Source organism: Epinephelus fuscoguttatus, linkage group LG24 (assembly GCF_011397635.1).
Source record: "Epinephelus fuscoguttatus linkage group LG24, E.fuscoguttatus.final_Chr_v1".
Lineage (NCBI taxonomy): Eukaryota > Metazoa > Chordata > Actinopteri > Perciformes > Serranidae > Epinephelus > Epinephelus fuscoguttatus.
Window position 1 is genome coordinate 831,990 of NC_064775.1, and position 144,179 is coordinate 976,168.

At 41.6% G+C, this 144,179-nt stretch overlaps 6 protein-coding genes, 1 long non-coding RNA gene and 2 pseudogenes across 22 annotated transcripts; 2 read left to right on the forward strand and 7 right to left on the reverse strand.

Moving 5' to 3' along the window:
* Positions 1–1,744: 1,744 nt before the first annotated feature.
* Positions 1,745–15,007, reverse strand: senp7b (SUMO specific peptidase 7b). The gene is made up of 22 exons (XM_049570526.1): positions 14,797–15,007; positions 14,035–14,146; positions 13,862–13,923; positions 13,597–13,779; positions 13,332–13,426; positions 12,969–13,129; positions 12,382–12,706; positions 11,080–11,192; positions 8,260–8,394; positions 8,076–8,109; positions 7,754–7,960; positions 7,011–7,234; positions 6,830–6,888; positions 6,640–6,756; positions 5,760–5,882; positions 4,239–4,331; positions 3,229–3,305; positions 3,077–3,138; positions 2,879–2,922; positions 2,426–2,494; positions 2,166–2,316; positions 1,745–2,006 (listed from the first exon to the last, which is right to left on the reverse strand). Exons 2-22 carry the CDS (start codon positions 14,143–14,145, stop codon positions 1,875–1,877), a joined length of 2,577 nt encoding a protein of 858 aa, XP_049426483.1. The 5' UTR covers position 14,146; positions 14,797–15,007; the 3' UTR covers positions 1,745–1,874.
* A 1,446-nt stretch (positions 15,008–16,453) lies between these two features.
* LOC125884811 (NLR family CARD domain-containing protein 3-like) lies at positions 16,454–34,364 on the reverse strand (annotated as a pseudogene).
* Positions 34,365–34,806: 442 nt separating this feature from the next.
* LOC125884825 (frizzled-7-A-like) lies at positions 34,807–40,344 on the reverse strand. The gene has a single exon (XM_049570068.1). The coding sequence runs from the start codon at positions 39,928–39,930 to the stop codon at positions 38,275–38,277; it is 1,656 nt and encodes a 551-aa protein (XP_049426025.1). The 5' UTR covers positions 39,931–40,344; the 3' UTR covers positions 34,807–38,274.
* Positions 40,345–44,836: 4,492 nt separating this feature from the next.
* Positions 44,837–52,108, reverse strand: cdk15 (cyclin-dependent kinase 15). 2 transcript variants are annotated; one of them, XM_049570081.1, is made up of 13 exons: positions 51,733–52,108; positions 51,045–51,182; positions 50,612–50,706; positions 50,305–50,384; positions 50,100–50,194; positions 49,946–50,008; positions 48,763–48,886; positions 48,454–48,574; positions 47,333–47,426; positions 47,139–47,202; positions 46,035–46,083; positions 45,302–45,444; positions 44,837–45,215 (listed from the first exon to the last, which is right to left on the reverse strand). In XM_049570081.1, exons 1-13 carry the CDS (start codon positions 52,003–52,005, stop codon positions 45,103–45,105), a joined length of 1,452 nt encoding a protein of 483 aa, XP_049426038.1. In that variant the 5' UTR covers positions 52,006–52,108; the 3' UTR covers positions 44,837–45,102. The 2 variants fall into 2 exon arrangements, with proteins under 2 accessions (XP_049426038.1, XP_049426039.1); XM_049570082.1 differs by having other exon boundaries at positions 44,839–45,215; positions 51,817–52,108.
* A 1,146-nt stretch (positions 52,109–53,254) lies between these two features.
* Positions 53,255–54,702, reverse strand: dph3 (diphthamide biosynthesis 3). The gene is made up of 3 exons (XM_049570129.1): positions 54,520–54,702; positions 53,698–53,772; positions 53,255–53,577 (listed from the first exon to the last, which is right to left on the reverse strand). Exons 1-3 carry the CDS (start codon positions 54,625–54,627, stop codon positions 53,503–53,505), a joined length of 258 nt encoding a protein of 85 aa, XP_049426086.1. The 5' UTR covers positions 54,628–54,702; the 3' UTR covers positions 53,255–53,502.
* A 7,096-nt stretch (positions 54,703–61,798) lies between these two features.
* On the forward strand, positions 61,799–63,761 carry LOC125884853 (putative claudin-24). The gene has a single exon (XM_049570113.1). The coding sequence runs from the start codon at positions 62,098–62,100 to the stop codon at positions 62,770–62,772; it is 675 nt and encodes a 224-aa protein (XP_049426070.1). The 5' UTR covers positions 61,799–62,097; the 3' UTR covers positions 62,773–63,761.
* A 10,177-nt stretch (positions 63,762–73,938) lies between these two features.
* On the forward strand, positions 73,939–88,817 carry LOC125884808 (NACHT, LRR and PYD domains-containing protein 3-like; annotated as a pseudogene).
* Positions 88,818–94,189: 5,372 nt separating this feature from the next.
* LOC125884870 (uncharacterized) lies at positions 94,190–96,954 on the reverse strand. The gene is made up of 3 exons (XR_007448768.1): positions 96,522–96,954; positions 95,908–96,029; positions 94,190–95,693 (listed from the first exon to the last, which is right to left on the reverse strand). It is a non-coding gene; the product is annotated as an uncharacterized LOC125884870 (long non-coding RNA).
* A 1,821-nt stretch (positions 96,955–98,775) lies between these two features.
* On the reverse strand, positions 98,776–143,207 carry LOC125884800 (uncharacterized). 15 transcript variants are annotated; one of them, XM_049570005.1, is made up of 19 exons: positions 142,927–143,205; positions 140,032–140,102; positions 136,800–137,183; positions 134,989–136,627; positions 134,443–134,706; positions 133,504–133,935; positions 131,981–132,388; positions 130,545–130,694; positions 121,875–122,171; positions 116,274–116,714; positions 108,691–109,137; positions 107,786–108,049; positions 107,406–107,660; positions 107,063–107,311; positions 106,716–106,973; positions 104,888–105,184; positions 104,516–104,785; positions 101,343–101,426; positions 98,783–101,230 (listed from the first exon to the last, which is right to left on the reverse strand). In XM_049570005.1, exons 3-19 carry the CDS (start codon positions 137,134–137,136, stop codon positions 101,167–101,169), a joined length of 6,156 nt encoding a protein of 2,051 aa, XP_049425962.1. In that variant the 5' UTR covers positions 137,137–137,183; positions 140,032–140,102; positions 142,927–143,205; the 3' UTR covers positions 98,783–101,166. The 15 variants fall into 15 exon arrangements, with proteins under 15 accessions (XP_049425971.1, XP_049425975.1, XP_049425974.1 ...); XM_049570002.1 differs by having other exon boundaries at positions 98,785–101,230; positions 121,875–122,321; positions 130,260–130,694; XM_049570006.1 differs by lacking the exon at positions 116,274–116,714 and having other exon boundaries at positions 98,780–101,230; positions 121,875–122,321; positions 130,260–130,694; positions 142,927–143,206.
* Between the last annotated feature and the right edge of the window lie 972 nt (positions 143,208–144,179).

Genomic DNA, 144,179 nt, shown 5'->3' on the forward strand with positions numbered 1-144,179 from the left:
AAATCTCGTCAATGGCGGGGAAATGTTCTGCGTTAAATGATGGAAAATCTTTTCAATGACGAGGAAGCGTTCTGCGTTAAATGACGGAAAATCTCTTCAATGGCGGGGAAGCGTTCTGCGTTAAATGACGGAAAATCTCTTCAATGGCGGGGAAGCGTTCTGCGTTAAATGACGGAAAATCTCTTCAATGGCGGGGAAGCGTTCTGCGTTAAATGACGGAAAATCTCTTCAATGGCGGGGAAGCGTTCTGCGTTAAATGACAGAAAATCTCTTCAATGGTGGGGAAGCGTTCTGCGTTAAATGACGGAAAATCTCCTCAATGGCGGGGAAGCGTTCTGCGTTAAATGACGGAAAATCTCTTCAATGGCGGGGAAGCGTTCTGCGTTAAATGACGGAAAATCTCTTCAATGGCGGGGAAGCGTTCTGCGTTAAATGACGGAAAATCTCTTCAATGGCGGGGAAGCGTTCTGCGTTAAATGACGGAAAATCTCTTCAATGGCGGGGAAGCGTTCTGCGTTAAATGACGGAAAATCTCTTCAATGGCGGGGAAGTGTTCTGCGTTAAATGACGGAAAATCTCGTCAATGGCGGGGAAGCGTTCTGCGTTAAATGACAGAAAATCTCTTCGATGACGAGGAAGCGCACTGTGTTAAGGCAACCCCAAAATTGTTCGAGGCCTTTAAGGGTTGGATACCACATCAGTAGTATCAGCACACTAACAGCGGTATAATAATATAATTTTATGTGTCATTCTTGTTGACCAACTTTTAATTTGGAGGACTTGTTGATCATTTGAATAAAAACCAGTGACTAATGATGAAGACTGAGCTGATGTTTCTGTTGAACATGTGAGTTTTTTTGCAGGGGGGTTCCACATCTGGATCATGTTGAATGAGGGAAGTGGCCTCTGGTTTCGTCTTTCGTCTCTGTGTCCTCGATCAGATTCTTGAGGTATAATGGAGTTTACCGAGATCCATATCTGAACCGACTCATGTCTTTATGAGACCAACAGGAAGCAGTTCAGAAACATTTTTTTCTTCTGGTCTGAATGTTGTGGCGGTCTTTCTTTGGTTCTTCCACTTCCTGCTTTAAAGATGTTTGGGTTTCAAATTAAAAGCCACATTCCTCTGGAAAAAGACTTGCGCCTCAATGTTAGAAAAAATAAGGTTTATTCTATAAAACAGGACGAAACAGAAGGCTTCTTATTTTGAAAATGATAACAGATATGGTAGAAAGGTATTTCTAAAGGATTTTATTAACTCTGTTTGGTATTTATTAATAAAAACAAATATAAATCTACAGTTTGATATCGATTATAAGAAATTTGACCACAGTTTGAAATCTGGTTTTCAATCAGAGCCAGGTGAGGGCCCCATCAGGGCCAAACTAGAACCAGGCAAGGGCCAAATGAGTGTTAGACTAGTGCCAGAATGGAACCAGATGAGGACCACAATAGAGCCGGACCTTGGCCAGACTAGAGTCAGATGAGGGTCAGACCAGTGCCAGGCAAGGTCCCAGGGCCAGGTGAGGGTAGAAAGTATAGTATAAAGTTATTTAGGGTATTTTATTGTTTCCTTTGTTTGCCGTTAATTTATTAGCACAAAAAACCCGACAAAATTTAAATTGCATTTATTTAGAAAAACGACTGAAAAATAAAAATTCTGTTATTTCAAACTAAAAGCACCACAGAGGTTTATTTTGGAAAAAAAAAAAAGTTTGCACAGAAAAAAACGAAACAATGAAGCAAATTTTGAAATAATTTTATTAAAATTTTTTACATGGAGGTAAAAGATCCAACATAGAAAAAATATAAATAATTTATTGCACAGGTGAATTAACGGCTCGGTGACGAGGAGGTTTTTGGTCCTTGTGGTTTCAGTGCTCTCCGTTCTGACTCTGGTGCATCCTCATTATCAGAGCTCGGATCTCCTCGCGCTTCTGCCGCACCCGTTGCCGCGGAAACCAGTTTTCCAGCCGTAACGGGAGGTCAAAGTGCACCACGGGGTTCTGGGGAGCCAATCAGAGAGCTCGATTTAGTGTGGTCGCATTTGAAACGCCCCGTTAACTCTGTTGGAACTCTTTGAGGGAGGTCGGGTGGAAACAGGCTGAATCAGAAGATTTCTGTTAATATTTACATTTAAGATTCAGAACCAGGTGTATCTGTACCTGCAGGAAGCTCTCTGTGTACTGAAGCAGGTACAGTCCACAGTCGCTGCTGTTGTCCTGCTGAGGGACTCTGCAGTTGGAGCTCCTCATGTTGTCCGACCCGAAGAGACGAGGCGTCCCCCTCCGGACCTCCCACTCCACCTGCAGGTAGCTGCGGACGATGAGGAAGAAACCAGTCACCTATCAGCAGGTTTGTTCACATTTTCAGACAGAAGTGGAACTTCTTGAAAAGAATTAAGATTTATTTAAGTGAAACTGACTCTCTGAGGAGTCTGCAGACGTTCTCGTGGTACGACAGCTTCAGGGAGTCCATGACAAGGATGCACGGCCTGGAGGGGACGGACAAATCAGCACTAAGTGTCTTTCAAAGCAGTGCCGTGTCATTAACATAAATCAGGAAAAAGTCTCAGTTTTATACATAAAAAAAGCACAAATTGTATAGTTTCAAAAATTAAGGTTCCCTCATTTACGAAATTTGTAACAACATGTATTGAAAGAAGTAAGGTTCCCTCATCAACATAAATCAACACAAAGTTTCAAGGTTCCGGCTACGTGAGGTTTAACAAGTTGATAATTATATAGTTATGAGTTAATTGTCGCTGTATTTAAGTATGAATATTTCCATGTAAATATCTATTGTTAAATTAAAATGGTTGTAAACTTTAGTCCAATTAAAGTTCGTCCTCAGATCAGTTTCTTTGCTGACGACTCACCTCTTTAACACAGTGTCCCTCTGCCAGCTCTGCTGTGTACACTCCTGCAGAACACAGAACCCTTTTTTAATGTTTTATTCTATTCAGACAATGACAAAATAAAACCTGCTGAGGCTCAGGACGATGAGAACCTACGAGTCAAAAGAAGGAATATTTGTATATATTTGTGTTGGTAGAGAGCTGGAGCAGGATATTTACCGGAGGCTGTTGTGATCTCAGACTGAAGGATGAAGGTTTTCCTGCAGCTCGCTCTGAAGCACCTGAGACACAAACAACAAGCTTTAACTCCTCCTGCTCAGCGTACTCTCACCACATCGGCTCTGTCCACCTGCAACCTGTCAGGGACTCACCTGTCGGTCTCTGAAACTCCTCGTACTGAACCTCCTCCAGACCTGGAAAACAAACCACCACCAGGAACCAGTGAGCTCTGTCAACATATAACAAACAACACGTTATACATCATGGCTGACTCTGGTACTTCAGTTAGCATCTGCAACTTCCTGCAGAAGTCACTTTGTGTCAATGGTCTAAATGTTGCAAAAAAGGGCACCAGAGTGTCACAAACTTAACTCTTAACACAAAAATGATGCTCAAATACTTTGTAAAGAAATTGCACAGAAAATGGACGTGGCACAAGAACTGCACAATCATTTCATGATGCAGCAAATGTCACAGATACATCACAATAATAATAATAAAAAGGCTTAAGAAATTGCAACAAAACCAAAACATAAAAACAGCTAAAAGCCAAAGCAGCATCAAAGTGGTACCAAAATGGCAGGAATACTGCATCAAAACTGCACAAACTGTTCATGAAAATGGCGAAGAATATTGGCAAAGAAATTAAACCACTATGGCACAAAAATGTGACGATGATGCAACACAAGAACGGCTCAAATGTTGCACATAAATATCGTGAATATGACAAATGCAAGAACACAAATGGCGCAGAACGACACAGTGATGGAGGACAGACTGCACGTTTCACCACAGCACAGGCTGCGATCATTAAAGTCATAAACTCCTGATGAACACATGATTCTGTGAAGAGCTGCAGTGAAACAATCGAAGCGCGGAGAGAAGGCGGTCTGTTAAAGTCATCGAGTCGAGGTGACTCCAGTCGCTCCGTCTGTTACCCAGTTGGCAGGTACAGAAAGTGATGAGGTGCTTCAATTAAAGTGGAATTACAGAGATTTGATTCAGACAGGTCAAAGCTCCAAACTGGCGTCTTTAAATCTGGGACAAAGAGCTGACGTCGCCTGCAGGCGGTCAGAGAGGGCACAGACTCACTTCACCCTGTGACACAGTCAGAGGAAACTGCTTACAGACATTTTACTGTGGAATCAAGACGGGGACTTACTCTTGGTTGACAGGCACAAACAGGAAGTCTTTGGTGAAAATGTCGACTTGGCGGGTCCACGTCTTTACCCTCTGATGCCTCATGTGACGATCACTGAGAAAATACAAAGAAACAAAATGGAGACCCTGAGGCAACACATGACGCCACTTTCATCAATATAGACGTTATATTTCAGAAATGTTTATTAAATTAACTTTCTGCTCTGAAAACACAAAGATCACTTCCTGTAAACTGATGTTGTCTGCGCTAAGACAGAACTACAGCTCAGGTTGGTCACCAGGACAGACTTGATTCAGAAGGACGTTTAACTTCCTGTTTTTAAATGTTTCAGTGCTGGTGCCATTATGAAACCTGAATTTCTATTTTTTTTCAGGGAATAAATGAAGCCAAAGCTGCCACAAAAATGGTCTGATGCAAAAGTGCAGAGACGGTGCAAAACGACTCAAATGTAGCAGGAAATGAAAATGTCACGAACCTAAACTTAAGCACAACAAATATACAAAAATTGACGAAATGTTGCAAAAAATGGTGCAGAAATGACAACTAAATGTCACAATGGTGCAAAAGGGGCAAGAAATGAAAATGTCAAAAATCTAACTTTTATAACAAATAATATACAAAAATGAACAAAACAGTGCAAAAAAAAAAAAAAAAGGTGCAAAAATGACACAAAAAATGTCACTGTCCAAAACCTTACTGTGAACACTGGTCAACTGTTGCAGAAAATAGTGCAAAAGCGGCCGAAAGTGACACCAAAATGCCAAAAAAAAAAACTTAACACACAGTATTCAAAAAGATTCAAAGTTGCAGAAAATGGTGCAAAAATGACACCGAAATGTCTTTACCGAAAAACAAACAAAAATGGCTGATGTTGCAGAAAATGGAGCAAAAATTTCATAACACGGAAATATCACAAACCTAACGTTTATCCCAAAAATATACAAAAAACTCCAATGTTGCAGAAAATGGCGCAAAAATGGCAAAATATGACACCAAAATGTCACCATCCAAATGAACCATAAAACTGTACAAAATGACGAAAAATTTGAAAAAATATGGTGCAAAAATACCAAAAAACAATCAAACAAAAGACAAAATGTCACCATCTAAAACCTAACAACAAAAACTGCGAACTACGAAAATGGGACAATGTTGCAAAAAATGGCACCAAAAAAATTTCACGAAATAAAACCTAAACACACAAATTATACAAAAAAATAATCGTAATGTTTCAGGAAATGGTGCGAAAAAGGCCAAAAATGGCACAAAGATGAGACACGTCATCAGAGGCCAGTCAAACTCCTGATGAGGTGTTTTTCTGTTTCTGTTTTCTGTTCAGCTGAATGTTGTTGCTGACTTTATAAAACTAAATTAAAAAAAGTTAATAACTTCGGCCGCGAATAAAAACACGTTAACCCGCCAGTTCCTCTGAACACGTCCGATCAGAGTTCGTACGTAACAACGTGTTTATTTGTTTTCTGTCTTTATTATTATCATTAACTTTCATGTTGGCGCTCTTACGGGACGGAGGGGGCGTCGTCCTCTCCGGCCGCTCTCCGTCTGCTCAGCTGTTTGTAAAAGAAGCTGCTGAAGACGTGACTCCTGTCGGCCACCGAGCCTCCGACTCCCTCCAGGAGGAGGTATCTGCAGGAGGAGGAGGAGGAGAAGACTCAGGACACTGACCCCCTCTGCTGGTGACTGACAGGAAGTACAGACACTGACTGAAACTCTGACGTTACAGAATCCTGGTTCACAAGGAGGCATAGGAGAGGAGGGAAGGAGTGTGGAGAGGCAGGGAAGGAAGGGAGGACAAGAAAAGAAGAAGAGAAGGAGGAAAGGTGGGAAAGAAAGAAGGAAGGGGTGGATAGAAAGAAAGTAGGAAAGGAAAGAAGGATATAAGGATAGATTGAGTGGAGGAAAGGAGGAATGAAGGGAAAGGGAAGGATGGACGGAAGAATAGGATGGATAGAAGGAAGGAAGAAAAGAGGAAAGAAAGGAAGGAAATATGGGCAGGAGGGGAGTAAGAAAAGAAGGGATGGAATAAAGGAAGAAAGGAGAGGGCAGAAAGCACGGAGGGTAGGAAGTAAGGAAAGGAGAGAAGGCGGAAAGGACAGAAAGAGTAGAAGGAGGAGTGGAAAGAAGAGAAAGAAAAATTAAAGATAAGGCAGAGAGGAAGGAAGAGAAGGAGGTAAGGAAGGAAAGGGAGGAATAAAAAAAGGCAGGGTAAAATCGAAAGGAAACAGAGGAAGGAGGAAAGAATGAAGGGGAGGAGCGTAGGGAGAAAAGGAGGGACAGAAGGAAGTAAAAAAAGAGGAAAGGAAGGAAAAAAGGAGAGAAGGATGAAGGGAAGGAATAGGGACAGAGGAAAGAGGACAGGGAGGACACAGGCTGACGGACTGACTTGAGGTAGAAGTCGATGATGACATCGTTAAGGAACTCGCCGCCGTTCAGACAGGCCAAGTCCTCCTTGGTGACGGTGATGCGTCCTTTAGAGGGCGGCGGCGGGTACTGGATCAACCTGAGGACCACAGACAGACAGTCAGTGTGTCGTATGATTGGCTGACGATATGATGTCATCCAGGTGATGTTACCTGGTGGGAAGGAGCTGCGGCTGACCGGACGAGTTCTTCTTCCTCGGGCTGCTTCGCACCTGAGAAACAAAGACACGGTCAGAGTCTGTGACGGACAGGAAGTCCCCCAGGTAAGGAGACAATGACACAAAGAAGAGGTAAAAGAAGGAGTCTGATGAGGGAAGGAGATAAGGAGTCTTACCGCAGAGTGCCCCAGCAGTCTGAGAAGGTGCTGATCCAGAGGAGGAGGACAGCTGTGGAGGAGCAGCAGCCCATCAGTCCACTCCAGAGGGGAGGTGGGCCCGCCGGCGGAGGAGGAGAAGCCCTTCTTGTACTCCTCCATGTCCAGGATGGAGGCCAGCAGGGCGGCCTGGAGCTCCTGCAGCTGCTCCTTCAACACCAGCAGGAGGACAGAGCATGCCGAGCCTGAGGGACCAGGAGGACATGTTAACATGTCAACCAGTCACTGGACCTATCAGCCTAGCAAGACCAGTGATTGGATCTATCAGCCCACTACAACCAGTAACTGGACCTATCAGCCCACTACAACCAGTTACTGGACCTATCAGCCCACTACAACCAGTTTCTGGACCTATCAGCCCACTACAACTACTCACTGGACCTATCAGCCCACTACAACCAGTTACTGGACCTATCAGCCCACTACAACCAGTTTCTGGACCTATCAGCCCACTACAACCAGTTACTGGACCTATCAGCCCACTACAACCAGTTACTGGACCTATCAGCCCACTACAACCAGTTTCTGGACCTATCAGCCCACTACAACTACTCACTGGACCAGTCAGCCCACTACAACCAGTTACTGAACACTGTGCGACACTTTTTAAGGACACTGCGGCTGAGATGTTTCCAGAGTCTCAACATGTCAGTGACAGTTTGTAGTTCTAAAACCACTTCACATATCTAAGGGTCTCCGTTTACCTGACACAGCGGCGGTGGACGTCTGGATGGCTGACAGCTCCCTCTGCAGGAGGTTGGCCTGAGCATCAGTCACCCACAGGAAGAGCAGGGAGGGGGCGGGACCTTTCCAGCCAGCCAGTAGAGTCCCGCCCCGAGCCACACCCCCGTCCCAGACACCGTAACCCCGAACCTGAGACGCCACCACGGTGACCTCCCCCTCCTCGGCTCCTGAGAGATGGACAGGAACAGTTGTTTCTTCAGTTTGTTTTAAAATTACATCGTATAAATTAAAACCCGAGGCTATTTAGGAAAAAGTCAAACTTAGCGTAAAGTGTGTCGTTACCTTTCAGAGGAATCGTGACGCCGCTCTCACTGAGCTACACAGAAGAAAAACAAAAATTTAAACTTCACAAAATGGTGCGTTCCTTTTCTTGTCCTTCCTTCCCAAAGTTCCTTTCTTTCTTCCTTCCCTCCCTTCTTTCCTTCATTCCTTTCCTACATGTAGGTGAATATTTCACCGTGCTCACCATCAGCTTCCCGTTGGCGTCGCTGTGCGTCAGGCCGGCGTGAAGCGAGGTGAAGTCCAGCTGCAGGAAGGATGGCAGCGGCGGCGGCAGGTTTTGCCCGTTTCTTTCAGCTTTGGAGGAACGAGCCTGTTGAGCCTGTCAGACAAAGCGCAGGTACACAGTCAGCACAGTTCATCTGAAGGTTCAGATTTTAATATGTGGTGTTGGCCGGCCTCGCCTGAAGGAAACTGATGATCTTTTCAAAATAAAACTTTAAGTATCAGTGATGACACGCAGTAGAATGACTGTTTCACACAGAAAATATTTAATGAATGTCTCCGTCATTTATTTAAGTAAACTGACCATCCACACATTACCATTTTTTTCTCAAAACATTACAGCTTTTTTTTTTTTTTTTAACTTTCTGACTTTTTTTTAACAAGTTCCGACTTTTTACTCACAAAATTGTGACTTGTTTCTCAGAACCTTTTCCAAAAGAACTTTGACCTTTTTTTTCCAACATTAAGACTTCCTCACACATTTTGACTTCTTACTTTTAAAATCGTGACTTGTTTCGGAAAAAAAAAATTCTCATAAAATTGTGTCTTTTTAAATTGACACATTCCAACTTTTTTATTGAAAAGTTTTCTCAAAACGCTACAATTCTTTCTCGTAAAATAACTTATTTTCGGAAACCTTACAGCTTTTTACTTTATAAAGAATGATTTTTTTTCTTTTTCTCATAAAAATCAAGATTTTAAAAGTTTTCTTTGACACATTATGACTTTATCATAAAATATGACTTGTTTCTCGAAACATTACATTTTGAACATTATGATTTTTTTAATCATAATTTTTTTTTTAATTGACACATCACAACTTTTTATTGCAACATTATGAAGTTTTCTCAAAACTGTACAACTTTTTTCTCACAACATTTGACTTGTTTTTGAAACCTTTTTTTTTTTTTTACAAAACATTATAACTTTTGTCACCTCCTGATCAAAACTTTTGTTCATAAAATTCTGACTTCTCTCAACACATCACTTTTTTTTCTCCAAACAGTCGTTTTCTTGAAATATGAAGACTTTTTTTCTAAGTATTCCAAGTTTTTACTCAAAAAATTATGACTTGCTTCACAAAACATTTTCCTCATAATTTTGAAACTGTTCTCTCGAAACACACTGACTTTTTCTGAAACCTTACAACTTTTTACTTTTAGAAGTCTAACTTTTTTTCATATGAAGTTGTGACCTTTTTCTCAAAACATAACTTAAACATTATGACTTTTTTCCTCATAAAATGTGACTTGTTTCTTGACACTTCACCTTTTTTGAAACATTAAAACTTTTTTTTTTTTTTACAAAATATTATATATATTTTACACATAAAATTTTGACTTTTCTCAACACACTGACTTTTTTCATAAAACATTCCAACTTTTTACTCAAAAAATTAGCACTTTTTAATCAACACATTCTGATTTTTTAATGAAACATTGTGAAATTTTCTCGTAACGTTACGACCTTTTGTCTCATAAATTGTTTTTTTCAAAACATTAAGACTCTTCTGAAAATACTCCAACTTTTTTCACATAAAACTGTGACTTCTTTCTGAAACCTTTTTTTCATAAAATTCTGGCTTTTCTAACAGTACGACTTTTTCTTGAAATATTAAGACTTTTTTGAAACACAACAACTTTTTACTCATAAGATTATGACTTGTTTCATGGAACTTTTTCCTCAAAACATCCAACTTTCCACAAAAAATTGCCTCTTCTTTCTGCAAACTTCCCCCACCCCCCCCCGAAACTTTGACTTTTTTCTCAACAACTTTTTTCGCGAAACGACTTACATATTACGACTTTTAACATTTTTTTTATTCATTACGACTTTTGTCTCATAAAATTTGACTTGTTTCTTCACACTAAATGTTTTTCAAAATATTAAGACTTTTTTTCTCAAAATACTACGTTTTATACATAATTGTGACTTATCGACACATTTTTAATAAAATTTTGACTTTTCTTTTCTCAACACATTACAACTTTTCTCTCAAAACAGTACGACTTTTTCTTGTGTTTTGTTTCACAAAACTTTTTCCTTATAAAGTTGTAACTTTTTTCTCAAAACATTCCAACTTTTTACACAACTTGACTTTTTTCCTCTCCACACGATGCGACCTTTTTCCTCTTAACATTAAGATTTAACTGAGACCTTACGACTTTTTACTAAGTATGACTTGTTTCACGACATTTTTGTCACAGTAAATTGTGATGTTTTCTCAACACATTTTGACTTTCTTATTGAAACATTACAAAGTTTTCTCAAAACATTTAAACTTTTTCATCATAAAAGTTGACCTGTTTCTTAATACGTCAATTTTTTTTTCTTTCAAAATATTACAACTTCTCACACATAAAATTGTGACTTCTGTCCCGAAACGTTTTTCATAAAATTTTGACTTTTTTCAACTCATCACCATTTTCTCTCAGAACAGTATGATTTTTTCTTTAAATCTTAAGACTTTTTTGTGAAACATTCCAACTGTTTTCTCATAAAATTGTGAGTTTTTTTAACATATCATATATTTGTTTTTTCTGAAAGTTAATTTCTACGATCATGGAACACAAAGACGTCAATAAAAACAAGGAAACGAACAAACCAAAAGGTACTGCCCTTGGTTTGTTATGACTCTGTAACTCCATCACTCCATTGTTTTACATTTTTAAAATCACAAGTGAAAATAACTGAACTCAACCCGAGTTTGACGCTTTGAACAACCAGATGACCAAAACTGAGGAAGACCAAGAGACGTGGCTGAAAGCTTGATGTCTCCTACCTGCTTCTGCTCCGAGCTTCCAGGACCGGACTCCTTCATCAGGCTTTGTGGCATCCTCTTTCCTCCGTCTCCTTCATCATCACCCTCCTCTTCCTCTTCACTCGACAGCACAACTGAGGGCAAACAGAGGATCACCACATCTTTAAACACCTTTTCTGTGTTTCTAATTCAGCTGATTCTCAACATATTCAAAGTTTAAACATCATAGAGATAATCGGTACCGAAGGATCAATGGCTAAAAAATTCTGGCGTTCAGTTAGTTAAACCGACCGACAGTTACGACACCGTTCACAACATGTTCACTGTTTTCTCTTTCTCATCCATTGAAGTATATTTTCTGACCAGGGACATGAATACTGCGTTATCATTATTTTAATTTCAGTGTTTCTCTTTTTCTTTGCAGATAAAATGTTCTCCACGTTATGGAGTCTGACTGGGTTGAAAAGCTGCGGAACATTTTCTCAACACATCACAAGTTATTTCTCATTAAATTGTAACTTTTTTTCACCAAACACAAATTCTTTCTCATAGAGTTGCTTTTCTTCTAAAAATGCTGCAACATTTTTCTTGAAACATTACGACTTCTTTCTTAAAACACTGCATTTTTTTATTGCAACATTTTTTTTTTATCAAAACAGTAAATTCTTCTTAAACTTTGCAACTTTTCTTCAATCATTAAGACTTTTTTAACTTAAAAATTACAACTTCTTTAGTAAATATAGCTTTTTTCTTGAAACAAAGCAACTTTTTTCTTAACATTACACCTTATTCCTTGAATTTACAACTTCTTTCTTAAAACATTGCTATTTTCTTCTAAATTACGACTTTTTTCTCAAAACGTTTTTCTTTAAATCGTTAAGGCTTTTTTCTTAAAATCGTTAAGGCTTTTTTCTTTAAATCGTTAAAGGCTTTTTCTTAAAATCGTTAAGGCTTTTTTCTTTAAATCATTAAGGCTTTTTTCTTTAAATTGTTTTTTCTTAAAATCGTTAAGGCTTTTTTCTTTAAAACGTTAAGGCTTTTTTCTTTAAATCTTTAAGGCTTTTTTCTTAAAGTCATTAAGGCTTTTTTCTTAAAATCGTTAAGGCTTTTTTCTTTATATTGTTTTTCTTTAAATCTTTAAGGCTTTTTTCTTTAAATCGTTAAGGCTTTTTTCTTAAAATTGTTAAGGCTTTTTTCTTTAAATCGTTAAGGCTTTTTTTCTTAAAATCATTAAGGCTTTTTTCTTAAAATCATTAAGGCTTTTTCCTTTAAATCGTTCAGGCTTTTCTTTGACTTATCGTTGGTTGTATTCTTTAGACTCACTGGGTTCTGTCGGAGTCTGTTTGGGTTTCTTCAGTCGAAGATGCAGGACAGCCGACCTGTACGTCTTCTTCTTCTCTCTGAACTCCCTCCACCTCTCCCTGCCCTTCTCGCTCAGGTCGTCCGTCAGGCTGCTTCTGGTGGCGAGACATGCTTTCCTGTCCAGACTCCGCCTCCTGTCGGTTGACGTCCTCAGTGACGTCACAGAGGGTTTGTTTGTGGTTCTGGACGGAGACAGGAAGTCGTCTTCTGACGTCCGGTCTGAACCAGAGACTGGCAAGATCTTCCTCTGTTGCTTTAAAGATTCAGGAGATCTTCGTGTGTCGCTCTGAAACAAACAAACAAACAAACAAACATCAGATTGAAGGAACATTTTGTTTGTTGTACCACAACATGAGACAACTGTCAAACTTTATGTTTTTATTTTTACACATTTTATTTTGTTGTAGAAAATATCAAAACGTTATCCTCACCATAACCTTACAGCGTCATCACAAAACTACAACGTCACAGTGAAACAAAGCTGCGACTTTATTCTGAAAATACTGAAACTAACTGACACAGGTGTCATCCTGTTCGTGACCTCTGACCTTCACTTTTCGCTCAGCAGCGACCCGTCTGTCGGACTCCACTCGCCTCCACGTCCTCTGCTCTCCAAGCTTTGAAGAACTCAAACTCCCAGCATGCTCCTCGCCTCGCAGCTCTGCCAGAGAGTCCAGTGACTTCACAGAGATGCTTTTATTCTGCCAGCCTGAAGGTTCAAGATCGATCACTGCTGATTATTGATTAACTATTGATCCTTCAAGAAATGTTTCACTCTTCTGTTTCACGTTTATATTTCCTGTTGCTCCTCACAGACCAGTACAGGAAACATGAACGATCACTGAACCATTAAAATGAATAAATGAATATTTATGTCTCTGTTATTTAAAGCAAAACATCATAAATGTTACCACTGAGGTCACTTTTCTTCTTCTGTGGTGGAGACGGAGGCTCTGAGGTCACAGCAGGCTGCAGCAGTCGGTCTGACGCTCTCTTAGGGCGCCATCTGGTGGACGAGACACGGAACAACAGCGCTCACTGCACAGAGCTGCATCAGGAACACTCAGTGCGACAGACGTGAGATTTAAACAAACAAATCTGTTGTTCACAAACAATAAAATAAACAATCAGCAGCTTCACGATCAACAGCCGACATCACAACAACAAACAACTCACCCGTTAGAGAAACACGCCGCAGACGACCCCGCTCTCTGCCCAGGCTCTGACTGGTCGCTCCAGCCTGCTCTGCGATTGGATGCTGACGCTCCCTTGTGATTGGCTGCTGACGCTCCTCTGGTCGAGCAGTTGAGTCTCAGCAGCGTTTTGACCACGTCTTTGAAGACCGGCTCACAGGACGCGCTGGACGAAAGGTTCAGATTGATTTTAGAAGCTTTACATTGATGTCAATGACAGTGAGGCCTGAAGGGGGCGCTCTACACACCTCTGTGTGTTCCCAGCATGCACCCTGTCAGCTCTGCCGCTGCTGGACTGATCCTGGTAACCCTGTTGGGATAAAACGACACGCACCACACTGAAAACTGACGACTGCGACAGAGAGAGGCTGACAGATCACTCATGCCACCTTAAACACGGGCTGACATATTGTAATACCACCTTATTGTCGGGGGCGGAGCTCTGCAGGCAGGACAGTGGTGACGCGTACAGGGGGGCGGAGTCAGCACCATCTGGCTGTTTCTTCTTGGGGATTTTGAAGGGTGACGCCATCCTGGAGGAACAAACACACTCAGACCAAACCTCGAACCAGAAACAGCCTAATCTACAGCATCCACCTGCTGTCTGGAGGTCACGAGGAGCTTCGCTCAAGGCGTGCAAACCATTTATAAAAGTAGATATTTCAGCTTTATAAAAAAACAGCTGGTGGATTATCTATAAGCCGAACTAACCAGAATACTGTGCACATTCATACACAATATTACTTCATAGCCCAGCATGTATGTACACTTCAGTTAAAGCAGTACAATTCAAAATAATAATAATTCTTAACGGAGATCCGGAAGTAGCTACACAGTTTACCGTTTAGACTGTGAGCAGTTTTTCTGTTGCTCAGTTTAAGACGTACAAACCAAACACTTCACGTAAACTGAGCTAAAATATAATTATTTCCTCACTAGCTTAACGTTAGCTCAGGGCGCTAACTGCGAGTGTGAACCACTTATAAAAGTCGATTGTTTTACTTTATAAATGAAAGTTGATGATTGTTTGTGTGCCGAATTTAACATCACACTCCATATTTTCACAAACACTCTTTACTGTTATTACAGCGTGTTTTGTACGTTTTGATTTCATGAACACAAATTAAAACAGCGGTGATTCTCAGCGGGGATCGTGCTGCAGTAGCGCTGTTAGCTCCGGTACCTGCCCCCTGTGGCCTCGGTGAGCTCCGTTAGCTGCCCGCTGTCCTCTTCTTCTTCCGGTTAACAGTCGGTGAACTCTCCGGTGGGTTCATGTGTTTCAGACTCTCCGCTGTCAGCTCCGAACAAACTCGACAAACTATCTAAAAACACATTTGTGTCAGCGGCCGGTTCACAAGCTGCTCCGCTACAAAGATTCAGCAGCACGATAGCGACATGACAACATCCGCTACGTCACCGGGCGTAAGGGACGCTGGCTATACGCTTTACGTGGTTACGTCATTGAAAGCGTCTGGCTCTCGTCTTGTTGTCAATTAAAAACAACGACAGGTCCTCAATCTGTCAATAAACACACACACATATAAATACATGTACAAGTAAAAAAAAATATATATATATAATCAAAATAAATCAAAATAATTTAAAAAATAAAAAAACAGGTAAATAAATAACTAAGAAATAAAATATGTGATTTAATACATAATTAAAATTTAAAACTTAAAAAAAATTAATATGCAAGTAGATAAATAAATAAGTAAAGTCTCTTATAGTGTTAAGTAAATAAATATTTAAGAAAAATAAATATGCAAGTAAATAATTGATTAATAAAATGTGCAGGTATATAAAAATGTTGAAGAATGATGATTAAAATCATCAAAATAAATACATAAATAAAATATGCAAGTAAATTAAACCTTTCAAATAAATATGAAAGTAAATAAATAAGTAAAGTTTCTTATAACGTGTTTTTTTTAAATAAATAAAGAAAATCGTGCTAGTAAATAGATAGTTAATAAATAAAATGTTCATGTAAATAAATAATTAAAAAATTAAATACTCAAGTAAATAAATAAATAAGTGAAGTTCCTTAAGATGTGTTTTTTTTTAAAATTAATAATTAAAAAAACTGTGCAAGTAAATGGAAAGTTAAAAAAAATGTGCAAGTAAATAAATAATTTTAAAAAATAAATATACAAGTCAATAAATAATTGAATAATAAAATATGCTGGTAATACATAAATATATAGGTAAATAAATAAAATAAAAAATAAAAAATAAATGAAATATGCAAGTAAATAAATAATTTTAAAAATTAAATGCTCAAGAAAATAACTAATTAATAAGTAAAATGTGCACGTTAATAAAACTTTTAAAATAAATATATAAAGTTCCTAATGAAATTTATTGAAAACCAGACACCCCTCAATTTAACAGAATGATAATATAATTTAACATAATAATAATAAAAAAAAAATAGATAATAAAGTTAATGAAATTCATCATGTTGTTTTTTTTATTGTTATTTTATTCAAATTATTGTTATCAATATTATTTACTGGAAACCACACAAAAAATAAATAAATAAAACAGACTTGACTTTTGACAACCTGTCAATAGAAAGTGAAATAAACAAAGTTCATGTTGTGTTTTTTTAATATAATTGATTTAAATGATTGTAATTAATGATTAAATTAAAACTACAGTCTTCAATTTTCAAATGAAAAATAAAACAAAATATGCAAACAAATAAATCCATAATAAATTAATAAAGTTCTTTTTTGATTGATTCAAATTATAGTTGTCAACATTATTAACTGAAAACCACAGACAGTCTTGAATTTCATATTAATATAAAAAGTAAAATGAAACAATACAGTAAATAAAGTTAATCAGTTAATCAAAGTTTATTATTATATATAGCATAACAAATAAATAAACAGTAAACAAACTTCTGGTCTGCTACAGTGGATCAGATGAGATTTATTAAATAAAAATAAAAACAAAAAGTTGGACTTTAAATACCTCGAACAGATTTACATACAACCTCCAAACGACCTGTGAACGTTCAGGATTATAAAACGTCTTTCTGTTTTCAGTCTGTGTGTGAAAGTTGTTTCCACGAGTAAAAACTCTTCTGTGTGTGTACAAATAAATAAAAAACAATAAATATAATAACATGATTCATTCTGGAGGAGCAGAGCGAACAAACACGTCTCTGAGCTGTAACAGCTGTTCAGCAGTAACAACGACTCACTGTGACCACTGGAGGGCAGAACACCGACATACTCATGTTCCTGATGATGTCACGTTAAAACATGATGATGTCACAGTGACGCTGACCTTTGACCTTTTGGATACAAAATTTCATCACTTCATTATTTTATCCTGCCAAACATTTGTGTCAAGTTTTGTCATAATTACTGAAGGAATTATTGAGTTATGGACAAAAACATGGTTTGTAGGGTCACAGTTCATTCTTGCGTCCAAGTGGATGTTTGTGCCAAATTGGACGCAAGGTCACAGTGACCTTTGACCTCCAAAATTTAAACAGTTCACTGTTTAATCCAACTGAACGTTTGTGCCAAATTTGAAAAAATTCCCTCAAGGTGTTCATGAGGATGAGATTGACATATGGATGGACACACAACCCAAAAACATAATGCCTCCAGCCTTAGAGGTGTAAAAGCAGGGAGTTTGGCAAGTTCCTGGACGGAGTGGCGTGTGTAGCCCCATAAGCCTAACAGTTCAGGTTGTCGAGGTGTTTATTCTCATCTCTGAACGATCCTTTTGAGAACGATTGGATCTGAGGACCAGATCAGACTCCACATCACAACAGACCCCATCCAGTTTGGTCCCATCATTCCAAACCGTCCAGGACAACAACCCAATCTCTTGCCTCTGGTCTACGGCGGGCAGAGATGCGCGAAGGAGTTAAACTTCACCCCGTAGCCAAACCCAGGATATACAGGTTCGGTGAATGTGGTGTTGAAGGTGTGGAGGTGGATCAGTGTGTCAGAGGAGACTCTGTAGAAGGACAGAGTCCCAGCAGGACAGTCCACATACACTGCTATTCTGTTAGAGGATGAAGGAAGAGGGACGAGCGTCCCACTGTTATTGTGCCAGGCGTTGTATCCTCCATCGGTGCAGCTCAGACACCAGGACCGGTCGTTCCCTCCGAATTTGGAGCTGTCGCGGTCTCCATTTCGTCCAATTGTCCTGTAGCTCACAGCAATGTAAACCTTTCCCCCCCACTCCACTTCCCAGTAACAGCGACCGGTCAGGCCATCTTCACACAGCACCTGAGGCCAGTAGTCAAACCTCTCCGAGTGGTCAGGGTACGGGTGCTCCTTCCTCAGGTCCGTCACCTTTCTATTGTTTTCAGACAGCTGGAGGAATTTGTGTGCCGTGTTTGGGTCCAGTGTGAGCTCACAGTAATCTGATGAAGGCAACAAGACACAGAGTTTAGATTATTATTGGCTAAATAATGCAACCAGAACTACCAACCACGTGGACGTCTGTGCCAAATTTTAAGAAAATCTCTGATGGTGTTTTTGACAAATCACTTTTATGAGAATGAGACAAGAAGCCCGTTTCCACCGCAGGAACTTCGGGGTAATTTTACGGGGCCGGGGCCATTGGTGTGTGTCTCCACCGCAGGAACCACCCCCGAAGGACAGAGTTAAGGAACTTTTACAGGGGCTAAACAAGTCCCTGCCTCGGAGTAGGTACTCAGAATGGCCCCGAAAGACTCCTGGCTGGGGCTTGGGGTTTACTGGGTGCTGATTGGATATACTCAAGGTGAGATGTGATGTCAACAGAAAGCAACAAAATAGCCGGCATTTTTAAAACTCCGCAGACGAGGGTTAGCTTGTTCATATAGCTTCCGCCACCATGTAAAAAAAACTCACTAAATGGCCCGTGAAAAAAATATTTGTTCCAGCGGATATCTTAGTTACAACATGATTGAGCTAGCAAAGCAGTTTGTGTTGGTATGTGTGGTATTTATTCAGTTTTGGGAAATCACGATGTCTAGAAAGCATCAGCTGACAGGGACAGCTAACAGCAGCAGCAAAGCTAACATCAGGACGTCATCTGTTAAAAGCCTCCCGTTGTCGGATACGACATGAAACTACTCCAGTCATCAACAGTTACAATCATGTTGTAACTAAGACATCTGCTAGAAAAAATATTTTTTTCACGGACCATTTAGTGAGTTATTACAGACACCGCTATCGGCTAACAGCTAACGGCGTCCCTACGTCACCCCGGTCAAAATGGTCGTGCAACGATTACGTCACATCCAGAGCCCGTAACTTTACAATACCTTCCTCGTACTCCGCTCTCTCAGTGGAGACACGACGGTTGAGAGGGCCGACCGAGAGGACGTTCCTGTAGTAGTTCCTGCCCCCCAAATAGTACCAGGAACTTCTTCAGTGGAAACGGGCCTAAATGCAAGATCACAGTGACCTTTGACCACCAAATTCTAATCTGTTCATTGTTGAATCCATGTGGAAGTCTGTGTCAAATCTGGGGAAACTCCCTCAAAGTGTTCTTGAGATATCATGTTCATGAGAATGTGATGGATGTGAGGTCACAGTGAACTTGAACTTTGACCACTGAAGTCTTAACAGTTCATTGATGAGTCCAACTGGACGTCTGTGCCAAATTTGAGGAAATTCCCTCAACGTGTTTTTGAAGTATCACGTTTACAAGAATGAGCCAGATAAAAGATCACAGTGACTTTAAACTACAAAATTGTGATCAGTTCATCCTCGAGTCGGACTAGATGTTTGTGCCAAATTTAAAGAATTTCCCTTGAGGTGTTCTTGAGATATCTAATTTACCAGGATGAGACAGGCCGACCTGATAACGTGACTCCTCCGGCCACACCTGTTGCAGATGTAGAGGCATAAAAACAAAAATAACCTCCCAGTGAGTAGAAACAGATTACAGGTTAACAAACTTACACTTCCTCAAACCTGGTTCCAACCACTGGACTCCACCGGGCTCCACCCTGAAAGAGTTAAAGAGGGTTATTGTTAGAGCTGCAGTGATTGGCCAAGTGATCTGTTTTATCATTGGAAGAAAATCAATTGATGGTCACGGTCACACATGCATGAAATTATCATTGGCGAATATTTGGCTTTCATTCAATGCGAGCAAACGGGTGAATAACATTCACTTCCAGGGGCAAAGGACTATGGGGTGCCGGGGTCGCTGCTACGAGCCATCCTGTCCCTTTATGAACACAGTGAGAGCTGTGTTCACATATGTAAAGTCAAACACGTTTTCCATAGGTGTTGGCCTCCACCGGGGTTGTCCCTTGTCACCAATTCTGTTTGTGATATTTATGGTCAAGATCTTGAGGTGCACTCAGGGGTGATAAAGGGGTCCAGTTTGGGGACCTCAGACTTGGTTGTGGTTCAGCTGACTTCATCACACATGCACTGGGGCGGTCTGAGTGTGAAGCGGTTGGGATGAGAGTCAGCACCTCCAAATCTGAGGCCATGGTTCTCTGCCAGAAACCAGTGGGTTGCTCCCTCCGTGTTGTGAGAGTTTTACTGCCTCAAGTGAGGGAGTTCAAGTATCTCAGGGTCTTGTTCATGAATGAGGGAAGCATGGAGCGTGAGATGGATCTGCGGTTTGGTGCGGTGTGATGGCGCTGCGCCGGACTGTCGTGGTGACAAGGGAGCTGAGCCAGAAGATGAAGCTTTCAATTTACTGGTCCATCTATGTCCCAACTCTGAGCTATGGTCATGAGCTCTGTGTAGTGACCGAAGGAAAGAAAGAATGAGGTTTAGCCTTAGAGATAGGGTAAGGAGCTCGGAAATGGGTCAAAAGGGGTCAGTTGTGGTGGTTCGGCATCTGATCAGGATCCTGCAGGGAGCTTCACCTTCAAGGTGTTCCAGGCATGTCCCACTGGTAGGAGGACCCGGGGCAGAACCAGAACACACTGGAGGGATTATATATCTCATCTGGCCTGGGAACACCTCGGGGTCCCCCAGGAGGAGCTGCTTTGCTTGGCCTGCTGCTCCCATGACCTGGCCCCAGATAAGCAGATGAAAATGGATGGATGAATACTAGTAAGCTTGCTAGTGGACTGCACTGTGCAAAGCGGTGGTATTTGTTTGCACACTGCACTACCCACATATAGCATAGACATTGCCTTTGCAGGTGTTGATCACTCGCCTGCATTTGCTCATGTGTGACTGAGCCCTCACCATTAACAAACGTAATCAGTATATTGTAACAAATTCCAGAAACCAGATTCTCTTTGTTATGGTCAACACAATGTCTCTGAATACCTGAGAGTGTTCAGTCTCCAGTGTGGATCCTTCAGTCCAGCAGACAGCAGCTTCACTCCTGAGTCTCCTGGATGATTGTAGCTCAGGTCCAGCTCTCTCAGATGGGAGGGGTTGGAGCTCAAAGCAGAGGCCAGAGAAGCACAGCCTTCCTCTGTGATCAGACAGCCTGACACACTGCAAAGACAAATGACAAGTAGTCACATATAAAAAGCATATCATCGGCATATTGTTTTACAAAATGGTATGAATGTTACATAACTTCCTAACTTTTTCAGGCAGTGGGACAGGGACTGTGGTCGGGCAGAGACCGAAGCAAAACAAAGAAGGCCTGTTGTTTAGTCTGAAGCTCCATCAACTCAGTGAGCTTTGGCGCCACATTTCAAAGGTCTATCCACTTAGAGGTGGTGAAATTTGAATGTTTTGCTTTATTTTATATTGATTTTGTTGACAGACAGCCAGCTAGTCGCGTTGACACTTGGAAATATAGTGTCCATTGTCCAAATGTCAGTCTCCACTGGTTAGCTAATGTTAGCCTTGGCCGTTCTGCACTGTGAACAACCTTGGCCGGGTGGGAGCTAAATTAACTAGTGGTGCTACTCATTTGCAATTTGTAAAGCTCTCCCGGTGATGGGACAACATTGCTGTGAGACATGGTAGCCACCCTCCAGTCTCCCCGCAAGCTTCATTTTGAGCCACAAAACCCCTTTAGCATTATTAACTAGCACCACGTGGCATGCTGGCACAGCTTACAGTGATGCCAAAAGGAGTTTGCAGCTCAAAGTCCAGCTGTTTACTCACTGGGACAACCTGCTGAAAGACTGGAAGGTGGACACCTGTTTCCACAGTAATGCTGTTGGGTCGGGATAGTGTAACTAGTGGTAATCACCGCATGAGAGGTGCAGCTAGCTGACATTAGCTCCCAGCAAACCAAGCTGGTGCACTGGCAAGGGCGAAGCCTAGCTAACTAGCTAGTGGAGACTGAAAGGTGGGCAGTGGGCACTATGTTTCCGAATGTTAACGTGGCTAGCGGGATGGCTATCTCCTACAAGGTCTATTTTTGGGGGTTTTTTTGTTTAAGATTAATTTTTCTGGCTTTTTTGCCTTTAATGTACAGGACAGAGTGAAACAGGGGTGAGAGGGAGAGCAGGGGTGTGACATGCAGAAATGGCTGCAAGCCTGAGTTGAACCTGCGACCGCTGCAGCGAGGCATCGCCTCTGTACATGGGGCGCCGGCACTATCCACTACGCTACCTGCGCACCACCAGGTCTGGGTTTTGCATGGTGCAGTAAATTTAAAAGTTACAGAATTGACCTACAGACTGACGCGCACAATTTGACAAGCATCCTGAGGGCGGTTGGAGACGTAGAATCCAAGTGGGCCACGTTCAAAACCTCCACTGTGGAGGCAGCTACTCAAAGTTTTGGACAAATGGTCATCGGAACCTACTGGTGGACACACACAGTGAAGAGATCGTCAAGCTGAAGGAGGAGGCCTTTTAGAGTCTCTCTGGGTGAGCGTACACCCTGGTGCTGTCCCAGAGTCTCAGACCAAGGGTCATACCTCAGATCCAGGAGGAGCCCAGTAAAATGGACTGCATTTACAATCCATTTTACTGGAAGAGTCATGGATGTTTTCCCTACTAATCTACTTGTGTTTTGTAGGCTTGGTGAAGACCGTGTCCAAGTGTTGTGGGGGCTGAAGTATGGTGCCCAAGGGTTGACTGGCAGGAGACTACAGAGTAGACCCAAAGCATGTTAGAGGGATTATCTTATCTGGCTTGCAACCACCTCAGATTTCTCCAAGAGGAGTTGGTGCACACCCCTTTACGTATTTTCCCAAAGCTTTTAGTTAAAAGGTACGTTATAGCCGGCACTATAAGTAAGCTAACAGGTGATTCTGGAGACGAGCGGACTGAATAAGTGACGGCATGTCTTAGTTAAAGAGACTTCTGCAGAAGTCAGATGTTAGCATGTGACTGTGGCCCCTGAAGATAAAGATTCAAACAACACAGGAGAAACAGAGAGAGGTGATCTGACCTGAGAGTTTCCAGAGCACAGTGTGGACTCTGCAGTCCAACAGAAAGAAGCTTCACTCCTGAATCCTGCAGGTTGTTGTTACTCAGGTCCAGGTGTCTCAGACTGGAGGACTGGGAGCTGAGAACTGAGGACAGAGCTTCACAGCTTCTCTCTGAGAGGTTACAGCCACTCAGTCTGGAGAGGAAATAATGAACAGAATTGAATCAATCAACAGCACATTTAAAGCACCATGAAATGAACAGAATCTCTACACACTTACAGAGCTTTGTTGGAGGCTTTGACCACTGGCAGCAGCCTCAGAAGAGCCTCCTCTGAAGCAGAGTATTTCTTCAGGTCAAACACGTCCAGATCTTCTTCTGATGACAGTAAGATGAAGACCAGAGCTGACCACTGAGCAGGAGACAGTTTATCTGTGGAGAGACGTCCTGATCTCAGGGACTGTTGGATCTCCTCCACTAGAGAACGATCATTCAGTTCATTCAGACAGTGGAACAGGTTGATGCTTCTCTCTGGACAGGGGTTCTCTTCAATCTTCTTCTTAATGTACTGGATTGTATCCTGATCTGTGTTTGAGCTACTTGCTGTCTGTGTCAGCAGGCCTTGTAGAAGAGTCTGATTGGTCCCTTGAGAAAGACCCAGGAGGAAGCGGAGGAACAAGTCCAGGTGTCCATTTGGACTCTGTAAGGCCTTGTCCACAGCACTCTGGTGGAGATGTGGCGGTTCAGGACTGTCTCTAAATAGTTTATTCCATCGAGAGGTTTTTTGTTCCTCTGCCATCAGATTGACTCCAGAGTTGATGAAGGTCAGATGGACATGAAGAGCAGCCAGAAACTCCTGAACACTCAGATGGACGAAGCAGAACACCTTGTCCTGGTACAGTCCTCTCTCCTCTTTAAAGATCTGTGTGAACACTCCTGAGTACACTGAGGCTGCTCTGATATCGATGCCACACTCTGTCAGGTCTGATTCATAGAAGATCAGGTTGCCTTTCTGCAGCTGATCAAAAGCCAGTTTTCCCAGAGACTCAATCATCTTCCTGCTCTCTGGACTCCAGTGATGATCTGTCTCAGCTCCTCCATCATACTTGATGTTCTTCACTTTGGTCTGAACCACCAGGAAGTGGATGTACAGATCAGTCAGGGTCTTGGGCAGCTCTCCTTCCTCTCTGCTCTTCATCACATCCTCCAGAACTGTAGCAGTGATCCAGCAGAAGACTGGGATGTGGCACATGATGTGGAGGCTTCGTGATGTCTTGATGTGGGAGATGATTCTGCTGGCCTGCTCCTCATCTCTGAATCTCTTCCTGAAGTACTCCTCCTTCTGTGGGTCAGTGAACCCTCTGACCTCTGTCACCATGTCAACACAGTCAGGAGGGATCTGATTGGCTGCTGCAGGTCGTGTGGTTATCCAGAGGCGAGCAGAGGAAGCAGTTTCCCCCTGATGAGGTTTGTCAGCAGCACATCCACTGAGGTGGACTCTGTAACATCAGTCAGGATCTCATTGTTGTGGAAGTCCAGAGGAAGTCGACACTCATCCAGACCGTCAAAGATGAACACAACCTGGAACTCTTCAAACCTGCAGATTCCTGCTTCTTTGGTTTCAGTAAAGAAGTGATGAACAAGTTCCACCAAGCTGTACTTTTTCTCTTTCAGCACATTCAGCTCTCTGAAAGTGAATGGAAATGTGAACTGTATGTCCTGGTTGGCTTTGTCTTCAGCCCAGTCCAGAGTGAACTTCTGTGTTAAGACTGTTTTCCCAATGCCAGCCACTCCCTTTGTCATCACTGTTCTGATTGGTTCATCTCTTCCAGGTGAGGCTTTAAAGACGTCTTCTTGTCTGATGGTTGTTTCTGGTCTGTCTGCTTTCCTGGATGCTGTTTCAATCTGTCTGACCTCATGTTCATCATTGACCTCTGCAGTCCCTCCCTCTGTGATGTAGAGCTCTGTGTAGATCTGATTCAGAAGGGTTGGGTTTCCTGCTTTAGCGATCCCCTCAAACACACACTGGAACTTCTCCTTCAGGTTAGATTTGAGGTTAAATTGGCACATGGCAGGAGATTCTGAAAGAACAAGCAACATTATTGAGTGTACTTCTGAAAAGCGCCAGTGGCTCAACATAAAAAGTACCCTCCCCAAACCCTTTAGTTTCGGGGTCAATCTTCAGGTCTGGTTTCTGGGATCGATCGTGAGTATAAAAACAGAAAAGGTCAGAAATAACGGTGCAACGGGCACCCGCATTTCCCTCACTTGCATCTTTTCTCTGTATCTTGGTCCCCCTACTGAAGACGCAAGGACAGATGCAAAGAAAGAGGAATCAACGAAACATATCCGTCCATCCATGTATCCATTTTCTGCATCCCTCACTCCTCCTGAAGGGTACCCAAGGCTCTCCCAAGCCAGATTAGATATATGATCTTTCCAGCATGTTCTAGGTCGACTCCTGGGTCTTCTACCAGTTGGATATGCACAGAAAACCTAAAAAGGATGGTACCCTGTAACATCCTGATCAGATGTTGAACCTTCTTAACCTGTTCATTTAAACATGGATGAGTAATACACCGAGCTCCATCCTCATGTCTGAGCTTCTGATCCTATCTCTAAAGGCCCTGACACAACAAGCCAAAGGTCAATATTGGGCCACCTGTGAGCGTCTGTTACCCTCGTCTTTGCGATGTGTCCTACCCCATTGGCTCTTGTTGGCCCTTGTCTGACTTTTTTCAGCCAATTCAGAAAGGGGTCAGTTGAGGTAGTTCAACACCTGATCAGGATCCTCCTGGGTGCCTCTCGTTGGAGGTGTTCCATGCATGTCCAACTGGTGGGTGGCCCCAAGTTAGACCCAGGACACACTGGATGGGGGGTGGGATTATACATCTTGTCTGGCATGGGAATACCTTAGAATCCCTCAGGAGGACCTGGAACGCGTCGCTGGGAAGAGGGATGTCTGGAATACTCTGCTCAGCCTGCTGCCCCTGCGACATGGCTTTTGGTAAGCTGTTGAAAATGGACAGACGGATGGATTCAGCAGTTGAAGACAGTCTTTTGGTTTCCCCTTTTTGAATGAGAAATACAGAAAATGTTGCCGTCTGCTGGTATGATGAGTTTTGTCCTCTCATGCAGGTGCAGACAGCCTGTGCTGGTTGGCCATCGGCTGTAGTCTTTGCGCTGTTTTCATGTGCAACCTTTTGGCCAAGACACTGGCAACACAAGGGGGTGCAGCAGTCAGCTTTCACTACTGCTAGATCTTTGAAGGTGCTCTGGGGTGACTGGGCCTTTAGGGTAAGTCTAGGCTAAGGAGGCTTATTTTGGCCGCAATGTCATCCTTTTGGTCACAACCCAAAGCTCAGGACCATCGGTGAGGTCTGGAACATCTCCATCTGCATTCTACCGTCACTCCTGAGATAACTGAACTAACGTGTCTTTTGTAAAATGTGATGTTTCACTACGTTCTGAACCAGTTGGATTCGGGCTACTGCACACTGGCTACGACAGACGTCAAGAGGTTTCAGGGTCAAGCAAAGACTGAGTTGCGTGTTTTTATCTATTTGCTCATTTAATGTTGTGGCAACCACCCTAGTATTCCCTTCACCTTCATTACTTTCCACCTTTCAACAGTCTACTCATGCTTCCAAACGTAACACCCACATCATTCACTAATCCAATCAGAATCTCTTATATTGCCTGTGCTGAGTGAATCCTGCCTCTGGGTAATGTCTAACTACGGCTCAGGGTTTGTTGGTCGTTTAGGACAGAATGCCAGATTTGCCTTTGGATGTCTGGCTGCATTGTTAAGTCTGGGATATTGTACCGTTGGTAGAGCACCGATGTCACCAATGATGAGGAAATACAGTAAGTGCTGGACGGAGCAGTGAGTGACAACAACCCACACCATGTCTGAAGGGTTACTGTTGGTTCCAAAGGAAAGTGTTTGGTGGAATCAGGGCTTAAGAGGAGCAGTCCAAAGTGACTCAGTTTGAGACATTATAAAAAAACAGGCCAACAAAAACAGACACAAGTGATTCCTCTTGAGATTAATAAACAAGCTTAGAGAAGCTCCAGGAACACTGCAGTTACCTCCATGTGCTGCGGTCGGCTCCCGGGGATGGGAGCTGTTTCCTGGTGGATTTACGGAAGAGGATGAAGTTGTTGGAGGGTGAGACTTTTTGGATTGTTGGCAGGGGCTGGCAAGCTAACAACTATCTGACTATCGTGACGAAGCCCCATCCTGGTAAGCTAAACTGTGTCATCTTTTAAGTACTAAAATAATTAATAATAATTCAATAATTCATTCCTTCCCAAAATAATTCCTAATGAGACCTACTTTGAAATTTGGCCAGCAAAAACAAGTGATTCCTCTAGTCACAGACAAGCTTAGCAAGGTTTGTGCTGCAGTTGGCTCCTTACAATGGATGGCCTAGGGGACACGCACTTTGCCAGTGGATTTACGGAGTGGAGGATGAAGTTGTTGGAGGGTAAGACAACAAACGATGGACTTTTGGCTCATTACCAGGGGTTAGCAAGCTAAAGACTGCCAGGACTTTGTGTCTCTTTGATGCCAAAAGTGCAGCTGCAGGCTACCGGTAAGCGGTTTGCTGGAGGATGAAGTTGTTGGAGGGTAAAAACTACCAATGGTGGACGTTTTGCCTGTTACCAGGACTTTGACTCCAAAAATGCATTTGCAGGCTACCGGTAAGCTACACTGTGTCGTCTTTAAAGTGATGTGCTAATTTTCTTCAGACTTGTGAAAGCAGGCGGGGTGTAGAGAACGGAGCCTAAGTCTTTAAATGGTTCGGAAAACCTTGCGGTTTATTCTGGAATTATGTTGGTGAAATTGTTGATGATGTTTTGCACTAAATGAGCAATCGTTATTTAGCAGACCAAACAGGAAGTACAGCTCGACCAACAGGGACTGAAGAATATGAACCTCCTGTTCAGTCTTTATAGAAATCCTCTTACTGCTCTGCAGACAGTCAGCCAGCTCCTCCTGCTTCATTCTCCTCAGGAAGTGCAGTGTGATCTTCAGAAATGCCTCTCTGCTGCTCCTCCTCTGCTCTTCATCCTCACCCTCCAACACCTCCTCATCCTCCCTCTGACTCTCTGAGCATTCTGGGTAATCTGGACTCAGAACCTTCTGGATCTTCTTCAGCTCCTTCTTCACAAAAGTGAGGATGTTCTCCTCCAGCAGCTGGAACAGAATATTATATGAATGACACACTCAAACATCAGATCCATGTTGGACACACTGACAATCCACTGGTGTAAAAAGTGCAGCATGGAGATGATTGTGAACAGAATAGATGTCAAAGTAGTTGTTGTACATGTACAGACCATAAATATGGAGTCCAGGTGTGTTTGATGCTGCTGGGCAGACTGACCACTGGGAACCTCTGAGCTCTCCTGGTCCACTCTGTGGAGGAACCATCAACAATCAGCTCACATTATGTCTGTCCACACAGAGACACTGTCCACACAGAGACACACACTGTCCACACAGAGACACACAGAGACACACACTGTCCACACAGAGACAGACACTGTTCACACAGAGACAGACACTGTCCACACAGAGACACACACTGTCCACACAGAGACAGACACTGTCCACACAGAGACACTGTCCACACAGAGACAAACACTGTCCACACAGAGACAGACACTGGCCACACAGAGACACACACTGTCCACACAGAGACAGACACTGTCCACACAGAGACACTGTCCACACAGAGACAAACACTGTCCACACAGAGACAGACACTGTCCACACAGAGACAGACACTGTCCACACAGAGACACTGTCCACACAGAGACAAACACTGTCCACACAGAGACACTGTCCACACAGAGACACACACTGTCCACACAGAGACACACACTGTCCACACAGAGACAGACACTGTCCACACAGAGACAGACGCTGTCCACACAGAGACACACACTGTCCACACAGAGACGACACACACTGTCCACACAGAGACAGACACAAGGTCAAGGTACTGCCATTTTCAGTGCACTTCTGGTCTTGTTATAAATGTGCACTATCGGAATTGTTTTTATAAATGTGAGAAGTAAACATTCTGTACAAACAGTAAACAACAGTTTACCCCGGTCTACGAGAGACGAGTCCATCTGTAAATGCCAGGGGTTCAGACTTTGAATGGTTGCTCTTAAGGGACACACAGCTGAGTTCAGATCCAGGGTCAGGGGACACCGGTCTCTGATGGATTCTGGAGAACCAGGGAGGGAAATTCACTTTTCAGTCTTCAGACACAGAAAAGAAACAAGCAGCGATCAACAAGAAAAACAAAACAAGGTTCAACATGTACTTCTACTTCAGACCTGACTCAGACTCGGCATCAGCAGGTACTCAGTATCAAAGGTCTCCGATCTGGATCAGGACGAAACATCTCCAGTTAAAACATGAATGTTATGGACCGCTCACCTTCGCTCAGGGCGGAAGAGTCCATCTTTAAACAGAAGAGGTTCAGACTTCGACTGGTCACTTCTGAAGGACACACAGCTGGGACAAAGTCCAGGTCCAGGTTCAGGTTCAGGTTCAGGTCCAGGTCCAGGATCGAGTTCAGGACCAGGTCCAGGTCCGGGATCGAGTTCAGGTTCAGGTCCAGGTCCAGGATCGAGTTCAGGTCCAGGTCCAGGTAAATGCCTGAGAAACACAGCAGAGGCTACTGCTTTCTATGGCGCACACATCACAAACACACACTCAGGCATGTCTTATTTTTGGAAGGAAGCATAAATGTGAGGACCTGACGCACTTTCCTGTTCAATGTAACAGAGCAAAGATACAGTAAGTGTTCTGATGTTTCACTTGAATGTGAACTGGAACAGTCTGTAGTCTTTATACAAGTGTGTACATTTAGTCTTAATGTAAACGTTTACTTTTAGAAAAATTCAACCAAAATAGTTTCACATTCACCTTCTGTCAACCCGCTTATCAGATTTATCTTTTATATAAATGTAGCGTAGATGACGACAAATACTCCTGACATAGTGTTTACGTATACTCTAAGTTGTACCAGAGTATTCGTACAGTGTGTTATTTGCACCTTTATTGTGAACACAGCTGAGTACAACAATAATTTGTGCTGAGACAGACTGACGTGACTCCTCTCACAGTGCTTCTGTTTTATATGTATTGATGTAATATAATTTACACGATGAGGAGAAATGACGAAGACTTACGTTTTGGAAGAATGTCGTGTCTCAAATGTAACCGGTGGAGTCATGGTGGACTCATGGTGACTCTTCATGGACTCACATATCAACATCCTGTCAGACAACAAACACACATTAAATATTAATCTAACACAATACATATTAAGAATAATGTCTTCACACAGGACCTGATACAGCTGTAATGGAGAACTTTGGCAACACCTTGTGGTTAAAACGGTGAACTGCAGGTTATTTATTGACTCAGATGATCAATAGTTTGATTCTCACCCTCACAGACAGAATCATTTTATCGACACAGAAGAATTCACGCTGTTAATTTGCAGTAAAAAAAAAGATAAAGAAAAAAGGTAAAACACAAATAGTCAAACTGAAAAAAAGTAGATTTAAATTAATAATGATAAAATAAATGAAACGGTACCTTCCTGTATGTAAAAAGGATGTGGAAATTGTAATTATGTGGATTTAATACAACTTCTCCAAACTACACAATTCAGTTGAATATTCATTGTTTACACAGGTCTGTATCTTTATTTATATATCTCTATATCATTCATAAAATCTGCAGGATTATAATTTCATGAAAAATTGCAGTGTGCACAACTCCAAAAAACTTTGAACAACAAATAGGAGTGCAGGGTTGTGGTGAGGATCCAAAAACAAACCAAACATCGGCACTCACACATAAACTCTACTAATTCAATGGTAGCAAAATAAAGAGAAACATTTCAGCTCCATCATCAGCGTGTTATAACAGGCAGGAAGGACATGTTATGTAACTAGGTGAGGTTTAATCAGGACAGTGAACACATAATGACATGATAGGATCCATTTGTGAATGAATGAAGGAACCGCCTATCAGTGACCTCTGCCAAAAAGGAGGAGTGCCCATAATTATATGTAAACCGGTGTCACAAACTGAAATGTGACAAAATTCCAAGCTAAAGCTTCGACGTCTCCGAGGGGCAATTTGAGATACAGACAGTTGTCACAAGTTCGACATAACACACAGTATCCAGAGTCACACACTGTCAGGGGTAAATCATGGACAGTTAATGGTCACTGCTGGTTAAGGTAAGTGACACAGCAGACGGGACAAAGGACGATCTGTAATGCTTTGTGCTGCATTTAAGGAGGCAAAACCTCCACTGATGGAAGTGTCCGAAACTCAACACGGAGGGGAGGCAACAGCCCAGTGACAATCTTACAAAGGAGGACCACACTTGCTTGTTTTGCTATGGAAGCTAACGTTAGCTAATGTGCTAAAAAGTTAGCGTTGCAGAGAAATCCAATCTTCCTCTTAATCCCTCCCCAGTTTCTGATGAGGTGGACATGATAACCCTTAATACACATAACCTTATTCATCCCTACAACAGGAAATACTTTTCCCCTAACCTGATATGAAGTGTGCGCTGCACATGTGAGCATTTTTGATGATGGCCTCCGTCCAGTCCTTTGGTCTTATCACATTTAACCATAGTTGTCTTTGTTTTTGTTGACCCACAGAATCCATTTTCATTCAGACATCTGGAGGTCAGAGGTCAACGGACCTCTTCTTCCCCTCCCCAAAATTAAGCAGAACTTTGGAGCGTAATTTCCAAAGAATTATCATTGATATGCAAACGGTGATTTGTGGGGTGGAGTTTTCCTTGAAGCCTCTGAAACCTGGAGCGACGTCACTTTTCCTGAGCTGCTTTCAGACGCCTGTTGCAGGGTTTTAAACGTTTGAACCCTGAGCAATGTTTTCTTTCAAAAACATGGGAGAACAAGGAGCGAGACACTTGGTAAGAAATGTCCCACAAACTGTAAAAAATAAAAAAATCAATGAAATCAAAATGAAAATTATAAATAATAAATAATAATAAAAATTTAAAGAAATATTTTAAAAAAAAACTAGGGAAGAGTCTATATTTATAGCTAGTTTTAAATATTTGAAATTATGGTACAGAATTATTATAATTTTTAAACACCTTCTCCAGGTCAGTTCCTTCTTTATCTATTTCATTACATCTTATTTTCATTTATTTTCTTGTTTTTCTTTATTTATTTCATTTCATTTCAATTTTACTTATCTTGTTTTTATTTATTTATTCAGTATCATTTTATTGTTAGTTATTTTTTGTTTTTATTTATTTATATATTTAATCATCTTTATTTCATTTTATTTTGATCTTTTTCTTATTTTTTATTTAGATATTTATTTACTTTATTTCTTTTTATTATTATTATTATTATTATTATTATTATTATTTATTTATTTATTTATTTATTTTTTTACATATTTTCTTGTTTGCATTTATTAATTTATTAATTTTCATCATTTTATTTTTACTTACTTCCTTGTTTTGATTTATTTATTTAACATTGCTCGCTGAGTTCTTCCTGTTTTTGAAAGACACCATGTTACAAAGGGTTAACCGGGGGCCTGTATCATGAAGCAGGATTAATGTCTCAGCGAGGTAACTTCAGGGTTCACCCTGGGTTTTCGGTCTCACGAAGCCGGTTCAGTTCTTATCGGGGTAGATCACCATGGTAACTTACTCTGAACGGCTATCCTGCTCCGGAGCAGGGTAAGTTCAGGGTTGAATCTGATCCTATAAAAAGCACCACCCACTGGCCAATCAGCTGTTGATGGCTGACAGAAATGCAGCCCAGTCATGACGGGAAGTTTAATTCATTTGATTGATTTTGATTTGAAAGTTTATTTTGAACATTAAAAAAGAAAAGAAAGCAACAACAACAGACAATGAAAAGATTGTTCAAAAAGGAGTGGAAAGAAGTGGAACTTTCATCCCAGCCCTTCATAAGAAAGAAACTGATCATTAGCGGACACTTAATAGCACCATTAATTAGTGCCAACATTTTGTTTTGTTGGAGGAAATGATCCCTGTTAAAGATAATGGGCCTAACTGACAGCTTTGCTGCTGGAAATGTGGAAAGTAGCCTATCATGTCTACACTTCATGGTGTTTGAGGATTTTCCTTTTTGTTTCTTAAAGAGGACACTAGGTATATTTCTGCACAGCTGTTAATTTCTAACACAGCTCAATATCAGGATGATTTTATTCAGACTATCAGTTTGGTGTTGATATGATTTAACTGTGGCGTCAGCTTTAAGCTTTATTGTAGCATATATAACGTTATGACAAAGAAGACCAGTTTATCAGACGCAATGATGTTAGACGATAATTGTAATACACGCAGTTCATCTGCGCAGCATTGATTTCATGGGATTCAAGGGTGTGATCAGTGTCAGATGTACAGGTACAGGTACTGTAGCTACTTGAACCAGTGATGAGTCATTTAACCTACACATCATTTTATTTGCTGCCTTGTGTTGTCTTGATTTTTCCCTCTCTCCTCCTCTATTTCTTCTTTCCTCACCCGTTTCTTTTCTTCTCTATTATGTGATTTCATTGATGTTTTGACAGGGGAATTTCTTTGATAAGCTTTTAGTGGCTTCTAACCTCTCCGGCACTTTTCTTTTTTTAATCTTGTAAATGTTATACTGTCTGTTTTTAACATTATGTGCAAATAAACTAATCTAAACTAAAACTAAACATTATTCATCCCGTTATGCGTTGCCACGCATGTTTCCTCCTCCTGCAGCTGCCACGGTGTTGGCCTTTTCTCTAATGTTGCTTTTCTCCTCCTCATATTTTAGTAGAATTAATCTCTGATCCTCACATGAGAAATACTTTTTCCCCTCACATACGGCGCTCTGTGAGGACGCTCAGTGACGCTGCGCTTCTCTCATGATTGTGATTGGTCCGCTGCGTGCGCGTTCACAGCTCTTGATAAAGCAACCCTGGGTTGAGTTACCGAGTTGATATCCAGCGTCGTGATACCGATTATCCCGATTGCCATTGTTAGGGTTAGTCAACCCAGGATAGGTCTGGGTAACCCAGGAAAGGTTGATCTCGCTTCGTGGTACAGGCCCCAGGTCGGGAGCGCGCGGGCGGTGACGTCAGCCCGGCCGGTTTCGGTGTCCCAAACAAACAAACAAACACCCGGCAGAGAAAGTGATGGGATTTATGTGACTGCACACCTGTACAGGTGAGCGCAGCTCGGACTGGAGGGTTTTAAACGGCCCTGTTTTTATGACAATGAACGTGACGTCAGAGGAGAGAAGAATAATCAAATGTTAAAACTTCACCTTTAATCCGGAGAGAAGAAGAAGAAGAAGAAGAAGCTGCGTCTTCACCGGGAATCTGCCGAGGAGTGATCACGAGCCTTCTCACGCCTACCTCCTCAGTGACGTATATCCGGTGACAGCGCCACTTAATTATGCAGTTTATATTTTCACCACCAGAGGGCGCCACGTCACCACCAACGTAGAGACATGCGCCTCATTCACAGCACGGTTACAACACTGCAGTAATTTAAGTACAAGAAGCTGAGAACACTTGAGTACTTTTACTATTAAAAGTACGCCGAACCATGCGTCAGCACTTCCGGTTTGCAGTGACGTCATGCATGTACAGACAGCTGCCACTGAATTAATGTGACTCTGAAGTAAACTTAAAAATGTCGTGATTTTCAAGCAGGTTCGGCAGAAGGACAGAAGGAGCGTCTTTTTTTTGTTTGTTTTTACCACAAGAGGAGAATGAAATAAAAACCGATGAAATGATTTGTGCTGTCTGTAACAATGGTAAATAACAAACACACAACATCCACACATGATAAGTTGTTTATTGTTGACGCACACTTCTTACAGTCATGTCTGATGTTCACATCCTTCTCACATTAAAGAAACAGTGGAATATCACACACACACACACACACACACACACACACACGAAACACGTGTTTTCAGATCAGTGTGAGGTGCACTTCCAGATGACGTCATGATCTCTGATCTCCATCCAGAGCAAACCTCCACAAATCCAGTTAGAAATCATATGAGGAAAAAAAAGCGCTGCAGAACTTCCTTGAAAATCCTGTTGTTTTTAGGTTTTCTTCAGTGTCGCAATGATCACAGTGATAATTATGTGAACATGTATGAGTTCACTGAGGAGAGGAGCTGGTGACGCATCATTCGGCGTATTTTAACTACAACATGCTGCAGAAGCAAGCGATGCCTCTCGAGGATAAACAGGCAGCCGGTGGCGACAGCATGAGCCTTGGGTTTTAGACTCTATCTGTTGCTATGTTAACAAACTGATCACCATTCAAAGTATGCCGAATTATGTGTGAGTAGCTCCTGTTTGCGGCGAGCTCATGAATGAACAGACAGTTGTCACTGGATTAATGTGACACTGAGAGAAACTTTAAAACGTAAAGATTTTCAAGGAAGTTCTGCAGCGCCTTTTTTCTCTGATTCCTAAGTGGATTTTCGGAGGCGTACTCATATTGAGAGATAATGATGTCATCTGGAGGGGAAAGCCAAACTGAATCTAAAAATGTGTGTTTCATGTCAGTGTGTTCCCGTTTAACTGAGTTAACACACTTTAAATTCTTTGATAATGATCTAAACCACCAAACATGGATCTGATTACCTCATGAATCTACCCCATTGTGTTTGAGTTTAATACTGCTCAATAAAAAGTTCCTCCACACATGATACAAACTCTATTCTGAATTTTCAAACTTTTCCTGACATAAGAAAAAAAAGACTTGTTTTCTTTCCCCTGTAAGGAGGTCAAGCTGCTCTGGTTTCAGTCTCTTGAGCGTTTTCTCCAGCCGAGACAAAAGAGGGAAAAGACAAGAGGATCAGATTTCAGCAGGAGTCAGCCGTCTGGCACAAAGCCACGTTAACTCCTCTTCTATAAACGCACATTAAATATGTGTGTTTCATCAGCTTCAGCCAGGCTTTAAAATACACTTTATTCTGAAAAACTGTACAAGTCAGGAAGCGTAAAAAAAACAGAAAACACTCCTTAAAAGATGATTTTACAAAGTCTTATAAATACATGAGGATATTTACAGAATAGCAATAAAATGAGGCAGCTTTGCAGAAGAAGCGCAAAACTGTAAAATCAGGACGACGTTCCTGTAAATAAAAACAGGAAAGATAAAAGACTCACAGTTTGTTTAACGCTCAGTTTACAGGTCTGTGACTCTGGTAATCACCTTACAAATCCTGGAAAGAAGAAGGTAATTGTTATACACACGGAGAAAAAAAACAAACACAAAGAGTCTCAAAGACGTTCTGATGCGCTTTTCTCCCGACGATTTCTTACTAGATTTACGGACATTTTTTCTGCATGAACAGCAGAGATAACGAAATCCTCCCTGAATGGAAGTCACACTGAATCTAAAAATATGTGTTTCACGTCTGTGAGTTCACGTTTCACTGAGTTACCGACAGAAGAAGAAGAAGTGCACTTTTTGGTGCAAACTGAAGCAATGAGTCTCGGAGTGTTTTTTAATGCGTCAGACGACAGAGACTAACTTCCTGTTGTTTTAACAGCACCTCTGGTCCATTTATTCAAGTTCGTGCTCTGTACATATTTTTATTTTTGCACTTCACATAACCGAACATTGAGCTGATTCCAAAACTTTATATGTTACACAAGAATTAAAAATCATTTACTGCGAAAAAGTGCAAAGTATTTACCGGGTCCAAGTTGTTAAATTTACCAGGCGCATAAAGTCCAGAAAAGTCAAATTTTGTATCATCTTGTGCACACAAGTTACTGTGAGGTGGGAACAACTTGTCTCGTGCGCGCAAAAATTATCAAGTGGATACAAGTTAAAAAATTCTGTGCAAAAGTTATTTTGATGGGTAAACAAATTACTGACTTGAGCGTAAAAATCATTATAAGCTGACAATAAGTTATGAACAAACAAAATTATTATGAGTAAACAAGTTATTTACTTCTGTGCAAAAAATATTATCAGGTGGAAAAAAGTTATTAATCTCAGCACAAAATTATCATTTGGAAACAAGTTAATGACTTTTATGAGGTGGAAACAAGTTATTAACTCGTGCAAAAATTATTATGCAGCGGAAACTTTTGCGCAAAAAAATTATGAGGTGGAAAAAATTTACTCTCAGGTAGAAACAAGTTATTAACTTGTGCACAAAAACTATTATGAGTTGGAAACAAGTTATTAAAATGCACGCAAAAATTATTACGATGTGGAAACTGGTAATTTACTAGTGGAAAGAAGTTATTAACCTCGGTGCAAAAATGATTATAATGTGGAAAACAAGTGCACAACTCTATGCTAAAATTATCAGATGGAAACAAAATGTTAACTTGAGCGCAAAAATGATTCTAAACTAAAAACAAATTATTAACCACTGTGCAAAAATTATAAGGGGAAACCATCTATGAAATTACGCTCTAAAATTATCAGGTAGAAACGAGTTATTAACTTGTGTGCAAAAATTATTATGATGTGGAAACAAGTGTGCACTCTAAAATTATCAGGTGGAAACAAAATATCGATGATGATTTTATAATAAATATTAACCCCTGTGCAAAAACTATAAAACAAGCTATGAAGTAGCGCACTAAAATTATCAACTGGAAACTTGTTCATACCTTGTGCACAACAATTATTATGAGGTGGAAAGAAATTTTACCCTCTGCGCAAAAATTATCAGGCGGAAACAAATTATTAACCTTGGTGCAAAATTATTATTTGTAATAATAATAACTTGTGCACAGAAATGATTATGATGTGGAAACAAGTGTGCAATTTGCACGCAAAAATTATCAAGTGGAAACAAGTTATTAACTTTTGCACAAAAATTATTATAAGGTGGAAACAAGTTGTTAAAGTTGTAAAGGGGGATAAAAAAAGCACAACATTTTGACACTTAAGAGCCTCCATAGCACGTAACAATAAAATGGTTTTCATGATTTTCTATGATGTAAACTTGTAAACTTGTAAACTTTGAGTCAGTTGGACAAAACAAGACGCCATCTTTGGCTCTGAGAAACAACATCAACATTTTAAACAAATAATCAATAAATAAATGTGATGTTTTTAAACAGGAAGTCACAGACCTGTAAAGTGACACTAGAATTTAGAAAAACTACACGTGTAAAATTAATTGTAACTTCAGTTCGAAGACATAAAAACCAGGACGTGGTTCCCGAGTGTACGTGTCCTTACTGAGTCTGATGTGAGACGACTCGGAGCGTCCACGTCTCAGATATCCATCCGTCCTCAGGCTCAGTCACAAAATGGCGTCCGTACGTCTGGGTACCACCCTCCTCTACACCGTCGTCTCGCCCTGGTTGTTGCCACTCAGTCTTTCATAAAACCTGCGCCACGACTGCAGCGTCTTCCCAGACCAGATCCAGAAGCCGGACGTGATCCCCACAATCATGGTCATCAGGTATTTGATCATGAACACGGTAAAGTCCGGCGTCAAAGGCGCAAAGTTCCTGGCCGGGCATGGCATTGCGAAACGCTTGCATGTCTGCAGGCGCCATGTCCTCTCCCACTGCAGCCGGAAGGCCTGCTCATAGAAGTAGCAGGCGATGACGATGGTGGCGGGCACCGTGTAGAGCACGCTAAAGACGCCGATCCGCACCATCAGCTTCTCCAGCTTCTCCGTCTTGGTGCCGTCGTGCTTCATGATGGTGCGGATGCGGAAGAGCGACACGAAGCCTGCCAGCAAGAAGGAAGTGCCAATGAACAGGTAGACAAACAGCGGTGCCAGGACGAAGCCGCGCAGGGCGTCCACGTTGTAGATCCCCACGTAGCAGACACCAGTGAGCAGGTCGCCATCCACCTGCCCCATGGCCAGGATGGTGATGGTTTTCACTGCTGGTACCGCCCACGCTGCCAGGTGGAAGTATTGTGAATTGGCCTCGATGGCCTCGTGGCCCCACTTCATCCCGGCGGACAGGAACCAGGTGAGCGACAGGATCACCCACCAAATGGAGCTCGCCATGCCGAAGAAGTAGAGGATCATGAAGAGGATAGTGCAGCCCTCCTTCTTGGTGCCCTGGGCCACCATCTTGTAACTGTCGCGGCTCAGCTGGTGGTCAATACACACCACCCTGTCCTCCAACAGGAATCCAGCAGCGTACGCTAGCGCCACCATGAAGTAGCAGCCGGATAGGAAGATGATCGGCCGCTCTGGGTATCGAAACCGCGTCATGTCCACCAGATAGGTGAGAACAGTGAAGAGGGTGCTCACGCAGCACAGGATGGACCAGATCCCGACCCAGAGCCGACCGAACTTCAGCTCCTCCTCTCGGAAGTACATCAGTCCGTTTGGTTTGGAGGTTTCGCAGGGGGCACCACAGTCTTTCGCCCCCAGGAAGTGGTAGTTGAGGTAGGGAGGCACCTTGAGCTGCAGCGGGCAGGAGAAGGGCTGATCGGTCCAGACGTGTGGCGGCAGGGTCACCAACTCCGGGACGTTGGGTGTCGGGTCGGAAGTGGTTCTCTCTGAGTCAGTTGTGTTCTGGCCAACGCAGATCTCTCCTGCGCCGTGGACTGGGAAGTTCTCGCAGCGCAGCCTCTCCGGCCACTGGAACCCAAATTTGTTCATGAGTGCCTCACAGCCCTGGCGTGCCCGTTCACACAGAGACCGGCAGGGGGGGATGGCCTGCTCCAGGACGGTGCACACCGGCGCATACATGGAGCACAGGAAGAACTTCAGGTCAGTGGAACACTGGACTTTGACCAGTGGGTAAAACTGGTGCACCTCCAGCCCAGCGTCCTCCTGGTTGGTGTGTCCCAGCAGGTTGGGCATGATGGTCTGGTTGTAGGCGATGTCGGTGCAGAGCGGGATGGAGATGGGCTGACAGAAGCCGTGCTCCGGGACCCAGATCCCCTTCTCGTACTGAGCTGCGCACAACTGGAGGAGGAGAGCGGAGAGCAGGGCGCAGAGCCGCCGCCAGCTTCCCCCCACCGTCATGACCAATGATCGGAAGACCAGTCTCCTTAAAGTACTGACAGGCTCCAGCAGCAGCAGGAGGAAAAGGAGGAGGAGGAGGAGGAGGAGGAGAGTCCTGCTCCTGCTGCGCTCCTTTAATACTCCCAGAAAACGGAGGCTTGTCCCGGCAGCCCGGAGACACAGAGTCCGGTCACCTCACGGACCGACAGCTGAGAGCAGCAACAGATGTGAACTCCTCCTCCTCCTCCTCCTCCTCCTCCTCTCTTTAACTCCGGGCTCGTGAGCTCCTCCAGGACTCCTCAAATGTCCCGAGAGAGTCTTGCGCTCCCACTGAACGTCCGCAGTGGCGCGAAAACAAACTTTGTCAATGAGTAAACAGTTTAAGATGCACGAGAGTTCTGCACGATAAAACTTATTACACACACACACACACACACACACTCTGCCCGGGTTGGTTTCAAGGCGCCCCTCCCCCTTCTGTCTTCTCTCTGCAGCGCACGTGGGGCGCCTTGAAACCGCGCTGTGTTCTGGGCCGCGGCGCTGCTGATTGGCTGGTGGAGGTTAAAGGGTGGCTCCACAGCAGCAGAGGAATCCTTTAATATTCGTGTTTTTTTCTTCCTGTACAGAAGTGTGCTGCTCCTCTCTCCACAAATATTACACTGGGTATACTTACAAAAAAAAAATTAAACAGTAACTATTATTTATTTATTTTTATCTCATTTAAAAAAATTAAAAAAAATATATATATATATATATATATATATATATATATATATATGAATTAATTCATTAATTAAAAAACAACAGACCAGAAACACTGAGGTCATGTGATTGATTTATTTTATTTTATGATATGATTAATTTAAATGACCAACATAATTCAGATCTTTTCTGTTCAGATTTCAGAGCTGAAATCAGCCGCTCGTTATCCTCCTTCCTGTCTGAACGTGGAGTGGTGCCTCCTGGTTGTACTTGACACAGTACTTTTATCTTTGATACTCAGTATATTGTGCTTGTAATACTCGCTTGGGGAAAGTACTCTGATCCAAATTTACAAAAGTACAGATTGAAGTTACCGTGAAGAACATAAATACAGTTATGTCGACACAGTGAATACACACTGTGTGACACATACAGAGGTGTTGTTAATGTGAGTATAAAGTCTGTACGACACACAGTGTGAAGAGCACAGCCTCACAACCACCTCACCTCCCTCTGTGTGATGTCAACACATCCCTTAGTGCAACCTACAGCCCCTTTTACACTGCCAGATTTTCTGTGAATGTTGGGCCGTTTTGTGTCTCTGTCAACCTCAAAGAGACACAAACGGCTGCAATGAGACACAAAACAACCTCAAAGAGACACAAAACAACCACAGAGAGACACAAACAACCACGAAGAGACACAAAACAACCTCAAAGAGACACAATACAATCACAGAGACACAAAACAACCTCAAAGAGACATAAAACAACCACAAAGAGACACAATACAATCACAGAGACACAAAACAACCTCAAAGAGACATAAAACAACCACAAAGAGACACAAAACAACCTCAAAGAGACACAAAACAACCAAAAAGAGACATAAAACAACCACAAAGAGACACAATACAATAACAGAGACACAAAACAACTTCAAAGAGACACAAAACAACCACAGAGACACAAAACAACCTCAAAGAGACACAAAACAACCACAAAGAGACACAATACAACCAAAAAGAGACATAAAACAACCACAAAGAGACACAAAACAACCACAAAGAGACACAAAACAATCACAGAGACACAAAACAACCTCAAAGAGACACAAAACAACCACAAAGAGACACAATACAATCACAGAGACACAAAACAACCTCAAAGAGACACAAAACAACCACAAAGAGACACAAATAGTGGTGGTCATAAAGAGGAGGTCAGGGGACAGCAGGCCGACTCCTCTGCTGACACATTCATTTTCACACCGTCACGTCTTCATCATCACTCTGATGGTGTCCAGTGTTTATTTGACAGACGAGTTTCCATCGTTCCTCCGAGCTGAGCGAGTTGAAGCGTAAACACACAGCGGCGTTAACCCAAACACCGCCGACGCCACCACGCCTTTTTAGGCCATGGCTCTTCAAAATAAAAGACCCATCTGTTCCTGCTCCCTCCATCTCCTCTTCTTCTACTGTTTATATCTCCACTGTCCAAACGTTCCACTAATGTCAACACCAAGGAGAAGGAAGGAAGAGAGGGAACGAGCGAAGGAGGGAAAGAGAAGGAAAGGAACCAAAGCAGGAGATGAAAAACTGTGTCTGTGGAAGCAAATGAATGGATAAGAAGAGGGGGAAGGATAGAGGAGAGGAAAGGAGTAAAATAAAGGAATGAAAGGAAAAGAATAGAGGAAAGGCATTAAAGAAGGAAAGGAGAAGAGGAAAGAAAGGGAGGGAGGAAGGAAAGGAGAAAATGAGGTGAAGAAAGAAAAAAGGAAGGGTGGAAATGTAGGAAAGGAAAGAAAGGAGGGAAAGGTAGGACAGGATGAAAGGATAGAAAGGGAGGCAAAGGAAAGAAAGAATAAAAGGAAAGGATAAGGACAAAGAATAGGTGACAAGGAAGAAACGTATGAAAGGAAAGGATGAAAGGAGAGGAAAAAAGGAAAGGAAGAAAGCAAAGAATAGGTGACAAGGAAGGAAAGGATAAAAGCGTGAAGCTGCATCACTGTTGCTAGGGTGGTAACCCTAGCAACAGTGATGCCAACTTAATGTTGAATATTTAACTAATATTTAATATTTGTTTATGTGGTTAAACAGACGCCTGAAAGTCAGACTTTGGTCTCTACTGAGTTTTGAACACGTATTAGCTTCATGGTATTATTGTGTATTTCATTTTAGTCACACGTATACGTAGCTAAGCCAAATTTCATGAATTTCAGAAGCTAAGATGTAGCTACTGCTACTTCGCTACGTTAGCTTTAGCAGGATTTTACCTCACGAATGTATTCAGCTGCTGCTTCATCAGTTCAATGTTTAGCTTCAGCTAAAGTTAGCCGTGGTCAGCTGTCACTTTACAAGCTAGCTCTTACTTTGGCTGCCTTGGTGCAGTTTTTAGCTCCATCTTACAGTGACCGTTGTCTTTGATTCTGGTCTTCAACACGTTTTAGCTTCGTAGGACAGAGCGACGTTATTGTTCTGTTTTATGAAACATATTCGCATCAACGCGACGGTCTGGTGACAGCTGAGAAAACTTTTTGAGAGAAAACAAAGACAAAGTGTTTTGGAGATTAAAAATAACTTCAGTCCAACTCGTCTGATTCTTCAGAGGCCACATATCAAAGGCTGCTGTGCATTCTGATTTATTATTTATTTATTGTTTGTTCCGAGTGTCGTGAATGAATTTGCTCTCATCAAATGATACCCGACGTTCACCCAAACACAAACAGAGTTAAATATGCACCAACACCTTCGACTGTCTCTTTCATCTCAGCAGTCAATCAAAACGACGCCTCATTTTCACGTCAATCAGAAGAATCCCATAAATTTAAAGTTGTTCAAAAGAACTCAAGCTTTTGTTGAACTTCTTGTTTTGTTGGCGAAGTTTCTGAAGTCGCACAGACTTGAATTTTAAAAACCGATTCGTCTTTGAGACGAACATAAAAGACAAACAAGTGAATGAGAACAAAGAGGCCGACGGTGAAACGAGCACGAACTTTCAAACAAAGTGATTGTGTTGCTCCGCTGTGTGAAACCAAGATACAACTTCAGCAGGAAACAACTCCAGAAGAATAACATTTAAACGTGTTACAGTAACATCGTAAAATTATGATTTAAAATTGTTGAAAATATGAAGGTGAATGTGCCCCCTGGAAAACGTTCGTCACACTCGACCTTTATTGGAACTGCAGCATGATTGTATCCTCTAAACAAATGAACGTTAAACATTTTCTTCATAAAAAAAAACAAACAGATTTGTTCCCCCTAATGTTAGAGAGGAGGCTTAAACTTCTTCTCAGACGTTAAACTGGAGGGAAGTCTCAAAAACACCACATGAGCCCTGTCAGCCTCACAGAAATACGACAAATGACCACAGATTCATCACCACGCATTTCGTGACGCTGACACGCAGTGTGTTAAAGTGACATATCATTGGAAAGTCAAATACGAACAGTCACAGTTTTAAACATGTGGTTAACGTTGTAGCTTTAGGGAAAAAAAACACTCAGGTTTCGGAAAACATTGTGGTTTTGATTCAAATAACTTCGTACGGGACATAAGTGATGTGAAGTTACGAAAAGTTACGCTACTACACTGATGTGAACATTGGCCTCTGGGGTGAAAGTCCGTGTTTGTTTGACCATCATCATCCTCACTGTGACCACGTCACATGTCCATGTTTGCTCATGGTGAATTTGCATGTGACGTCCAAGGTACCCTGGGTGTGTTGGTTGTTGACGTTCTGGGACGCCATGTCAACTTCAGCCTGTTACATGCATTGTCTGTTTTCAAAATACACTTCTGTTTTCACAGGAAATGTACAGTTTGATACAGTCTCTTTCAAAATAAAAGCACTACGTCGGTACAACACCACCAACTGATGTTTTTTTTCCTTCAACAACACATGTGGTCACGTTTAGGACAAAAGAACAGGGTTTGGCTTTACAATCTTACAGGAAGTGAACACCGGCCTCCTGGGTGAAAGTTGGTGGATCCATCCATCGGGCTTTAAATATGTTTTGTGAAATTCAGAAATATTCAATTAATTAATTAAGGTCAGTTAAGGTCGCTAAAGGTCACTTAAGGTCACTAAAGGTCAGTCCTGATAAAGCACTTCCTGTCCGCAGCACACGATGAACGACTCTTCATTACAAACAAAGTGATGAAGACGAAGCAGCCTGGGACGTGTGGAGAATCACAACAACAGATTTTATTTATCACAACAACAAATAAACATTCATCAACATTCAGCTCCTGAATGAACCCTCGTTACTCTCCGCGAACCAACGCTAACGTCCCAACGGGCTGACGGTCACCACGGGAACATTTCATAAACATGGTTATTTATATTTAACATTGAATATAATGTTTAGAATTATTCAATTAAACATACACAGATCGTATCGTGTCAATAAATATAAATATACAGTAATGAATGGGTTTATATGGAGGGTTTGTTCCCCCCTCTGCCCGTCTGCTCAGGTTGAGTTTGGTCACCACCACTTGGCGGCGGGCAGCAGGGAGGGTTTGACCCTCCGTCCAGGGTTTAAGGCGTTCCTGACCTCTGTCTCCAGATGAATGCCAGGCACCTTGAAAATGGACACTGCTGGAAAACCAGAGAAGAAGAGAAATGACTTGTGGGAAGTGGCTGTGTTGGTGCGTCGCTCTGTGTGTGTAAGGGCGAGTTCTTACTGTCCCTGAGGTGCATGATGGGAGGAGGCAGCGTGCTGAAGTACGGGTGCCTCAGGGAGTCCTGGGCCGAGATCCGGTCTGCGGGGACCCCCTTCAACATCCTCTGGACCAGGTCTTCTGTCTTATAGGGCAGCTGGTCCAACCTGGTCCACATCAAAACAGCAGGCCTCATGCTTACATGCTAACACTTTACTGTAGACTTTTTAAAACAACAATACGCTATGATAACATACTAAGACTTAACCATTAACTTTATTAAACAACAGTAGGCTACACACTAACATGCTTACACTTTACCATACAATTTACAGCAGAAGGCTAACATGCTAATACAATCTACACTAAACAGATGGCTACATGCTAACATGCCAACACTTTACCATATAGTTTGTTTAACAACATTAGACTACATGCTAACATACTAACATACCATGCAGTTTAATAAACACCAATTAGCCACAATCTAACATCTACTATACACTTTATTAACCAACAGTGGGCTTCAAGCAAATATGCTAATGGTTTACCATAGACTTTAAACAGTGGCCTTCATGCTAACACACTAACACTTTGCTATACACTTAACAACAGCAGGCTACATGCTGACTTTACTACAGTTCAGTTATTCTTTATAGTGTAGATGTTTTCCTGAGAAAATAGGGGGAATAAATCACAAAATAAAAAACAAACAAAATAACCAATAATTCAAATGATATTTATTATGTGTCTTTACCTTTTCCAAACGCTCCTCAGCTGCTTCGGCTTGGAGTGAAGAAAAAACTCTGTGGAGAGAAACAAAACCAGTTCACCATTAATAATAATAATAATAATAATAATAATAATAATACTTATAATTATAAAAAAAATAAATAAAATGAAAGAAGAAGAATCACTGTTGACTTCAATGGTTTGATGTCGCCTCCTGGTGGTCACTGTGACACACTGCTGAAATACAGTGACTGATCATTCAATCAATAATCAATAAATCAACTCGGGGAAAGACGTCTGAAATATTACTTTAACAAACAGTGCATAAAAACAAACAATAAACAACTCCCAGATGATTTATTTCACATGTGGCTATACCATTAAAAGATGAAATAAGATTTAATTTTTAATAAACAACAAAATAAAATGATTTCTTTTGTCCTGCAGGTTAGTTAATAAATAAATAAATAAATAAACAGATTAAAATACATAAAGAATATTAATTTGGAGAATGTTGACATACAGAATATTAAAAAATGAAAATAAAATTGAGAATTAAAAAAAAGATTTACTTGGTAATTTAAAATAGAGAAATAAATGAATAATGACGCAAATATTATAATAAAAATAAAAGATATTTTGACATGCTAACACTTTACCACAGGCTATTAAACAACAGTAGACTACATGCTAGCATGCTAACACAATGCTACAGTATAGACTCTGCTACAACAATAAACTTTGTTAAGTTAAACAACAGTAAGCTACTTGCTAACATGCCAAGACTTTACCATACACTTTGTTTAACAACAATAAGCAACATGCTAACACCTTACCATACACTAAACAACAGCAGGCTCCATGCTAACATGCTAACACCTAACAAGTAATATAATAAAAAATACTTTGCTTAATGCAAGATAAAAGTATAAAATAAAGAAGGAATAAACAAACTAAATAAAACATATTTTGATAAATATATAAGAATAAGAGTATTAAATCAAAGAATGACGTCAATAATATGAAGTAAATTAATAAAATAATTATCAAAAATGTAATTAAAAATTGACCAACTGATTAATGTATATATGCAAATATATATATATATATATATATATATTGAACTGACCTGGTTTATAATTTGGCAGCTGGCTGACTCCAGGCCAGCTGTCCTCTGTGGGGACACCCAGGACCTGCAGGGACACAAGACTTTATTTAATTAAATTTCATTCTCATCAGTATCTAATATCATAATGGTAATAATAATAATAATAATAATAATAATAATAATAATAAATGTGTGAGCTGTCAACTTTTCATCACCGTCCAGATCTTCTTTAGTTGCTCAAACACATCAGTGACTCCGGGGAACGCCGGCGCCCCCTGCAGCATCTCTACGAAGATACACCCTGCTCCCCTGATTCAAACGCACAAAACTTTATTTTAAAATCACACTGTCATAATCTGTATGTACACGTCACCACCTGAACACAAACAGGAAACAGAAAGAAAACATGTGACAGACAAATCTGTGATGACATCAGCAGGAGGAGAGCTAGTCAAAATTAGCTGTTAGCAGCTTCTCAAAGTTAGCTGTTAGCAGGTAGATAACTTTAGCTGTTAGCAGCTAGTTAATCTTAGCTGTTAGCAGCTAGTTACTGTTAGCTATTAGCAGCTAGTTAATGTTAGCAGCTAGTTAAAATTAATTTTTAGCAGTTGATGTTAGTTGTTAGCAGCTACTTAATTTTAGCGGTTAACAGCAGGTTAATGTTAGCTATTACCAGCTAGTTAACATGTGCTGTTAGCACCTAGTTAATGTTAGCTGTTAGCAGCTAGTCAAAGTAAGCTGTTACCAGCAGGTTAAAGTAAGCTGTGATCACCTAGATAATGTTAGCTGTTAGCAGCCAGTTATGTTAGCGGTTAGCAGCTAGTTCACATTAGCAATTAGTTAATGTTAGCTGTTAGCACCTAGTTAAAGTTAGGTGATAACAGGTAATTAAAGTTAGCTGTTACCAACTAGTTTACATTAGCTGTTACAGTTAGTCAGAGTCAGCAGTTAGTTTGGGATGTTAGCTCCTAGCAACTAATTAAATTAAAGTTTGCTGTTAACAGCTAGTTAATGTTAGTTGTTAGCAGCTAGTTTACGTTAGCTGTTAGCAGCTAGTTAATGTTAGCTGTTAACAGCATTAATTTTAGAGCAGTTTAATAAAGGGAAGAGTTATTTTAAGTTTTATTAAAGTTGTTTCATCAGTGTATATGACTGAGTTAGTGCTTATTCAAAGGTCACATCTGTTTGTGTCATTTCTGTGAAGATACACTTGGCTCCTCTGATTCAAACACAGAGAACTTTATTTAAACTGACATTGTCAGAAGCTTCCTCCACATGAGCTGATTTTTCTGACGTCATAAAACTGTTGTAAAAATGTGAGCTTGTCGGTGCTGACCAGATGTCCAGAGCGGTGGAGTAGTCTGTGGATCCCAGCAGGACATCAGGGGGGCGGTACCACAGCGTCACCACCTCAGAGGAGAAGGTCTGACTGGGGATGGACTTGGACCGAGCCAGACCTGAAACCAGAACCAGTCAGATCCAGTTTGCATACGTGTTAGAGAAATCTGTGAGTCTGAACAGAAGTCAGTGGGAAGAGTTTATGAATGACTAATTTTATGGTGGATAAATTTAATGTCTGTCTAAATGTTCTGTCATGGTGAGTTGTTGGTGACGTGAATGTTGCGGGGACGAAGTCACTCCTGACCGAAGTCGGCTAGCTTGAGTTCTCCCAGGTAGCTGATGAGCAGGTTATGAGGCTTCAGGTCTCTGTGGAGGATCCTCCTGCTGTGGATGAAGCAGAGCGCTCGCAGAAGCTGGAACATGAAGAGCTACAACAACAACATATTATTATTATTATTTATCATGAAAGGAGACCTGTTAAGTCTAATTTATTTTGGTACCTGATGATAGACCCTGGTGTTGTGTGAGTGCAGGTGTGAACGGATCCTTGTGTGAGTACAGGTATGAACAGATCCTTATGTGTGAGTGCAGGTGTGAATGAATCCTTATGTGTAAGCGCAGGTGTGAATGGATCCTTATATGTGAGCGCAGGTGTGAACAGATCCTTGTGTGAGTGCAGGTGTGAACGGATCCTTATGTGTAAGCGCAGGTGTGAACATATCCTTATGTGAGCGCAGGTGTGAACATATCCTTATGTGAGCGCAGGTGTGAACAGATCCTTATGTGAGCGCAGGTGTGAACAGATCCTTGTGTGAGTGCAGGTGTGAACGGATCCTTATGTGTAAGCGCAGGTGTGAACGGATCCTTGTGTGAGCACAGGTGTGAACGGATCCTTGTGTGAGTGCAGGTGTGAACAGATCCTTATGTGAGTGCAGGTGTGAACTGATCCTTATGTGAGTGCAGGTGTGAACGGATCCTTATGTGAGTGCAGGTGTGAACGGATCCTTATGTGAGCACAGGTGTGAACGGATCCTTGTGTGAGTGCAGGTGTGAACGGATCCTTGTGTGAGCACAGGTGTGAACGGATCCTTGTGTGAGTGCAGGTGTGAACGGATCCTTATGTGAGTGCAGGTGTGAACGGATCCTTATGTGAGTACAGGTGTGAACGGATCCTTGTGTGAGTGCAGGTGTGAACGGATCCTTATGTGTGAGTGCAGGTGTGAACGGATCCTTATGTGAGCACAGGTGTGAATGGATCCTTATGTGTGAGTGCAGGTGTGAAAGGATCCTTATATGAGTACAGGTGTGAACAGATCCTTATGTGAGTGCAGGTGTGAATGGATCCTTATGTGTGAGTGCAGGTGTGAACGGATCCTTATGTGAGTACAGGTGTGAGCGGATCCTTGTGTGAGTGCAGGTGTGAACGGATCCTTGTGTGAGTGCAGGTGTGAACGGATCCTTATGTGTGAACGCAGGTGTGAACGGACCCTGACGTTGTGTGAGTGCAGTCCTCCGGGGTGATCAGTGAGGTACTGGGCCAGATCTGTTTGCTGCAACGACACCAGAAGAAGAAAGATGATCAGCAATGGAACGCGTGAAAGATGTTTTATAATTCAAACTTATTTACGATACGTTTCTCACCACATATTCGAAGACGAAGGTCAGAGACTCTTGGGTGTGAATGATGTCATGGAGGACGACGATGTTGGCGTGTTTCAGACCCTTGAGCAGAGACGCTGCACACACACAAAAAACAGGAAACGCACTGTAAAAAATAACAACTACTCCAGGAAACACACTGTAAAAAGTAAAACCCAGAGGATAAAAGTGTGTGTGCAGTGATCACCTTCCCTGATGGCGGTGAACGGGACGCCCTCCTCTGTCTTCATACGAATCACCTTCAGCGCCACCAGCTGTCCGTTTATCCTCAACAAGCAACATTCACAGTGAACACAGCAAAATGTACCGAGAGTATCAAGGTCAACGTTCTGCTGCTGCAGAAGAACGTCATGGTTAAATTACGCCCAACAATGAGTGAGCAGCTCCAGTGTGCAGTGGCCTCATGGAGGTACAGATCATCATCACTGGTGCTGATGAAGACTCACACAGTGCTCAGCAGATAAATCTATGATCAGTACTCTGAGCAGACTGACCTGCTGATTCCTTTGTAGACGGAGGCGTACGCTCCTTCACCCAGTTTCTCCAGACTCAGGTAAGAATGAGTCGCTCCAAACTGAAGACCTGGTTTCTGATCAGAGGACACATGTCACACATCAGGTCACGTATCAAACTTTATACTGATGTTTCCTCTCAGGGGTCAGAGGCCAGGTATGGCTTTATGCCTTTAGAAGGCAAAAGGCATAAAGCAACAGAGACAGCGTAGCCAGGAGCTAATGAGGGGAATAGAGAACAGGTGAGGTGCAGGGAGGAGATCAGGTGATGGGAGGACTGAGGACAGGTGCAGGACAGGTGAAGGACAGGTGCAGGACAGGTGCAGGACAGGTGGAGGACAGGTGCAGAACAGGTGCAGGACAGGTGGAGGACAGGTGAAGGACAGGTGGAGGACAGGTGTGATGTTTCTCTGACCCAGGTGAAGGGTTCCTCGCAGCTGTTCCTTCCCAGCGGGTCGCTATTGCTGCGTCCTCGCTGCTGTCGGAACCGTCGGACCTGCAGGGTGTGGAACCAGTGAGGGTGGGACCCTGAGCTGGACTGATCTGGATCCAGCTGGGACAAGCAGACAGAGAGAAAAAGAAAAAAAGTTTCTCAAACAGGAAGTGATGTTACTCAAAAGGAAAATGGTGTTACTCAAACAGGAAGTAATTTTGCTCAAACAGGAAGTGATGTTACTCCAATGTGAAGTAAAGTTACTCAAAACAAGAAGTAATGTTACTCAAAAGGAAAATGGTGTTACTCAAACAGGAAGTAATGTTACTCAAATGGGAAGTAATCTTGCTGAAACAGGAAGTGATGTTATTCAAACAGGAGTACAGTGGTGCAGGAAGTATTCAGATCCTTTTATTGAGCGAGTACTGATACCACACTGTAAAAAACACTCTGTAGTAAAAGTCATGCTTTGAAACATGACTTCAGTCAAAGTGTGTAAGAACGATCAGGAAAATATTTACAAGCTGAAAGTAAAAATACTTCACGCAGAATATTTTCATGTGTTTAATAAATAAACGAAGTGTGTTCTTCATTTATAAAGTTAAACTAAAGTTATGAAACAGCGGTGGTGGAGTAGAAGAAGAAGTGGCATCAAGTAAAGTAAAAGTACCTCCACCTTGTACGTCAGCACAGTACTCGAGTAAATGTACTTAGTTACATTCCAGCACTGCTCAAACAGGAGTTGTTGTCGTACCTCAGCAGGAGGGAGGGAGGTTGAACTCCTGCTCTTCCTGAAGCTGAGCCCCTCCATCTTCACTTCCTCCTCCTCCTCTTCTTCTTCTCCTTCCCTTCTCCCCTTCTCCTCATCCTCATCTTCCTCACCACAGCAGCACCTCCTCACCCACCTCCCGGCCTCCGTCACCCACCGGGACAAGTCCTCCATCTTTTCCTCCTTCTTTACTCCTCTTCCTCCTCCTCCTCTCTGTGTCTCATATGACTCACATGGTTCAGGACGAGCAAACAGGGTCCCATGACTGTCTCTGTGTCTCAGTCCACAACAACAGAGTCCTTTCAGCACAGTGAGTGTGTGCTGCCCCCCAGAGGCCACAGTCAGGAACCACAGCGCTCACCACACTTCATTCATTCATTCATCTTCTAACCGCTTCATCCTCTCACCCAACTTATTTCTTGTAATTCATTATTATAGTGTTTTGTTGAGTTTAATAAACTTCATGCAATTTCAAAAGAAAAGTTCTTGTGTGTCAGAATTTATGATTTTTTGTGTTGTTTATTGTAGTTTTTATTTTTTAAACTTTATCACGTACAGTTTTTATTCTAATTTATTCTATTGTCATTTTCTTTATGTGTCGTTATTAATTCAGCCTAGAGTTCATTATATCTGTTTAATACAAAATGTATTTGTATCAAATTAGGTTGTCATTGTTTAATCAGCTTACTGCTTTATAAATAATTAAAACGCTTTGTTCGTCATACTGATCGTGTTTCTTAAATAATTGTATATTTTATTTTTAGTTTTTATGATTATTATTTTCTTTAAATGTATCTCTTTTTTTTAAAAATATCTTTAAATCTTTTAAAGAGTCATTACTATAAATATTGTTCATTTTTTAATTATATTTTTTGTTTTATTTACACTATATTTGACAATTATAATTTTCTTAGTGTTTTATACTTGTAATTAATTCTAACTTTTTGCACTGTTAATTATTAAATTTGAAAAACTTTCATTTTATTGTAGATTTTGTTTCGTGCTCTTCATCAGTTTATATATTTGTTTTTTCCGCTGTCATTTTGTTTAATGATTAAAGCCTAAATTTTTAATGTGTATTTAATTGAAATATTTTTTATACCATTATTCCTTTAGCTTCCTTTTTCATTTCATTTTTAATTTATTAGTAGATCGTCGTTTAAATGTATGTTTTTCACACTTATTTTCCTACTCTTGTTGAGAATATATCTTTTAATTTGTTTTCATAAATATTGTCCAGCATTTGTCTTATTTGCGTAATATCTGGTTACAAATTCATTCTTAAAATGTTCTCCTTGTTTTTTTATTTGATAAATGTATAAAATTCAAATGACTTTTTATTTTATTGTCTCTTATGAAGCGGAGATATTTAGACGTCAGTGTGTCAGTGACAAACAAACAAAACATTTGGAGACACTCAGGCTGCAGTTTGATGCGTTTTAATTCTGATCAAATATTCACAACGAGAGAATCAAATATAAGTTAATATTCTGATATAAAACATATTTACATTTGTTTCCTCTGAAGAGTGATGTTTCCTGGCAGCACCTGAACGCACCGTCCTGAGTTCATCTTCAGACTAAATGTTGCATAAATAAAGTCATTTAAAGGACCAGTCCTCAGCTTTACTGATGATGATGATGATGATGATGATGATGAAGGTGAGGGGGGTCAGGACTGAACCAGCTCCAGTTTGGTTTCTGAAGACGACGGCGCTTCGACGATTTCTCCGGACATGAACGCCTCCTGAAACAAACAGAAAAACATCACTGAAGACTTCCTGCCAGGGTCTCTTGTTTTGAAGGAGGACTTCCTGTAGCTTGGTGACGTCATCACATCCCTCCTGCCCCTGAGACGTTTACTGACCTGATCGTAGATGACTTTAACGATGAGCGAGCAGCTCGGACAAGTCGCCACGTCCTCGCCGTTTTCCAGATCCTCCTGTAAACAACAACAAGAGTCAGAGCTCACGACACGCTTCATGAATCTTTGAACACTGAACCAAACTCCAGTCAAAAAATAACATATTATACGTCCTCATCTTCTAACAAGCCTTAAACAAGATAAGAGACATCACTGTGAAATACCACAAATACATTAAACAGTGAGTGATGATGAGGAGGTGCTCTGTGCGCCGAGTTCACACGAACATCTCAAACATTCGTGAAACATGTAAAACATGTCTCACAGCCCTGTATACAAGTCACTGGGAAGGTATGACTTAAAATTATATGATTCTTACTTGGAGTTTGGTGCGAAGTTCTTTTCCAAGACAAACATCATGAAGATGAATAATCACGACCCTTAATTAATTACTGAAAATCATAAAACGTCGACTGCTACAAAACAACACTGGCTGTCTTCGACCATAAAGTGGAGAAAAAAGGAACCAAACTCCATTCACAAACTGACACATTCTACACCTCTGTCTTCATTTGTTTTCTGGCAACTTTCTTGTGGGCATGACTTGATAGCTTTTATATATCAATACAAATTATCACTAAATCTCTGCCGAATTCATTATAAATGAGCAGCTACTAGTAAAAAACGATTAAATGTTAGTTTTACACGTAAGAAGGGTCACTGAGGCGGAATAACCTTAAAGTGAGCGGATTTTATAAGCAGTTTGGTGTGACGTAACGTTACACCACAAGCCTGAAGTTAGCTGTTAGCATTCCGGTTACTTACTTTAGTTATGGCAAACTTGTCTCCGCAGGGACACGGGAAATAATACGTCTCGGTTTCGTCGTCATACTCAAAGTCCTCGATCTCGATTTCGTCGTGAAACACCGACATGTTGTCCGAAAACCGGCCGCAGGAACCTGCGACGCCGTCAGCTGCTCATCTGTGTGGAAGCGTGAGCGGCGGCGCGGTGTGATGACGCAGTGGGCCGTCGTCTCAGGAGTCTGACGCAATATTTCAGACTTTAAAATGGCAGGAAGTGTCAGAGCTTTTTTTTTGTAAACTTTATTTACATTTCAATTATATACAAAAGCTCTCGATAGGAACATGTGCATTCTTGTTACAATACAAGGATATTCCCATAAATAAAATCAACAAGGCTGTAAACATAAAAAGATACTAAAATAAAACAAAAAAGGAAATTAAGAAAACAAGGCACTTAATTCATATTAGACTTCAAAAACCCAAATATTTCGTTGCAATTCCACTCAATTTACAAATAGGCATATATACATTTAACAGCTTCGAGGAAGAAAAATATTTATTTAGTTCGTTTTTAAACCAAACTATTGAGGGCGGTTTATTTTTCCATTTGCATGAATGGATATGATATTTGCCCAAAATTATAATAATACTGACCAGTTCTGAAAATTCTTTGGTAAGATTATCTTTATATAAAAGAATCGGATGTTCATCAATTGGTGTGACATTTTCTATTTTATCACCTAACCAGTCAAAAACATCCTGCCAAAAATGTGATGTCACTGAACAAGAATAAAAAAGATGTTCAGTAGTTTCACAATCCGCATTACAAAAACAACATGGCTCAACCTCAAATCCAAACATTTTCTTTAATGTTTCTGCAGCTGGATAATAGCCATTAATAATGTTAAATTGCAATTCTTTGGCTTTTGGGGTGATTGGCCATTTCAAATATTTTGTAAAATTGTTTACAATTTTTAGATTACTTTCTCTCATTCCAATGTTTGTTGCCCTTGTATGACCATAAAAAAGGTTCTGCATGAACACCTTTCGTATTATTTTATTATTGCAATTTTTTTTTATCAGTAATTAGCATTTGTTCAATTTTTAAATCTGGTAGCACTATCTGTACATTGGAATGAGAGACAGTATTTTTTCTCAACTGTATTAGTGGAACTGGAATAGCTTTACATATTTTGTTGTATTCCCTATAACAGCACTGCATGTTGAATTTTTCATTTAAAGAGTTGAGTTGTAAGATTGAACCATGTTCATCCAAGAGGTCAGCAACAAAAATTATTTTCTTATCACACCATTTTTGATTGAATAAGGTTTTTCTATTTGATGTAATTGTTCTATTGTTCCACAAGGTGAAGCTATGTGGACTAAAGTTGTGGACAAATATAATTTTCCAGTATCTCAACACTTGTTCATGAAATTTTGACAATTTCAATGGACCGATACATCGGCCGGCCGATATATCGGGCCGATACTTGAGTTTTTTTACTTGTATCGGCATCGGCCGATATGTGCGTGGGTTCGTGGATTTATTTTTCCCTGGCACTTTTTTTCATTTGAAAGTATGTGGTTAAGTTGAACAAAGCTGTTGAATCCTACTGTGTACAGAAGTTGTTGTTTTATTTATGCTTCAGCTTAAATATTTGTTTATTTTATAAAGACATTACTGGAAGATTTAAGAGCACTGAACTCTTTTTTTATTTGAATGTATAATAATAATAATAATAATAATAATAATAATAATAATAATAATAATAATAATAATAATAATAATAACAATAATAATAATATTCTACCTGTTCTACCTTAACTTTCCATCTTGTTTTAGTATTTTTTACTGTTCAATAAATGTTTCTTATTTTAGCAGTATCGGCCCCAAATATCGGCTCAAGAAAATTGGCAGTCCATAATCGGCTATCGGCTAAGGGTGATGGAAAAAAATCGGTATCGGCATCGGCCCTAAAAAATCCATATCGGTCTATCCCTAAGTGTTAGAGCTCAGTTTCCGGAGTTACAGGACTGAAGACAGGTGGAGGAGTTTAGACCTGATGGAGACACAGAGACAGTTTGTCCCTCTGTCCTCTCAGCTGCTGAAATAACAAACACTGGTTAAATTACATTTAAAACGTTTAATACATTTAAACACAAATAATAAACTGAGAGAAACAAACTGAACAAGATTTAATCTCTGCAGCTCTGTTTGTACTTCCTGCTGATGTCCACCAGAGGCCGCCATGACACCGGAAACCAGCAGCCGATAGGTGAGACTAATGATTGATTATCAAAACATCATTTATTTTAATTATTATAAACGTTATTCTTTTACCACTACATTTAGAGGCAATATGTTTAAATGGATCGATCACAGGTAAAATAAATTAAATTAAAGTGTGGAAAACAATAAAAAAAATAGAAGATAATTAAAAAAAAAACCCAAAACGATTAAAATAAAGGGATTTAGTTTTAAAAATAAACGCAGGAAAATTTAATTTTGTTAATTCTAAAATAAAAAATTAAAATATACTCATATATGAATTTCTAAGTTACTGTTCATTGAACATAAAATCAATTTAAAAAAGAATAAACTAATGATTAAATAATAATAAACTATAGAGATAGATGAATAATGTATAATAAAGCGTTGAAATGATCCAAAAAGAAACCTAAAAGTATAAATAAAATAAAATAAAAAATAAAATAAAATATATAGTTTTTGTCTTACATGATGTGAGAGGAGAATTTTTTAGAGTTTTTTTTTTTGGACAGTTTAAATCAGGGGTGTTAAACTGATATTGGTTCATGGGCCATATTTGATCTCAGGTGGGCCGGACCAGTAAAACCACTGTAGAATAACCTTGAGATAATAACGACCTTCACATTTTTCTCTTAGTGTAAAAAAATACATTTATAGCAGTCTGACAGTCTGAGATATCTTCAGAACAAAATGCAGTTTCAACTCGCTGTCATCACATTTCCACTCTCTCTCAGTAATGCTGACGCCATCACGGCAAACTAAAGTTTGAAGCTGTTGAAGAAGCAGGTTGAGTTAGTTTGTCCGTATCCACCAAAAGTGTCTGACACAGATTTGTTTGTACTGAAGCTGCACAATGTTTAACATCTTTAAATCTGACCGCAGGAAGCTGTGCTCTGGTCAGAGAGGAGACACCTCTGAAGCAACATTTTACAGGAAGCAGGATACTCATTTAAGTTGCTCCTCTTACTTTTACAGCCACGTCAACATGAGCTGTGCAAAGTCATCTAGCGGGCTGGATCGGACCCTTTGGGAGGCCGGTTCCGGCCCTCGGGCCGCATGTTTGACCCCCTGGTTTAAATGATTTAACCTGGCCGTCAGAGCGTCTGATTCAGAGGTCCACTGAGAAAATGAAATGATTTATTGGCAGCCTGGATCAGACGCCACAAACGCTGATCAAACCTTCAGGACACGTTAAGTTTCTACTTGAGATCTTGACATTTCCAAAAACACCAGGTTCTGAATTTTGGTAGAAATGTGTTCAGATCTTAAAGTTTCCGGAGAAATCCCAATATATTTTTTTTCCTGGTAAAATTTTTGAGAAATGAGTTTAAAAAGAGCGTCAACTCAAAGACATTCTCCAGTTCTTACTTTTTTTACATGACATGGGAAGAAAATGATACTACAATAAAAATCCTCATTTAAATTCTAAATATTTCTACATATAAGAAGTCTTTCTAAAAACTGTGACAATTTCTATCATCATCTCTCATCATTGAACCATGTCTTCTCAATTATTGCATTAACTGAAACATGGCTTACAGAGGATATGAACTCGCTATTTGAAATCGCTGCCTATACAGCCACACATAGATGTAGAGGAAGTAGAGGTGGTGGAGTTTCTCTCTGTGATCAAAAGGGTCTTGAATTCAAACAAAGAACTGATCTTGAAGTGAAGCTTCAAGACTGCTGCAGTGAAGCTGTTTTTGTAGAGGTTCAAACTGTTGTTCTGAATGAGAAAAAAAGAGTGATTGTAGGTTGTATATATATCGTCCTCCAAATACCGACATCAACAAGTTCAAAGAAGGTCTATTAGATGTGTTGGAACATGTTGATAAGGAGAGTAAACCTTGTTATTTACTAGGTGATTTTAATATCAACCTTCTAAATGGGGAAATCAAACATCACATTGATGACCTCACAAACAAACCGTCCACCAATTACTTCTATCCTCTAATTAACAAGCCTACAAGAATAACTAGTAAATCCTCTACACTGATAGATAATATTTTTACAAATGCCTTTCTTAATGTTATAAAATCTGATATTCTTTATACTGACATCTCAGATCATACTGTATGCCTGTTTTTCAATTCTCTGTTTTGTACGGTGAATCAAGTATGTCTGAACCAAAGAGGTTTTCATTTCGAAGGTTCAATGACAAGAATATTAACAACTTCAGAGAGATGTTGGCAAAATTGTCTTGGGAAGTCGTATATGAGGCATTGAATGTAAATGCAGCTTATAATTATTTTTATACCAAGTTCTATTCTGTTTTTGACCAATGTTTTCCTCTTATAACTAACAGTAACAAAAACACTGCAAGCTTGAACAAACCATGGTTTACTATTGAACTGAAGAAATCTGCTCTGAAGAAAAACAAATTATATAAAAAATACCTACAAAGTCCTGCTCCTTTAAACTATGCTACATACAAAACATTTAGGAACAAATACAACCATCTTCTTAAAAATGCTAAATGGGAGTATTATAGTGACCAATTCAACAGCTCTACAAATAACATTAAATCTACATGGGACACTCTGAAAGAATTGCTCAATATGAGACACAACTGTTCTCCATCCCCGACTGAATTTCAGGATGGCGAAGTAAAGATATCAGAGCCATCCCAAATTGCAAATAGATTTAATGACTTTGTTGTGAATGTGGGACCATGTCTCGCAAAACATTTTGGTTCTCCCACTGATTTTATAAGTAAAGAATATGCTTCCCTAAATGTTTCTGAGCCTGTAAAGACTTCGGAAGTTCTTGATATTATTATGAGTCTCAAAAACTCTTCTCCCGGCCGTGATGAAATTCCAGCCTCTTTGACCAAAAAGGTAGCTTCTTTAATCATTAATCCTTGAACATTCATTTTTTCCATGTCCCTAGAATCAGGTACTATCCCTCAAGCCTTCAAAGTTGCCAAGGTTATTCCGCTCTTTAAATCTGATGATCCATCTGTATTCTCAAACTATCGTCCTATATCAATACCGCCTTGTTATTCTAAAATTCTTGAAAAGCCGGTATATAGTAGAATCATGAAGCACCTAGATACGAACAATATGTCGTTCAAACATCAATATGGGTTTAGAAAAAAATATTCTACATACATGGCTCTTTTGCACCTCAGAGAAAAAATTACTGCTGCTCTGGAGAAAAATGAATACACCTTAGGCATTTTCTTAGATTTATCAAAGGCTTTCGATAAAGTGAATCATGAAATTTTGTTGTCAAAAATGTTATGTTATGGTTTCAAAAAATGGGTTTTACATTGGGTTGATAATTACTTAAACAACAGAGAGCAATTTGTTGTTTTTAATGGTAATCGATCACAGCTGGCTGTACTAAAATGTGGTGTTCCACAGGGATCCATTCTAGGACCCTTGTTGTTTTTGATATATGTTAATGATCTTGCTAATGCATCAAGTTTATTGTCACCTATATTATTCGCTGATGACACAAATCTCTTTGTCACTGACAAGAATTTTGATTCCCTTATTGCCAAAGCAAATGCTGGACTTATTCATTTTTCCCATTGGTTTAAGTTAAACAACTTATCACTCAATGTCAAGAAATCTAACTTCATTATTTTCAGAAATAAGAACAAGAATTACAATTTCTATCAATAACAATGCACTTGCACAAGTTTCATCAGCGAAGTTCTTCGGTGTCAACATTGGTGAGGAACTCTGCTTTAAGAATCATGGCGAACTTGTTTGTAAGACGGTTTCAAAATCGTTGGGCATTATAAAAAGGGTTAAACAGCATTTGAAAAGGAGCACACTTCTAACTTTGTATTACAGTTTAATTTATTTTTACATCTCTTACTGTTATATAATTTGGGCCAGCACTTACCCTTCTTATTTACAAGCAATCCATAGATTTCAGAAATCCTTTGTAAGAATTGCCTCCAACTCTTCTTATTTAGCCCCAACTAAACCATTATTTAAACAACTGCAACTACTCACAATTTATGAGGTCAACAAGTACCAAACAGGGGTTCTTTTTTTGTTTTTAAAGATATTTTTTTGGGCATTTTTAAGCCTTTATTTGATAGGACAGACAAGCGTGAAGGGGGGTGAGAGAGGGGGAGAGACATACAGCAAAGGGCCACAGGCTGGAGTTGAACCTGGGCCGCTGCGGCAACAACCTTGTACATGGGGCGCCTGCTCTACCACTAAGCCACCGATGCCCAAAACAGGGGTTCTTATGTATAAAGTAATTTGCCCTCCTACATCTCTACCTATTTTTTTTCAAGAGAGTGTATCATTGTGTTTCGTAAGTATTTTATTTCATTCAGCTTTGTAATTATTGTTTAATGCTGTATTGTATATATCTGTGTGTATGAGAGGAAGATATGCACATGTGTGTGTGAGGAGGAGGAGTGGTATGGGGTGGGTGGGGGTGGGGGTGGGGGGTTAAATATAGTTATTTATAGGTTTTAGAAGGGAGGGTCGCTTATAAGCCCTTTGGGCTTGATGATCTTTCCTGCACATTTTAACATTTTTTTACTGCTCTTTTCTTCCTGAATGTGTGTTTGTAAGTGCAAACAACAATAAATAGAAATAAATAAATAAATTACAGACGATTAAATTTCTTAAACTGTCTGAAAGAACGGTTTGTCATTCAGACGTCCACTGAGAAAAGACGCCACAGACTTTAAATAAAAAAGAACCCAAACCACAGGAATGTTTCATCATCTCACCAACTCAGAGTCACACTGTTGTTCACAGACATAACAATAAAGTTGTCTTGAATCTTGAATGAGCAGCAGGTTGCCTGGATGTTGAGTTTGGGAGGGTCACCATGGAAACCCTCTTTTTCCTGTTTTCTGGTTATATGAACAAAGCCTGAGACATCATGTTAAACGGCTGCCTGGTGACGCTGCGGGAGAGGTGGGGGGGTATAGGAGGGCCGCCCTGCGGGTGGGGGGGTCCCCACACAAAGCAGGGAAGCAGCAAGCGATGCCATTAACTTCAAACAAAGATGTGTGCATTGATAACATCCTGTCTGCGTTTGAACGACATCCTGTGTGCATGCGACCTCACAGGCGGCTGAATGATGCTGTTGTTTCCAGTGCCGTCCAATCACTTTCTCCCGTCTCACTGATGGAGGGTGGTGGTGGTGGTGGCTGCGGGGGGGTCGAGGCTTGGCAGGGACACCGCTCCCCTCTCAGTGTGTTGAAGAGGTTTTTCTGAGTTGCCGCCGGAGCTGGCAGCCCGCTCAGGATATTCCCTGGAAGGAGTCATGGCCCAGCAAGGAGCCCCCGCCTCCTGACGGCGAGGAGGTAAAGACACGCAAAGGACTGTGAGACTCTGAGCGGCACCGTCATGGACCCAAGCATTCACGCTCTGGAGCTGTTGGGGGTCTTCTTCTCTGGGGGAGCCTGGCTCTGCTCACTGGCCACCACCCTGCTGTCCACCTGGCTCACGCTCTCCACCGACCTGCTCCCCACCGAGAGCTATGAGCTGGGGCTGTGGGAGACCTGCGTAGTGCAGGAGCACGGGTCGCTGATGTGCCGCCCCTACGACAGCCTCCTGGGCCTGCCGCCGGACATCAAGCTGGCCCGGATCCTCATGTGCGTGACGCTGGCCGCCGGGCTGCTCGGACTCCTGCTGGCCATCCCCGGCTTGCACGTGGTCAACAGCTGCCACGACCAGCTGGAGGACCTCCGCTGCAAGAGGGCGCTGAAGATGGCGGGGGGCACGCTGTGCCTGGCGGCCGGGATCCTGGGGCTCATCCCAGTCTCGTACATCGCCCACATGGCGGTGCTGCGGTTCTACGACGAGTCGATGCCGGAGGTGGTGCCGCGCTGGGAGTTCGGGGACGCTCTGTTCTGCGGCTGGACAGCGGGAGTTCTTCACCTGGTGGCAGGGACGCTGCTGCTGTCTTCCTGTTTGTGTCTGCAGAGGGAGAACTGTAACGCGCCCGTCCACGTCCCTCTGGTGAGGGTGAGGGAGCAGCCAGGACAGCCCCCCATCAAGATCAAATCTGAGTACGTCTGAGACGATCAGGGACGCCACAAGTCTGTTTCCATAGCTACTACTAGTAAAACTGATTGTTTCCCCAGTGAAGCTCTGAATGGCAGATTTAATGTTGTAATGAGACAAATGTCTAAAACTCTGAATCAGAAATACGTAAAGAAAATAAGTCATTTTTTAGAGACGACGAACTCAGCCAGACTTTGTTAAAACACACAAAACCTCATCACACAAATTTATTTTTTCATGTCTGACGACAAAGAATGAAAAAAAATAAGACAAATTCAGGGTAGGGTAGAAGGGTAGAAACTGTGCTCAAAGCTGAACAGTCTCCAGAAACTATTTCAGGCCGACAGCAGAAACAACACTGCTGTAAAAACGTTTGTTTTCCTAATGAGGCTCTGAATGAGAGATTTAACTTGCAGTGGAAGATAAAAGAGTCAAAAGTCTGGCTAGATTGAAATTGAAATATTTAAAGGTTTTTTTCTCTGTCTGATCTAACCCCTGAGAACCTAAAGCTCTCCTTACACGTCCTGGTTTGTCTCGCTTGGCTGCAGCTCTTCAAAATAAAGGTTTGGACAAAGTCCGGCTGCCTCACTGGAGCTCTGGAACAAACTTTTATTTTGGAATATTTCAATTTCTAGTCGTTATGAAATGAGTTTCAATCATTCAGATGTTTTCATGGAGCCAAAGAGACTAAACACGCTGCTGTTTCCTGTTTTACTGGTTCAGTAATAAACAACAACAACAGATGATAAACTATGATCAATACTCAGATATTGATCGGTTCAGTCAGCGACTGATGATGAGGAGTAAAATCAGAGTTTATAGAGACAGAAGAGACGAAGCTGCTGATGTGTTTTAAATCACTTCACCTTCAATCAGACAGGAAGCAGTATTATTGATCATATTATTGATTATTATGTATGAGTATTGATGATTATTGATGATCATGCTTTGAATCATGTCACTGTTCTGAACGTCTTCAGCTGATGATTGTAAATAAAAACAAATGTCACATGAAGCTGGCGCCTGCTTGTTGTTATTGATCTGTTTGTTGTGTCTTGTTATTGATCGACGAGTAGATGTAAACAGAGGTCGTGTGTGTTTCCTGCGAGCGTCAGCGTCTCATTGGCTCCTCTCATGAAAACAGGCTCTGCTGCGTCCGACCAATGAGAGCTGAGAGCCGCCTTTGTTCTACCGTGACAATGAAGTCATTCTCCCCTGAAATCTGCCTCCAGCTGGAACCGCGTCATGTGACTTCCACATGGAGATGCCATGGCAACCGCGTCACGCAACTTCCACTGTGAGACGCCACGGCGACTGCATCATGTGACTGCAAGACTGACATGTCACGGCAACCCCATAGTGCAACTTCTACATGGAGACCCCACAGCTACTGGATCATGTGCCTTCAACTCAAAGACACCATGGCAACCACATCACACAACTTCCACATGAGGACACAATGGCAACTGCAATTTATGACTTGAACATGTAGACGCCACAGCAGTCGCATCTCGTGACTTCCACGTGGAGACACCATGGCAACCACATCACGCAACTTCCACTTGAAGACACCATGGCAACCGCATCATGCAACTTCCACTTGAAGACACCATGGCAACCACATCACGCAACTTCTGCATGAAGACACCATGGCAACCACATCACCCAACCCCCACATGGCAACCACATCATGCAACTTCCACATGAAGACACATTGGCAAGAACATCTTGTGACTTCCACATGGCAGCGCAACGGCAACCACATCACACAACTTTCACAATAAGATGCCATGGCAACTGCATCATGCAACTTCCACTTGAAGGCACCAAGGCAACTGCATCATGTGAATTCAACACAGACACTGTGGCAATTACAGAATCAATATAATATAATAATAATATATAAAATATTAAAATATAAACGAAACGTGTGAATATCAGTTTGTCGTCCCGCTGACAGGATTCAGTCAAAGTGTTGTACATCATTTTAGCAGGACCGTCCTCATAAGGCCCAGGGTCCTCACAGCGCCACAGAAACACACAGAGCAACACACTCAGAACAAACATGAAAGAGACGGCGCTGCAGGACCTGAAGCCCCCGACTTCGCTTTAATTACCCTTTTCCTTTTTGGGACAATGGAGCTGAGATTTACAAAAACCTGGTGGACAGACAGGAAGTTAACCCCCTCACTCTCACATTGTTTCACAGCGGCTCTCATCATGAAGCCAAACAGGGAAACGCTGCCACCCTCCGCTCGCTCTGCCAACACTGACAAACCCTCGGCTCGCTCTGCCAACACTGACAAACCCTCGGCTCGGACTGAGATTATAATAACAGCAGCTGTTTTTCAAATGTTCAGCTGACTCACATGAACCCAGCTGGTGTCATTAGAACAAATCACTGATCTGCTTTAATTTTAGATCATTCTCCTTTTGTTGTTGTTGTATAGCCTCATTTCAAACCAGCTTAAAATAACAACCACATTATTAGGACCAAGCAGTAATATTCATTTAATATACAAGAAGTATGATCCTTTACTGCAGTAAGACTACTAATACCACACTGGAGAAAGAGGCTGCCGCTCAACCTCAGCCCCACCTTAACCCAAATACCCTCAACGAACCCTTCAAATCTGGTCTCTGCCCAAAATACAGCAATTAAACAACCCTGGTTAAAATCAACAACCCTGGTTAAAATCAACTAACCTGGTTAAAATCAGCAACCCTAGTTAAAAGCAGCGACTCTGGTGAAAATCAACAACCCTGTTTCAAATGAACGACTCTGGTTGAAATCAGCAACCCTGGTTAAAGTCAAAGACCCTGGTGAATATCAACAACCCTGGTTAAAATCAACGACCCTAGTTAATCAACAACCCTGGTTAAAATCAATGACCCTGTTTAAAATCAACAAACCTGGTTAAAGTCAAAGACCCTGGTGAATATCAACAACCCTGGTTAAAATCAGCGACCCTGGTTGAAATCAATGACCCTGGTTAAAATCAACGACCCTAGTTAATCAACAACCCTGGTTAAAATCAACGACCCTGATTAAAATCAGCGACCCTGGTTAAAATCAACGACCCTGTTTAAAATCAACGACCCTGGTTAAAATCAACAAACCTGGTTAAAATCAGTGACCCTGGTTAAAATCAACAACCCTGATTAAAATCAACGACCCTGGTTAAAATCAGTGACCCTGGATAAAATCAACAACCCTGGTTAAAATCAACGACCCTGGTTAAAATCAACGAACCTGGTTAAAATCAGCGACTCTGGATACCAATCACACCTAGCAACAGGGTCGACCACACCTCCTCACTCAGGTAGAAATTTCTGTCCCTTCCTTGCTTAGAGTTGCTCTGAGAACTTTCCTAAATCACTCCTAAGCTAAGACTCCTTACTTAAAGTCTTTCGATTAAGTTAGGAGTTCTCTGAGAGTGTTCTCAGAATGTTTGTGAATACCGCCGCAGGAGGATTCACTGATGGTTTTCGTAGGTTTATTGACAAACAGGTGGTCTCTCAGCTGTTTCCAGAGCAGAATTGCTCGCCATCCTATTGTCGAAAAATGCAGTCCTTTCAGAAATTTCCAAATGTTTAAGGTTTTTGTTACCAAATCCCAGCATAATTTTTTCTGTGGTGTCCCTTGAGGTCTTTAGAGTTTTTTTTTTTTTTTTGATCATTTCATAAATTGTCAAGTGGTAAAAAAATGACTAAATTTAGCACCAAATCTGAGTAACAAATAGTATCAATCTGAAAAATTCTGCAACAACTTATCAAACATAACTGAGCATTGGAATGACCATCATAATGTCCTAAACTCCTACATGCTCTAAACTTTACGAGAACACATCTGGAGTTACAGGAACATTATCTTAATGAAAAAACACTCATCTGTACAGTAACTAAAGCTGTCGGACAGTAAAAAGTTCCTTCAGTTCATTAACCTCTAAAAAGTACCTCGAACATGTACTGACTTAAAATATTTGATCAGATGGATTTAACATCATCTCAGCCTCAAGAAGATTTTAGGAAGCTAAACCTCAGACACAGTTGTGGTGTTCCTGCCACCTGTTTGCAATCTGAGTCATATCACTGAGCTCCTGTGTGACATGTGACACATAATGTGTCTGCAGGGAGACTCTAATCACACTGTTTGTTGTTACAGCTCTGCAGAGAGGAGGGAGGAAGGAAAGGAATGAGAGCCAATCTTCAGGAATGCCTCGAGGCGACCGCAGGAAAACAAAAATAGAGTCTTAATCTACTGAGCAGTCACAAGCTCACACTCGGATCAATTACTGATCAGTCATCACATTCTGACGCCTACTGATTCAATCATTTCTTAGAATGACAGCTTTGTGTCACTTTTCAAAAATGCAAATCAGCTTCAATGGACTGTTGAAAAGCAAGACAACACTATTAAAACTAGTGGTTCCAAACCTTTTTATGTCAAGATTCAACGTGTAGGATTTAGGGGGAGAAATTGGGAGAAACGGAAAACAATAACCCCCCTAATTTGGATGATTCAGGGAGATTTAAGCCTTGTCTCCTCCAAACCCTTTCAGTCCAGCACCTTTGGAGCCAGCAATAAGCCTTCAGACATGGTACCTAGACCCTGGGTGTGTTCAGACAGTCCTCTTAAATGTGGGCGGGGTTGTTGTCACTCACTGCTCCGTCCAGCACTCGCTGTATTTCCTCATCAGCGGTGACACAGATGGAAGTCTGCACCTGGTTTATCGTCCACAGAACGAGGCTGCACGCCCACATTTTCACAACAAAATAGAACAGGCTGCAGTGAGAGTCTCTCTCCATGGGATATTTCAAAATAGCAGCTTTGTGCATTTAGTCCTTCTCAGGCAAGCTCAGGGGTTTAGTGTTGCTGTAGCCCACAGGAAGTGAGGATTAGAATATATGACCTTCACATAATCCGCTCCAAATGAATCTATATTTTTAAAGTCATTACTAAAAGTGTGTGTCATATAAAAACTAAAGTGATGGTCAAAGTTGTCACAGTGAAATTTAAGGTGTGCTGATGGATTCACGTCATCAACTCATGCATTGAGTAACATTACAAGTTAACGTTCCACCTTAAAAGTTGCCGGCAGTCGGCCCAGTGAATGAAGTGATTTTTTTCTCTTTCATTTTATAGTTGTAGTTTACTGATGTATGAACAGAGGTTACATAAAACCAGAGTGAGCGTCCTCTACTGACCAATCAGACTGCAGGGTTTCTAGCTCCACCTTTTAGTACCAGATCTGTGTGCTAGGTACCCCAACAGAGGGGGGACCAAACATGGGGACGCTAAGGAACGCTTCTGTTGGGACCATCCACAACTTTCACTGTGGAGACAGAAACTGTGACTGAACTGAACTGAACTGAACTGAACTGAACTGTACTGCTGGGTGGAAATGGGGCTTTGGTGGCATCAAGCAGCGAGGACTACAGATTACAAAACAAACAAATAAACAAAAGGACGAGGTCATTTGAACCTGTAAAACACTGATAAAAAAGCTTTTCTGATGCTCTTGTCATGGAGTGGCTGCTGAACCTAAATGTCCTATCTAGAGCCAGTGTTTGGGTTGTCCATTCTGGGCTACTGTAGAAACATGGCTGATGCAGGACAAGGCTGTTTGGCAGAGTAAAGACTTTGTGAGTATAGCTTGTGTCTGGTGAGGATTTTATTGTTGAGTTTATGTCTTGAATAAAACTTTAAAAATAACAATTTAATGTAGTTTTCTTCACAGAAATAAATACGATGCTGAGATACAGAGAGTGTGTGTTATAAAACCCTTAAATCAGCATCATCTTCAGACCTGCACAGTCGGAGACCGTCAGTGTGAGACTTATGTAAGCACGAATTCCAGACCCCCAGTCTTTAAAATTTCACTTTAAAATCAGGAAGGTCTTATGACCCTTGTTGAAGCTTTGGCGACCCCTTGGTGGGAGTCAGGGCCCTAAGGTTGGGAACTATTGATTGAAATCATACACTTCTATGTTCAGAGATCCTGAAACACAGACGTGTGAAACATTTCCTGAGGTGGAATGTAATTAAATACATTTACTCAAGTACTGTAAGTACAAATTCGAGGTACTTGTACAGTTATTGCTATACGGCACTACGTTCAGATACTTTCACTTGAATGCAGGACTTTTACGTGGAGTATTTTCAGTGTGGTATTAGAACTTTTCCTGCAGCAAAGGACATGGCATGGACGTGTGTGTGTTAGTGTGCGTTAGTGTGTGTGAGACATTGTTCCCTGGGAAGCAGAGTGTGGACCAGAGCTCCCAGTATTGTAACAGTCGGGAACAAAAGAGCCTCTTTTCATCTGAGTCCAACAGCAGCAGAAGACAGGAAGTCATTGAGCAGATCAGATGGGATTGTGCGTGTGTGTGTGTGTGTGTGTGTGTGTGTGTGTGTGTGTGTGTGTGTGTTTGTGTTTGTTTGAGAACAGAGGGACATTTCCATGTCTCCAAGATGTTGTTCAGCAAACAGATGTGATGCTTCGGTTTCCCCGTTGCTTCGATTCATTTGAGCAGTGGTCCTCTGCATTTCCAGATGTCCTTCAGTGGTTTGTTTTTCTTAAAAATCAGATTTCTCCGCACTCAATCAAAAACTTTAAAGATCAGGCAAGCAGTTTGCTTTTGGCTTCACTGGGCAAAAATCCCATAATGACCTTCGAGCTTATTGTAATACACGAGATCTGAGAGAAAACTCAATTCCTGCACCTCCTCTTGTTTTCAGGAGACTTTGTCCAATCACAGGTCATTTCAGGGGGAGGGCGTTCCTATTGGTTGTTCTACAGATGCAGGTGTGCGTGCATACAAACAATAAACACGCATTAAACACATTAAATACACATTATCCCAAGAGCATGGCGTAGGGCAGGGGGTGTCCTCATTCCTAAGGAGAAGGAGTTTGTGGACCTTAGCCAATTCCAGATGATTTCTCTCTTGAATGTGGAGGGGAAGATTTTCTTTAATGTAGTTGCACAGTGATTAGCTAGCTACTTAGAAAGGAATAGCTTAATAGATACCATGGTGCAGAAGGCAGGAATACCAGGTTTTTCAGGGTGTTTAGAGCAAACTAGCATGATCTGGCACCAGATTCAGGCAGCGAAGATTAAGAAAAGGGACCTGCATGAAATATTTTTAGATCTTGCAAATGCGTTTGGGTCAGTACTGCATAGCCTCATTTGGAGTGTGTTTGACTACTTCAGAGTGCCACAGGTAGTTGTTAACTTAGTGCAAGCATACTTTCAGGATATTAGGTTGTGTCTAAGTACAGCAGGTTTCACAACAGGTTGGCAGAGGCTAGAAATAGGCATCATGGCAGAGTGTACAATTTCTCCATTAGCATTTACTATGGCAATGGAGGTAATCATCAGGGCTTCTAAGTGGGTGGTAGGTGGAGAGAGACGACAGAACGGGTTGCATCTTCTACCAGTCAGGGCTTACATGGATGACATGACACTGGTGACCACAACAATGCCATGTACAAAGAGGCTACTAGAGAAGGTAAATAAGAACCTCAAGTGGGCCAGCATGAAGATCAAGCCTAGTAAATCTAGAAGCATCTCGATACGTAGAGGGAAGTTAAGTGATAGGAAGTTTGTCATAGATGATGAGGACATCCCAACAATTAGGGAAAAGCCAGTAAAGACCTTAGGTAGGTGGTACAATGTAGAGTTGAATGATAAGGAACAGGTGGTGAAATTTAGAAAAGATGTGGCTGAAGGATTGGATAGAATAGATAAATCAGAACCTCCAGGAAAGTTGAAGTTGTGGTGTTTGCAATTTGGGCTATATCCTAGGTTAATGTGGCCATTGTCAAATTATGAAATTCCAATAACTGTTGTGGAGAGAATTGAAAGGTCGGTTAGCTCCTATATTAGGAAGTGGTTGGGCGCTCCTAGGTGCCTAAGTAGTGTTGCATTGTATGGAAAAGGGATACTTCAGCTGCCAGTATCTAGTTTAACAGAGGAATTTAAATGTACCAAGGTCAGGACAGAGCTCTTGTTATCTGGGAGTAAGGACGTGGTAGTTAGGAGTGTGGTTCCAAATCCAACCAAGGGGAGGAAGTGGAACCCAAGATCGGCAGTTCAGGAGGCAGAGGCAGCTCTTAGGCATGCAGAGATTGTAGGTAATGTTCAGTTTGGCCGGGGAGGCCTGGGGCTTGGCTCAGGCAAACCGGTATGGAATAAAGCAGGTCTCAAAAATAAAAGAAAGCTGGTTGTGGAACAGATACGCAGACAGGAAGAGATGCTAAAGGGTGCAAAGGTAGTGGCCCAGGCTAAACAGGGACAGTGGTTGAATTGGGAAAGTGTAGAGAAGAGGAAGCTTAGTTGGAGGGACCTGTGGAGTATGGAGGAGAATCATATTAGATTCCTGGTAGGGGCTACATATGATGTGTTATCAGCCCCCCAGAACCTAAAACTGTGGGTAAATGATGACCCATCATGCCCATTGTGTTCACGTACTGCAACCTTAAAGCATATTTTGTCAGGCTGTAAAGTTAGCATGTCACAAGGCCGATATACATGGCGACATAATCAGGTGTTGAAATGTTTAGCTGCAGGCATCGAAGGGAAACGAAGACAGGTGAATTCAGAAGGTGTTAAGGATAGAAGTTTAGTAATTCAGTTTGTCCGTGAGGGAGAGAAATACAGAAGGGATAAGTTAGTGAGGAGGCAAGGGTGTGGCCACCTAGAAGGTGCTTGTGATTGGGAAATGCAAGTAGATTTAGGGGAAAAGCTTGTTGTTCCCCAGGAAATAGTTTGTACCAGGCAGAGGCCTGACATAGTGTTGTGGTCAGTGAGTCAACGGATAGTTTATTTCATTGAGCTGACAGTGCCTTGGGAAGACTCAGTGGAAGAAGCCTATGAAAGAAAAAAGCTTAGATATGCAGACTTAGGAGCAGAAGCTGAGCAGCGAGGATGGAAGACTAGGATTTGTCCAGTGGAAGTGGGGTGTAGGGGATTCATAGCAAGATCAGCTGTCTCACTCCTGAGGGAACTCAGAGTGCGGGGACAGAGTTTGAGGAAGACAGTGATGGAAATGTCAGATGAAGCAGCCAGAGCTAGCCAATGGATCTTTAAGAGAAGAAATAATGTCAATTGGGGGCCAGCAGGGAGAACTACTAAGCAGGGTACATAACTCCTTGAGATCAGGTGGAGAGATCCACTTCCTCTGGAGGAAATCCAGGAAGAGAAAGGTTATTTAAGTGTGAGAGTGGCCTATTTGAATCCCTTTTGTTTGAGGCCATGCTGCAAAGTGAGTGTGTTTGCTGATCCTGTGAGTTTATCTATCTCCTTTAACTTTAGCTTATATTGTAGTTATGCTATGTAGCGTGTGAAATAGAGTATGGTGAATGTGCTAGGAAAGGTAGTATCAGTACTGCTTCTACCTGGAGCTCGCATGTACGGAGCCTGGGTTTGTTGAAGGTGGCAGTGTTGTTTGGGCTGAGAAAGCCATGTGTAAATAAGGTAAAGGAGGTTATTGGGTTGGTGTGGGGAGCAGTGAGACCTGGCATTAGGGGAGTGTCTCTGGGACGCCAGAGATCACTGTCTAGCCTCCTGGAGGTGTCGTGGGACCAACTAGACGAAACACTGGTGAAAGGAGGTTCCCACCTGATGACCCCAAAGACATGTTAGTTATCACTGCTCACTGGTCTGTATAGTTAAGCCTTGCCATAATAGCTTATCATAGGGCTTAGGAGGTTATTCACTGAGTGCTGATCCTTTCTCTAGAGCACAAACTTCTTGTGTTTATTTGAACTGAAATATGTTCGAGGCCAAATTCAAAGGTATCGATCTCTGTAGGATATTGGCACTGAGTTTAACAAAAGGGATACTTAGTTTCCAGACAAGACCTTGAATCTGTAAAACATAAACCAACGTTAACTAGCTGTGGTGAAACCGCTAATGTTGACGTTACCCCATTAGCCTCACTATGAAACGATTACATGAATAAGTGAGCAGCAACATACCAAAATCAAAAAGTGGAAAGAGACAACTTTTCACCTAGCTAATGTGCCAGCTAATGCTAGTTATCATCAACACTGTTCCTCTGGATGGTGGTACAAAACAACCAGCCAATAGTTGTGCCAAATGTATCCATAGTACGTTGTTTCACTGTGTTCTGGGTGCAGTGCAGACTACTAGTAATGTGCAGTTTAGAATGAATATGTTAAAAAATAAATCAAAATAAGCAAATCTAGTATTTTAAAATGCATTACATCAAAAAGGGTTAGTATATTGCATAATAAACTTAAATTGAGAAAATTAGAGGAACAAACAGGACTGTTTTAATCTATTTATTTGTGTCTGCAGCTCTGCTTGTAAGAAGTATTGGAAGAAGTATTCATATCTTTGACTGCAATATTTAAGTACTAATACCACATACCTTTTCGCGCACACATGTAGGTTTTCCCTGTTTAACTCACTAGACTTATGGGTGTCGGTCCGAGTGTGTTTTGTTTGTCAGGTAAGTCATAGAGCAGACAGGTAGACATGTTTTTGTTTTGTTTATCTGGGTGGTCTTCTGCTAAAGTTAGTTAGCTAGGGTGCTTTTGGTGACAGGTCAGAGTTTTGTTTTAATTGTTTTATGATTTGCAGTTACCCGCAGCCCAGTGTTTGTTTTGCTATAAATGTAATTCACCTCTGAGGCTCCTCTCCTCAGGTCTGGATTCCGGGTTATGTTGCAGAGCCTGTGGTTGTGTTTTCTTTTTGTGTGCTGCTTTTCTAGCAAAGTGTAGCCTGTATTGTCACTTTACTACTGTGAATGAATAAACGGCAGCTTGCCTTATTCACTTTACGGTTGTTGTCTGATTTTATGGTTCTTCCCTTACCCCAGTCTCCTATTGGGTTGTAACATATGTAAATGTAGTTACTGTAGTTACAGTCAAAGTATGTTAATGTAGTTACAGTAGCTATAGTCAAAGTATGTAAATGTGGTTACAGTAGTTACAGACAAAGTATGTAAATGTAGTTACAGTAGTTACAGTCAAAGTATGTTAATGTAGTTACAGTCGTTACAGTCAAAGTATGTAAATGTAGTTACAATAGTTACAGTCAAAGTATGTCATTGTAGTTACAGTAGTTATAGCCAAAGTATGTAAATGTAGTTACAGTAGTTATAGTCAAAGTATTTCTAAAACATGAACATGTACAGAATCAGTAAAATCTGTTCAAAACTCAAGTTTGACTTTTCTCTGTCTAATGCGTCTTCTCTGTCTTTATGTCTCTCTTGTGTTTTGTGACGGCTCCTCTGCTTGGTGCTCTTTGCTGCTGTGGAGCTTTGTGTCTCCAGGGCTGCAGACCTGTTTGGAGGGTCATCAGCAGCAGGAGTCACACCTGGGCCAGGTATGTGTCTCATGCTCACATAGGTGTGTTGTCCATTAGCCATCATAGATGGAGGTCACCCTGCTGATCAGAGGTGAGTGTAGCGATTGCAGCAGTAGATTTCATACTCAATCCCAAAATGTATAACTATAATCCATGACTCAAAATTATGCCTCCTGTGCAACATTAAAAGCACCATTTTCTCTACATTGTTGTGCCACACTCACTGTGGCTTTATCTTTGGAAAGCTCACCTGTGTAATTAAATCTCTGCCATTAGGGGAATAGGGGAAATTGAAATGTCAGTTCATTCCCATCTTTTTCCATGTCTTTGAATGCCTTTGACTATGCTGCTGCGAAACAATGTCATGCAAGTCATCACAAGCAGGTGGCATTCACAAGTCACATATTGGTATGCACACTCTGCAATAACCTCCTTATCATTTTTGTGAACTTTAACCCAGAAGAGTGCATGGGTATGAGGTGAACCATGGGCTTCAAATTCCACCTGGTGTAACATAATCAATTACACTGTCAAAAGGTTTATCTGGTGACATATTGACTTTTCTTAGAAATACATAGAAGTGTTGATCTAACATATGAGCAGTTGGATCATGACTTCTCCTGAAGAGACCACATCTGTGAGATGAGTTCAAATTATCAAAATCCCTGTTCATACCTTTCTGCTTTAAGGAGACTCTCAATCACGTCTTTCCTCCTCAGATCAGCAGAAGGAGTAAAATCATGTTGTTATTCCAAGTTGTCCGACCGTAGCAAATAGATGACTACATTGCCAAAATTTAGGTGTACTTCGGATTAGTTTGAGTAATCATAAAATTTCTTAATTTTCTGAAGAGAATTCTGGTTTGTCAGCTGAAGGTATGTTAGGTATAAAGCAAAGCAAGTTACTTCATGAATGGAACTTGTCTTGCAATCAAATGCTGTTCCAGTCTGTTTAAGATGTTGAGTTCTGTCTGAAACACTCTGAGCAGGGTTTGTCCCAAAACCAAATTTTCTGTGGCAGGCATAGCAAATCCACATTATACCTTGAGGTATGGCAAGGAAACGTGTGTGTGTGTGTGTGTGTGTGTGTGAGAGAGAGAGAGAGAAAGAGAATAAAGAAAGAAAAGAAAGACAGGAACGCAAGACTTGATGTCCAAAAAGGAGGCAATGACAAAATGTATTCATGTCCTGTGCAAGACTTCTGTGAACATTTTGACAACATTGTCCATGACCTTCATTTGTTCACATTTCTTATAATCCCTTTCTCCATTTTGTATTTTCACTTTATTACAATAATCACCGTTGGTGGCATGCTTCTCTTTAATAGCCACATTTTTTTTTCTATATGATGATACTCTTCTGTGGCATGCTTGTCTTTGCTGGCCAACTTTTTCTCCATATAATAACAGCACCATTTTCTCTTCATGCATGTGCCATGTCATTCAACATGGCCATGGCTTCAACATTCATTGTGGTTTGTTCTCTGGAAAGCTCACTTCGTGTGAAGTGTAATCACTTGGTGTATTGGGGAAATGGAAATGTCAGATCATTCCCTTCTTTTTGTATGTCTTTGAATGTCTTTGACTATGCTGCTGCACACTACAAACAAAGTGATGCATCTCACAAGGCCCATATTGGTCCACAAACTCTGCAATAATATCATCATCACTTAGCATCCTAAAGAGCTTTTCACCCAGAGAGTGCATGTATCCGAGTTGAACCACAGGCTTGCCATTCCACTTGCTGCTGACATAATGACTTCTCTCAGGAAGACATGAAAGCGGTTATCAAACATTTGAACAGTTTTTCCTATTCATCCAGGACAGGTAAAAAGGGTCGGGGTACAGCATCCATAGTCTCAGTGTCACTTGGTTTCAAACAAATTACATTTGATGAGTACACTTCTTTTTAATACCACTCCTTTGTTTTTAACAGTCCTCCTTTACTGTATGTGTGTCTGCCTACTTCTATCTGTGCAATATTAATCTCCTTCACCCATCCCTCACACCGCACAGTACTGCCATTCTTGTTCACACCCTGGTTTCTTGTATAGAGTACTGTAATTCACTCCTTTTGGTCTCCTTCTGAAGTCCATTCAAAAACTTCAACTGCTCCAGAACTCTGCTGCTCACATCATCACCAGAACCCCATCCATTAATCACATCACTCCCGTCCTCCAGCAGCTTCACAGCTGCTGGAGGACGGCTTTCCTGTTAAATATCACATTGACTTCAAGATCTTACTCCTCACCTTTAAGGCCATCCACAACCAAGCTCCTCTGTACCTCTCTGAGCTCTTGCACGTCCACACCCCCACCCGCACTCTCAGGTCTTTCTCTGCCATCCACCTCACTGTCCCTCAAGCCTGTCTGACCACCATGGGATCTAGAGCTTTCAGCCGCAACAAATTTATCACTGATAAATACCACTTACTCTCAATGATGTGAAACTTTACAAACTTCAGACTAATTCTTCTTCTTCTTCTTCTACTGAGTCTGATGAACCACCATGATGATGTACAGATATTTACATTGGATAATAAATACAATTATTTAGAAATGATCATAAATTAATTATTTCTAAAACATGAACATGTACAGAATCAGTAAAATCTGTTTAAAACTCATTTCAGTTCTAAGTTTGACTTTTCTCTGTCTAATGCTATGCTGTTGGACCAATCAAATTAAATGAAGCCTAAAAAGTATTCTGGTGTGTGTGTTCTTTGTTCCATATATGAGTTGTTCCACATGTGAAGCTGTGCTGGCAGGAATAGGAGGGGTTTTATCAGCTCCACCTTAAGGTGTTAAAGCTTCACCTCACTTCAGTAACAAAACACATGTCACTCATCTAAAGAGGAAAATGAGCTTTAAACAAGTGAGTGGAAAAAGGAGTCAACCAGAGTGGAAAGTTGTGATTCCTTATAGAGACAACTAGTGTCTGACTAAACACCTGAAAGAAGACAGGATGTGTCCAAACTCTGCTGCATCACATGAATGAAATATTGTTGAGTCACCTTGAAAATAAATATGTGGTGTAAAGTACTGCAACATGTGCTGTATGTGCAGAGCCATTCGTCACTGAGATACTCTGTCACACTGTAGATCTCAACAACTTCTTATTGTGAAAGTCTGCTCCTGTTCCCGCCCTTCCTGCCTGTCCTGCTTCATGACTCACTCCAGGTAACAGCTCACCTGTGTCAGAGCCTTTTCTCTCTTCGTCTTCAACACTTTGGACTGCTTGAAGAAGCTGTAAGTTGGCTTTGTTTGATACTTTAACAACAAGTTTGTCTTTAGTCTCTTTAGGGTTTGTTTCTTGCTCTGTGATGTTTGTAGTCATCGTTCACTTCTTATTTCAGGAGAAAGTTTGAAGACAAGTTGACGTGTTGTTGGATTATTGATTTATATGATGAACAGCTGATGTTCATTTTCTTTCTTCAGCCGTCAGAAAACAAATCAGTGTAAAGTCACACACAACATCACACCAATATTTCCTCTGGAACCTTTAAAACTTCAAGGTTTAGCTTTAGTGTGCGACAGGATTGCACAATGAAATGCAGTCACCATTTACAGCTGGCTCTGATATCAAGATTAATCTTTTACTGGACATTTTAATAACCTCTGTGGACTTTGGGCTCCTCACCAAGGTTCAAGCTTTACTGCCAGTATGCAACAGGATTGCTGTTCTATAAAACAGTCTCACAGATATCACTGATGCTCAGTAGATCAATCAATCAATCAATCAATTTTATTTATAAAGCCCAATATCACAAATCACAATTTGCCTCACAGGGCTTTACAGCATACGACATCCCTCTGTCCTTAAGACCCTCACAGCGGATAAGGAAAAACTCCCCAAAAAAACCCTTTAACGGGGAAAAAACGGTAGAAACCTCAGGAAGAGCAACTGAGGAGGGATCCCTCTTCCAGGACTGACAGACGTGCAATAGATGTCGTACAGAACAGATCAACATGATAAATTAACAGTAATCCATATGACACAGGGAGAGAGAGAGAGAGAGAGAGAGAGAGAGAGAGAGAGCGAGAGAGAGATATGCAGGTAATGACAGTATCTTACAACAACATTAATGGAAGTAATAATATCATAGTTATAGTTAAGTATGTATTAATATCTGGCAGTATACATGTGTGACAATAGTCATATGTGTATAATAACAGAAGAAGTATGACTAATGACTAATGATGGCAGCAGCAGCAGCAGGAGGCATCTGGCAGGACCACGGCAGCAGCACAACCACACACGTCACGCTGTCCAGGCACCGCTGTGATATGAGTTAATCTGAGAGACAGTGGAGCACAAAGGCTCCGGAGAAGAAGCCGAGTTAGTGACATCCAGAATGGCCGGGTTAGCTAGATGCAGTAATAGGATACGAGAGAGAGAGAGAGAGAGAAGGAGAGACGGGGCCCGGTGTATTATAGAGGGGTCCTCCGGCAGACTAGGCCTAAGTCAGCCTAACTAAGGGCTGGTACAGGACAAGCCTGAGCCAGCCCTAACTATAAGCTTTATCAAAGAGGAAAGTCTTAAGTCTAGTCTTAAATGTGGAGACGGTGTCTGCCTCCCGGACCGTAACAGGAAGATGATTCCACAGGAGAGGAGCCTGATAGCTAAAGGCTCTGGCTCCTGATCTACTTTTGGAGACTTTAGGGACCACGAGTAACCCTGCGTTCTCAGAGCGCAGTGTTCTGGTGGGATAATATGTTAGATATGTAGCAGATATGTTCTGGGTGGTTTAAATGGCCTGCTGCAGAGCTCTCCTGTCCTGGGCCGTGTACATCTCACACCAGTTTGTAATGGTCCCAGTCAGGATTCATCTATTGCTCCTCTGTAGAAGAGAACAAGAACTTGACATTGTAGTTTCCCTGAACCAGGGTAGAGATGTGTGATGACCATGACAGGTTCTCTGTGACGCTAAAACTGTTCACCTGCTCCACCTCAGCTCCACTGATGTAGACAGGGCTGTGTGTCTTCACCCTAAAGTCAATTATAAGTACGTTGTTCTCTGTGAACCATCCTGCATGATTTTTAGCTCCCTCAGTGTTGTTTGAAATCTGTTCCACAGCATTTATTTAGCTGACACATTTATCCAAAGAGACTTACAGTGGGAGCATTTAACCCTGTGGATACAACCCCGCAAACTGCAAGTACATCAGCTTCATCAAATACGCTGAACTGCTTCAAGCTCAACATCCAGAAACACTGAGACACAGAGAAACAGGACATCAGTCGATGCACCTAAAATATTGTGAAAACTTGTCACTTGTCAGCCTGCAGGGTTTTTTCAATGTAAAAAGAAAACTTTGAGATTAAGCTGTCACTCAAAGGTTTCAGGAGGATTTGCCAGACTGGTTGTAGATTTGTGATGTGATACTTTTCTTTGACATATCTGGCACTCGACTTTTTGGGAGTCATCTTTACAAATTTCTCAAACTACACAGATGATGTCTTGGACACCGTGTTAGTGTATTTATAAGTCTATCATGTGTTGTCAAACTGTCCCAGTTTCAGTAGTGCTGCACTGCTGGGGGCTGATGTTAGATGAGAGCACGTCAGAGTTACAAAACTATCACTAAGCTTAAATGTCCTTGTCTGAGAGGAACACACAAGTCATACTGAAGAAAACAGGCAGGTTGATGATGATCTTAAAGTACAGCTCACACTGAATCTACAAATTTGTGTATCGTGTGTGTGCTGGGCTGCAGCTGGATGACTCCATCTAGTGGAGTAGAAGTAGAGCAGCTGCTGTGTGACTGCATTCAGCTGACACTGATATGAAAGAGAAAATAACAGCAGCTGATCTTTTGACAGGAGAAATGATGTAAAGGAGAATTTGAGTTGATGTGCAGATGAATGATGTGTGTTTCCTCTCCAGATGAAAGTGTGTGTGAGTTGAGCAGCATGAATCGGTGTGAGGACAGAGAGGAGGGAGTCCCTCCCTCTCAAACCTCTCTGTGTGTGTTGTGTTCATAATGAATTCATGTGTCCATCAGGATCCATCAGAGACCAGACTCTGCTGGACCTGGACCTGGACCTGGACCTAAACCTGGACCTGGACTTGGACCTGGACCTGAACCCAGCTGTGTGTCCTTAAAGAGCGACATGTCAAAGGGTCGACTCATTGATTCTAAAGTCCATCAGCCCTCTGCTGCAGAGAGGTGAGCTCTTAATAACATTATAATTTTACTGATTCATGTTTTCACTGTTATTTATCCAGAGAAGTTCTTTTTAAACACTATGTTTATTTTTAGCATCGCTCTTCTTCTTCTTCTTCTTCTTCTTCTTCTTCTTCTTCTTCTTCTTCTTCTTCTTCTTCTCTGGTGTTTGATCCAATATTCTCTGTTTTTAATGCCTCCACTCCGTCAACAGCTGTGGCCGGAGACATCACGTCTCTGGGTTGTCCTTCCGTCTGTACGTCTCATTCCCGTGAACATGACATCACAGAAACACTGTCAGGGAATTTCTTCAGATTTGGCACAAACGTCCACTTGGACTCAAAGATGACCTGATTAGAATTTGGTGGTCAAAGGTCACTGTGACCTCACAAAACATGATGTTGGACATTACTCAAGAGTTCATATGCTGAGTTTTAGTCCTGGTTCGAGCCAATATTCACCTTTTTCTAGCCGTGGTTTGGTCCGTCATCTGTTGATTTGTTTAGCCCTGACTTTGTTCAGTCTTTTACAGAAAATGAACCAGTGATACACAGACTGCAGTAATTCAGTGTGAAGACCTTTTATTGTTTAGTTTATTAAACTTCTTGCTGCTGGTGACTGAAGACTGAAAAGTTCATTTCATCCTTTTTGTACTGAAGGTGTTTGCACACCAAGTCTGAACTCACTGATTGAAATACTTTTCTTGTTGATAGCAGGTAGTTTCTCCAGAACACACAGATTAACAAATCAACTCAAGAGTCCAGTGATCTCAGCAGTATGATAAATTGTACTACTCTTACCGTTCCTCTTTTGGAAAATTCCCTAAATACTGAGTTGTTTTGCCCTGCCATTTCTCCTTTACTCTTTCTGCTATGACCTGTGTCACTCACCGCTGACTATCAAACCCTCATGCTCTCTCTCTATTGTGGCTGGAGGATAAAAACATTCTTCTTTGGTAGTTTGTCTTCCAGACTAGACTCACCTGCACCCAGCTGTGTGTCCTTCAAGAGTGACCGGTCAAAGCATCAGCCTCTTGTGTTTAAAAATGGACGTGAACAACAGTAAGCTGAATATGACATTAATGTTTTTACTATTATTACATCATAGATGTAGTTTTGAAAGCATGAGTATGTCACAATACATTTTGAGCTGACTCTTCCTGAACAACAATGTACAGCTTTACTGAAGTGTATGTGTGACTCATAAAACTTGCATACTTTATAAAAACTTTTGTCCATGTCCCCTCCTGGGCTCCGTAGAGTTCTGTATCTGACAGCACCAAAACTGGAGCAAGTTTTTGAACAATAGATTTGTTCATTCAGTGTGTTGCAGCTCCACCTGGAGGCTGCCTGTAGACCTGTATCATCACTCCCCAGTTTCTGCTGTGTTGATCCTGATGTGTCCTTATAGGGAGTGACGGTGTCAGAGCCTACGATATCTACATATCAACTCTGTACTTATTCTGAATTCACATTATGATCCGTTCCACCTGAACTTGACTGAACTTTTCTTGTTGATAGCTGGTAGTTTCTCCAGAAGCTACTGTGGCTGGAAGGTAAAAAATCCTCTTTGTCTGTTTGTCCTTCAGGATCCATCAGAGACCAGACTCACCTGCACCCAGCTGTGTGTCCTTCAAAAGTGACCGGTCAATGTTTCGTCCTATTACGTTTAAAGCTGGACAACAGTAAGCTGAATATAACATTGATGTTTTAACTACTATTGTGTCACAAACCTGAGAAGGTGAGAGCTTTTGTCTCAGAGTGTGAGGTTGTTTTGTAGAAGCAGTAAGTTGTGTGTTTGTTACCTGGCAGTACTGAGCAGTAACTGTAGACTCAGAGTCAAAGATCCCTGAGGAGGAGTGGATCATCACTCCCAATCTCTGCTGTGCTGACACTGAGAATTTTCAATGTGATGAGAAGGAGTTTGAACTGGAGTCGATGACCTAAAAGCTGCAGAGAGCCGCAGACCAGACGGTGGATTCTCAGTGGGATCAGCTGTACTAACAACACTTGGTTATCAGAGGGAATGATCTGATTCAGTGTTCTTATAAAACATGAGCTGAATGATGATTGACCTTGTGTCTGTCTCTGTGTGGACAGTGTCTGTCTCTGTGTGGACAGTGTGTGTCTCTATGTGGACAGAGTCTGTCTCTGTGTGGACAGTGTTTGTGTGGACAGTGTCTCTGTGTGGACAGTGTGTGTCTCTGTGTGGACAGTGTCTCTGTGTGGACAGTGTCTCTGTGTGGACAGTGTGTGTCTCTGTGTGGACAGTGTCTCTGTGTGGACAGTGTCTCTGTGTGGACAGTGTGTGTCTCTGTGTGGACAGTGTGTGTCTCTGTGTGGACAGACATAATGTGAGCTGATTGTTGATGGTTCCTCCACAGAGTGGACCAGGAGAGCTCAGAGGTTCCCAGTGGTCAGTCTGCCCAGCAGCATCAAACACACCTGGACTCCATATTTATGGTCTGTACATGTACAACAACTACTTTGACATCTATTCTGTTCACAATCATCTCCATGCTGCATTTTTTACACCAGTGGATTGTCAGTGTGTCCAACATGGATCTGATGTTTGAGTGTGTCATTCATATAATATTCTGTTCCAGCTGCTGGAGGAGAACATCCTCACTTTTGTGAAGAAGGAGCTGAAGAAGATCCAGAAGGTTCTGAGTCCAGATTACCCAGAATGCTTCGAGAGTCAGAGGGAGGATGAGGAGGTGTTGGAGGGTGAGGATGAAGATCAGAGGAGGAGCAGCAGAGAGGCATTTCTGAAGATCACACTGCACTTCCTGAGGAGAATGAAGCAGGAGGAGCTGGCCGACTGTCTGCAGAGCAGTAAGAGGATTTCTATAAAGACTGAACAGGATGGAAAGAGGAAATGGAGGAAACATGGGAGGAGTTTACATTTACAAATTCTGCAGACACACTTCAATGTTTCAATTCTCTGATTTTCTGTAGGATCCACTCACTGATATCATTTGTTGTTTGTTTATTCAGGAACTGTTGCTGCAGCGTGTCGACGAAAACTGAAATCTAACCTGCAGGAGAAGTTCCAGTGTGTGTTTGAGGGGATCGCTAAAGCAGGAAACCCAACCCTTCTGAATCAGATCTACACAGAGCTCTACATCACAGAGGGAGGGACTGCAGAGGTCAATGATGAACATGAGGTCAGACTGATTGAAACAGCATCCAGGAAAGCAGACAGACCAGAAACAACCATCAGACAAGATGACGTCTTTAAAGCCTCACCTGGAAGAGATGAACCAATCAGAACAGTGATGACAAAGGGAGTGGCTGGCATTGGGAAAACAGTCTTAACACAGAAGTTCACTCTGGACTGGGCTGAAGACAAAGCCAACCAGGACATACAGTTCACATTTCCATTCACTTTCAGAGAGCTGAATGTGCTGAAAGAGAAAAAGTACAGCTTGGTGGAACTTGTTCATCACTTTTACTGAAACCAAAGAAGCAGGAATCTGCAGGTTTGAAGAGTTCCAGGTTGTGTTCATCTTTGACGGTCTGGATGAGTGTCGACTTCCTCTGGACTTCCACAACAATGAGATCCTGACTGATGTTACAGAGTCCACCTCAGTGGATGTGCTGCTGACAAACCTCATCAGGAAACTGCTTCCCTCTGCTCGCCTCTGGATAACCACACGACCTGCAGCAGCCAATCAGATCCCTCCTGACTGTGTTGACATGGTGACAGAGGTCAGAGGTTCACTGACCCACAGAAGGAGGAGTACTTCAGGAAGAGATTCAGAGATGAGGAGCAGGCCAGCAGAATCATCTCCCACATCAAGACATCACGAAGCCTCCACATCATGTGCCACATCCCAGTCTTCTGCTGGATCACTGCTACAGTTCTGGAGGATGTGATGAAGAGCAGAGAGGAAGGAGAGCTGCCCAAGACCCTGACTGATCTGTACATCCACTTCCTGGTGGTTCAGACCAAAGTGAAGAACATCAAGTATGATGGAGGAGCTGAGACAGATCATCACTGGAGTCCAGAGAGCAGGAAGATGATTGAGTCTCTGGGAAAACTGGCTTTTGATCAGCTGCAGAAAGGCAACCTGATCTTCTATGAATCAGACCTGACAGAGTGTGGCATCGATATCAGAGCAGCCTCAGTGTACTCAGGAGTGTTCACACAGATCTTTAAAGAGGAGAGAGGACTGTACCAGGACAAGGTGTTCTGCTTCGTCCATCTGAGTGTTCAGGAGTTTCTGGCTGCTCTTCATGTCCATCGAAAGTTCATCAACTCTGGAGTCAATCTGATGGCAGAACAACAAACAACATCCTGGTGGTCTAAAGTCTTCAGAGACAAACCTAAACTCATACATCTCCACCAGAGTGCTGTGGACAAGGCCTTACAGAGTCCAAATGGACACCTGGACTTGTTCCTCCGCTTCCTCCTGGGTCTCTCACTGCCAAAGAATCAGAAACACCTACGAGGTCTGCTGACACAGACAGGAAGTAGCTCAAAAACCAATCAGGAAACAGTCCAGTACATCAAGAAGAAGATCGAAGAGGATCTGTCTGCAGAGAGAAGCATCAACCTGTTCCACTGTCTGAATGAACTGAATGATCGTTCTCTAGTGGAGGAGATCCAACAGTTCCTGAGATCAGGACGTCTCTCCACAGATAAACTGTCTCCTGCTCAGTGGTCAGCTCTGGTCTTCATCTTACTGTCATCAGAAGAAGATCTGGACATGTTTGACCTGAAGAAATACTCTGCTTCAGAGGAGGCTCTTCTGAGGCTGCTGCCAGTGGTCAAAGCCTCCAACAAAGCTCTGTAAGTGGGATTTATTCATCAATAAATATTGCCGCAGTCTTTCAACAGGAGGAAAAATAACTTGTTTCCTTACTGTTGTCTGTTCAGACTGAGTGTCTGTAACCTCTCAGAGAGAAGCTGTGAAGCTCTGTCCTCAGTTCTCAGCTTTGTTAAGATCAAGAAACTCATTTATGTTTTTTGTGACTTTGATTACTGGACATCTGTTTATTTGTCCTTCAGTCGTGGTTAGTTGTCACGTCTCCAACATGTTTAGAGTAAAACAGCAATGATTGTAACCTGTACTGGGAAGAGATCATATAAACTGTGTCACCAAAAGTCCACACTCAACATTTCAACATGAATATCATTTGTCTTGTTGTTCATTATTTCCTCTTCAGACTGAGTGGCTGTAACCTCTCAGAGAGAAGCTGTGAAGCTCTGTCCTCAGTTCTCAGCTCCCAGTCCTCCAGTCTGAGACACCTGGACCTGAGTAACAACAACCTGCAGGATTCAGGAGTGAAGCTGCTGTCTGCTGGTCTGCAGAGTCCACACTGTGCTCTGGAAACTCTCAGGTCAGGATTCATTAATCCATTAAAGACCTTGAATGAATGAATTCTAAACTTAAATATATTTACAGTTCACTGTTTATTAATATGCATTGTCCCTGATAAATAAACAAATAAATAAATAAATAAATCTGATAGAGTTGCCACTGTGAGCATGTTAGCATTATGGGATTATTATGTAGCTCAAAGCACCTCTGTGTCTAAGTCCATCCTCACAGAGCTGCTAGCATGACTGTAGACTCTTTAACATTCAGATCACAATGACATGGTTACAGTTAAGTCTCTGATTCAGTCATTGTATTGATCAGTTATTGATTTGGAGACAGTTTCTTCTTGTGTTTGAGTGACACAGCAGGACCCTCAGATGATCTGCCATGTGTGTTGTTTTGTGTGTTTGCAGTGTGTCAGGCTGTCTGATCACAGAGGAAGGCTGTGCTTCTCTGGCCTCAGCTCTGAGCTCCAACCCCTCCCATCTGAGAGAGCTGGACCTGAGCTACAATCATCCAGGAGACTCAGGAGTGACGCTGCTGTCTGCTGGACTGAAGGATCCACACTGGAGACTGGACACTCTCAGGTATGAACACTGGTGGAACATAAAAAGGAGATATTTGTGTAGGAGGTCTCCAAGGAGAACATCTCCAGGAACAAAAATGATAATTGCCTGTTGGTAATAACTGATGCAGTTTGGACAGATCTCTGCATGTTAAAGGAACTCAGACGCTACATTCGTCCATGTGTGCATGCTGAAAGAGGAAGTGCTGCTCTGACCCCCCTCCTCCTTTCAGGGTGGAGCCTGGTGGAGTCCGATGGTTGAGACCAGGTCTGAGGAAGTGTAAGTGTGTTTTTAATTTGATTCAGGAAAGCAAAACATCTTCAAACTGTGACATCACTCATTCAAATTTCTGAGTGTCAATATATCAGTTCCTCCAGGATGGGGTGGCCTTTTTTTGGGACTGATGTGGCCTGAAATGTCATGGACACAATGAGTATAGAAGTGGAGAGAAAGAGAGCCACCCCCTCTCTCTGTCAAACTCAGATCAAATGTTAAATCTAATCAGTGCTGATCAAATATGAACCAAGATTCAGTGACTGTGTTGCCTATTTCTCACCTCAAATGTTTTCAGAAACATACTTCAGTGAAGTGTTTCACTTTAATACGAGAACATTTGTTACCAGACGTCTGTGGATTTTTGTTCCTGTCTTTAATTAAGATAAGATTGTTGCACAAACCACACTCTTGATTAAAATAGGAACAGGGTAGGCTGAGGAGGATTGCGAGATATGCTGAGATCACGAGACTATGGTGGTGAGATCGTCATTCAACATGGCAGCGCCCTGCTGCTAGATCGGATTCAACACTTCTTCTACTTTTGTGCCAAAATATAATATGCATATATACTATGCAAATAATAAATAATGTGCAAATATGAAAAAAAAACATCCTGGCTGCATCACACCCAGCCAACACAGCACGATATCATATGCGATTTAGTGTGGAGAACTTAAAAAGATTCATCGATCACTGTTACCACCAGTTCACAATGGAGGGAGAAATCAATAACCCAGACCACCTGACTCCCAAACCGGCCAAAAGGAAAAGACAGCATTAATCCACTGACACCAATGACCCACACACCACCAATATTAGGGACAGTATAGGGACAGTGACAAAAAAAAAAAAAGATGTTCACAGCATCAAAGACCTGAAATTGAGTCTCAAATTTACTCACTATCTAATCTCCAGAGAGAAAACATCAACCTCTGCACTTCAGTCTAACTGTTCACTTCTCAAAAGGACATAAATCAAAAAGAAAACAAAATATTGAAAGAAACTTTTCTTGACATTCAAACATGAAGCATGCCTGATAATCTAATCTTTTCTTACATCCCTGACAACACAATAGACAACAGTGATGCATTCATCAAAAACTTCATATTCAGGGTGCCCACTAGCTCACCTGGTAGAGCAGATGCCCCATGTACAGAGACTGTGTCCTTGCCACAGCAGCCGCGGGTTTGATTCCAACCCTTGGACCTTTGCTGCATGCTATTCTCTTCCCTTTCATGCTACAACTGTAGCTACAACTACAACTCTATTAAATAAATGCAATAAAGCCCCCACAAATATCTTTAAAAAGCAGGAGTCTCATGATAACAGAGAGACAGAATCAATACGCTGCACGCAGCTCCACAATGAATTGAGATCTGACCTGTTTTTAAAAAGTCACATTTGTGGTAAAGTTGTGGTGATTGGATGAATTTGAGTTCAGTGTTGTGATGGCAACCTCCTGGAGGAAGTGATCAATGAACAGATGATGGATGAATAACTGCAGCTGTATTGTGTCTTCTTCTCTCCATCAGATTCCTGTGAACTCACCATCGACACAAACACAGTAAACAACAACCTCAAACTGTCTGACAACAACAGGAAGGTGACACGTGTGGAGGAGGATCAGTCATATCCTTATCATCCAGACAGATTTGACAGGTGGAGGCAGCTGCTGTGTAGAACTGGTCTGACTGGTCGCTGTTACTGGGAGGTTGAGTGGAGAGGAGGGGTTGATATTTCAGTGAGTTACAGAGGAATCAGCAGGAGAGGAGACAGTGATGACTGTGTGTTTGGAAGGAATCATCAGTCCTGGAGTCTGGAGTGCTCTGCTGGTGGTTACTCTGTCAGGCATAATAACAGGAGAATAGAACTCTCCTCCTCCTCCTCCTCCTCCTCTGGTAGAGTAGCAGTGTATGTGGACTGTCCTGCTGGCACTCTGTCCTTCTCCAGAGTCTCCTCTGACACACTGATCCACCTCCACACCTTCAACACCACATTCACTGAACCTCTTTATCCTGGGTTTGGGCTCTGGTTGTTTGAGTCATCAGTGCGTTTGTGTTCTCTGTAGGAGCGAGAGTCTCCTCCTGTTAGAGAAACCTTCTCACTGCTGAACACATGAGTTGAGTGTGTACAGGATGTCACACAGCTGATGTTAGTTCTGTCCCACCATGTGTCCCTGGTTAGATTCTGGTGGGGGACCTTTGCTTTATGTCCCACCCCTCTCTGTCTCTCTCTGTGTCCATGTTTGCTGTCTGCAGCCCCGACGTATCTGTAAAGGCAACATGTAAATGATGGATTATCAAATCAATCATTGTTTATGACACTGAACTTCTGAACACATTGTCCCTGACTGTGTGTGAATAAAGACTTTATACTGCTGACTCATCATTGTTTGTTGTGTCTCACTGATGTCAAACTTTACAAACTTCAGACTGACTCTACTTTTTCTACTGAGTCTGATAAAACAAGGTGACCTGCTTCATTTATTTGTTGTTTTACAGCACAATAAAATGTGAGCTGTAGCTCCTTCACACTGCACACATACAACATATATACATATATTTACATTAAAAAAATTCATACAGCCAGTCTTTGGGCACATCTCCTCTCACCACATACCTCTGAGTTGTGTGTTTTGTTTCCTTTGTTTTACATTTCAATTCCTCCTCTCCTGGCCCTACTGACCTCACAGATTCCTCCATTTATCTGCTCCTTATTTTTAATATTTTATGGCAAACTTTTTTAGTTTAAAAGTTTTTCCACCTTTTTTGTGATCAAACGTTTGAGCAGCTGTCACAGAATTTATGCTCAAGAGACCAAATCTCTGAGACCAGTTAAAATTACCAAAATTTCTATTCATACCTTCTTGCTTAAAGAGACCCTTTATTATTTCTTTCCTCCTCAGATCAACAGAAGGAGCAAAACCATGTTGGAATTCAATGTTGTCTGACCATAGGAGGCAGATGTCTTGGAACACCTTGCCAAAATATCAGTGTACTTCGGATTGGTTTGAGTAACTTTTATCCATCATCAAATTTACAGTTGTAGTCCATTAAAAAAAAAAAAAAAAACTATCATCAGCATTAAGCATGCTTGCACTAAAGTACTTGCACAGTGTCAATATTTCTTCACAAGTACCTCTTTCACCTAGGAAAAGAGTTTGAACACACTTCGCTTCATTTGTTTCATCCAGTAAAATTTTGAGAGGACAGTTCCCTTCTGCAGGAGCAACATAAAACACACAACTGAAGTACTGACCACAGACCTCTTAGGCCACATCAACTGGTTATAAACACATGTCCATCAACATACTTTACTGTTATCCATGAAACACAAATTTGTCATTGTTGTTGTTGATATTCATAGCTGTACAGTTTTCTGTTCTTTGAAGTACATTGGTGTTTTCTGCAAAATTTGATGGAACACAAACAGTTGGCCCCAACACTCCATTTATACACCTTCTGGCAAAACAAGTTACTTCATAAATGCAGTGTGTCTTGCAATTAACCCTATGGGCCCGAACGATGCATAGTGCGTCCAAATTCACACCTGTTCTTCTCTATTGATTTTCTCCGCGACTGTGCGTCATAGCGAGAAGCCATATCACGTGAAACAGTGGAATTGTAGCTTTCCAACAAGACCAAGCACTTGTCGGTAGTCCAATGTTTTCACAGTGAAAAACGATAAAGTTACACTAAAATTCTGTATAACAGAGCTTTCATACAGCTCTGCACACACATAACTCTTGGATGGATTACTCGCGAATGCAGGCTCACACAGAAATGACACGCATATCACATGAAAGCGCAGGAGCAGAGCTTTCCAATGATACCACACACATCCAGATTTGGTTGACTATAAATCCAGATTAATTGTCTACAAAATAAAAACCTGACGAATTTCTTTACAATCCATTATACAGATCTTGTTATCAGTCACTTCATATAGTGAGGAATATCATATCTTACCACGTCTTAGGCTTGCGTGTGTTTCTCCCTGTCTATCCACATTTGTAGTCCGGCTTTCAAGATGCAAATATCTCCATATTGTCCAGTTGACACGCCATCAAACTTTGTATGACAAGACCAGCCACTTCACATTTACGCACCCAGACAACTGTAGCCTAATTATGCATGCTGACAGGGCCCAGGTCACCATATACATTGAGGGTGACACGTGCCCCCCCCCCCACCTCCCCAAAACAAGATATAGCATGTGTATGTAGCGTTTATAATGACTGTGATATGAGCTTAAAAGTAAAGACAGTAAAAATATCCCAAAAACCCCTAGGGCCCATAGGGTTAAATGTTGTTCCAGTGTGTTCGAGATGTTCAGTTCTGGTGGAATACTTTCCTGATGTAAAGTGTTTGCAGCACTTTGAGCAGGGAGCTCACATGTCTCACTACACTGACAAGGGTAAATTTTAGTTGTTTCAGCCATGGCAAGGGAAGCAACACTTGGACTTGTTGCATGAGCTTCTTTCTTGCAATTCAAGACATGATGTCTGAAAAGGAGGTGATGACAAACTTTACAAACATATTTAAAGTTCTGTGCTAGATTTTTGTGAACATTTTAACATTATCCATGACCTTCATTTCTTTACATTCTTTATAATCCCTTTCTGCATTTTGTATTTTCATTCATTCATTCATTCATTCATTCATTTTCTAACCGCTTCATCCTCTTGAGGGTCGCGGGGGGGCTGGAGCCTATCCCAGCTGACACTGGGTGAGAGGCAGGGTTCACCCTGGACAGGTCACCAGACTATCACAGGACTGACACATAGAGACAGACAACCATTCACACTCACATTCACACCTACGGACAATTTAGAGTTATCAATTAACCTAGTCCCCAATGTGCATGTCTTTGGACTGTGGGAGGAAACCACAGTGCCCGGAGAGTATGAGCTGCCCAGTTCTGGAACTCATAACCACCACACATTCGCAATATTGAAACAAGCAAAGCCTTCAAACATACTCTAAAACTATGGTTAAAAGATAATCAAGCCTGCGATCACAATCAATAGTCCATACTAATCCTATAATTCTGTCTATCTGCTTGCATGCCTCTCTGCCTCCATATTGCCTGCTTGACTGACTATCTGCTTGTCTGTTTCGCTTGCTTACATGTTGCTTAAATGTGCATTGCGTTTTGTTTTGTATTGTTCTGTATTGTTTTGTTCCTGGTTTCCTGCCAATATGTTGCATTGCTACTATGTTTGTCTGTTTGCCTGATGTAGCCTACCTGCCGGCTGAAGCTTATTTTCCTGTCTTTTAATGTGCTTGATGTGCTTTCCATTGATTTATGTGCCACTTCTTGTCTTTTACTGTGTGTGTTATGCCTTCTATTCTGATCCATGTGCTTTTATATGTGCTGTATATTTTACTGTTATTACAAAATGTCTATTGTAATGTTTTTGTTTCCTTTTAGCAGGCATTTAACACCTTGCTTAGGAACTGCAGTTGGAAACTAGCTACTCAGCTAAAACTGGCACATTTACAGAAATGTTCATTAATGTGCACTGTCCCTGTACAAATAAACAAATGGATGAATGAAATATCATGTTTACAGAAGACGTAGTTTACATGATGTTTTACAGTCACATTGTCTGGTTTGAGAGCTAGAATATTCACTCAGGATTTTATGCAACATTATTGGAGTCCATGTTTTGAAATTGTAAAATAAAACTAAAGAAGAGAACTGAAACATTTGCAGCTGTTTTTGTAATATTCAGTATAATTATTATAGCAAGTGATTACATGACGTATTTTTTTTCACCTGACATGCAATTTTTTTGGCATTTGGTGCTATTTTCCACAGAAAAATCACATAAAAATGCTGGAATTTTTATCACAATTTTTGACAAAATTGGCAGAAAATTCAAAGGTTTTGGGACGCAAATTCAAGTTTTTTTGCCACAAGATCCTGGAGGGACTGTATAATATGGCAATCATAGCGTTGCATGTTGGAAAAAAATTTAAAAAAAAGTCACAGTATAGTATGTCGAAAGAATTGTAAAAACAAATAAACATTTGAAAAAGGAAACAGGAAACAGGAAAGTATGTTGAAAATAAGTGCATCCAGCAACTGACAAGAAAAGTCATACACCAGGAATTCAAAAAAGTGATAGTATGTTTAACAAATAAACCCAAAAAAGTCATAGTATAGCAGGTAAAAGGGTTAGCATGTATATAATATATAGCATGTATAATATAGCATGAAAAATAGAATGGCTAAAAGTCCTTGTTACATTTTTCCATGAGTGAATGGGTGATTACCCTACACTGTGTTGCTCTTGAAGCTCTGTGGGCCTCAACTCTAGCTCCTCCTCCCCTCTCTTGTGCCATTGGCTGGGAACCAGTAGCCAGTCAGACCATCTGGGATTTATAAAGGCCGATGAACTGCTCTTCTGGTCCTCATTTTGCTGCCATTTCTTGCTTTGCTGGTGTGTTGGTGAGCCACTCTGTCTACATATTCCAGAGCACGCCGTGTCTTTGTAAACTTGAGAAAGCAAAGATTGTTGTAGTATTGATCTGTGTTGAACTACTGTTACCTGTTCCGCCAGTTTTGTTGTTGGTAGATTCACGTCTGTTTAACTACTGTGAACTGTAACACAGGCCATGTTGTTGTTAGATTTGTCTTTGTGATGCCACTGTTACCTGTTGAGTTTTACTTGTCCTAATTCATGTTAACAGGAGGCTCTGTACTATGTCTTATTTTTCAGTTGGTTAGCTCTGTGCCTTGTTTGTGTCTAGGTCTATTTTGTTTGTTATTTTGGCCAGCGCTCTCCCCGACAATTTTCTCATGCCTCCAGGACTGGCAATGAAAGGGTTAAAAGCAACACCTGACTCCTCATTTTCCTCATTTGGACTTATGTTGCATCCCTGACCCCTACACCACCATGGGGAACATAACAGTCACTTTATAGTATGTCAGAAAAAGTCATAGTATACTATGTCAAAAAAAACTGCTAAAGAAGGCACACTATGGTATTTTGAATTTTTTTTTTTTAAATAAAAAAAATAGTCAAACTATATTTTGTTGTTGAAAAAAGACATACTATACCCTGACTGCTTTTTACATACTATACTATTACTTTGAGTTTCCATTCATGAAAAGCCTAAATAAGGATGATTTACTGCAGATGATATCATATGAAGTTCATATGATCAGCTCCTCTCTCACCTGTAGAGTCAGCTGATCAGCCTGCAAACTAAAACGCACACATTTAAACCAATAACAATAAACAACTATATCAAATATAAAACACATGCCTGTCAAGCTAGCTCGACCCCCGGGGCTCAGTTGTACTTACGTGTTCTCTGTTTCATCCTTGTTGGTCCACGGTGAAAATTCACAACATGAAATTTTGAAGATTGCAAGTAACGAACGCAACACTCTCCCAGTTAATGAACCCTCACACACACTTTCACAAACACTTCTGTGTGGCGTACCTTAGGTGGGGTTTGAGCACGCAGCTACTGATCAGCAGTTGATGACCTTCACTGCTGGACCATCTCTGAGGCCAATCAGTACTAAGAACCAGAGAGACAAATAAGATCAGACTGAAGCAACAGAAACTTCATCAAACTGACAAACTGTCTCACTGTTCCGTGTGAGTCACTTCATTTCTCAGAATCCTCACAGCTCAGTGGGTAGACAAACTGATCCTTAGTCAGATGGTTATGGGTTCAAATCCCACCTAAGTTCTGTTTGTCTTTTCCTTCTGTTTCATAAAGGTGTGAGAAATTTCAGCTGACATATGACTCACTTCTCTGTGTAGTTTACCTGTCGTGGTGTTCTTTACATGTGAAGGTTTTTACACTCTAAAAATACTTGATGTCATTTTTAATTCATGTTAAAGTTGTAAAAAGGTAAATCTGAACGGATTGTTCTCCACTACAATATCCCAGGCTTAACTGAGAGCCTGCAGATGATCCATTCAAAGCCCTCAAAGGACAGCTTTACTCTTTAATAAGTCATATGCAGGTGAAGGTCACATGATCAGCTCATCTATTATCTACAGAGTCAGTTGATCAGCCTGCAGACTTGAACACAGCCTTTGATTCTACCGTCTATGTCTCCATCTACTGGCTGAATACTGGTACTGACACTGACACACATTTTTCTAAACATGATAAACTGTGAAGACTGTCTGGACTGGAGGACAAATTCAACGTCCATGTTTACACAGTATTGTCCCCTGTCATGAGACACTGTGGGGACATCCACTCATTTCATTCTTCTTCTTCTGTGGCCAAAAACTATTTCAAATCCAAATAACACATTTAGAGTCTGATTCAAATCTTTTTTTAAGAAAAATAAAATAAAATGAGTCATTACTGAAGAAATCCAGAAAAAAACATTGATGGAACAGCTGATTCCAAACTTTATATTTTAAAGGAACCAACCGAAGGAAGTAGTGCACAGAGTAAATGAAACCCTTTAAACCCTGATTATTTTTGTTCCTAACTGCACTTCCATTATTTCACTGATTACTGTAAAACTTCAGTTTAACACCCAGTCCCTTTAACCAGACACATGTTGACCAATAAAGGCCCGTCTCAATTAGAGGCCTGGTCTGGTTGCCAAGCAGTTCATTTTCTTTATACAAGTTCTTCGGATGTTTAAACCCGGGTTGTTGTCTACCTCAAATGATGTGTCCATTCCTGGATTACCCTGTAAGTTATTCATATTCCTTCAGTCTGTCGGGGTCCTCAGGTCAAAAGGTTCATCCATAAAAATGAATCCAAGTTGTGAGGATTGTTTTATCAGGACAAAGTGGTTTTGTGTCGGTGTTCCCAGTGCTGTAACTCTCTCTGATGCTCCGTCTGTCAGAGTTAGACCAAATTAATGACTCATAATTTATATGTTATCTGGAGCCTAATTCTTAAAGAACTAATATTCAGACTGGTTTAAAAACACTTGGACTGTATTTCCTGATCTTTGCTGAGCAGCAGTTTGTGTGACAGGAATTAAAGGCCTGTCTCAAATACAGGCCTGTTGACTTCAGTCAGTGAAGCTATTAAGTGAAGTTTCACTGTATTTTTGTTCTTCTTTGCTCTTCACTTCCATTATTTCACCACAGATTATATGTGCATGAATCAGTGGGTTGAATCAGCGGCCCACAGATTCAGCAGAGATGATAAACGCCATCTCAGGTGGATCAGATGAAGATTATCTGCCGGCGTGGTTTCACAGCGACGATAACTTCAGACTCTTCAGGCTCCTTGTTGGGACGAAGCTCAAGTGAGGACTCACCTGAGGAGACAAAACTGTGATGAGTCATGGTTAAAATATCAAATATCTACAGTCAGACCGCCGTAAACGTTCCTGATCACACTCCTGCTCCTGAGAGGATCAACTGCTTTTATATTAATGACCCTGTGACCTTTCCTCTGGCGCCACCCACAGGACAAACTCTACATCTTTAGCTCCAAGAAAAGTCAAATCACCACGACAAACTCATACATACCGTGTAATCCATCAGAAGGGAAGCTGTCTTTAATTATTCCAGGACATCGTGATGAGGGCCGAGTTTCTATCATATCTAGACCTGAAGGATCTGCACCTCCTTTTGCCTCCATCGTTACAGCTCTGTAAGACAGAGAGGACGGTCAGGTGTGTCGGCTCCACCGAGGTCAACACTGTGTCGATATTTAGCTTTTTGTGTAGTATAAATATATGAATTTTATATGTTATACTTGTGCGTTACTGTGTGGCAGATACATTAAAACTTTACACTTCAACAACAACAACAACAACAACAACAACAACAATGCTGTGGTTAACAATAACTTTATTATTATGGTGTGGGAGAGATCATGTTTGGGCCCAGTTACGCCCCAGTAAAAAAACAGCTGCTTTTTGTGGCACTATCGCAACAGGAAACGCATCGATACCTCGGCTGTGCAACACTTTATACGCAACTCACCTCCACCAGTGCGGCTCACACATTAATGCATCAGCGTTAATAATCCCTTTGATATCTAAACATTAAGACCGTGACAGGAAGCACAGTGAGAACTTTCATCTTTGTTACTTTAAGATTTACGTTGTTGTATACGAGTGTTTCCTCCTCCCTCTGACCTGAGAGCAGCTTTGCTCCTCTGTGAGGCGCAGCTCCACTTCACACTTCAGCTAGATCTCGCCATCCTTCCTGGAGAACTGGAACATGTTGAAAGAGAAGGAGTTGGACGTTCCCTCGTCGCTTTCCTCCTCCTGCTCCTCCGTCAAGTCTTCGCCACATCTGCTCAGAAACAGGAAACCACACATGATGACATCAGCAGCTGATCCTGGCAGCCACTGACAGAGTCTCACCTGCCAACGATGAGGTCATATGGTGAAACTCCATCAGCTGACTGCTCTCTGGTTGCATGGCAGGATCTGGTCACCATGGCGACCTTGCTGTCATCCAGCCCTGTCGTCACCCAGATCTTCTGGAGTCCATAACGTTATCATCCAGTCCATCAACCAAACGTATCTTTCTATCACGTAAATGTTAAAACAAGGTGAGGTTGAAGCACAGGGGCTGACATGGTGAATAAATGTATGTGTGTGTGTGTGTGTGTGTGTGTGTGTGCTGGTCTGGATGTGTAAATATGCAACCCTCTGTTACACCTTCTGCGCACCCGACTGAGACTCGTCATGACTTTGCCGTGGCTTCGCAGGGAAGTGACGAGCAGAAACAGCATCTCTTTTGTGCTTGTTGAGAGCACGTGTCAACCTGCCGCCAAAGCCAACGCCACAAATATATGATGACATTCAAAGCTGTGTTTGAAAACCTCAACTGATGCTGCAAATGTAAAAAAAGAAGTGTCATTCAGTACAGCGCTGGTGTTATCTGTGTTTAGCTTACAGAGCCCTTCCTGGTCACATGACAGTGTCGTGTGAACATAGAAATGTGTGATGAAAGTGAGTCTTGTTTTTAGTTTCTTCCTTACTGAACAGACATGCAGTCGAACACAGTGCCGTCGTCTGTTTGCTCAGCATCACAGCTAGGGGGAGACACACAGCACATTAAACTTGAAACCTCAATCAATAACATCAATGCTGGATTTATACTTCTGCATCGAATCAACACCGTACCTACAGCATAGGCTGAGCATCAACGTGCACCTCCCCAGAGATGTAACTCCACAGTGTCACAGTGACGCAGACCTCCTGTCTGTCTCTGTGAGCTGAAACCATTTCCCTCAGTGGAAACAAAGCTTTGATTTACTTTAATTTCACAGATAAGAAACAATAAATTGTGAAGACAATAAAGCCTCCACACACTGTGTGTGATTTATCCTGGCTGAAATATGAGCAGAGGAAATCTCTGCTAGCTGCTAGGCTAATTTATACAATGTAAAATGCCATAGGCTTGTGCTAATAACGTTAGCATGTTGTATTTGTGGGGAAAATGTGTCCAGATAAAGACAAGTGTTTGTCTGTGAATGCTGCGAGTTATAGTGAAGCTGATTTGTGTTTGAAACTGTCTCTATTAAGCCATGTTTAATGTGTGTTTAATGTGTGTTTCCTTTGTATTTGCTAAAAATAAAGTTCTTCTGACAAAAGACTGTCATTTCTTTATAAGTGGGTTTTTTGATATAATGAATCCTCAGCATTCAGAATTGAGTTTACACATTACATTCTCATTACGTCATAAAAACTCACTCGTCTTCAGGTCTGTGCCGTTAGTGTCCACAGTCATACCTGTAAATGTTAGATGTTCTGTGGGGTGTATGGATTCAAACAGCCAGGCTCCAGGCCTGGATGGTGTTTCAAACATGCAGGATGAACTGGAACCTGGTTCATTACCCCAAAACCTAATGGGTAAAAAAGACACATTGATACTGTTTCATAAGTCAGCAAATAAAGACTCAGGAGACAACATCACTGCATTGGGGGAGCAGCCGACAGGGAAGGACGACAGTCATTGAGACGCACCTAGGAAGATGGAGAAGTCAAATTTCCCAGAGCTTGAAATGTATTACCCCGAGAGAGCAGCTGGAGGTGGAGTTAACCTTGGTGGTGTTTAGGGTTCCCAACTTGAATCCAAGGCTCTGGGATGGAAGGAGTCGAGCAAACTTGGGTCTTAGGTTTCGCTCCAAGGCGGAGCCAGCTGTCCTCGTCTGGTGTAGAGAGGCCTGTAGAGTGGATCGCTTCACCTCCAGACCACGAAAACAGGCTTCGTCACCATGACTGCCCATGAGGGGGGAGGTGTTCTGACTACGCTGTTGCTACAGATGTTAGATCATAGATTAACTTGTTCTTCTCCCCGAGTTCCACTTTCAGGTCGCAACCAACACACAGCCACGATCATTAACAAGACCGCTTTATCACGAGCTTGATTAGAATTATCTCCAAAACAAAAAACAAAAACCCTGAAACTGCTAGCCTAGCCGCAGGCTAAAGACAAGGCATAGCAGGAGTCAAGGTAAGTTAGTCAAGGAAAGGATCAATACTGTTTGTTTTCATCTCTTGTTAATTTTTCACTGGGCCTCGTTGGGCTCAACACATTGTGACTTTGCTAGCTTGGATGTAGCCTCAGAAGAAACAAACCCTGTTGGTGTCTGTGAGCTTAAAATGAAAGCGCTCGACTGTAACATCTCAGTACCTGCGCTCATTGTGGAAGGCCGGGGTGATGACTCGGTCATGGGAAGCAATGTCATAAAACATCTGATTCATGTGCACAACCTCAAAGCTATGCCCTGTCTGCATGTGTGTCTCATGATCCATAAAACATTATCATTTATTTATTTATTGTTAACACAAAAACCTTTAAACTTTGTTACTGGAATTGTTTAAATATAAACAAGGAGGTTTTTGTGATGATTTATCAAATGTAAATCAGACATACACACCTCAAAATAATACATTAAATATAATGTGGCTACAGGCATTTGGCTCTTTCATATCAAGTATTCATTGAGGATATTTACAGCTGTGCATTTCACAGTGTTTTAGAACAACTGGTTATTAGCAGAAGAATGAGGTCTATTTCTGACATAAAGTCACTCAGCTGGTAACTGGCCAACACAGATTTTCACCTGTATAAAGCAACCAAAATAAAGTTGTTGTTTTTTCTTTAATGAGGAAAGCTAAGATAATTGTCATATTAAGACAAAAGAGATGAAAAAAAACATCAAAAAATACCCATATTAACATTTTTTCAGTGTATCAAACATTTTTTTTAAAAATATATCCTTGCTTTAAAATATCATCAAAGAGTCATTTTTCTCAACCTTTAAAGGGGTAGTTGGTGCCGTGCACTGTATTACTCCACTGGCTGCAATTAGCAACGAAGACGAAGTGTTAGTTGTGTCTTCCATAAATCTCTGACAGTCTGACCCAAACAGACCTGTGGAGTAATACAGTGTGCAGCAGCAGAGGAAGAACACAGAGGTTTTGTTGTTAAGATAGAGCAGTCTGACAGCGAGGTAAGGCACTGGAAAAATCCACAATATAGTGTCCTCTCACACTGATAGGTGAGCCTCTTTTAAGATGGCTAAACCACGTTTTGATATCAACCCCCATCCACAGCAATGTCACTGAGCTTCCCTGTTGGGACTCCTGCCTGCTGTCCCAAACTGGGGGCAAGCTGACCGCCATCTACTGACTATAAATACATACCTCATACAGCCCCACTTCATAAATCCCAAACTATCCCTTTGACTAAACATTCATCCTCAAATAACGACATCACAAATTACAAAAAGATCAATTCTGCCGACTCATAATATTGACAGAACAGTTATGGCTCTGTTTGTTTTGCCACATTACAAAAAATAATTTATTCGTGATCCCAACAGAACAATCTGATGTGGGGTGTCAATCACAAATATGAGCACCATGAAAGTATAGTACCTCCAGAACAAGAGATACAGTCACATGCAAAAGTTTGGGCACCGCTGGTCTAAAATTTCGTTTGCTGTGAACAGTTATGTAAGTAGAGGATGATCTGATCTCCAAAAGGCATGAAGTTAAAGCTGAAACATTTCTTCAATAACCTTAACCACCTTAACAGGTGTCCCTTTGCTCACTGGGTCCAGAAAGTGTCCACAGGACATGTCTCCAAAAAGCATCAGGCTTCTGTCGATGTCCCTTCACAAACCTGTGAGTCTGAATTTAGTGGTGAGGACACAGAAAAGGTTTTCTTCTGATGACTCTTCCATCAAGGTCATACCTGTCCAGGTGTGTCTGCACAGTACAATAGTGCACCACCACTCTTCCTGATTGTTGGGACAAGGTTTCAGGAGTCAGTTGAAATTAGCATCACCTGGCCTTTCCTAACGATGACTGTGAACAAGCCAGAGCCCTAACAACCTGATTAAGGTCTGAGACCCTGGTGACAGTTGTCTGAGAGCTCAAATGTCTTGGGGTGCCCAAACTTTTACATGGTGCTGCTTCCTTTGTTCACTCTAAATTGTACAAAACAAAAATAATACACTGATCTAGCATGTTTCATCTTTACCTTCATGTCTTTTGAAGATCAGTTCATCTTCTACTCACTGAACTACTCACAGTAAAAGAGTTTTTGGCCAGGGGTGCCAGAACTTTTGCAGCCACTGTAAGTCATGATCTCCATATAATTATTATCAAACATTGCTGGCAGCTCTTGGCCTCCATATAAACTGACTACCTCAATCACAGTATTAGTACTCCAACTGCAGTGATACTTTCATTTTTAACATGAAACACAAGACAGTTATTCTCTGATGAGCACAGCTCCAGCACGCTGACCACCAGTTCACCATGTTTCAAACTTGTGTTTGTCAAAGCATGTTCTGTCCACAATCTTGTTCCCGAAAAGTCTGAAAAACACCAAAGCAGAGACAGAATAATATGTGTAACAGCGTTCATTCAACTGATGTAAAATTAGGAATGATCTCTGTGTTAGCCTATGATGTCTCCATAAATGCTTACCTCACAGTGTGAATGGAGGGGTTGGTGGAGACCAGTTGGAGTAACGTGTCAGTTGAAGCATCAGTGACGTTATTGTGACTCAGACTGTGAACAGTGACACAGAGGTACATTTATTACTGTGCGTTCTATCAGCCGGCTGCTGCTGGAGGCAGAGCAGGTACCGTCCAAGCACACGTTATGTTCACTTGTGTTTCAGTCTGCTCAGACCAGCTCGTCACGAGACACCTCAGACCTCTCCCAAATCACTACAGCAACAAAAAACAACTTATGTTTTGCTTTTGCTTCTTCAGTCAGTCAAAATCCTCTGGTCATCACCAGGTATGTGCACCGTATCATCTCTAATGAAGCACAGCTGAGTATCTGCAGTAATTATTTCAGTTTGCTCACCCTGCAGCATAACTGACCGTCCTCTACACATAGAGCACATAGAGTTTTGATGGAATATAAAACTGTACAATAAATGTATGAAGTCAAAAAATAAGTTGCTTTCAGAAGTTGTTCCAAATAAGAGTGAGTCGGCGTGAACTAAGAGGAATTTAGATGTTTCAGAAAAACAAAGTTTAGAGCAAATGCAAAACAGAAATGTGTAACAGTCAAATGAGAGAATTTGTCTTGAAAATGAAATGAAAATGTGTAACACGCTTTTGTAAATATTTCAAAAATAAGATTATCAAAAAATACAAAACTGAGGCATGAACACTACTGTGCATGTCTACGAATTATTGTTCAGGACTTTTGGTTTACAGTGGCCTGCAAAAGTTCAGGGATCCTTGGTCAAAATTTATTTTGCTGTGAAAATGATTACCTGATCTTCAAAAGGCATGAAAAGGTGTCATCAAAATGTACAATTTTAGAGTGAATTACAGGGAAGGAGCACCGTGCAAAAGTCTGGGCACCTCAAGACATTTGAGCTCTCAGACAGCTTTTCCCAGGGTCTCAGACCTTAATGAGCTTGTTCACAGTCATCGTTAGCAAAAGCCAGGTGATGCTAATTTCAACTGACTCCTGAAAGCTTGTCCCAACAATCAGCAGCCATGGGCTCCTCTAAACAGCTGCCCAGCACTCTGAACACTAAAAGACCTGATGAAGACGAGAAGAAGATAGCAAAGTGTTTTCAGGGAGCTGTTTCCTCAGTTGGTCACGTCAGTAAGAAATGGCAGTTAACAGGAACTGTGGAGGTCAAGCTGAAAACTCTCTGAGAGAGCTGCTCGTAGGATTGTTAGAAAGGAAGAGTGGTGGTGCACTGTTTTACTGTGCAGACACACCTGGACAGGTATGACCTTCATGGAAGAGTCACCATTAGAAAACCTTTCCTGTGTCCTCACCACTAAATTCAGCATGAGCACAGGTATGTTTGGACAGAAAACAGGGGGGCGGATGGATGATGCTTTGGGCTTGTGTTGCAGCCAGTGGCACGGGGAACATTTCACAGGTAGAGGGAAGAATGGATTCAGTTAAATTCCAGACATCACAGCATCTGTAAAACAGCTGCAGATGAAGAGAGGATGGCTTCTACAACAGGATCAACAATGATCCTAAACACACCTCCAGATCCACAATGGACGACCTCAAGAGGAGCCAGCTGAAGGTTTGGCCACGCCCCTCACAGTCCCCCGACCTAAACATCATTAAACATCTGTGGATAGAGCTCAAAGAGCAGAGCATGAAGACGGCCCAAGAATCTCACAGAGCTAGAAGCCTTTTGCAGGAAGAATGGCTGAAAATCCTCCAAACAAGAACTGAGAGACTCTGAGCTGGATACAAGAAGTGTTTAGAAGAAGGGGGCGCTACTGAGCACTGACCATGCAGGGGGCCCAAACTTTTGCTTCAGACCCTTTTCATTTTTTGTTATTTTGAAACTGGAATAGATTAAAATTAAAAGTTATCTTGTTCAAAATATCTCAGAAATGTTTCATCTTTAACTTCATGCCTTTTGGAGATCACTTCATCTTCGACTTACTTACCTTCTCACAGTAAAAGTAATTTTGACCAGGGGTGCCCAAACTTTTGTATGACACCGTATATAATATACATACTATAATATATACATACAGTCTGCATGAACTTGCTTTGTCGCTGTTCAAAAGTAACGCCATGTTGTGAAGGCTGTCAAACGGTTATTTTTTGAAATCATGATGAATCACATTTTTAATAATATGTTTATAATTCCATTATTTTGCATTTCAAAACAGTTTTGAAGTTCATATTAATGATTAACAAACACCAACTGTCACCTGAGAGAGCAGTGTTTGTGTCCTGTAAAATTATTAAGCCAAACCTTGTTCTCTTTTTGAGACTGTGCGTAAACATTACATTTCCTGAAGTGCATCTTGAAAGAACCTGACATGGTGTCGAGTACCTTGCACGTAGTATGTGGACTTGGAAAGTCCATGACCATATTGATATTCTTAAAGGTTTACACTGTTCCAGATGAGAATGTCCAGTTACTGTAGGATAATTTCCTCAGTTAATGTGACAGGGCTTGGACTTTTCAGGAGTTTCAGTTTAGTGTCTGATTCATACAGTGTCAAACTATTGTCCCCCGACAGTATGACACACGCCTGGCCACAACATGTCAACCTGAAGACACCTCCTTGTTACATCATATACTTGTGCGGTGGTGTGTCTGTGTCACTCTGCAGTTACACCTCAAAACCCTGTTCGGCGGTGGGGTTTCTGTGAAGTGCTGTAAAGTTCGACTTAAAGATTAAACATGACTTAATAGAGACAGTTTCAAACACAAATCAGCTTCACTATAACTCGCAGGATTCACGGACAAACACTTGTCTTTATCTGGACACGTTTTCCCCACAAATACAACATGCTAACGTTATTAGCACAAGACGTTTTACATTGTATAATTTAAAACTACGGTTCAAAACATGGAGGTTCAGGCTGGTTATTGTCAGTTTTGTGTTAGTTTGTGTGTTACACATCAAGAGGCCTGATGTATTTTGCTATTGAGGTTTAGGCATGGAATATCCTGTGACGCATATATAAGGCATCATGACAGTGAACAGACTTGAGTGTTTATCTTTGAAGGAACATTGTCCTCCAGAAAGCCGTCTTGCTGTCGTCTCAGCTCTTTAAACTGTGAGAAGCTGACATTACCGGCTCTTTTCAAAGCGCGCACAGACTCGACCTGTTGCTGTAACACATTCTCAAATACTCACTCCAGGACTTGTACTTTGTGCAGATGTGCGCTGAGCATGAGCAGCAGCTGGTCAGTGAGCCGACAGTGACTGAGGTCCAGCTCTGTCAGCTCTTCACACGAGTCCAGCATCAGGGCTAAAGCTCCACAGGCCCTCTGATCCAGTGTGGAGTGACTGAAGTCCAGCTCTCCACCCAAGGCTCTACAGAGGGACACTGCCCGTCTCACTGTGTCCCTCTCACTGTTCACAGGAACCAGGGACACCAGCTGGAGGAGGACAGCTTTGCTGGCTCTGAACATGAGAAACAGAGTGAAGAGCAGACTGTGACGATGCAGAAACATGAACGAAAGCAAGCTTCTTCTCTGGTTGCAGGCATTTCATGGTCTTCCTCACCTGAGGCGGACTCTGTTTAGAACAGGAAACAGCAGGTCCAGTCCGCTGTCCTCCACCTCACAGTCCTGCAGGATGACCTGTGTGTCCTGGCTGCTGTGTCTCAGGACGGCAGAGACGGCCCTGCAGTCGCCAGCAGTCAGACTGAGAGTCTCCCTCTGATCCAGCTCCACACAGGAGGAGCAGGACAGATCCAGCCTGTGCTGCACAGTCCTGAGCAGGTCGACTGCTGCTGCCCCCTGCTGGACGTCAGAGGCAGCACAGCAGTGGACCAACCTCAGCAGCAGGCTCCTGTCAGCACTGGAGGGAAAAATTCAATGAAGATTTTAATAAATATTAGAACCATATAGTTTCACTGATCAGTTACCAGAATGTTCTGCAGGTTCAGATTTACTCCAAATAAAAGACACAAATAATGTTACTGTAAAACTTCAAAAATAGCCCGGGCTATCATCACGTACATCAACAGGCCTGTATTCAGGAGAGGCCTCTAGTTCCTTTCAAACAAACTGCAGCTCAGCAAAGATGGGAAATACAATCAAATTGTTTTTTAAACCAGTATGAACATTATTTGTTTAAAAATTAGGCTTCAGATAATATATCAGTTATGAATCATGAGGGCCCGAGCACCAAGCGGAGCGAGGACCTTATTGAAATGCAAGGAATTATTATTATTTGATTTGATTTAGCTCCGAGAGAGAACACTTCAGAGTTAGGACACTAAGGCACCGAGGATTACAGCACCTGGCATACCGACACAACTCCACGTTATCCTGTTAAAACAATATTCATAACTTAGAATAATTTTCATGAAAAACCCTTTTGATTCTTTTGATCTGAGGACCCGTACGCACTAAAGGAATATGACTAACTTACAGGGTAATCAGGGAACCGACACATATTCTGACTTTACGACAGCTTCAGAGGAAACGTAGGGAGTCACCGTGTTATTTTTCATGTCTCTTATTTACCATGCTTTTAAACCTCAATGAATTATGGTCGCCTTTGTGTTCATGTTTTTAGTAAAATGAACTGATGTCTGAACTGTGAAAAATGTAACCGAGCTAATGATGTGTATCATCTTCATATTGCCAACATTTTTAAACATTTATATTTGTACGCTCTTAGCAACTGACTAAAGTTAGCTCAAGTCAGTAGTTTTATACATCCAGAGAACTTCTATAAAAATGAGCTGCTTGGCAACCAGACCAGGCCTCTAACTGAGACCGGCCTAAGTAGGGAAGTAAATGCCTGTCGGGGCCTTTAACTGAAGTTTTACAGTAATTAAAGGATAATTGTTATTTGAAAATTATAATCTTATTATGACAGCTTTTGTCATCACGTTAATAGAGAAGATCTGTGAACATGATGTCATCGCTTACAAGCATTCTGATTGGTCAGGAAACAAGCAGTCAGATGATCAGACAGGGCAGAAACAAACCTTGCAGTTAGACAAAGTAATTTAGAAGAGAAAACAAAGGTAAAGTTATGACTCAAACATCCGTCACACTAAAAAGACAAACGTCCTGTTTTAACGTCGTCCCACTGTACTGACCGCTGTTGTGCATGTCTGACATCTCAAGGCTCACTTTCAGTGTGACTTCCACATAAAGTGGTTTAAAAGTGTTGGTTTGTTTCCAACCTGTCTGATTCCTCGTGTTTGTCGACCCATCAGACGTCTTTTCAGCTCCATGCTCACAGACCTCAGCCGTTAACTTGGTGAGTACATTGTGATTCTAACTGATAGAGTGACAGACAAAACTACTACGAACCAATCGTATATTATATTATACTAATGAAAGAAGACCCACCCAGGGCACCAATGTCTGACCTGAGCTGAGAAACTCTGTCCAGTGTAAAGAGGATGGACTCTGTCTGCCCTGCTGGTATGGAGCTCCACAGGAGGTTTAGTTTCACTCTGACACTGTGTCTGAGGGTGAAGAGCAGAGCAGCACAGTCCACTGAGTCCATCTCTCTGCAGCTCAGGTTGATCACATGATCAAATGACCTCAGTAAACTGGGTATAATGGGACTGGCACGAGCGGCATAGATCTCTCTGATGGCAGTCAACACAAAGCTGGGGCTGAGCCTGAAACCAGGACACTTTGTTTAGTATAAAACAAGCCACAACAGCAACACATGGAAAAGAATAAATAGGACAAACTGTAACGTGATCACCTTTTAAACACAATCCTGTGCAGAAAGGGAAGCAGACGTGTGATGCTCCTCTGTAAGGAGCTGTTCTTCCTCAGGTCCACAGTGAAGGTCTGAGATGACGACTGCTGCAGCAGATAGTGAAGAAGCTCCCAGTTCACACAGCAGGAGGTGAGGTCTCCACCAACCTTACTCAAGAAGAACTGGGTCAAGTCCTCGTCCTGGATTTCATGGAGGAGGAAGAGTAGCTGCTGGAAGATCTCCTCACTCAGTCTGCAGATAAAAATGTAAGAATATATGTCAGAAATTAAATGAATACATTTTCATTCATTAGTATGTGTTTATTAGGCTCAGGAAAGACTTTTACTTGACTGTCAGAGGGCCATCATGAAGCAGCAGTGGAATGACACCCTGAGCAGGAACACAGAACTCAGTCAGGTCTAACCGTCTGACTGTCCAGCATCTCAGCAGGGACGCCACATTACTGACAACCTTCAACAACACCCTCTCTGATGGTTTGGCTCTCTGAGGGGAGAGAGAAAGCTCTTCGACAGTCACTGGACAGACCACTCTCCCTCCTCTTACCCATCGACACAGGAGCAAGGCCATGTCATTGGAAAGCCTGAAAATGAAGACGACCGTGAAAGAAGCAGATCTGACATTAATTATTGTCACCACGCACTAAACATTTAAACTGGACAAGACGGTGCTATCAGGAGGAAAAACAGTAATTATATGAATCTGTACCTCAGACTGTGAAGACGTGTTGTACGTCTGAAGAGGACGGAGGCTCCTCTGACAGATATCTTCCGCGGTGTGAGGATGAGATTCGCATCAGATCCACAAAGTACGAGGACTCTTCCCACAGTGCGGCAGGTGTTCAGGTGCAACTCCCCTGTTAACAGCAGGGTGAACCCCAGCAGCTGCAGCAAAGAGGCCAACTGCTCGGCCTCCTCTCTGGATCTCACAGACATTAATGTGCACACCCTCTGGAAGAACTCTGGACCACAGCTGAAACACAATAATATGGCAGAAGTGTGAAAACAGCAAAGGTAAAGTACAAGACATACTGTGTTAAAAATCATTGAATGTACAATGTAATTCAACAAAGATTAGACTTTGAAAAACACATACATTAGGACAAAATAGTCCATTTCTATGTGTGTTATTAGCTGTGATGATATTTTGATGTAAAACAGTAAGAGAGACCATCACTGGTGCTGAAGAAGAGCTGAACTCCTCATCATCAACACAATGTTCATGGTCTCTGTTGCTTACATTGCTGGAGCTTGTTGGATCACATCATTATAGCTGAGTCTCTCTTTACTTTTTACTGACTGCACAGATGACTGATGAAAACAGCCTCAAAGGAACAAACTTGGTGCTTGATGGAGTAAACACAAATCAGTTCATGGGAGATGAGCAGCACTCTGTCACAGTGTTGCTGAGGGTGTTTGACCTGCACAGAACTCTGGGTAATTTAGGAAGAAGTACATCTGGGTGCATGGAATAAAGACATGCCATCTATAAAACTAAACACAGTGACAATTGAAAATGTACCTTCACCTTAAAACTACCTGTGAGCTGCTGTAGATGTAAGAACACAACTTGACAAATGTGCACTGAAGTCACATGAAGAACAATTCATTTACCTGAGCTGTGAGATATAAGGCACACACTGTAGGAAGCTCCTCACTTCACTCTCTTCATCTGACCAGCCTCTCAGCTCCACTTGTTTCTTCTCTGATTGGAGTTTCAGCACTTCCAGGAGGATGGAGGGCTTTCTCTCTGAGAGGTCTATGACCCAGACTGCAGGAGCTGACTGGAAAACTGACTGTACTGATGGAAGGACACTCAGGCCTGTTTGAGTCTCATAGTCCTTCAGGTGAGAGTACAGATCCAGCAGGAAATCACTCTGATATTTATCATCATCATCAACTTCATCAAACCTGTCACTCCAAGGGAATGTCTGATATGAGCACAGTGATGATAACAGCTCCAGTATCTTCTCTCCTGTCTGCTGTTCTCTCTCTGCTGCTGCACAGAACAGATTCCCACAGACCTTGACTGCACCTGAGTCTCGACACCGGCGAGAGAAACTGCAACAAGAACAGAACATTTTGTCATGATTTGATGTTGACAACAGAAAAAGAGCCGTGCCTCACTGATACAGAGTGTATCTGCTAAACACCTACAAATACCTGCTAATTAGCATAATACAGTAAAATCAATCAACCTATGGTAATGTAACAGTGCTTTGATGGGGCTGTATGTGGACTTTGAAAGACTCTTATAAAATGAACATACTGATCATTTGTTTGAAGGAACCATTTACATCATGCTCTAAAGGTGTATCCTCACCTCTGTAGTAAAACACATTATGTTAGACTGATAAACTGATCCTGAATCAGCAGGTTGGCTGAAAGGCAGACTTGACCCACAAGTTTTACCATCATCTTGTAAAACTATCAAACTTCATACAGTACTAGAGGAACAACATGAAGAGCTCTCATGGTAAACTGATCACATCTTGATGACATGGAGATTAATTACAATATTGCTCATAAACCACCTGAATAAAATGCTCTCAATCACTCCTCTAAATCATTCATCCTTCAAACATCCTGCTCACTTACACTTCAGTTATTGGCTGAAAGGAATGTTTGATCCACATTATTTATGAATCAGTTAGCTCCAAAGCCTGAAATACTGGACCACAAGTTGTTATCTGCATCACTCTGTAAAACTCTATAAAACCTGAAGAGGAGCAGTGAGGCATAATTAGCATCTGCAGGGTTAACTCCCTCATGTCTTCATGACATGGTATTTAGTTTGAAAGGATAAAAAACACTTGTGAATAATCCTTTCATTCACTCCTCTGGATTATTCTCTGTTCAAACATCCTGCTCAGTCACTGCACATTGATTGGCTCTCCTGGAATCAAATCAGCCAATCAATCAGCAGCCAACCCAGCTTTCATGACCAATCACATTTTGTGACAGAATATGTTTCAGATTCAGTCTTCAAAAGGTGAACAACTTCAAAAATGTCTTCAGATGACTCAGACAGTAAATCCAACACTAACACATGGATGTCCTTAAAGAGGAACCATCATGTGTGGCTATATTTTAATGCAAGAAACTTCTGCTTCATCCCTGAGAATTAGGGGTGTCAAATTATCGTTAATTGTGAATAATTAATTACAGCCATATTTAAGGCGCTATGTTTTTGATTGCGTTACCTAATTTTTAATCTCTAACTGTACTGTTTCTGTATGCCACAGAGTTGCCTTTTATAAAATCCGTCTGTAGGCGTGCATTTATTGGGCTTCTTTGTGCTTGAGTTGTGGGAGAGCTGCAGCGCTACAGAGCAGAGCCCAGCATCAGCACTGATGACTATCCCCTGCAGTGGCCGTCTGCTCACTCAGGAGCCTATGAAAAGCTGTCCGCCCTAGCACGCAAGCATCTGACCTCCCCGGCAACCTCCGTGCCTTGTTTGCCGAAAAATTTGGGACAGTCCCGAAATCCAAGCAGTTGTCCTGAATCCTGAATCCTGCCCTGATTGTCCCCAAAATGACACTAGAGCAGAGTCTGGAGGAGTTATTGCCTGATAAAACATTAAAAACTGATCATGGTGGTTGAGTTGTCATGCAGCTCCCACCGGCTGCACATTGGCTGCAGCAGTTCCTACATGAATTATGGGTGTTGCAACAAGCAGAGTGTAGGAAGATGAAAGAAAGGTGGCATTCTAAGCATAAGAGACTATGCTCTATCTCACTGAGCTAATTAGCAAGAGACAACTCTGCAGTATGTATGTTTAAAACTTCTTCTAGCTCATTGTAGGAATTCTACAGCTGCAGTGATCAGTCAATAAATCAATAAGTCCAACACATAATTAATCCACAACTATTTCATGAGGGATTGATTGTTTCAGGCATCAGTGTTGGAGTTACCTTGGCAAATCTTGCTTTCTCATGGTTTTGGACCTTTAGTCAGACAAAGTGAGATGTTTGTGGGTGCCAGATTGGAATTGGGGAAAGGTAATATGAATTTTACATCATTTTATAGACAAACATTTAATATAGAAAATAACTGGAATGCTAATCAATAATGAAATGATTCATAGCAGAGATAGGCCTATTTGTAAAATTGTAAATGCACCATTACAGCTTCATTTTAAAAGGAAATCAACATTACCTTTCAGCAGCAAAACTGCACAAATAAAATAAAATTAGGCTAAGCAGAAAAAACAGGGAAAAGAGACAAGGGATAACAGGGAAAAGTGTTGATAAAGAGTATTTGTCTCTCTGCGAAACTGCCTGGATCATAATTATTTTAACCTTGGTAGTCTCTAATCCAGCATAGCATGATGCCTGAACATAGGACTGTCACATTAGAACGTCCGTTCTGCCTTAGCTGAGGCTTGAACTCACAACTTCTGAGACTGAGGTCCGTCTTCTATCTCACTGAGCTAACTGGCAACTGACAGTTCATGTGTGGCTTCACAGATTGACTGAGCCCAGCATCAGGGTGCCAGACAGCAGCCATCCATGCCATGGAAAAGCACATTTCAAAGTGAAAGTTCCAAAGCTGTAGCACATATGGTTGATTTGTTATGAATTTTCAAAGGTTTAACATTTAGAGGCTGCTGTAGCGCCACCATCAGGACTATTGTCTTGTGTTTCCAGTTGAGGACATCTGGCATGGGACTGGACCTTCATGAAAAGTTTCTCATATGGAAATGTTGCATGAGCTGAGGCTTGAACTGACAAGCTTCAACACCAAGAACCATCCTCTATCTCACTGAGCTAACTGGCAAACAGAAACGTCACATGTAGCTTCACAGATTGACTGAGCCAGTCACCTGTGTGTAAGACAGCAGCTGTTAGTGTGTAAAGGCAGATTTCACACGGCTGTCAAAAATTCAGTTCTTAAGACAAAAATCCCAAAATACACATATTGCATCTAGACAGCATGGAGATGTTGGTAATTTGTTTGTAACAATGATTGATTTGCTCCATCAGTGAAAAACTGATGTTTAAAAATGCCATTTTTACATTGACTCCAATTGTTCACATTAGAGCGAAATTCAAAATGCTGTAAAAAATTCAGTTTTTGAGATAAAATTCTGATATTTTCCAAACATCATCTACCATGACTCTAGAATTTTGTCATTTTTTTAATGAACATTGAAAATGTATTTAGCAAGAATTTGCAAGTATATGTTTACAGTACCGTTTACAGTCAAACATTTTGATGCACTGTAGGCTCAATTTTTGATAAATCAAAAATCTGAGAAACATAGTTTGTGTAGGACAGTCTGAAGATGCTCTGTAGCAAGTTTGGTGTCAACTGAGCAAAAATTGTGGGAGGAGATAGGTTTAAGAAGTTTTACAGTTTTTGAAAAAAAAAAACAGAGTGATGAACTTCATAATTTTTAATAGGTTTAAATGTACAAAAGTTTCTTCAGTATTGGGGCTAGATTTTGTTGAAAGTTGCAAATCTGTAGCACATACGGTTGATTTGTTGTGAATTTTCAAAATTTTGAACTTTAGAGGCTTGCTGTAGCGCCACCATCAGGACTATTGGCCTGTTTTTGCAGCTGAGGATATCTGGCATGAGACTGGACCTTTGTGCAAAGTTTGGTGATTTTTTGTGCATGGGAAGTATGATTTCCTCAGAAGAAGAAGAAGAAGAAGAAGAAGAAGAAGAAAATGCAGCAGAACAATAGCGTCCTGGCGTTTAAGTATAGTTGAAGTAGTTTAAGTATCTCGGAGTTACTTTAGACCCAACTCTAACCTACAAAAAACATGTGAAAAAAGTAATCAGAACAGCTAAAGTCAATCTGAGCAACTTCAGACAAATACGATCTTGTTTAACTGAAGAAGCAGCAAAAATATTCATGCACTCTATGATATTTTCACATATTGAGTACTGCTCCATCATCTGGTCACTGACGGGTAAAACAATACTCAAACCTACTGAGTCTCTCTATAAAACAACTCTGAAAACTTTTGACAAAAAATCTTTCTCCTATCATCATTGTGATATTCTAACACGCCATAATCTACAGAGTTTTGACAATCTCATTACTTTCAAACGTGCATGTTGTGTGTATAAGAGCTTGAACGGACTTGCACCCCCACCCTTGAGTCAGTTTTTGAAACGTAAATCCACCAACAGTACCAACACTAGAGCAACTACAAGAGGAGACTGTGAAATCCCATTTAGGCGCACTTCCTTCTCACAGACTGCTCTATCAGTCAGAGGCAGCAAAATCTGGAACAGCCTGCCAACCTCCATGAGACACTGCTCTACCTTTCAAATTTTTAAAAGGCATCTGAAAGACTGGCTCAAGGCAAATCAGCAAATTAACTGACTGTACAGACCCTTTCCAAAAAATTAGAATATCATGGAAAAGTTGTTTCATTTCCATAATTCCAATCAAAAAGTTAAAATTTTAATGATTATAGATTCAGGGCCCACAATTTAAACGATTTCAAGTATTTATTTGTTTATTTTTACATAATCTGGGCTTCCAGCTCATAAAACCCACGAAAACAGGAATTCAAAAAATTAGAATACTGTGAAGAAATCAGCCCAAATTTTGCAGGACATGAATGTTTTAAACTGAGTGTCACACACTAATCATCTACTAAACTCAAAGCACCTGCACAGGTTTCCCCAGGTGTCATTAAATTGCTTCAGTTTGGTTCAATTGTCTCAGTTGGGTTCAATATGGGGAAGACTGCAGAAGACCATCATTGATACCCTCCATAGGATGGGTAAGCCACAAAAGTTCATAGCTAAGGAGGCTGGCTGTTCACAGAGTGCTGTGTCCAAGCATATCAACGGAAAGTCTAGTGGAAGGGCAAAATGTGGCAGGAGAAGATGCACCAGCAAAAGAGATGACCGTGGGCTTCAGCGGATTATCAAACAGAGAAGATTCAAGAATCTGGCAGAGATCCAGAAAGAGTGGAATGAGGCGGGAGTCACAGCTTCAAGAACCACCACATTCAGACGCATCCAGGAGATGGGCTACAACTGTCGGGTTCCTCGGGTCAAGCCACTTCTGAGCCTGAGCCAACGTAGGAAGCGTCTCAACTGGGCCAAGGAGAAGGAGGACTGGACTGTTGGCCAGTGGTCCAAGGTCCTCTTTCCGATGAAAGTAAAGTGTGCCTTTCATTCGGGAATCAAGGTCCAAGGGTTTGGAGGAAGGACGGGTGAGGAACAGAACCCAAGCTGCTTGAGGTCCAGTGTGAAATATCCACAGTCAGTCATGATTTGGGGTGCAATGTCCGGTGCAGGTGTTGGTAAACTCTGCTTTCTTAAATCCAATGTCACCGGAACAGTCTACCAGAATGTTTTAGAGGACTTCATGATTCCTTCTGCTGAGGATCTGTATGGAGATGCAGATTTCATCTTCCAGCAGGACCTGGCCCCTGCCCACACCGCCAGAAGCACCAAAACCTGGTTTGATGCCCATGCCATCACAGTGCTTAACTGGCCAGCCAACTCGCCGGACCTAAACCCCATTGAGAATCTATGGGGTATTATCAAGAGGAAAATGAGGGACACCAGACCCAAAAACAAAGAAGGGCTGACAGCAAGCATCAAGGAAATCTGGGCTTCCATAACTCCCAGGCAATGCCACAGGCTGATTGCCTCGATGCCACGGCGCATCGAGGCAGTGATTAAGGCAAAGGGATTCCCAACCAAGTATTGAAGAATGACATATCATTTTGAAAGTACCATATTTTGATTGATTTGATGTGATCCTAATTTCTTTCTTTTTTTTCTGCAAAAACTGAGAAGTAAATGGTGATTTCTTCACAGTATTCTAATTTTTTGAATTCCTGTTTTCGTGGGTTTTATGAGCTGGAAGCCCAAATTATGTAAAAATAAACAAATAAATACTTGAAATTGTTTAAATTGTGGGCCCTGGATCTATAATCTATGAAAGTTTAACTTTTTGAATGGAATTATGGAAATGAAACAACTTTTTCATGATATTCTAATTTTTTGGAAAGGGTCTGTATATAGCCCCCCATGTCACTGCACATGACCCCCCCTGGACATGTGCAGTGACATGGGTAAATCTGCACCTCATGATAAACACCACAGCACTTTACAAATGTACCACCCTCTCAGTCCATCTTAGCACACTCCAACAAGAAATCCTGTTCTGGTCTCTGCATTGCTGCACCTCCATCCCATTTATCCTCCCCTGACAGTTTCATCTCTCCCAATTTAACTTAATGTCATTTAATTAAATTTAGACCTTTACTGTGACGACTTTTATGGGCACTGCAGCACTTTATAACTTCATATATCACATACACTATGCCAGTGACTCATGGACTTGCATTGTTTCGTCTATTCACTATCCATAGCCTCTCGATCAACTATTTTGCACTGTATCACATTGCCCTGTACGCATTGGTTTTTCGTTGTGAATTAGTGTCTCTGTTTGTTTTTTGTTTTACATATTATGACTTTTGTGTCCCTGTGTTTGTATTTTTTTAATGGCCTGAGGTCTTTTTAACATCATGCCGGAGGACTGCAGCTGAAAATTAGCCTTTGGCTAACACCCGCACATTTACAGCAATGTTCATTAATGTGCACTGTCCTCTATAAATAAAAATGAAAAAAATGAAAATGAAATTTTGAGATGAGATTAAAAAGGAGATGAATTACATCTATTAATTACAGATCATAATTAATTAATCTCTCCATTGTTTTAATCTCTTGACAGCACTACTGAGAATATTTAACTGTTAAACAGAGAGAGACCATCACTGGTGCTGAAGAAGAGCTGAACTCCTCATCATCAACACAATGTTCATGGTCTCTGTTGCTTAGATTGCTGGAGCTTGTTGGATCACATCATTATAGCTGAGTCTCTCTTTACTTTTTACTGACTGCACAGATGACTGATGAAAACAGCCTCAAAGGAACAAACTTGGTGCTTGATGGAGTAAACACACATCAGTTCATGGGAGATGAGCAGCACTCTGTCACAGTGTTGCTGAGGGTGTTTGACCTGCACAGAACTCTGGGTAATTTAGGAAGAAGTACATCTGGGTGCATGGAATAAAGACATGCCATCTATAAAACTAAACACAGTGACAATTGAAAATGTACCTTCACCTTAAAACTACCTGTGAGCTGCTGTAGATGTAAGAACACAACTTGACAAATGTGCACTGAAGTCACATGAAGAACAATTCATTTACCTGAGCTGTGAGATATAAGGCACACACTGTAGGAAGCTCCTCACTTCACTCTCTTCATCTGACCAGCCTCTCAGCTCCACTTGTTTCTTCTCTGATTGGAGTTTCAGCACTTCCAGGAGGATGGAGGGCTTTCTCTCTGAGAGGTCTATGACCCAGACTGCAGGAGCTGACTGGAAAACTGACTGTACTGATGGAAGGACACTCAGGCCTGTTTGAGTCTCATAGTCCTTCAGGTGAGAGTACAGATCCAGCAGGAAATCACTCTGATATTTGTTATCATCATCACCAAACCTGTCACTCCAAGGGAATGTCTGATATGAGCACAGTGATGATAACAGCTCCAGTATCTTCTCTCCTGTCTGCTGTTCTCTCTCTGCTGCTGCACAGAACAGATTCCCACAGACCTTGACTGCACCTGAGACTCGACACCAGGGAGAGAAACTGCAACAAGAACAGAACATTTTGTCATGATTTGATGTTGACAACAGAAAAAGAGCCGTGCCTCACTGATACAGAGTGTATCTGCTAAACACCTACAAATACCTGCTAATTAGCATAATACAGTAAAATCAATCAACCTATGGTAATGTAACAGTGCTTTGATGGGGCTGTATGTGGACTTTGAAAGACTCTTATAAAATGAACATACTGATCATTTGTTTGAAGGAACCATTTACATCATGCTCTAAAGGTGTATCCTCACCTCTGTAGTAAAACACATTATGTTAGACTGATAAACTGATCCTGAATCAGCAGGTTGGCTGAAAGGCAGACTTGACCCACAAGTTTTACCATCATCTTGTAAAACTATCAAACTTCATACAGTACTAGAGGAACAAAATGAAGAGCTCTCATGGTAAACTGATCACATCTTGATGACATGGAGATTAATTACAATATTGCTCATAAACCACCTGAATAAAATGCTCTCAATCACTCCTCTAAATCATTCATCCTTCAAACATCCTGCTCACTTACACTTCAGTTATTGGCTGAAAGGAATGTTTGATCCACATTATTTATGAATCAGTTAGCTCCAAAGCCTGAAATACTGGACCACAAGTTGTTATCTGCATCACTCTGTAAAACTCTATAAAACCTGAAGAGGAGCAGTGAGGCATAATTAGCATCTGCAGGGTTAACTCCCTCATGTCTTCATGACATGGTATTTAGTTTGAAAGGATAAAAAACACTTGTGAATAATCCTTTCATTCACTCCTCTGGATTATTCTCTGTTCAAACATCCTGCTCAGTCACTGCACATTGATTGGCTCTCCTGGAATCAAATCAGCCAATCAATCAGCAGCCAACCCAGCTTTCATGACCAATCACATTTTGTGACAGAATATGTTTCAGATTCAGTCTTCAAAAGGTGAACAACTTCAAAAATGTCTTCAGATGACTCAGACAGTAAATCCAACACTAACACATGGATGTCCTTAAAGAGGAACCATCATGTGTGGCTATATTTTAATGCAAGAAACTTCTGCTTCATCCCTGAGAATTAGGGGTGTCAAATTATCGCGTTAATTGTGAATAATTAATTACAGCCATATTTAAGGCGCTATGTTTTTTGATTGCGTTACCTAATTTTTAATCTCTAACTGTACTGTTTCTGTATGCCACAGAGTTGCCTTTTATAAAATCCGTCTGTAGGCGTACGATTGGGCTTCTTTGTGCTTGAGTTGTGGGAGAGCTGCAGCGCTACAGAGCAGAGCCCAGCATCAGCACTGATGACTATCCCCTGCAGTGGCCGTCTGCTCACTCAGGAGCCTATGAAAAGCTGTCCGCCCTAGCACGCAAGCATCTGACCTCCCCGGCAACCTCCGTGCCTTGTTTGCCGAAAAATTTGGGACAGTCCCGAAATCCAAGCAGTTGTCCTGAATCCTGAATCCTGCCCTGATTGTCCCCAAAATGACACTAGAGCAGAGTCTGGAGGAGTTATTGCCTGATAAAACATTAAAAACTGATCATGGTGGTTGAGTTGTCATGCAGCTCCCACCGGCTGCACATTGGCTGCAGCAGTTCCTACATGAATTATGGGTGTTGCAACAAGCAGAGTGTAGGAAGATGAAAGAAAGGTGGCATTCTAAGCATAAGAGACTATGCTCTATCTCACTGAGCTAATTAGCAAGAGACAACTCTGCAGTATGTATGTTTAAAACTTCTTCTAGCTCATTGTAGGAATTCTACAGCTGCAGTGATCAGTCAATAAATCAATAAGTCCAACACATAATTAATCCACAACTATTTCATGAGGGATTGATTGTTTCAGGCATCAGTGTTGGAGTTACCTTGGCAAATCTTGCTTTCTCATGGTTTTGGACCTTTAGTCAGACAAAGTGAGATGTTTGTGGATGCCAGATTGGAATTGAGGAAAGGTAATATGAATTTTACATCATTTTATAGACAAACATTTAATATAGAAAATAACTGGAATGCTAACCAATAATGAAATGATTCAAAGCAGAAATAGGCCTATTTGTAAACTTGTAAATGCACCATTACAGCTTCATTTTCAAAGGAAATCAACATTACCTTTCAGCAGCAAAACTACACAAATAAAATAAAATTAGGCTAAGCAGAAAAAACAGGGAAAAGAGACGAGGGATAACAGGGAAAAGTGTTGATAAAGAGTATGTGTCTCTCCGCAAAGCTGCCTGGATCATAATTATTTTAACCTTGGTAGTCTCTAATCCACATAGCATGATGCCTGAACATAGGACTGTCACATTAGAACGTCCGTTCTGCCTTAGCTGAGGCTTGAACTCACAACTTCTGAGACTGAGGTCCGTCCTCTATCTCACTGAGCTAACTGGCAACTGACAGTTCATGTGTGGCTTCACAGATTGACTGAGCCAGTCACCTGTGTGCAAGACAGCAGCTGTTAGTGTGTAAAGGCAGATTTCACACGGCTGTCAAAAATTCAGTTCTTAAGACAAAAATCCCAAAATACACATATTGCATCTAGACAGCATGGAGATGTTGGTAATTTGTTTGTAACAATGATTGATTTGCTCCATAAGTGAAAAACTGATGTTTAAAAATGCCATTTTTACATTGACTCCAATTGTTCACATTAGAGCGAAATTCAAAATGCTGTAAAAAATTCAGTTTTTGAGATAAAATTCTGATATTTTCCAAACATCATCTACCATGACTCTAGAATTTTGTCATTTTTTTAATGAACATTGAAAATGTATTTAGCAAGAATTTGCATGTATATGTTTACAGTACCGTTGACAGTCAAACATTTTGATGCACTATAGGCTCAATTTTTGATAAATCAAAAATCTGAGAAACATAGTTTGTGTAGGACAGTCTGAAGATGCTCTGTAGCAAGTTTGGTGTCAACTGAGCAAAAATTGTGGGAGGAGATAGGTTTAAGAAGTTTTACAGTTTTTGAAAAAAACAGAGTGATGAACTTCATAATTTGCAACAGGTTTCAGTGTACAAAAGTTTCTTCAGTATTGGGGCTACAGTTTGATGAAAGTTGCAAATCTGTAGCACATACGGTTGATTTGTTGTGAATTTTCAAAATTTTGAACTTTAGAGGCTTGCTGTAGCGCCACCATCAGGACTATTGGCCTGGTTTTGCAGCTGAGGATATCTGGCATGAGACTGGACCTTTGTGCAAAGTTTGGTGATTTTTCATGCGTGGGAAGTATGATTTCCTCGGAAGAAGAAGAAGAAGAAGAAGAAGAAGAAGAAGAAGAAGAAGAAAATGCAGCAGAACAATAGCGTCCTGGCGTTTAAGTATAGTTGAAGTAGTTTAAGTATCTCGGAGTTACTTTAGACCCAACTCTAACCTACAAAAAACATGTGAAAAAAGTAATCAGAACAGCTAAAGTCAATCTGAGCAACTTCAGACAAATACGATCTTGTTTAACTGAAGAAGCAGCAAAAATATTCATGCACTCTATGACATTTTCACATATTGAGTACTGCTCCATCATCTGGTCACTGACGGGTAAAACAATACTCAAACCTACTGAGTCTCTCTATAAAACAACTCTGAAAACTTTTGACAAAAAATCTTTCTCCTATCATCATTGTGATATTCTAACACGCCATAATCTACAGAGTTTTGACAATCTCATTACTTTCAAACGTGCATGTTGTGTGTATAAGAGCTTGAACGGACTTGCACCCCCACCCTTGAGTCAGTTTTTGAAACGTAAATCCACCAACAGTACCAACACTAGAGCAACTACAAGAGGAGACTGTGAAATCCCATTTAGGCGCACTTCCTTCTCACAGACTGCTCTATCAGTCAGAGGCAGCAAAATCTGGAACAGCCTGCCAACCTCCATGAGACACTGCTCTACCTTTCAAATTTTTAAAAGGCATCTGAAAGACTGGCTCAAGGCAAATCAGACCTGTAACCACTGTTAACTGACTGTATATAGCCCCCCATGTCACTGCACATGACCCCCCCTGGACATGTGCAGTGACATGGGTAAATCTGCACCTCATGATAAACACCACAGCACTTTACAAATGTACCACCCTCTCAGTCCATCTTAGCACAACTCCAACAAGAAATCCTGTTCTGGTCTCTGCATTGCTGCACCTCCATCCCATTTATCCTCCCCTGACAGTTTCATCTCTCCCAATTTAACTTAATGTCATTTAATTAAATTTAGACCTTTACTGTGACGACTTTTATGGGCACTGCAGCACTTTATAACTTCATATATCACATACACTATGCCAGTGACTCATGGACTTGCATTGTTTCGTCTATTCACTATCCATAGCCTCTCGATCAACTATTTTGCACTGTATCACATTGCACTGTACGTATTGGTTTTTCGTTGTGAATTAGTGTCTCTGTTTGTTTTTTGTTTTACATATTATGACTTTTGTGTCCCTGTGTTTGTATTTTTTAATGGCCTGAGGTCTTTTTAACATCATGCCGGAGGACTGCAGCTGAAAATTAGCCTTTGGCTAACACCCGCACATTTACAGCAATGTTCATTAATGTGCACTGTCCTCTATAAATAAAAATGAAAAAATGAAAATGAAATTTTGAGATGAGATTAAAAAGGAGATGAATTACATCTATTAATTACAGATCATAATTAATTAATCTCTCCATTGTTTTAATCTCTTGACAGCACTACTGAGAATATTTAACTGTTAAACAGAGAGAGAACATCACTGGTGCTGAAGAAGAGCTGAACTCCTCATCATCAACACAATGTTCATGGTCTCTGTTGCTTACATTGCTGGAGCTTGTTGGATCACATCATTATAGCTGAGTCTCTCTTTACTTTTTACTGACTGCACAGATGACTGATGAAAACAGCCTCAAAGGAACAAACTTGGTGCTTGATGGAGTAAACACAAATCAGTTCATGGGAGATGAGCAGCACTCTGTCACAGTGTTGCTGAGGGTGTTTGACCTGCACAGAACTCTGGGTAATTTAGGAAGAAGTACATCTGGGTGCATGGAATAAAGGCATGCCATCTATAAAACTAAACACAGTGACAATTGAAAATGTACCTTCACCTTAAAACCACCTGTGAGCTGCTGTAGATGTAAGAACACAACTTGACAAATGTGCACTGAAGTCACATGAAGAACAATCCATTTACCTGAGCTGTGAGATATAAGGCAGACACTGTAGGAAGCTCCTCACTTCACTCTCTTCATCTGACCAGCCTGTCAGCTCCACTTGTTTCTTCTCTGATTGGAGTTTCAGCACTTCCAGGAGGATGGAGGGCTTTCTCTTTGAGAGGTCTATGACCCAGACTGCAGGAGCTGACTGGAAAACTGACTGTACTGATGGAAGGACACTCAGGCCTGTTTGAGTCTCATAGTCCTTCAGGTGAGAGCACAGATCCAGCAGGAAATCACTCTGATATTTATCATCATCATCAACTTCATCAAACCTGTCACTCCAAGGGAATGTCTGATATGAGCACAGTGATGATAACAGCTCCAGTATCTTCTCTCCTGTCTGCTGTTCTCTCTCTGCTGCTGCACAGAACAGATTCCCACAGACCTTGACTGCACCTGAGTCTCGACCCCAGGGAGAGAAACTGCAACAAGAACAGAACATTTTGTCATGATTTGATGTTGACAACAGAAAAAGAGCCGTGCCTCACTGATACAGAGTGTATCTGCTAAACACCTACAAATACCTGCTAATTAGCATAATACAGTAAAATCAATCAACTTATGGTAATGTAACAGTGCTTTGGATTATTCTCTGTTCAAACATCCTGCTCAGTCACTGCACATTGATTGGCTCTCCTGGAATCAAATCAGCCAATCAATCAGCAGCCAACCCCGCTTTCATGACCAATCACATTTTGTGACAGAATATGTTTCAGATTCAGTCTTCAAAAGGTGAACAACTTCAAAAATGTCTTCAGATGACTCAGACAGTAAATCCAACACTAACACATGGATGTCCTTAAAGAGGAACCATCATGTGTGGCTATATTTTAATGCAAGAAACTTCTGCTTCATCCCTGAGAATATTTAACTGTTACACAAAGAAAGAACATCACTGGTCCTGAAGAAGAGCTGAACTCCTCATCATCAACACAATGTTCATGGTCTCTGTTGCTTACATTGCTGGAGCTTGTTGGATCACATCATTATAGCTGAGTCTCTCTTTCAGAATCAGAATCAGAATCAGAAAGGCTTTATTGTCTGTCGTGACAGAAAATCGTCTTAGACGTTGCTCATACAACAAACACAACACAGAAACACACAATTCCTAAAAACCTAGTGAGATAAAAGAATACTGAAGCATAAATAATTTATACAGAGTTTAAGAAAAACTCTAAAATGTGCAACGTGGTAAAGTGCATGTGCTGGGGATCATTTATCAGCTATTGTTTGTTTAAAATGTTTATGGCAGTGGGATAAAAGAGTTGCGGTAAGTGTTTTTCTTGGACAGGGGGACTTCATAGCAGCGACCTGATGGTAGGAGCTGGAAGGACTTGAGCAGGGGGTGAGTGGGATCTGCTGTGATGAGGCTGGCTTTCCGTGTGACTGCTTGGGTATGAAGTTCTGATCATGGAGTCTGAGTTTTGCCAGTTATTTTACTTGCTTGGTTGATGATCCAGGAAAGCTCTGATTTGCTCTTGACAGAGATGGAGCTGAACCAGGATGTGATGTTGAAAGTGAGGACCGATTCAATGAGTGACTTGTAAACGGCTGTTAAAATGTGATTTCCTCACATCAAAGCTCCTGAGCTTCCTCAGCAGGAACAGGCGTTGTTGTGCTTTCTTATAGACAGAGTCAGTGTGCTGGGAGAAGGACAGCAGGTTGTCTACCATTATGCACAGGTATTTGAATGCCTCTACCTGCTCCACTGCCTGTCCCTGCAGCTTCAGGGGCTCAAAAAGAGGGGGGTAAGATCAGGTGCTCGCCTTCCTGCACAGCATAGCTCCTTTGTCTTGGAGATGTTCAGTTCCAAGGAGCTCTCCTTAATGCAGGACATCAGGGTGTCCACCTGCTGGTGGTATGCAGACAAAGAGTTCCCATCCTTAACGTGGGCCACCAAGACCATATCATCCGCATATTTAAAAAGGGACATGCCATTGTTATTGCAGGTTATATTGTTTGTGTAGATGGAAAATAAAATGGAGGATAAAACACAGCCCTGTGGGAGTCCAGTGTTTAAAATCATGTTTCTGGATTTAAATCCATTGACCACCACGTGCTGAGGCCGGTCCTGTAGGAAGTCCTTTATCCATAAGATGAGTGCTGCACTGACCTGCAGTCCCACAAGGTGGCTGCAGAGGGTGTGTGGGTCAACTGTATTAAAAGCCGAGGAAAAGGCCATGAATAAAATCCGTGTGTGAGGGTGGGGGGAGTCTAGGTGTTTACTCACTGTGTCCAGGAGAGTCAGACAGGCATCCTCCACCCCCCGCTTTGCCTTGTAGGCAAACTGGAGGGCATCAAGATCATCTGCCACGGCTCTGAAGTCCTTCATCTCCCTGGCATTGGACTTCTTTGGTATGGGTACAAGTGTGGATTCCTTCCACACCTGAGGAACACAGCTGGAGTCCAGGAGCTGCTGGAAGAGCCGAGTGATGACATCACCCAGCTGAGCAGAACATTCCCTCAGCACCTTACCTTTGAGCCCGTCCAGACCAGAGGCTTTGTTGCTGTTAATGCGGCTCAGTATGGATGTCACCTTGCTTTCATCCACTGCAACTGCTTGACAGGAGGTGCTGGTGAGGTTCCAGTCGTTCTGGTGAGATGATTTGTTGAATCTGCTGTAGTCGATGTTCAGCTGCTCCGCAAAGGTGGCAGGATCAGAGCACTGGATCTGGGCTGGTTTCTGGGCTCCACCCATCATGGTACTGAGTCCTTGCCAAGCCTCCCTTGCATTGCCACTGGTGAATTTTTCCTCCACTTTGTTTTTATAGTCAAGTTTGGCCAGCCTGGTCATCCTTCTCAACTCACTATTTAATTCTCTGACTCTGTGTGTGTCTCCCTGTAGGAATACTGCTGTTTTGTTATTCAGACAGTGTTTCATGTCTTTTGTGAGCCAAGGTTTGTTGTTTGGGTACAGCTTGACCTGTTTGATGGTATGACAGTGTCCACACAGGAAGTTAAATAGGAGGAGAGAGAGTCTGTCAGCAGGTTTAGGTCCCCATCACGGTCCTCGAAAAATACATGCCAACCTGTGATCTCCATGCAGCCCCTTAACGTCTCAATGGTGTCATTGTTCCAAACCTTAATGTGTTTTGTTTGTATACTGTCTGTCTTCAGTTTTTGCCTGTATTTTGGAAGCAACAGAATGACATTATGATCTGAGCGACTGAGTGGTGGGCGGGGCTTTGAAACGTAGGCACCCGGTATGTTACCAAATGTGACGCCCCTCCCAGTGTCTTTGAGAATGTTTCAGCCAGTCTCATCAGGCAGCTGGCTGACATGGGAGGGTCGTTACCTTGATTGGGCTCACCTGGGCTTCCAAGCTATAAAAGCTGCCTCAGGTGTTCACTTGGTCTCTCCCTTCCTTTCAGCTTACATCCACTGAGCAGCTTTGGTTTTGGTTTGCACCTTCAACACCTCCACAGAACACCTGACACTCACCCATGCATGGCTTTCATGACTGACTGTGCTGATCTACACACTCCATTGATTATTAAGTTAATTTTAGTTTAAGAAATTTGGCTTGTTTTAAGTCAATCTTTTGTGTGGACTCCCTTCTTGTCACACACTCTGAGCCAGTTTGTGACAGCAAAGCACAGGTCTAACGTTTTATCAAGTCTAGTGGGTGATGAAACGTACTATTCCAGGTTTGGGAGTAAGGTGGTGACATCACATCTGTTAAAATGCCCTAGCAGGACACAGGCTGATCACTGCTGTGATTTACAGCTTTGTTGTAACAGTCTGCAATGTGTTCTGCTACACTTTACTTTTTACTGACTCCACAGATGACTGATGAAAACAGCCTCAAAGGAACAAACTTGGTGCTTGATGGAGTAAACACAAATCAGTTCATGGGAGATGAGCAGCACTCTGTCACAGTGTTGCTGAGGGTGTTTGACCTGCACAGAACTCTGGGTAATTTAGGAAGAAGTACATCTGGGTGCATGGAATAAAGACATGCCATCTATAAAACTAAACACAGTGACAACGAGATCATATTTCTCCTGTTTTAGCTTCTCTGCACTGGCTCCCTGTAAAATCCAGAATTGAATTTAAAATCCTACTGTTAACTTATAAAGCTCTAAATGGTCAAGCTCCGTCATATCTTAGAGAGCTCATAGTGCCATATTATCCCACCAGAACACTGCGCTCTGAGAACGCAGGGTTACTCGTGGTCCCTAAAGTCTCCAAAAGTAGATCAGGAGCCAGAGCCTTTAGCTATCAGGCTCCTCTCCTGTGGAATCATCTTCCTGTTACGGTCCGGGAGGCAGACACCGTCTCCACATTTAAGACTAGACTTAAGACTTTCCTCTTTGATAAAGCTTATAGTTAGGGCTGGCTCAGGCTTGCCCTGTACCAGCCCCTAGTTAGGCTGACTTAGGCCTAGTCTGCCGGAGGACCCCCCTATAATACACCGGGCACCCTCTCTCCTTCTCTCTCTCTCTCTCTCTCTCTCTCTCCTTCTTTCTTTCTCTCTCTCTCCTTCTCTCTCTCTCTCTCTCTCTCTCTCTCTCTCTCTCGTATCCTATTACTGCATCTAGCTAACTCGGCCATTCTGGATGTCACTAACTCGGCTTCTTCTCCGGAGCCTTTGTGCTCCACTGTCTCTCAGATTAACTCATATCACAGCGGTGCCTGGACAGCGTGACGTGTGTGGTTGTGCTGCTGCCGTGGTCCTGCCAGATGCCTCCTGCTGCTGCTGCTGTTATCATTAGTCATTAGTCATACTTCTACTTCTATACTATCATATATTAATACAGATGCAGCCACTTCAAATTTCTCACGCCAGTCAGAAGCCAGCCAAATACCATTCCCCCCTCCTTTTTGGGGGTGTGCCTAGATTCCACTGAAACACGCCCATTTATTCAATTACAAGGTGTCGCCATGAGATGGCGCTTTCCTCACAGAAACACAAAATCTAACAAAGGTTTAGAGGTGCTTGTTTACCTAGTATTTCCATTCTATGCTGCATTATTAATCTACTCCTGCACTGTGTCAGACGGGAATATTACACTTTAATTGCACTACTTTTATTTTGAAGATTTACTTTGGCCTATTAGTTACAGTACTTTTGTACAATAATATAAAGTTGTTGCTAGGTTATATTATTACAGGTTACAATAAACCACCCAGCAGTATTAAAGTCAATAAAATGACCACCTTTATCTGCTGCAGCATCAGTGTTATAAACACATTAGTTATTAAGGAAAACCTAAAATGTTGTTACTATTGGCCCAGGTCTCCGAAAATACTGACTTAGTCTCTCAGAGTAATGAGAAACGTTCTGGAAATAACTTAGTGTCTGAAAATATTTACTTAAATCATTTCCAAAAAGTTGCTCATTAAGAGACTTAAATTTGAAAATAACATTAATTACGAGACAAAATCATTTTTGTTTGTTTATAATGTGAAGAATTGTTATTAAAGTTAAGAATTGTTATTCTTGATGTACAGCACTTTGTTTCAGATGTGGTTGTTTTTAAGTTGCTTAAGAAATAAAGCTTGATTGATTTGATTGGAATTGTAAAATGTCCCTTTTACGAGGTAGTTCAGACATCGACAGTGACAATGTGTTGTTGAATGTTTGCATCAAAAGTTCGTATAGCCCACTTGGTGTGATGATCTGAGTGACTGAAACCTATTCAGATGCAACACTCACCCATTCAGAGGGATGGTCCATGGTAATGCTAATTATGTGTTTGAGCCCTGTCACCTTCCAAGATAAACAGGACCACATTATGTTGCGTTGGTCAAAGTACTTTACTCCTTTCCAGTTAAACTCTGCAGGCTACGTGCAGCTTGATCGTCGTTGCGGCTGCATGTGAGGATGAAATGCCAATTTCAGGCTGCAGAGTTTCCCCTGGGATGGAGTTGTAGCAGCGGAGGTGAAGCACGCGCACACAAAAAAAAATTCACACAAGCGAACCTTTTTTGTACGCTTGCACAGCACAGCCTGCTGGCATGTTTCTATCTCCTGGCACCAGAAGGGCTCTTTAGGACGAAGTACATGCAGTACATTTGTGCACAGTAATGAGCAGGTGAAATGTCTGTCTAGCTTACACATGAAGTGTCTCAAGATTTAGGAACATACAATTTTATTGAACATAATAAAAGTAAAAAGTTACTTAAGTGCTGGAAGTTGTTATTTACGTGACAACGCCTGAACGCAACACAGGCTCCGAGTGCATACAGTGCCGTGCTGCGCTGCTGTTTGTCTGTACGTGACAGCAGCCTGTTGATGGTTAGGTCCACACTGTCCATAACAATAATAATATTAACTATGTCAGGTAACAAACTGCGCCGGGCTCGGGTCAGGTGTGTGTTCACATGCGTCTGTGTGCACGATACAGAGAGCAGAGGAGAATTGTTAACGTGTGACCATGTAGAGACAGAAATGACACGATGTCATAACACGATAAATAGTATATTGTTATGTTTTTATATGAAGCGTCCGTCGCGTAAATTAATATAACTTTACTTCATAAAGAGATCAGACAGAGCCCTCTCCTCTCCTCTTATATGCTTTACTCACAGGACAGGTGTGTGAATTGACCCGGATATAGCGCCAAATAATAAAACGGTAGTTTCTAAAGAGCTGAGACGGAGAAAAAAAAATAAAAATCAACAGCAGTGATCATATTTCAGTTGCTAGTTGCAGAGAGGGGAAACACTGAGCCTGTGATCTCTCACTGACTGACTGACAGCCTCATCAAAGTGACATTTTACAATTCTTCATAGTTAAAACTAACGAATTCATTAGTTTTCCATGAAGGTGCTCAGGCATCAGCGGTAAGGCGCACAATAAGTGCACTTTCACAAAGAGATGTTCAAGTTTTATTGTGACAAAGTTACAAGTATTTGAAAATGGCAGGGGGGTAAAAATGACCACTAGGCGGTTCTAATATTAATAAATAGTAATAGACGTTTTATCACAAATTCCTCTTGCATCAGATCTTGTGAAATATGCTTCCATGAATGTGTTTGACAGACAGCGACAGCTCAGTGAGGCAGAGCGTGTGCAGAGCCTTGTACAGTCCCAACGTCATAATGATAATCAAAAAAAGAAAAGATCTCTGTAATCATTTCCAGTATTCACAAGCTGTTTTTATCTAACGAAAGATTCTGCTTCAGTCCATATTTGTTGGCGCGTAGTCTTTGAAAAACAATATTTTCGCTGAGGTTAAAAAAATCCTCTTGTCTTTCGAACATTCTGTAAACGGAGTGGGGTGGTCTAACAGCACCATAAATTATATTTATATAGCCATAATAATGGTATCATGTATATATAAATATATATATATATATATATATACATATACATATATATACTATATTAGTATATTTATTACTATATGACATCATTATCATTACCACTGCAGATTAACTCAGTTGCTAAGACTAATGACTCAAACACAGTTTTGTTCTTGTTGTATATCGCTCACTTCCCAGCCACAGCACATTCATTTTCATGCAATTCTTTTGAATAACAAAACACTGAAGCATAATATTTATGACCTATGATATAGTAGCCTGATGATCATTAAATATGCTCTGTGTGGGAAGCTCTCTCAGTAATAAGAGGCGCAGTAAACCGCTTACGCTTCCACACTCACTGCTCCTCCTGGTGGATAGACAGACCATTGCAACTGGTTTCTACAAATTAAACTTAGGGGCGTTACCGGTCAGCCCAGTTTTCTCTACGTCATCGCGACGGATCTCATTAGAGCTACGAGCCCAACAAGGTGACGACAGGGACCCGTCACGGATCGGTCACGGTCCCACCACGGACCAAATGGAAATTTGAAGTGGCTGCATCTGTATATACTTTCAACATATTGTACCACAATAGCCATAATTATAATTATAATATTATTACTTTCATTAATCTTGTTGTAAGCTACTGTCATTACCGTCTGTCCTGCCTCTCTCTCTCTGTCTGTCTGTCTGTCTCTCTCTCTCTCTCTCTGTCTCATTGTGTCATGTGGATTCCTGATAATTTATTATGTTGATCTGTTCTGTACGACATCTATTGCACGTCTGTCCGTCCTGGAAGAGGGATCCCTCCTCAGTTGCTCTTCCTGAGGTTTCTACCGTTTTTTCCCCGTTAAAGGGTTTTTTGGGGAGTTTTTCCTGATCAGCTGTGAGGGTCATAAGGACAGAGGGATGTCGTATGCTGTAAAGCCCTGTGAGGCAAATTGTGATTTGTGATACTGGGCTTTATAAATAAAATTGATAGATTGATTGATTGATTGACAATTGAAAATGTACCTTCACCTTAAAACTACCTGTGAGCTGCTGTAGATGTAAGAACACAACTTGACAAATGTGCACTGAAGTCACATGAAGAACAATTCATTTACCTGAGCTGTGAGATATAAGGCACACACTGTAGGAAGCTCCTCACTTCACTCTCTTCATCTGACCAGCCTGTCAGCTCCACTTGTTTCTTCTCTGATTGGAGTTTCAGCACTTCCAGGAGGATGGAGGTCTTTCTCTCTGAGAGGTCTATGACCCAGACTGCAGGAGCTGACTGGAAAACTGACTGTACTGATGGAAGGACACTCAGGCCTGTTTGAGTCTCATAGTCCTTCAGGTGAGAGCACAGATCCAGGAGGAAATCACTCTGATAGTCATCATCACCAAACCTGTCACTCAAAGGGAATGTCTGATATGAGCACAGTGATGATAACAGCTCCAGTATCTTCTCTCCTGTCTGCTGTTCTCTCTCTGCTGCTGCACAGAACAGATTCCCACAGACCTTGACTGCACCTGAGTCTCGACACCGGCGAGAGAAACTGCAACAAGAACAGAACATTTTGTCATGATTTGATGTTGACAACAGAAAAAGAGCCGTGCCTCACTGATACAGAGTGTATCTGCTAAACACCTACAAATACCTGCTAATTAGCATAATACAGTAAAATCAATCAACCTATGGTAATGTAACAGTGCTTTGGATTATTCTCTGTTCAAACATCCTGCTCAGTCACTGCACATTGATTGGCTAATATTATTATTACTTTCAATAATGTTGTTGTAAGCTACTGTCATTACCTGCATCTCTCTCTCTCTCTCTCTCTCTCTCTCTCTCTCTCTCTCTGTCTCATTGTGTCATGTGGATTACTGTTAATTTATCATGCTGATCTGTTCTGTACGACATCTATTGCACGTCTGTCCGTCCTGGAAGAGGGATCCCTCCTCAGTTGCTCTTCCTGAGGTTTCTACCGTTTTTTCCCCGTTAAAGGGTTTTTTGGGGAGTTTTTCCTGATCAGCTGTGAGGGTCATAAGGACAGAGGGATGTCGTATGCTGTAAAGCCCTGTGAGGCAAATTGTGATTTGTGATATTGGGCTTTATAAATAAAATTGATTGATTGATTGGCTCTCCTGGAATCAAATCAGCCAATCAATCAGCAGCCAACCCAGCTTTCATGACCAATCACATTTTGTGACAGAATATGTTTCAGATTCAGTCTTCAAAAGGTGAACAACTTCAAAAATGTCTTCAGATGACTCAGACAGTAAATCCAACACTAACACATGGATGTCCTTAAAGAGGAACCATCATGTGTGGCTATATTTTAATGCAAGAAACTTCTGCTTCATCCCTGAGAATATTTAACTGTTACACAGAGAGAGACCATCACTGGTGCTGAAGAAGAGCTGAACTCCTCATCATCAACACAATGTTCATGGTCTCTGTTGCTTACATTGCTGGAGCTTGTTGGATCACATCATTATAGCTGAGTCTCTCTTTACTTTTTACTGACTGCACAGATGACTGATGAAAACAGCCTCAAAGGAACAAACTTGGTGCTTGATGGAGTAAACACAAATCAGTTCATGGGAGATGAGCAGCACTCTGTCACAGTGTTGCTGAGGGTGTTTGACCTGCACAGAACTCTGGGTAATTTAGGAAGAAGTACATCTGGGTGCATGGAATAAAGACATGCCATCTATAAAACTAAACACAGTGACAATTGAAAATGTACCTTCACCTTAAAACTACCTGTGAGCTGCTGTAGATGTAAGAACACAACTTGACAAATGTGCACTGAAGTCACATGAAGAACAATTCATTTACCTGAGCTGTGAGATATAAGGCACACACTGTAGGAAGCTCCTCACTTCACTCTCTTCATCTGACCAGCCTGTCAGCTCCACTTGTTTCTTCTCTGATTGGAGTTTCAGCACTTCCAGGAGGATGGAGGTCTTTCTCTCTGAGAGGTCTATGACCCAGACTGCAGGAGCTGACTGGAAAACTGACTGTACTGATGGAAGGACACTCAAACATTTTCCAGTCTCATGAGTGTACAGGTCCAGCAGGAAATCACACCATTTATTTTTGAGAGGGAATCTCTGATATGAGCACAGTGATGATAACAGCTCCAGTATCTTCTCTCCTGTCTGCTGTTCCCTCTCTGCTGCTGCACAGAATAGATTCCAAAGGAACCTGATTTCTTCTGAAGGTTCTGATAACTGAGGCACGAAACTGAAATCATGAAGTTTAAAAAAATGCATTAGATACTAGGGTTGTCACGATACTAAAATTTCAAACTCAATATCGATACCCAGGAAAATATTCAATACTCGATACCATTTTCGATACAGCAGCAAAAAATTAAGAGGCATGTCATTTTTTAAATAAAGATCAGAACAGTAACATCAATGATAACAACAAAAAATCCCCCCAAATAAATAACAACAAGAAACAAGATCTGTCCATACAAATGTATTTATCTACAGCCCTGTTTATTTTCTGTGCTTCTGGTGAATTGGCACCATGTTTTCGTTGCTGATCAAACAGAGTTGGTAGTTTAGGCTCAGGATGCTCCTGTTTCTACCTCACTGTGATGTGATCAGAGAACCAGGGGTTACGGGAGAAACCAAATGTTTTTTCAGCTTCACTCTGTGACTTTACAGTTAACATAACTTTCAGACACACATAATTGTGTTGTCCTGTTAAACTAACATTGTCTATTAATGTTACAGACGGGCATGACTGATAAAGTTTTCTGCTTAGCTCCCACATTAACGTTAGAAGTTATATTTTAGTTTGATGCTGGCGACACCAGCTGCTCAGCTGCTAGTGAGGGGAGGGGCTGTACCTGCCGTCTGCAGCGTGCTGTGTTCACTTCACTAAATATTTCCAAAGAGCGCTTTTTCCTTTATCATTTTTGACCAAAACTGGCTGCTCTGATCCTCCTGCAGCCGCGCTGGCCATATTACAGCAACAGAAATGTGTGCATGCATGCACAGCGACGACAACAAGCCGGGTTGCAGCGAGGGCTCTGTGCCTGCCAGACGCTGCCTGCACAGCGCGTGTCCATCGGACCCATCGCGCGCACCCGACAGGCGCTGAGGTGGCGTGCACTGTTAGTATCAATACTTTTGTAAATTAGTATTGTATCCGGATACAGTGTTTGAGTATCTTTTCAGAGTATCGATACTTTTGACAACCCTATTAGATACTTTTAATTAAAATAGAACCAAACTTTTCTCTATGAGATGTGTTCAAATTTAAATCTGCATACAGAGAAATGTAAAAATAGATGACACAGCTGCTATGTAAAAAGTAAGAATGACAATGACAGAGTGACCATTTACCTGAGCTGTGAGATATAAGGCAGACACTGTAGGAAGCTCCTCACTTCACTCTCTTCATCTGACCAGCCTCTCAGCTCCACTTGTTTCTTCTCTGATTGGAGTTTCAGCACTTCCAGGAGGATGGAGGTCTTTCTCTCTGAGAGGTCTATGACCCAGACTGCAGGAGCTGACTGGAAAAGTGGCTTCAGTGGAATGATACTTAAAAACCCTCCAGTCTTGACATGTTGGTAAAAATCAAGAAGGATGTCATGTATGCCAGTGTTAACAGAAAACAACAAGAGGAGCGTATTCACTACATTGTGAAAGCTTTCTCCTTTGTGAAGTGCAGCTTTCAGACATAAATCCAGTAACAGCTGCTTTTCTTTTCTCTCCAGTGTCCCATGGTGTTGCTTCTGGTCCTGTAATCCTGGACCTCTACAGGTGACCCTGAAGCTGCATGATGACAAACACATGTATCAAATGATGCATGGACTGTAAAACTGCGTCACATTAAATTTAAGCACATACAGTTTTAAACAAATAAAATGTTAACACCTTCTGTCAGCACTTTAAGTTCAGCAGCATATTTCAACCACAAATAACTATCTGTGCAGGGTTCCGAAAGGTTCTTCTTGTCAAATGTGTGGCATCCAAAACTGGAAGTCTCATCTGACCATAGAATGAGTGAATAAAGTAAGACTATTCTTATCTTTGTATTGAAATTAAAAGAAAGTAAGTAGTAAATGGGTGGGTATTTCTGGTGCTTGAGATCAGCTGAGGTCAAGATTTGTGTGTAAACCAGTTGTAATCTTTGGGCTAACTGTTTCTTCTTATACTACCATCTGAAAAGCCAGTAATTTAACCACAAACAGGATTTTGATTCCAACATCCACAACTTTGCAACAGGATAAAACTTAAAGGGTGTGAAATCAGCACCACACAAAAACAAAAGCTGCATACCTGAGTGAGCTGATGTACGACAAAGCCTCAAAGAGAGACTCGCACAGATCCTGGCAGACACGAGTTTCTCTATCCCAGTGGAGGCAGACATTGACCTTCATACTCATCTTCTGCATGACTTTTACAGCTTGTTCAAACAGACATCTTTTACCTTCAACTGGAAGGTGCAACTGATTTCCATCAAGGCCTAGTAAGCTGAGGTGGTCCATCTGCCCTTCACTCAGAAGGAAGATCTTCCACAGCTGCAGTGGCAGAGGATCACGCCTATAATTTGAAGAATAATCAGAGACCATTTCCTTATTAGACAAACACTGAAGTACATGAAAGAAATGCTGTTTAGGTAAAAGAAGCTCCAGTAAAAGTAACATTCTTTATTTTCTCTGAATATTTTTCATCCGTTTTCTACACATCATGTTCAAGGTCACTCCGTTTTATCATCCTCATTATGTCTTAGATTATTTCATAAAATAAGACAAATTCAGTTCTCCTTAGATATGCTGTAACCTCAGCAGTGGTTTGACACTTCAAACACATGCTCATCCTTACCATTGCACATTTTTAAGGCATCCAAATAGTCGTCTCATTCCTTGGTCTGATACCCTGACATCCTCGAGGTTCAGCGATACTTTCCGCTCCTCTGACTGAGTGACCACATAGGCCACAGCACAGCAAGGTAAGGGATCAAGACTCTCTCCACTGAGATCAAGATGATAGCCCAGTTTGTCCAGAAGGTGGATGCATGCTTCAGGACACTGGGACTCATACAAGCACTGGCATAAGAACAGTATGTCCACATCAGGCCCACTGTCCTCAGTATCAGCCTCACACGGACATGTGAAAAACGTGGTTATCATTTCCTTGAAGAACCAGTCAGATGTATTCTTGAGCTCCTCGGCTGGAATCAGACACTTTGTCAAACTAGGGCTCTTCTCATTCAGCAAACAACACATGAAAGGGATCAAGTGCTTCATGTGTTTCTTCTCCTCAGTGAGGCATTGCTGAAAAACATCCTTGATTTTATCTGGGTTCTTCAAGAGCCACAGTGCTGCAAAAAACTCCTGCATTGTGTAATGCAGAAATGCATGAGTGGTTTTTGTCTTCGTTGGGCCGACTTTGGTAAAAAGTGGTTTCAGGAAGGAAAGGACGCAGCTGTCCTCACTGGGAAGTTCGGTCAAGTTCACAGTTTTTCCTTCAGTTGCATTGAAAGCAGCCTCAGCCAAAGACAGTATTTCCTTTCTCTTGTTTTTGATGAAGGGATTTAGATGTTTAGTTTTGGGGTTGTTGCTGTTTCGTTGAAGGCAGAAGCGAACGATATTGATGTAGATTTCTGTGATAGTGCACGGCTGTGGTGAGTCTTCTGGTGTCTCAAATGAGAAGCAGGCAGCCACCATCAGTGCATATATCGGGACATGACAAAGCGTCAACAACTCCACGTTGCTGAAAACCTTCTTCTGTTCTTTTCCTAGCATTTCAGCTAAGTATGCTTTAATGGTCTGCTCACTAAAGCCTTTCACTTCCACTCTGAGAAAGTCCTCAGAAGAGAACTCTTCTTCATCATCCTGTCTGCAAGTCACAATGATCTTTGCGTCGGGCAGTAGGTCCTTCTCTACAAGTCTCTTCACCACTGATGAAGACAGATCTGTCATTCCATCAAAAATGAGCGTAACATTGTCAGAGTTGTTCTTTATGTCCTGTAAGACCTCTTCTTTGCCTTCATCTGGTTCACTGAACATGTTGAAGAGAAGATCCTCCAAGCTCACAGCCTTTGTGATGTGAGATGTTTCTCTCATGTCAAAGTAAAACATGTAATCAAGCTTTTCATTGTCTCTTTCTGCCCAGAGCTTCAACATTTCCTGGGTGAGTGCTGTCTTTCCAATTCCAGGTTTACCAACTACGAGTACGTCTCGATATGTTTTCAAAAGGTCACCAGGGGAAATTCCTACTTTGTCCTCAGGGACGTATGTCCTTAGCTTCTTAGGGCGAATCATCTTGCTTTTCTTGCTCTTAAGCTTCTTTGTTTTTGATGGAGAGACTCTTCCTTGTGTGTCTAATACAAGAGACATGTACGACAGATCAGGCTTGTTGTTTTCTTCAAACAGGTATTTGTTTGCCATCCAAAACTCATTTGATGTTTTTCGTGCTTTTAACTTTAACTTCGCCTGATATCTGTGGCACGGCTTTGGGCCTAAAATATAAACAACAGAGAGTAAATAAATATATTATGAATTACCTGCTGTGCCCCAACACTAAATAACAGATAAATACTTGCACACGGACATAAAGTGTATTATATAATATCAGCAAATCAAAGATAAATGATAAAGATGTGACACAGTCAGAGTTCTCCTTTAAAATACCTTGTAAGTAGTTTGTATCCATTTGTGCGTCTTCCCTGAAAGGAAAGCAGCTGATCCAGTGATGCAGGTCAACCTCTAAGGTTCGCTGCCTCGTCATGTCAACAATCCTAAGCAACTCGTAACAGGCGTCTTCCCCCTTACACTTGACCCAGTCCAGTATTTTTCTGGTTTTATCGTAGTCATCTTTCTCTGCCTGTATTTTGCTGACTGCCTCGTCACTGAAAACTTCTTTCTGTCTCAAGTTCTCCAGAATCACTGAGAGATTCTTTAGTTTTCCCAAAAGGCGGGATCTGGCTTTCTCGACGTAAACGAAAGCAGACTGTGTCGTACACGCCATGTGTCCTTATTTCTGTATGCTCTGCACGCAGACCCAACTTCAACAACCTGGAGAACAAAAAAATCAGGTTCAGTAAAATGCTCATTACAACAAATATTCTCCCTGTGATGCATCAACTGTTTCGTAAGACGTCTAAAAATTAATAGAGTAAAATGTTTTTGTGTCTAAACATCATGCAACTGATGCAATGTTGAACAGTTTAACATCATAGTACTGTTTATTAGTTCCAAGATGGATACCTGTGTCCTTCTGAAGAGTGAGAGACCCGAAAGAGTGTGGGAAATCCAAACAGTCCTTAGACCAGGGGCCTCATTTATAAAGCTCGCTTACGCACAAAATGGGGCTTGAAAGTGGCGTACGCCACTTCCCACGCAAATGTTGTGATTTATAAAAATAAACTTAGCGGGAGAATGTGCGCACCTGTAAGCAAACTCTGAGTCATGTGTGCGCACATTTTGGAGACACTGGGAAGTGGCGACGCAGACGGCGAGGTGGAGAAGTGGAGTCAGATTTTTATTGATGTCTCACACAAATTTAATGCCACGCTATATCCACCTTAGATCCACGTTATCACTGAAATCAAAACCAGCATGAAGAAACGTGTTCGCCGATTACACTTTCATCTTTGCATTGTATTTCAAATTACACATTGTATTTTGGGACAGGGATACCACTGGTTCATGCTGTAATTCAGGTCGGGTGTCTGATCAGACTAATTGCCATAAACATATAAATACTGCGGTGACCCTCGTGCGTAATTGCTCAAGATGGCACTGGCACATCCTCCTTTTTGCCTCCACCTTTAATAAATGTGATTCTTTATGTCGCACATCAATGTCAAACATCCTCAAATTTAAAAGCAACGCATTAACTACATGTTGGTAAAGGAGTAGAAATATTTGGTCTACCTTTAGATCAGACCACTTTTTTTTTTGTTCTGTCAGCTGTGTCCGTGCAGTCCCACAGACACAGCTGACAGCAGCAGCAGCGCTGATGTGTTGCCACTTATTTCACTTTCTTTTATTAGTGATAATAAAATACAATCTTTCTTCAGTCCTCCACCTCCCATTAAAGGGTCTCTAGCTCAGTCTCGGAGAAATTCCGTTTTTTGGTTCGTTTCTCACACCTGTCACCGTGACTCACAACGAGAGAACACTCGCATGCCGGCTTATTTATATGCAGATCGCATTCATGAGATAATTTGCATGACCATTTATGGCTGAACTAGGGCGTGTTATGAGGCGGATCTGGGTGCGCACAACTCCAGGAGGTCTGTGATTTATAAAGAGAACATTGCGTGCCACAGTTTTATAAATCAGATTATTTTTTGGCGCACGCCATTTTCAGCTTTTGGGTGCACGTCAACTTTCAGTATGAATCCTAAGCACTCTTTTATAAATGAGGCCCAGGTCCTTTGTTGTCTCATGTCTCATATTCCCAGATGTATTGCCACACTACATTTATGTTGTCTGCAGAACAGGGAAAAACATGGCTGAGCCCAGTTAGTTTAAAAATGCTTTGAGTTGTTTGAATTCTATCAGAGCTGTCAGTGGGAGGATTGTTATAAGGCCCAGACGCACCAAACCAACATCAAAGAACTAGTGCCGATGGAAGCCGACTGTTGCGTCCTCTTATGTTACCTGTGTCTCGGCCAGAAAGTTACACTTGCACACACCGCTAAGACAGCAGCCTGCTTGAGAGGAAATAACTCTCCACACCTGCAGGCAGCAGTCCCAAGCTCAGTCTGCTTCCAGAATAAGACAAGATCAAGAGTGATTTTTACAGAGTGCAGATCAGCGCTCCAGTCCCTTTCTCTGGTTCAGGGCGGGGCTAATTTGGACACAAAACAACACAACCTGATCAGTGTATCCCACAGATTGACACTCCATGTGTGGTGGTAGTTGATACGTAAGGACTCTTTTTATTGGCAACACCTCAGCTTTCAATACAATCATCCCTGACATACTGGTCAACAACCTGTTTGACCTTCACCCCTTCATCTGTGCCTTGATAAAGGACTTCCTTACGAACTGCTCACAAACCGTCAAAACTGGCCTCCACTGCTCTTCCGCTGTCAAAACCAGCACTGGCTCTGCTCAGGGCTGTGTTCTGAGTCTGCTTCTCTATGCCATCTACACCTACACCAGCAGTGGTAAAAAAGGTCCGGCAGCGACTGCACTTTCTAAGAGTCCTCGGTAAGAAAAGACTGAAGCAGAAGCTGCTGGTGGACTTTACGGCTCCACCATGGAGAGTGTGCTGGCGTACTGTGTCACTGTGTGGTATGCCGGCTGACCGGAGAGCTCTGCCCTCCCTGGAAGACCTCTCCAGCTCAGGGTGCCTCTGCAGAGCCAGTAAAATCATCAGGGACAACTGTCACCCTGGACGCCACCTGTTCAACCTGCTGCCCTCTGGGAGGAGCCTGAGGTGCATCAAAAGCCTCACAAACAGGCTCAAGACAAGTTTATCATCTGCTAACCTTTTAACTCCCAACATTTAAATACAATAAACTATATTTTCAAGAGCAGTACATGTTTATTTTAAGTGAAAACCCATCCGTTTGTAGTATTTATTTTAGTTTCATATTTATTGAATGAGTGCCTGTTGTCTGTCCTGATTTGTCAGTGACAATTTAGCATTTCTATTTCTATTTCTGTTTCTATTTCAGTTGGTGGATACACTGCAAAAAGTGGGGTGACAGACTTCCACAGACAGTCCGCCACAGACCATTGGCTGACAGTCAGCTTGATGTGTCAGGAACTATTCATTACGTTTTTTAATTAACAAAACCTCCATTTATGCTGCCTTAACAAACACAGAGAGATCACAACAAGCTGTAATGTTTTGCCACATCGCACACAGACACATGCAGACTGTCTATCACAGAGAGAAACTTACACAGAAGCCTCAAAGTCTCCACCGATGAATCATCTCCATCAGCTGCCGGATTTGCCGGGTGCAGGATTTTCCTGGTGACAAAAAATAAAACAAAAAAACCTGTGATTGAGACTTTCAGTCACTACTCAAGGCTGAAACAGGACATTCATCTCCTGAGTTTGTTCATCAGGTTTAATAAAATCTATTTATTTTCAATGGATGGATGGGTGCATGGATGGTTGTACTTTGTCGCTTCAATTTGAAAATGTTGTCAGAGTACGAACTCAGTTATCAAAGCTTTGGATCAACTGTCACAGCTTTGCTGACGTATGTGGCTTTTTGTTAGGAGGATGAAAGGAGTCATTTTAGTGTCTTTTAAAGCAGGTGCTTCTGTACGCTGCACTACTGATCTAAAATCTGGATGTTTCCTTCAGAATGAGCTCTTTCAGACAGTACGTTTACATGCACAGCTTAATCGAGCTATGCGCAAAATTCGATTGTGGCGTCTAATCGGACTTCTGTCCTTGTCCCAGTTTATATGCAACTGAGAAAATCGAATTGTGGTCACTGTGATTTTGAGAGGCAGACAAGAACGCTGTATGCTGTTGGAGGGCTACAACAATAGCATGTCTTGTCTGTTCTGGGGTCATACGCCAGCGCGGGGGGTGTGGAGCATGCGCACATGCATTGTCTAGTTTAACTCCGATTAAGGCGTATACATGCCGGAGAAAATCGAATTCCAATCGCATTATCTGGGTGTCTTAATCAGAGTTGGAGAACTCCGATATTAGTCAGAGTAACGCGTTTACATGTACTTCAGTTGTCCAGTTATAGTTGGATTAAGACAATAATTTGTTTTTTTCAAGTGTCATGTAAACGTACTGACTGATGTTGGTAGCTGCAGGAAATTAAAGGACACTCATAAACCTTGGTGAATATTTGGGTTTAGTCAGATTTAATCTGTCCTTCACACAGTCAAACCAGAGTTACTATTGGCTATGAAACAAAACACTCTTCAACAATCAACCCGCCAGTATCCATACGCGATTGCTCTGTGTTTCTACCACTGAAGTCACCCTTTACACATTTAGCAGGAAAACAAGGTGCAGTCGAGTTCAGCCGGGACCAGGTGATCAGGGCTGCATGGAACTCTGCAGGGGCTGGGTGAAATCGTGAGAGAGATCACTCTGATTGGCTGTTCAGGTTTTATTTCCTCGCCCCTGTAGCGAGTGAATCTGCCTGTAGTGAAACCGGGGCTAACCGGTGCTTCCTCCTCAGGCTCCACTTCACTCAGCTGCCCCACAGACCCGCTGCTTCTTCACACTTTAACCTGAATAACAAACCGGAGCTAGCTGGGAAGCTAGGACTGAACTTGTCAGGGGAGGAGGGTGGCTGGTTGATTCTTATTTCATTTATTTATTTTATTTTGATCCCCCCTATGTTAATCACTTATTGATGAATATGAATAAGTCAGTAAGTAATTTATTCCATTGAAATATCATTGATGTATTATAGAAAAGTGATTTATCTTTTTATAAATGACAAAAGGCACATCTGCCTCATTTTTGCTGTGGTATCGTGATACTACTCAGAACCGTGATACTTTCACTGGTATCGTACCGTGGGTCCCAATTTTGTTACCGTGACAACACTATAACATCGTTCAGCTGTTAATAAAGCCTCCTGACATCATCATCACAAACGGACGTCTCTTCACGTGATGTTTCAATGTAGAGCACGTCTCATAAGGCCCGTTGGAGATGAGCCAGGCCTGCGCAGATTCGATCACCGGCGATCGGCGCACAATGCATGCTGGTTAGTTTTGTGTCCGACTTCATCCCGACTTGCTCTGACGTATTACAAAAGTGGACGGCGATAAAGCCGCGAGAGCGAGGCGGCTGCAGTTTGTAGAGCCAGGCGCTGCAGCTGCTCTCCACCGACTGCACCGCCTGGCTCTCACCTGATCTAACAGCTGATTGGTTCAGATGTCGACTCAACAAGATGACGTTTTAGATAAACTACTCATATGTGTTGAATTTCAGAGATTAAGATTGTATTTGTCTGATCTGAAGGTTTATTGTGTGAACAGAAACATGTTGTGTGACTGATGGTGAAGTTTAGTCGTCACAGACTGAACACATTCATCATAAACTACACAGAGTCTACTGTGTATTAACACTGGACGCTTTAATTATTGAAGTATTTAGCAGCACAGAGACTGGTGGTCAGTGGGATGTGAGGACTCTTAAACTAACATGTGTACAGATGTGAAGCCCTGACTGTGTCTGACTGAGCCTTAATGAAAGCTGTTGTCTTGTATCAAATATGAAGCTTACAGTCAGACACAGTGTGTTCAGTCTCTGTTGCCATGGCGACAGGTCAAACTGATATGATGCTGATTTACAGCAGAGTTCATGAACCATGAACATAAACTACAGATCACCTGTAAAGCATTTTAATAAATTAATCTGTCATAATTAAAACAACTGGAGACTGAGAACAAACTGATATATGGGTCTGATCACTTTAATGAACTGACATCATTCCAGACAGGATGTGAGTGTGTCTGTGACTTCCTGTACGGACTGAAGGCTGCTGGAAACTGTCGGCAAACTGTCCGACTTCACCGCAGCTTTCTGTCACCGCCCCCCGCTGCGGCCGCCTGCTCTCGTCTACTTTCCAGGCGAACCTATTTCTTGTCCCGCGTGTCTCACGAGAGCGGAGCGAAGGCGCGCGGTGAAGGAACGTAAATTCGCGATCAGGCGCTGGAAAACCGAACTAAGAGCCGGTCACGAGGACAGCTACGTGTTCTCTTCCTGGTTGTTGTCAGTGGGACAGCCACAGTCAGTCTTTGAGTCCTCACAGTTCAGACACACATTTACCTGTCTCCAGGTGAGACACGTCATCAACACTTACCCATCACAGCCATCTCACTCAGGTTCACCGGCCTCCTCTCTGTGATGGACCCTTTATCCATCCAGCTGGTCCGGAGCGCCTCGTGCTCACAGTTACTTTCACTTTTGTCGCGTGACCACATCCAGTCTGAAGAGGAAGTGTGAGAGCTGAAAGTTTCCTCTGACGTCCACAAGGTGGCACTGTTGGACCAGGACAGACACACTGACTGCAGGACGACTCTCCACGAACTCTACTACATGTAACTAAGTATTTTACTCTGAGGTATCAGTACTTGTATTAAAGTGTTTTTACTCTGAGGTATCAGTACTTGTATTAAAGTATTTTACTCTGAGGTATCAGTACTTGTATTAAAGTGTTTTACTCTGAGGTATCAGTACTTGTATTAAAGTGTTTTACTCTGAGGTATCAGTACTTGTATTAAAGTATTTTACTCTGAGGTATCAGTACTTGTATTAAAGTGTTTTACTCTGAGGTATCAGTACTTGTATTAAAGTATTTTACTCTGAGGTATCAGTACTTGTTTTAAGGTGTTTTACTCTGAGGTATCAGTACTTGTATTAAAGTGTTTTACTCTGAGGTATCAGTACTTGTATTAAAGTGTTTACTCTGAGGTATCAGTACTTGTATTAAAGTGTTTTACTCTGAGGTATCAGTACTTGTATTAAAGTGTTTACTCTGAGGTATCAGTACTTGTATTAAAGTGTTTACTCTGAGGTATCAGTACTTGTATTAAAGTGTTTTACTCTGAGGTATCAGTACTTGTATTAAAGTGTTTACTCTGAGGTATCAGTACTTGTATTAAAGTGTTTACTCTGAGGTATCAGTACTTGTATTAAGGTGTTTTACTCTGAGGTATCAGTACTTGTATTAAAGTGTTTTACTCTGAGGTATCAGTACTTGTATTAAAGTGTTTTACTCTGAGGTATCAGTACTTGTATTAAAGTGTTTACTCTGAGGTATCAGTACTTGTATTAAAGTGTTTTACTCTGAGGTATCAGTACTTGTATTAAAGTGTTTTACTCTGAGGTATCAGTACTTGTTTTAAGGTGTTTTACTCTGAGGTATCAGTACTTGTATTAAAGTGTTTTACTCTGAGGTATCAGTACTTGTATTAAAGTGTTTTACTCTGAGGTATCAGGACTTGTATTAAAGTGTTTTTACTCTGAGGTATCAGGACTTGTATTAAAGTGTTTTACTCTGAGGTATCAGTACTTGTATTAAGGTGTTTTACTCTGAGGTATCAGTACTTGTAT

Excerpts from the sequence above, each read along its gene's own strand:
- cdk15 (XM_049570081.1), bottom strand. The coding sequence starts at position 52,005 with ATGGAGGACTTGTCCCGGTGGGTGACGGAGGCCGGGAGGTGGGTGAGG. Across the intron at positions 51,183-51,732 it reads TGCTGACGTACAAGGTGGAG|CTGGATCCAGATCAGTCCAG; the intron begins GTACTTTTACTT and ends TGCTTGTCCCAG. Across the intron at positions 45,216-45,301 it reads CATCATGCACCTCAGGGACA|CAGTGTCCATTTTCAAGGTG; the intron begins GTAAGAACTCGC and ends CTGGTTTTCCAG.
- senp7b (XM_049570526.1), bottom strand. The coding sequence starts at position 14,145 with ATGGCGTCACCCTTCAAAATCCCCAAGAAGAAACAGCCAGATGGTGCT. Across the intron at positions 13,780-13,861 it reads CATGCTGGGAACACACAGAG|CGCGTCCTGTGAGCCGGTCT; the intron begins GTGTGTAGAGCG and ends CCTTTCGTCCAG. Across the intron at positions 3,139-3,228 it reads GGAGTTTCAGAGACCGACAG|GTGCTTCAGAGCGAGCTGCA; the intron begins GTGAGTCCCTGA and ends TTTGTGTCTCAG.
- dph3 (XM_049570129.1), bottom strand. The coding sequence starts at position 54,627 with ATGTCGGTGTTTCACGACGAAATCGAGATCGAGGACTTTGAGTATGAC. Across the intron at positions 53,773-54,519 it reads ACAAGTTTGCCATAACTAAA|GAGGATCTGGAAAACGGCGA; the intron begins GTAAGTAACCGG and ends TGTTGTTTACAG. Across the intron at positions 53,578-53,697 it reads TTAAAGTCATCTACGATCAG|GAGGCGTTCATGTCCGGAGA; the intron begins GTCAGTAAACGT and ends TGTTTGTTTCAG.
- LOC125884800 (XM_049570002.1), bottom strand. The coding sequence starts at position 137,136 with ATGGCGTGTACGACACAGTCTGCTTTCGTTTACGTCGAGAAAGCCAGA. Across the intron at positions 106,974-107,062 it reads CACAGGATTGTGTTTAAAAG|GCTCAGCCCCAGCTTTGTGT; the intron begins GTGATCACGTTA and ends TCCTGGTTTCAG. Across the intron at positions 101,231-101,342 it reads CCCTCCATTCACACTGTGAG|ACTTTTCGGGAACAAGATTG; the intron begins GTAAGCATTTAT and ends GGTGTTTTTCAG.
- LOC125884853 (XM_049570113.1), top strand. The coding sequence starts at position 62,098 with ATGGACCCAAGCATTCACGCTCTGGAGCTGTTGGGGGTCTTCTTCTCT.
- LOC125884825 (XM_049570068.1), bottom strand. The coding sequence starts at position 39,930 with ATGACGGTGGGGGGAAGCTGGCGGCGGCTCTGCGCCCTGCTCTCCGCT.